We start from the raw sequence: 142822 nt of genomic DNA, 5'->3' as shown, positions 1-142822 counted from the left end.
TGCTGTACCAGCTGAGCTATCTGCATGTTGCTGACTAAATCACCCATCATTCCCAGCCATTGGCTATGCTTGCTGGAGCTGATGGGAGTTGTAGTTCAGCAACACCTGGAGGCCCCAAAGGTTCCTCTCTCCAGCTTTATGCCTGGCAGTGAATGGTGAACTGGGGGTGGCCAAAATTGCCACCCAAATAAATCCATGCACTTGTCCCCACACGACATGGCAACACCACTGGGAGACTTCCCTAGGGCTGAGTCCAGCAGCACATCCCTTTTCTTTGACTTCTGCCAAAACTGTTGATTTTGGGTGTCTCCAGAGACTGTCAGTATTTTGCAGGAGGGATTTCCGCACATGCTGGGGGATTTAGGGCTTGCACAATTAAAGTGGCTTTTGGCGCTCTCTTGCACAATTAAACTGGATTACAGCGCTCTGTTGCCCTAGCGCAACAAATCCACTTTTTAACAAAAGACAGACTTTCTTTCTGTGATTAGGAAAGTGGTGCGGGAAAGAGCGGAATGAACCAATTATTTATAAGGCAACATGCAACATAAGCAAACCGGGACAAACGCTCATTGTCCTATAAAGTCCTCTCAAATCAGAGCGAACACTCATTAAAGACCAAATATAATCTAACCTCCATGTAAGAGTTAGAGCAAACAGATCAGGAAGAATGCTAAACAAAGAGGTTGTAACTCTGGAGAGCCCCCAGAAACTCTTTTGGAGATGAGAGATTTGGGTCCAGAGACCCCCATCTGCAAAATGCATTTAAAACAGCACCGTACCACTTCAAACCATCATGGCTTCCCCCATGGAATCCTGGGAAGTGTAGTTTCTTACGTGCAATGAGGGTTATTAGGGGGCCCCTGAATCCCCTTACAGAGCTATGATTCGGAGGGCTCCCCGGGAAGTGGGGCTGATTGTTAAACTGCTCTGAGAGTTGTAGCTTTGGGCGGGGAGCAAAGGGCCTCTTGAAAACTCTCAGCACCTTTAACAAACTACCGTATTTTTCGCTCCTCCTAAAAATTAAGGGGAAATATCTCTGCGTCTTATGGAGCGGATGGTGGTCCCTGGAGCTGAATTGCCCAGGGGCCCAAAGCAGATAGTGCTTTTTATTTTACAAAGAGAAAAAGGGGTGTTGAAAGGACCCCGCTCAGCAGCTGATCAGCAAGTGATCGGGAGAGAGATAAGAGTCCCGGCTCCCTTTCAGCCCCACCCTCCTTTGTTGATGTGCTGCAGAGGGAGGTTGTTTGTTTCCCCAGCGACATGTGACTGGCTGATTAGATTATCTGTCTGGAAACTGTAGAAATGGCTCCCTTTCCTTCAGAAGCTGGAGAAATGTGAGTTGAACCCCATTAAAACGGGGCTTTTCCTCTTTGCTTTTCCCCCTTTGCAAAAGGAGCTTTGCTTTTCTCCCTTTGCAAAAAAACTGCAAAACTTTTACCTGATCCTCAAAAAAAAAAAACCCCAAAAAACCCAGGGCTTTTCCCTTTGCAAAAAAAGCTACAAAACTTTTAGCTGATCCTCAAAAAAAACCAGGGGCTTTTCCCTTTGCAAAAAAGCTGCAAAACTTTTAGCTGATCCTCAAAAAAACAGGGCTTTTAGAGGAGGAAAACCAGAAAAATATTTTTTTTTTCTTGTTTCCTCCTTTAAAAATGAGGTGGCCCTATGGAGCGAAAAATACGGTGCACCTCCCAGGATTCTCTGGGGGAAGCCACGGCTGTTCCCAACTGGTATTACACTGCTTTAAATATATAGTGCAGATGGGGCCTGAGCAGATCTCCCCCTTTAGCCCTGCGCTGGTGAGGAGCCTGAGTGAATGGCCTCCTGATTTTCACGAGGCCTGTGTCTCGAACATGCATGAGCTCAGGGGGAGCAGGACTCCTCGGGAGTCACGCTCCTGAGGCGTCACCACCCAAGAAGCCGGAGAGCCGGGTCAGGGAACGGGTTCCTGGCTGCTCTCCACAGAGCTGTCAAGGGCAAAACAGAACGGGGGTAAGCGAGAATCCAGACCCGGCCACAGACTCCTATGATGCAACCCCAGCTCAGCCCTGGGAGGGCCAGGCTCACTTGGTGGGGGCCCACCGGGAGAGATGGATGGAGGGAAGCTGTTAACTAATGCACCCGAAGGCAGTGAGGTCACTGGGAAGAAATGTGGTTTCACACACACAAACACACACACACACACAATAACGTTGCTGAGGGGGAGCAAGGCTGTATATGGAATCAGATGGAAGACTAACAGGGCAGCAGGTTCCAGGACTCCTGGGTTCCCGGGGAGGGCATCGTGGGACAGTGGTTGAGAGGAGGGAAGAAGATGGTTGGGTCTTTTGCCCCACTGCAAAAGGAACCCTTACCGCCCCACATTCTGGGCCCATCCACTGTTGACAGTTTGTACGGTGATTTCCAGCCATGGGTGCATAGCTGTCAAGTTTCGGATTTGAAAATAAGGGATCAACAGCCTCACCTATCCCGGGGACAGTCACATGGCAGTGGTGGGCGGAGTGGGCGGCACTAGTGTGAATGTGCACAGTAGGCTTACTGTATTTTGGAAACGCTGCCCGTGGGCTACGACGCCTGTAAGCACGGGAAATGGCTCCCGCTTGCTTTGAGGCTGCAAGGAGGCGAGGTCTTCCCAGTCCCTGGCCAGCAGGGGGAGGGAGAGGAGCTGCTTCCTTTGAAAAAACTGGAAATTAAAGGGATATAAAAAATAAGGGATAGCAGCGGGAAACTGCTTGAAATAAGGGAGATTCCCGGGGAAAACGGGATACTTGACAGCACTGCATGGGTGCGAGAGGCAACGTTTTATTTTTGTCTGGCCGCTTTCCCCGGGAAAACTTGCTGTTTGCTGGTGAATCGGGGCCAGCGTCAATCCGAATAAAGCGGTGGGACAAAACATCTCAGGCCCTTGACTAGAAATTAAGGGACAAAGGAGAGCGTGGATGTGGCCTCTGTTTCAGTCGCAGTGGCTAGATGTGTGGGATCTTCTGGGTTAGGTTGGAGCAGGGATGGGAAACAGATTTTAGCCTGAGGAAATGAAAGTAGGGTTCTGCATGTAGACTGGGTGATGATACATTGGGCAAAAGACTTGGGACATAATATAAAAATGGCAGCCTGGGAGAGGTTATGGAAAACTGAATAGAAATTTACGGCATGTTGTTCGCTGAAAGAAAGCTACATAAAAATGGTGCATTGGTTGTATTTGACACCTGTCAAGTTAGCAAAAATGTATAGAACAAGCTCAAATATCTGTTGGAAATGTAAAGAAAAAGAAGGTGCCTTTTATCATACGTGGTGGACATTTAAAGTCACAAAAAAGTTGGGAGATGACATATGATGAAATGGAAAAAAAATGTTTAAAATAACTTTTGCTAAGAAAACCAGAAGCTTTTTTATTAGGAATTATAGGTACCGAGATTCCAAAGGACCAGAAAATATTGTTTATGAATGCAGCAACAGCCGCACGGATGCTACTAGTCCAGAAATGGAAGGAAGAGATAACCCCAACCAGAGAAGAATGGCAAACCAAGTTGATGGACTATGCCAAAATGGCAAAATGAACAGGGAAGCTCAGAAAACAAGAAGACAAGAACTTTAAGAAAGAATGGGGAAAGTTTATAATTTATTTACAAGACTACTGCAAGCATGTCAAAACAATGGCAGGATTTTAATCACACTTGTAAAGTAACGGAAAGTATGGATAATTTAGAAGGATAAAAATTTGGATAAGTATTGATAGGTAAAGGTAAAGGGACCCCTGACCGTTAGGTCCAGTTGCGAATGACTCTGGGGTTGTGGCGCTCATCTCGCTTTACTGGCCGAGGGAGCCAGCGTACAGCTTCTGGGTCATATGGCCAGCATGACTAAGCCACTTCTGGCGAACCAGAGCAGCGCACGGAAACGCCGTTAACCTTCCCGCCGGAGCAGTACCTATTTATCTACTTGCACTTTGATGCACTTTTGAACTGCTAGGTGGGCAGGAGCTGGGACCGAGCAACGGGAGCTCACCCCGTTGCGGGGATTCAAACCGCCGACCTTCTGATGGGCAAGCCCTAGGCTCTGTAAATGTTGTCAATAGACCCATGGAAGGGATGGGGGGGGGAATCAGAAGATTCAGAGTAATCTCAGTATTTGGATTTGGAATTGTTTTTTGTTACATGTTTGTGTTTTTTTAAAAAAAATCAATAAAATAATTATACAAAAAAGAAGCAGCATGGCCTCCCCCAAAGAATCCTGGGAGCTGTAGTTTGTTACAGGTGCCAAGAGTCATTAGGAGACCCCCCCCCCATTCACCTGCCACAGCTATAAGTCCCAGGTATCCCTGGGAAGAGGGATTGATGGTTAAACCACTCTGGGAAATGTAGTTCTGTGAGGGGAATGGGATCGCCTAACAACTCTCGGCACCTTTAACCAACTACAGCTCCCAGAATTCCTAGGGGGACGCCATGACTGTTTAAAGTGGTACCACAGGGCTTTAAAAGTATGTGACTCAGGTGGGTCTGAGCCAGGAAGAGAGCTCTTCTCAACGCTGATTCAAGTTTGAGATCATCCCGGCTTGTCGGTATGGCAGCAGGCAATACTCCTGAGCTCCACTTTCACTCTCGAAAACGGATCTGCAGGAGCCAGGACTCCTGGGTTCATGCCCTCAACCTTGGGGCGCAGACACCGAGCCGTCTGGTGCTTTCTCCCTGCAGGATGCGAGTAACCCCAAAGAGGAATGACTCAAAAGAGGAGACACTCATGCCCGTGGCAAAGGGAGTAATTCTGTGCGCGCAGCATGAGTGTCCCCACAGGAGGCCTTATCGGTGTGGGTCATCCTCTCTGGCAGAATGAGGGCATGCCTGCTCTGCGAATGAATCCTCTCATTAAACGGTGGGGAACTCTGTTCCCACAGGAGGCAACTTGGAAGGCTTCAGAAGAGGGCTGGACAAATTCACAGAGGAGAAGGTTATCAACGGGGTCGGAGGAAGGAAAGCTTCAGAACACCAGTCGCTGGAAACCACAGGCGAGGATGTGCTCAAGATCACTGAACACAGACTGACGTAAGCACACAGAAGCATAGGACTGCGGAGTTGGAAGGGACCCTGCGCATCATCTAGTCCAGGCATGGCCAAACATGGCCCTCCAGATGTTTTTGGGACTACAATTCCCATCATCCCTGACCACTGGTCCTGTTAGCTAGGGATGATGGGAGTTGTAGTCCCAAAACATCTGGAGGGCCAAGTTTGGCCATGCCTGATTTCGCGTCCAATCCCCCTGCAATACAGGAATACTGTATGTGACCCATACAGGATTCGAACCCGCAACCTTGGCACGATCAGCACAACGCTCTAAGCAGCTGAGCTTTCCTTGGTTTTGAAAAGAGCCCTGCCGGATCAGGCCAGTGGCCCATCTAGCTCAGGATCCTGTTCTTACAGTGGCCGGCCAGGTGCCCCCAAAGTGGCCCGGTTGTAACAGCCCCTCTCCCCATAGAAGCTGGCATTCGGACACACACTGCTTCTATCAGAGGAGAAAGAATATAGCCATTGTGGCTAGTAGCCGTTGGCAGGCATATGGCTCCTTGAGTTTGGCTAATCCTCTTTCAAAGCTGTCCGGCGGGGGGGGGGGGGAGCGGCTGCAGATGAACCACTCCTATCAATTTATGAGTGGAAAGAGAAGCAGAAATTCAAACGACATGTGACTGGGGGTAGGCAGGCTCCCACTTCCCCTTCCTATGTGATGCTAGTGGCAATGGCTGAGCACACACCATACCTTTAAGGATCCTGGGAACTGTAGTTTGTTATAGGTACTGGGAACTATAGCACTCGGGGGGGTAAACTACAATTCCCATAATTCTTTGTGGGTCAAAGGGTTGAGAAGAATAGTACCTGTGCATTTTGCCTCATATAATAGATTCTACTAACGCTAGAAATTTTCTTCTTTTTTTTAATGGAAGTTCATGGTTCATCTGGGGGACGGGACGACAGCTGCCCCCTTTGCTTATGGGCACCCAAGATAGGCTGCATGCAGACCATACATTTAACCCCCCCCCCAAAGAATACTGGGAACTGTAGTTTACCCTTAACAGAGCTGTGAATCCCAGCACCCTTAAGAAACTACAGTTCCCAGAATTCTTGAGGGAAAGTCATGGTGTGTATGCCACCCAAGAACACATTGGATATCTTCGTACTGCCACACTTGGCCTCAGCCTGCCCCCCCCCCCCCCGCTTACAATATGGAGGTGATGGCAATGGCCTGCCTTACAAGGCTGTTGTTGTAAGGGCAACAGAAACAACATGCTATGCATAATTACTATTCTTGCCAAATAATTATGGGGTACGGGAGCAGCCCTCTCGTAAGGTTGCCAACTCTTTTTTAAAAAAATATAAAATCTTTTTTTTATTTCCAAATAGTTTATATATTTAAAAAATACATATTTAAAAATATATTTAAAAAAAAAGAGTTGGCAACCTTACGAGAGATAAAAAAAACTCTTTTTATCAGCGCCTGCTGCGATGCTTTTTTGTGGGGGATTCATCCTGAGACACGAGCAGGGGGAAAAAATGCTTCTCTCCATATTGTAGAAATTTCACTTTGTTTGGTTACCGAATATCAAAACCCCTGTTGAAGATTTGGGAGCAGGGTGCTGTTTTGCTACCTCAGCTGGTACCTCTCTTATATCAAGTTCGGGATAAAGTGTGCAATTTCGATGCCAAATAAGTTAACGTATTGGTACGTCTTTCCGCTGTGTCCAGCTAAGGCTTAATTTGGAACCCGGAGGTCAAGAAGCCCTGATTTAAAGCAAGACAAGACGGTCAGCTGTGTACACACCACACACCCTGCAAATAATCCTGGGAACTGTAGTTTATTAAGGTTCCTGGGAATTGTAGCTCAGAGAGGGGTACACTACATCTCTCAGGATTTTATGGAGCGCATGATTTAAATGAATGGTGTCTTTGGAGAACACTCGTTTAGCATGATCTGTGGGGGATATAGAATAAACCAATTAATTAGCTACATCAAGCGACAAAACTTGGACAATCTCCTCAAGAGGAGAAATTAATGCTCTCCCCCCACCCTTTGCTTCAGGACAGGTACACGGGAGTTTCATCAGAGAGAAGTACCCTTTTAAAGAAGAGAATCTGTAAGTGAAATGAAACCCACTGCCAGCAGAGAAAACGAACCAGGAAGTAAATAGCTCGGATTTCCAAAGCTGCTCCTAAAATGCTTGAGTTGTCTGTTTAGTCTAGAGTGCGGCGGAGGCAAGAATTTGGAGAAGTGACCTAAAGAAAGTTGTGGGCATTTCCACCACCTGCTGACTCTCCAAACCTCCTTTCGAAATTGTAAGTCTTGGAAAGGGACACTATGAGCCATTTCACCTGAACTTTTTGCACCTCGCTCCCCAGAGCACATGAGTGAATGGAGGGAGCCCAAAGCACTTATCCCAGAGGAGGTTGCCCCTTGCTTCTCTGTATGACCAGCGTAACTGGCTTTTGCCGGTGGTCGGTGTGTCCGAATCAGTAGCAGCTGCGGCTGCACCGCCCAGTCATCCCTGATGCCGATACAGGTGATTTAAACCCTCTCAGAAGAGGCTGCCTGTCGTGTCTCTGCGTGAGTCGTGGCTCTGGCTTGCCTCTTTGCCAGTCGCGACGAGTGAAATTGGAAAAGCGGTCTTGGGTGTGGGTTGCTGCTCTGCACAGCTATTGTAAATATCAGCTGTGTACAGGCCACATGTATTTAAAGCATACTCCATGGGAACTGTAGTTTGTTACTGGTGCTAAGGGAATTGCTAAGGGCAAACTACAGTTCCTGGAATTCTTCTGGAGTGTATGTATGTACTTTAAATGGATGGTGTGTGCATAGCCTGGACATACATATGAGGTCTCCAGGAGGGGGAAATTGTAGCCTCTAAATACACCTCCTTTCTCCCTCCCTCCCCCTTTTTAATGCTTTCTGGCTGTCTCTAACATTTGCTCAAAGTGTGTGTTTTCATACAGCCTAGTGTGGGTGGACAGGCCCCGCTGCTGGGATATTTTAAAACCCTGGCTGAGCAAAGCCAGCATGCCTGCTCAGATGTCTGGCCTTTTTCTAGCCAATCCCGCAGCCTGGCAGCAGAGGTGGGCACCTGCTTCCCCCCTGTCTGCCTTGGGTGGGGTTCCCCAATGCCTGGGTGTTTTCCCCCTCCACACACCCAGAAGCGGCAGAGACCAGACACCCAGTGCCCCACAGGCCTGGATGGATTCTACTGTGGGTCAGACAGTGACGGATTATATGACAGGGTGGAGCAGACGGGGAGGGCGAGAGAGATTCACTATCTGGGAGAGCTAAACTTTGCTCCATCCTACTGTCATGGCAAGGGACGCGGGTGGCGCTGTGGGTTAAACCACAGAGCCTAGGGCTTGCCGATCAGAAGGTCGGCGGTTCGAATCCCCGCGACGGGGTGAGCTCCCGTTGCTCGGTCCCTGCTCCTGCCAACCTAGCAGTTCGAAAGCACGTCAAAGTGCAAGTAGATAAATAGGTACCGCTCCGGCAGGAAGGTAAACGGCGTTTCCGTGCGCTGCTCTGGTTCGCCAGAAGCGGCTTTGTCATGCTGGCCACATGACCTGGAAGCTGTTCACCGGCTCCCTCGGCCAGTAAAGCGAGATGAGCGTCGCAACCCCAGAGTCGGACACAACTAGACCTAATGGTCAGGCGTCCCTTTACCTTTACCTTTACTGTCATGTCACCTTGAAAGGTCCTAGGCCCACAGAGTTGTGTTGTTTGGCATGCTGTTTGGGAGCTGAAGGTATGGTCTTATTGTTGTTGTTGTTCAGTCGTTCAGTTGTGTCCAACTCTTCGTGACCCCATGGACCAGAGCACGCCAGGCACGCCTATCCTTCACTGCCTCCCGCAGTTTGGCCAAACTCATGTTAGTCGCTTCAAGAACACTGTCCAACCATCTCGTCCTCTGTCGTCCCCTTCTCCTTGTGCCCTCCATCTTTCCCAACATCAGGGTCTTTTCCAGGGAGTCTTCTCTTCTCATGAGGTGGCCAAAGTACTGGAGCCTCAACTTCAGGATCTGTCCTTCCAGTGAGCACTCAGGGCCGATTTCCTTGAGAATGGATAAGTTTGATCTTCTTGCAGTCCATGGGACTCTCAAGAGTCTCCTCCAGCACCTGGTCTTCTTACCTGGACCAAAAAGGCAGAAATTTCCACCAGGATTCTCCCAGATAAAGTGCATTTCAGTAACCCAGTCTTGACGTTCCCAGTGCCAATATCGCAGTTGCTTCCCTACCTATCTCAGCGGCTGTTTTCCAACCATAACTGGTAAGGAGCTAAAGTCTATATACTCCCGAGCCCTGAAATAATCCTATCTCGTGCCATGCGTCTGGGTCCCTTCTGAGAGAAGTCTCTCTGATAAAAACTATTGAGCTAATCAGTGCATCGTTGACACACCTTACCCCGGCAAAAAATTACAAATATGGAACTGGAGGCGTGCCCCCCACAATAAGCTTTGGGCCACCCCTGACGACACCCCCAGAAAACCGTTTTCTACAAGACTGCATGGTGTCGCCGGCCCCCTTCGAAGTTTGCATTTGCTTCTTGGTTTTGATTTCTTGACGTTGCTTCGCTCCATTTCTCGTCTTCAGCCGCTCCAGGCAAACTTCAGAGCGAAGGACAGGATATCGAGTGCCGCAACCAATCGAGTTATCAGTTCGTTAATTCGTTCATGCCAGTTGTTAGGGATGTGATAAGAGAGGGCTGCTGCCCTCGTGGTACTTCCAAAAAGCATCTGGCTGGCAGCTGGTCGTAAATTTAAAAGGCCGGGGAGCAGCTTTCGCCAACCTGGGGCTCTTCGGATGTTTTGGGTTACAACTTCCACCTGGGGCTGATCAGGGAAAACTACAGTTCCCAGGATTCTTTGCGGGGAAGGCCAGTTGCTTTAAATGTGCTTAACATGTGCCATGTGTCTGCAGCCAGCGATGTCGGTCATACCCGAGGCCTCCAAATACCGGAAGCTGCCCCAGGGGATGTGCTCTCTTCTTTGTGTTCTGCTTGCGAGCTTTGCAGAGGCGTCTGGGGTTAAGCCAATGTGGGAGAAAGGAGGCTGGATGATGAGACGGGCCTTTGGGCCTGATCCGGCAGGGATCTTACGTCTTTCCCCAAGGTGTAGCGGCGAGGGTGAAGCTGCACAATGGCCCTGCTAAGAGTTAAAAAGAGGCGAGGAGGGGTTCTGGCTCCCAGTCGTTGCAAGCAAGAATTTCCCCTTCTCCTGAGCTGGGATGTTAACCTTCCAACCTTCCTCACTGCGCTGGCTGAGAGATGGAGAGAAAACAGTTCGGCTGCAGGAGCTGCTGAGCCCAGCAGCTGAGAATGTGAGCTGCAGGAGAGCAGGGAACAACTCTCATCTTGGCCTTGATTATTAATTTTCAGCCTACCTTACGGGACTGTTGTGAGAATTATTGAGGAAAAAGCATCCGAGGAGATCCGAAGCCTGGGAACGAGCTATATTTTAGATGCAGGGTTGTTTTAAGAAGAGCCCTCTCTGCTGCGGTTCTGCTCCAGTTGAATCCAGATATGGGAACGGGGGATGTCCCCCCCAAAAAATAATTTATCTTCTCGTTTTTAACCTCTTTCCAGGCCTGTCCTGTCCTAGAGAGGAGTTTGGTCAGCAAAAAAAAAACCCTCCCCTCCCCTCCCCTCACTCCATCTCCCAGCCTAATGCAGAGGCACGCTCCCTCCCCTGAATTCCTGCCCCCTATTGACCCCCTTGTTTGTCCGGAGAAGTTTATACTTGTACAAGGAACGGTTGCTCCAGCTGGGAGGGATGCCAGCGATGGAATTCCTGGAAAAAGCTGCAGGAGCAAGACTGGGGGTATCCCAGTGCAGCTGCTTAGAGAGACCACATCAGAGACCCCCCCCCCTTGGAGTGTGTGCGCCGGGTGGGGGCGGGGGCGACATGGGCCAGTGGGGAGTCAGCAAAGCCAGGATCCTTCGCAGGCCAAGCCACATCAAAAGCGAGGCCCTTTGGGATTCGGAAGGGGGTGCAGGTGGCTTGTAAATGCTGGCTGGGAAGAAGCTGGCCGCCCGAGGGGTTGAGGTGATGCATTCGCCCAAATAGTCATGGCAGCTTCCTGCCCAGCTCATCACTGCTCACCGAACCCACCGTGGCAAGGCCCCCCCATGTTGAAGCCCCCCCCCAGCTAAAACCACCCCCTGCATTTGGCTTCTGGGCCCTATCTCTTTTCCTTCCTTCCTTCTTTCCTTCTTTCCTTCTTTCCTTCTTTCCTTCCTTCCTTCCTTCCTTCCTTCCTTCCTTCCTTCCAGAAAATTTATACACCGCTCGGTCGTAAAAATAACCCTCAGTTTACAGAACGATAATAAAACCAGGAAAAGTTCTCACTGCAGTACTTTAAAAACATACGAAAAGCTCAAATACCCAAACGGACTGAAATCGCCTTGACTTTCCAAGCGTACGGTGTGGGCTTGCCTGAACAAGAATGTTTTTAGCAGGCGCCGAGAAGAGTACAGGGAAGGCGTCTGGTTGGTATCATGAGGCAGGGAGTTCCAAAGTTTAACCCTGCGGCACTAAAGGATTGAGTTATTGCAGATGTGAAACGGGTATTATGGGGCAGGTGTCGTAGTGCCAGTCCCGCCAATCAAAGCGGAGGAGCGGGCACATGCGGGGGTAAGGCAATTTTATAAGTAAACTGGTCCCAAGATTATACAGTAATGGTAACAGCTTGAACTTGGCAGGTCTTTTCCTTGATTCAGTTGGTGTATACAGAGGTGGACCGCTGGTCAGTTACGTCCACCCTGAGTTCTCAGAGGCTCTCCGAAGCAAGATTCGCCAACCTGGTGCCCTCCATGCTGGCAGGGGCCTGGTGGGAGTTGTACTTCAACACGCCTGGAGGGCACCGGGTTGGTTAAGGCATCGCCAAGACTTCCGGCAAAGGTCTTACCAGCAGTACCAGAGGTCTAACTCTGTGTGCAAATCTTCTCCTCTGCTAAGGAGCAACAGGCCACCTTCCAAACATATGGATGCTTCCCCTTGTTAAGTAATTCCGTCCACAAATTATAAAGAAAAATCAAAGGCCATTTCTAAAGGTTTGTAACTAACTTGAGGATCACTTAATAAGAATCTGTTTTGCACATGTTATGAGCTGTGACATGTATGTACGGGAATACAGCTTTTGCATAATGTGTTTTGGGGGTCTCTGGGACAATTTGAAGACTTAAGAAAACCTTTTTTTAAGAAAGCGATTATGGTTAGGCACCGCACAGCAACCCTTGGCCTCAAGCAACAACTCTTTAGTAACGGCACCTGCCCTCACTGGCCTCTGAGGAGGACCACGTGCCATCCCAGTGAGCCTCAGAAACTAGCAGCTCAAGGTGCAGCGAGCATCACCCTGCCATGCGCTTACCCTCATGGATGGGCACACATCCCTTCCGAGGTTCCTTGCTTGCTTTGTTTAGAATAGCTGAGATTCCTGGCATGCAGAACACACCGTTCCTCGGAGGGTGTGAGTCTGAACAGCCATCTCTTAAGGCATGAAAAGTTCAGTTTGCCTGACTTGGGGGCTGAGGAGTGTGTTTTCTTGTCAGATAGTCAACCGTGGTTGCCCATTGATAGGAAAACAGTCTGTACATGCTCCAAGGGACTCAGTTATTTCTGTACATGATCCAGCACTGAGACCTCCAGGCACCAAACTGATGGTCCGGTGCTGTAGAATCATATAATAAGCTTCCAGCAAATTTAAACAGCAAACACAGTAAAACATCAAACACTAAAGAATTGTAGAGTTGGAAGGAATGCAGGAATCTTTAGCCCAATGTGGGTCTCGAACTCACAACCCTAAGATTAAGAGTCTCATGCTCTACCAACTGAGCTACCCCAAGGCTCAAATCAGGCCTTGGAAAGGGTCTGATATAAGCCCCAAGAAGTAAGTTTGCCCAGGTTGCTTCCTTGCTAGCATGATTATGAGCAGAGTTTTTTGTGAGATTAAAAAACAGGCAAACATTAATCTGTGTCCTGTACATAGCACAGGGATGGGGAACCTTTGGTCCTCCAGATGTTGATGGACTCCAACTCCCATCAGCCCCAGGCAGCATGGCCAATGGTAGGGGATGATGGGGGGCCCGGGGCTCAACATCTGGATGGCCACAGGATACCCATCCCTGACCTAAAAGATGTCAATTCTGCAGCTTGTAAAAAGCACGCAAACTGAGTGCATCTAACTATGGTATTTCCTTATTTTCCATAATTAATTCTGTTTCAGCTAATGACACAGACGCTTCAAAGGGCTACTTCAGGCCAGCTCATCTCTATAGCCCTCAGGTCTATAAACTCGTGTGTGTGCCAAACATCTGTCATTCCGCATATGGTTTTCATATTAAAATTCTGCACATGCTCAGAGTGATCCCAGATATATGGCACATGGGCCGCCATAATGATGGGAGGAGGGTTTTGTTTTGTTTTGTTTTGTTATTAAGTAACGTAAAAATACAAAACGAGAACACGAATGCATAATAAAACAAAAACAAACCAATAACCCACCCACCCTTCCCACAAACCCATTGAAAAGTCCACGGAAATGTTAATCAGCCAAAGGCCTGGTTATAGAGAATATTTTTTGCCTGGTGCCTAAGGATAGGCAATGAAGGCACTAGGTGAGCTTCCTTGGGGAAGAGTATCCCACAAGCCACAGAAAAGGCCCGCTCTCGGGTTGCCAACCTCCAGACCTCTCGCGAAGGAGGGACACAAGGAAGGGGCTCTGGTGATAATCTCAGGGTCCGGTCCTTGAGGTATTGTGGCCCTGAGCCATTTCAGGCTTTAGAGTTCAAAACCAACACTTTGAATTGGACCCAAAAATGAACCGGCAGCCAGTGCAGTCGAGCCAGGATCGGTGTGATATGCTCAAACCCATCTTTCCCCGGTGAGCAACCTGGCCGCCGAATTCTGCACCAGATGAAGTTTCCGGACAGCCTTCAGAGGCAGCCCCACGTATAACATGTTGCAGGAACCTAACTTAGGGGTTACCAGAGTGTAGAGGACAGAAGCCAGGCTATCCCTGCCCAGATAGGGGCGCAGATTTGCCACCAGCTGAAGCTGATGGAAGTCGCTCTGCGCCCCTGAGGCCACCTGAGACTCAAGCGACGGCAAAGGATGCAGAGCTATCCCCAAGGAACCTGTTCCCTCAGAGGGACCGTAATCCCTTCAAGAGCTTTAACGTTTAATGTCTTCCTCTCTGAAGAACACGGGATTCTGCAACACTTTATGTACTTGACCCCCAGCTTGGATTGCCGTTGAAACGGGAGATAAGTTCCTGCACCTCTGAGTCAGCCGCAGAAAGGGCCCAGCCTTCTTGGAGAAAGGCAGCCTTGCTTGGGAGAGATCCTTCCGTCTGTTCCCCCAAAGAAACGGTCCTGGCACCAATGTTTACACAGCTGCCCAGGGCAGGTTGCTCCAAGTGTGGCATGGCACCCACTCACTGAGGCGTGATTCACAGCTCGGGTGGGGGCTCAGACTGGCCGAGAGAGGGGCTGGGAAGACAGCGATGGGACAGGTGACTCAGGGCCTGCCGTGTAATTTCAGGCCGCAGAGAGGTATCATTAAAACGGCCCACGGAAGATCGAAATAGCCCCAGGGCCTTCCTGATCACGTGCCAGCCACACGGCAGGGCCTAAACAAAAGCAGTAGGATCATGATAGAGAAGCCGGGGAAACACTGGCCTCAGATAACCCAGCACCTAAAATTCTGACTATATGGGGAATGCCCTAATGCTCTCACTTATTGGCCGCACTTCTCCTTTCCCTTTCTGTTCTATCCTGCTACAGGTAAGAGTTGGATTGTAAGCCCTTTGGGGCGGGGACTTCGCATTTCGGATGATGAAACTCTGAAGGTAGTGCGTGCTCTAGTATATACGTGCGTACACGCATGCAAACGCAGAAAAGGTGGATTCCGCGACTAGCGGATTATGGCAAATGAAACAATTCTGCGTAAAAAAAATATTTGCGGTTGTGGGTGTTTTGTGAATTTTGGTCTTGCTAGCTGTGGGTTGGCTGGTCAAGAGCATCCCAGATGGGATTTCAGGGCCCAAACCTGAGACCTAAGGGTGGTCCCAAATGATATCACAGTGGGCAGTTCCTGGTGATGTGACGGGACAAGCCCAGGAGACAGAAGTTAATTGGGAGAAGGGAGAGAAGGAGCACAGATCTCCCGCCAAGTGACCGTGCTAGAATCTGCAGCCAGCTCCTGCCAAACTGAAGCTTGCAAGTTGCATGTACAGCTTTATTAGCAACATTTGTTTTATTTTATTAAATACACTCTGGCCCAGCTGGGGAATCAAAACCTCCACCTGTTGCCTGGAAGGGGCCAGACCAACCTGGAGACTTCAGGTCAGCCCTGGAGGTCTGGCAAGGTGCTACCCAGGGCATCTAAGGACCTCCCCCAGCTGCTAGAAATCTTATTCCAGCAACCATTGTGGCTTTTGAGAATTTAGCAGACATTGCCCATGCACTGTTAAATTGCAGTCATAAGGAATAGAGACATGCTTTACTGTTGTTAATGACAGCAGACTCTTAGCAAGCCTTAAAGGCTCGCCAAAAAAAAAAAAAAAAACAGAGAGGAAGAGGAGAGGGAATTTTAAGATTATGCATTGTGATAAATTTAGAGCAACTATCACCCTCTCTACTTTTAATCTCTACTGCCCACTTAAGAACTACTTACTGACCCAGAACCTTTCAGTAGAGAGGATCCTTCAATCTGGCGGCTAACAGATTGAGGTTGGATCCTGACAAGACAGAAGTACTGTTTTTGGGGGGCAGGTGTAGAGGACTCCCTGGTCCTGAATGGGGTAACTGTGCCCCTGAAGGACCAGGTGCGCAGCCTGGGAGTCATTTTGGACTCACAGCTGTCCATGGAGGCACAGGTTAATTCTGTGTCCAGGGCGGCTGTCTACCAGCTCCATCTGGTACGCAGGCTGAGCCCTACCTGCCCACAGACTGTCTCGCCAGAGTGGTGCATGCTCTGGTTATCTCTCGTTTGGATTACTGCAATGCGCTACCTTTGAAGGTGACCTGGAAACTACAACTAATCCAGAATGTGGCAGCTAGACTGGTGACTGGGAGCAGCCGCAGAGACCACATAACACCGGTCTTGAAAGACCTACATTGGCTCCCAGTACGTTTCCGAGCACAATTCAAAGTGTTGGTGCTGACCTTTAAAGCCCTAAACGGCCTCAGTCCAGTATACGTGAAGGAGCGTCCCTACCCGCATTGATCTACCCGGACACTGAGGTCCAGCGCCGAGGGCCTTCTGGTGGTTCCCTCACTATGAGAAGCCAAGTTACAGGGAACCAGGCAGAGGGCCTTCTCGGTAGTGGTGCCCGCCCTGTGGAACGCCCTCCCACCAGACGCCAAAGAGAAAAACAACTACCAGACTTTTAGAGGACATCTGAAAGCAGCCCTGTTTAGGGGAGCTTTTAATGTTTAATATATTATTGTATTTTAACATTCTGTTGGAAGCCGCCCAGTGTGGCTGGGGAAACCCAGCCAGATGGGATGGGCGGGGTATAAATAACAACAACAACAACAACAACAACAACTATTATTATTATTATTATTATTATTATTATTATTATTATTATTCAAAACTCAGGAGCCAGCCGTTAAGAGCAGGATTTGTGAGCTGGAAAGTCACGAGTTCAAGTTTCACCTTGGCCATCCAAGCAGCTTTACCCAAGCTACTCTCTCTGCTCTCCCATCTGCAAAATGGGTATAATAGTGCCGACTTCCCTTTAGGGTTGTCATAAAGCAGGAATAGGGGGTCCTGTGGCCCTCAAAATGCTGTTAATTTCCAACACACATCAGCCGCAGCCAACATGGAAGATGATCAGTACCACAAGTTCTCCACTCGCCATAAAGATTACAAGATAAATGACCCGTTAAGAGGCTCAGGACAAAGCTATTATTAATAATATAAAAGCCCCGGATCCTGGCTCCAGAAAAGATGACAGAGAGAAGAATCTCTCAAATTACGTAGGTGGATTGCTCAGTCTCATTTTTCGATCCTCACGCACAGAGAGAGACCATCCGTTGGGAAAGTTTATTGGGCCTTGGAAATTGTACGGGAGCCAAACCAACCTCCCACAAGCTCCCGGGAAACAGGGCCGAGGGCGACAAGCGGAGAAACACAAACAGTTGTGTCAAACCGCAAGCGTCTTCCAGGCCAATTGCACCCTGCAATCTTCCTAGCTGTGACCTCAGCGAGCTAGAAACGTCTTCCCGCTCCCAGGATCCCCGGCATGCAAAGCCCTGTAGAAGCAGACACAGCAACCTCCATGCTTTGCTACGATTCTGCACACCTCCTTTGGCCTCCCTGCGGTGTATCGCCACCAGGACTTCTGCCACATTCTCTGATCCTAAAGTTGCAGCATGTGTTCAGGGGTGCAGAACTTGGCACCCCGAGAATCGTGTCCTATATTTCACGTTGGACACAACAAGTTTCTAGTCCTCATGGCCGCAGATAGAAACTTCAAAGTGTGCCTGGTTCTGCCAAAACTCTTGTGAGTCAAGAAAGAGGCTCAAAGCCTTAGGGGGATGCCCTCTGTTTGGGCCCGGGCTGCATCCTGTTAAACAAATGAATGAATAAACAAACGACGGCGTCTTCTCTGAAGGAAAATGCCTACGATTGCAGGTTCAGTCCGGGCCTAGCAGCAGGCCGAGGCCTGACGGTTGCCTAGCAGCAGATTAATCACCAGGGGGTTTCCCCAGGTCTCTCCGTCTAGAGAGGGAAAGTGGCGAGGGATCGAAAAGCGAGCTGGCAGCACCCTCCGCTCTGCCCCCCGAGGCGGCAGGATGGGGCTGGGCTATCGCACCCACGGTGCGCGGCTCCAGCTTGCCAGCAGAGTCGGCCCGGTGCCCTGCGTCTGTGGGATTTGCAGAAGAACAACAACTGGAAGCTGGCATGGAGGAAGCGATGCAGGAATGCATGACTGAATGCCAGAACTCCTGGGTCCCGATGCCCCTGGCATCCAGGCGGGCATTCCTGGGCAGATTCCTGGGTCCTAGGGCTTTTGGGGAAGCTCTGATATCCAAAGCAGCATTGCGAAAGACACATCTGGCTGGTATTTATCCATCATGGATAAGTGAGGAGTGATGTCTCATATATATTGAACCTTGAGACCTCCTTCCCTCCCTCCATGGGTTTCAATTCTAAATTTTATTGCCGCATCTTTCACTCTAATCTATCTGTTATATAATCATAGCCTCCAAAATCCATGTTACTTTACAAGTGTCATTGTATTCCTGCCAATGATTTCAACTGTTTACAGTGGTCTCTCAAATATGTTAGAAAACTATTCCAGTCTTTTAAGGACACTTGGTCTTCCTGATTTCTGACCTTTCCCGTCAGCCTTGCCATTTCTGCATATTCCATCAGCTTGGTCTGCCACTCTTCTCTGGTCAGGACTTCGTCTTCTTTCCATCTCTGGGCAAGAAGCATCCTTACTGCTTTTGTTGCATGCTGTACATAAGCAGTTTTTTGTTTTCTTTTGGTAGTTCCGCACCTATAATGCCTAACAAAAAAAGCCTCTCTTTTTTTAAAACAAAAGTTATCTTAAACATTTTTTTCAACTCATTATATATCATTTCCCAGAAGAGCTTTTATCACCCCACATGACCATCACATATGAGAAAACGTACCCTCTTTCCTTTTACATTTCCAGCACACATTTCAACTGCTTCTATACATTTTCGCAATTTTACTAGGTGCAATTTTACCAGTGGTGCATCATTTTCATATAATTTTCTTTCAATGAACAGCAGGCTGTAAACTTAAAATCCATAACTTTTCCCATGAAGAAAACTGTATATTACAGTATAACCAAAATCTCTTGCCCAGTGAAAGCAAGGAGTGATGTTTCTAGGTTACTGTTTGGTCTGAGTTTACTGCTAGGCCTGCGCTGACTCTGCCCCCTTTTTTAAAGAGCTGGGGCGGTGTCCTGTAGCTGTTGTTGGGGCTAAAACTCCCAACCCCCCTGAAAACTGGGGTCAGCCCTGCTGGGGGCGACGGGAACTGGGGTCCCGGATCACAGATTTGTCCACACTCCATCCCCTTTTTAGGGGGAACAGGAAACCAGGCAGCCTAAAATATGTAAATAAATAAAATTGCAGGAGCTCCGAACATCTCACGTTGGGTGCTGGGGTCACCCTGGAAGGGTGCCTTCTTAAACACATCCTTGAGTCCATCTCTAGGAAGAAGATCTTGGTAAGCGAAGTGATGTGAGCCCTCTGGTCCACTCTTCTCTTTCTAGCGGGTGGAGAACACATCTGCACTGCACATTTAAAGCTGTTTCATACCACTTTAAGCAGCCATTTCTCCCCCGCATCCCCGCAAAGAATTCTAGGAAGTGTAGTTTGTTAATGACGCCAAGAGTTGCTGGGAGACCCGACAAAGAGCTACAAGCCTGTGTGGCTCAGTCGGCGAGAGTGTGGGGCTGATAATGCCAAGGTTGTGGGTTCAAATCCCGAATGGAACAGCTGCATTATCCTGCATGGCAGGGGTTGGACCAGATGGTCGCTAGGATCCCCTTTCAACTCTACGATTCTATGAATTCCCAGAGTCCCCAGGGAAGTAGGGTTTATTGTTAAACCGCTCTACGAATTGTAGCTTTCGGAGGGGAATGGTGGAGTCTCCTTACCACCCGGCACCCTTGACAAACTACCTTTCCCAGATTCTTTGAGACTGGGGGGGGGGGACTGTGTCCACTTGAAAATGTTGGCAGCATTAAGATAAATTTAACAAGTTCTGATGGATGTATTAATGGAATACTGAATGGATTAGGTAAAGGTAAAGGGACCCCTGACCATTAGGTCCAGTCGTGGACAACTCTGGGGTTGCGGCGCTCATCTCGCTTTATTGGCCGAGGGAGCCGGGGTACAGCTTCCGGGTCATGTGGCCAGCATGACAAAGCCGCTTCTGGCGAACCAGAGCAGTGCACGGAAACGCCGTTTACCTTTCCGCTGGAGCGGTACCTATTTATCTACTTGCACTTTGACATGCTTTCGAACTGCTAGGTTGACAGGAGCTGGGACCGAACAATGGGAGCTCACCCTGTCACGGGGGTTCGAACCGCCGACCTTCTGATCGGCAGGCCCTAGGCTCTGTGGTTTAACCCACATCGCCACCCGCGTCCAGTTTATGTCAAATATACAGGGATTTACAATATGCAAATTGAACCATGGACAGGGAAGAAGGGAAGTCGCTGACATTTTAAGGTTGTCGAGATGAATATTTTAAATTGCGATACAGAAAATTTAATAGAAATTATATACAAAAACAAAATAAAATAAAGTGTCGTGGTTCTGTTGCGCAGTGCAGATGAGGCCATACGAGTCATGCTGAGAAAGGGGGGATAGGAAATTAGGTTCTTTGAAGAACCTCCCATTTCACTCAAACTCCAGGCTGATTCACACGTACACCAAAGGACGCTGATTCACACGGTACGGGACAATCAGTCAACACCCAGTCACTTTGACTTCCTGCTTGGGGCATGAGCTGCCCCCACTGACGGAGTCCCTGTGATAGGAACCTTCTGCCACTGGTGTAGCAGCTGCCTGGGCTCATTCGCACATGGGAATCATCACTCCCGACAGTGTTCTGCAAGCCAAGCATGTGGAAGATCATCCCGGGGGGCAGGGGGGGGGAGCATATTCACACCCAGGTTGCTGCCACAGACGCAAACCACTTGGAAAACTGCACATGGCGTTAAAAGAGAGACACTTCGCTTTCTAAAAAATTGCCGCCTGCCTGAATTTAACTCTCTAGTTCATAGGAAAGCGTGTTAAAATATTTCAAGTGTCCCTATTTTCCAGGGACAGTCCCGGATTTACATAAGCCGTCCCAGTTTCTGATCTGATCCTGGAACGTCCCACTTTTCCTGTTTTCTTCGGAGAAATGTTGGAGGGTATGGTAAAAAGGTAAAGGTAAAGGGACCCCTGACCATTAGGTCCAGTCGCGGACGACTCTGGGGTTGTGGCGCTCATCTCGCTTTATTGGCCGAGGGAGCCGGCGTACAGCTTCCGGGTCATGTGGCCAGCAAGACTAAGCCGCTTCTGGCGAACCAGAGCAGCGCACGGAAACGCCGTTTACCTTCCTGCCAGAGCGGTACCTATTTATCTACTTGCACTTTGTGCTTTTGAACTGCTAGGTTGGCAGGAGCAGGGACCAAGGAACGGGAGCTCACCCCGTTGCGGGGATTCGAACCGCCGACCTTCTGATCAGCAAGCACTAGACTCTGTGGTTTAGACCACAGGATGTCGGTATTTTCACCAGGGAAATGTTGGAGGGTATGGAGTTATTCGACCCCCGCCCCCCGAGCCAAGGAGATAAGTCACTATGCAACCTTTATAAGACACCTGATGGCGGCCTTGTATAGGGAAGTTTTTTTTTTAAATCTGTTTGATGTTTTATTATGTTTTATATGTGTTGGAAGCCACCCAGAGTGGCTGGGGTAACCCAGTCAGATGGGCAAGGTAAAAATAATAAAAATATTATTATTATGGGTGTCCCTATTTTCATCAGAGAAATGTTGGAGGGTATGAAATCACATACATGCTCACATACATGGACCCGTGGACTGGGGTACTAAAATGTGCGGGATGTACACAATGCTGGTCTTACTCAGAGCAGACCTACTGAAATTAGTAACAGCAAACGATTACCTTCAGCTAACAGTTTTTGTCAGAGTAGACTGGGCTGAAATTAATGGGCCTAGGTTAGGCACGACCATTAATTTCAAGAGATCATCTCTGAATTCTCTCCCCACTGCAAGCATTTGAGTTCAAGATACACAAATCAAGCACCTTGCTTTGCTAAATTTGCTGGATTTTTTAATACATGTTGCAGAATTCCGGCATTTGGCGACGCACAGCTTACACTAACCGAAAAATGCCCCACCCCATGGGCTGCTGAGTTTAACAATATCATTAAACGCCCAAGCATTTCCTTCCGCACAAAGTTTCGTGGCCCAGGGGCACGTTGGCAAAGCTCTCCCACCATTGCTGCTTTTCAACAGTACCACGCCAAATAAGCTACGGGCATTCTTGTTTTGAATATGTAAAAGACAACCAATAATAATAATAATAATAGGGCGGTGCATATATATTACACGCAAGAGAGACATATTCTGAGGAAAAAGTTAAAGCTGGTACAAACTGACATCTATTTCAAAGAAGCCTCATTTATACCAAGAAAGAACTGCCGGTAATCTCCCTTACTAATCGCACTGTGGGCGGCAGAATCATCGTGGAAGAGAGTCTTTCACAAAAATGTGAGAGAGTGCTTAGGGGGAAAAACCACACGCACACCGAGAGCTGTCTATATTCCCGAGAAGTTGCATTTAAGTCCAGCCACATGGTACCTATGGAAGAGCTTGAATTTTTGTGCCTAGGAAAGGGAGCCTAATGTAGGAATCTTTTGCCCAGCGTGGGACTCGAACCCACAACCCGGAGGTTAAGAGTCTCATGCTCTGCCAACTGAGCTATGGTAATCTATTAGGCATCAAGGTAGGGAAGGGGCTGGATTCCTCCGAGAGTGGGAGTCAGTTTGATCTTCAGATATCCAAAGTGCTGTCACGTGCAAGATGGAGCAAGCTTGTCTTCTCCTGCTTCAGAGGGTAGGACTCGAACCCATGGCTTCAAGTTACAAGAAAGGAAATTCTGACTAAACACCAGGAAGAACTTTCTGGCAGTAAAAGCTGTCTGACGGTGGAACGGCTCTCCCTCAGGAGGCTGGGGACCCTCCTTCCTTGGAGGTTTTTAAGCAGAAGTTGGATGGCCATCTGTCATTGATGGTTTAGTTGAGATTTCTACATTGCAGGGGGTTGGACTAGATGACCCATGAGGTCCCGTCCAACTCTACAATTCTGTGATTTTATATAGGTTCCTGGAATGGCCTGTTGAAAAGATTTGAAGTGTGCAGGTAAGGTAAAGGGACAAAGCCGCTTCTGGCGAACCAGAGCAGCGCACGGAAACGCCGTTTACCATCCCGCCGGAGAGGTACCTATTTATCTACTTGCACTTTTGACGTGCTTTTGAACTGCTAGGTGGGCAGGAGCAGGGACCGAGCAACGGGAGCTCACCCCGTCGCGGGGATTCGAACCGCCAACCTTCTGATCGGCACGCCCTAGGCTCTGTGGTTTAACCCACAGCGCCACCCGCGTCCTCATTAAATCTAACTGCTGAAACTCCACTAACACTGCCTTTCACACCAGCTTACCTTAACTCTCATAAACAGGAATCGGCTCATAATACATAGCACTTTGGGGGGGGGGTTGTACATGTATTATGTTAGAAACCCCCCCCCCCCCACCCTATAAAGCAGAGCAACTCTTTTGGCCCGAAGGAGTGCTAAGGCAGAGAGCATATTCCAACATCCCTTATTTATTTTACAAAGAAAATTCATCTGCTTAATATGTTGTAAAATGGTCCCAGGGAGAAGGGGGTTGTGATGTCACAGCCGCCAGGCAATCAGAGCTGTGCAAAGCTGCCTACTGTGCAAAACATACAGACGTGATTTCCCCTAAATGGTTCCTGAATAGCGATAAATATGTCTTGTCAACAACGTAGCAAGAGTGTTTGCAGAAAGCAGCCTCCGCTGTTTTTTATGTACATCTGTTATGCCCCCTGAGTGAGTTGAAATTTGAATGTGGGGCTTACTGAGTCTCAATCCTTCCACTATCAGAGTAGAGTAGATTGCAAAATCAGATTATAAAGGCCCTTGGGGGGGGCAATACCACTTTAGGGTGCAAAAGGGGCACTGCCCATGTGAAAACGCACAAGTTTAAACAAAGCCTCCTGCATGTGGAAAGCTAGTACGCCAAGCGGATGAGCTTCAGCCTGCAACACTAGCTTTCCACATGCAGGGGGGCTGAAGCTGCACAGGATTTCCCCCCACCCCTTTAATGAAAGTGATTGGATAGTAGAAGGGAGCCACCTAGTGGCAACTGTGTAAACGGCAGCCCACCTGCGCACAATACAGTATAAAACCCCAGTTTGGGGGATCCTTCCTCCTGCTGGGTCCAGCTGCTTCCCAGCCAACCTATTAATTTGGAGCGGGCAGGATCAAGAGAGGCAGGAGTCCGGGGAAGGAAAGAAGAGCCCCATGGCTCCTGCCAACGAGGAAAACGCAGCCAGGATTTCGATGGAAATCCCCATGCTGTAGGTGGAGCTGAGTCAGACGTTTGTGAGTCGTTTGGAAAATGGAAAAAGCAGAGCTGAGCCAAGTGAGAAAGGGTGGAAAGACGAAACAGAGTGGGAGCTCCTGACTGCTATGACGGATGTCATTCAGTCAGTCACTGACATCTGGACACGCTTGCCTCTCACCACCCAAAATCCCTTGCAGATGCCCTTTTCCTGCCACTGGAAAACTCTACAGGGCCTGGTATCAACAGCAGCAGCAGCAGGATTTTACAGAGATATTATGGGGTGGGTGGGAAGGGGGGACAGTTTACGCCGAGCCTAGAGACCTACAGTCGTGTCCGAGTGCCAAGTGCAGCAACACTCTGCCTCCTCGGCACTATTTCTCAATATTTGGCATGGGACCTCTTTAGTTGCAGCGGCAAAAGGTAAAGGTAAAGGGACCCCTGACCATCAGGTCCAGTCGTGTCCGACTCTGGGGTTGCGGCGCTCATCTCGCTCTATAGGCCGAGGGAGCCGGCGTTTGTCTGCAGACAGCATCCGGGTCATGTGGCCAGCATGACAAAGCCGCTTCTGGCAAACCAGAGCAGCGCACGGAAACGCCGTTTACCTTCCCGCCGGAGCGGTCCCTAATTATCTACTTGCACTTTGACGTGCTTTCGAACTGCTAGGTGGGCAGGAGCAGGGACCGAGCAACGGGAGCTCACCCCGTGGCAGGGATTCGAACCGCTGACCTTCTGATCAGCAAGCCCTAGACTCTGTGGTTTAACCCACAGCGCCACCTGGGTCCACCTGCAGCGGCAAACCCATCCATAAATGTGGCATGACATCGCAGCCGCCCAGCCAAAGTCAGTGGGCTCCACACTAGGGCTGGGCGATATCCGGTTTTCAACATCGCGATATATCACCAGCTGAACATTGCGATGTACTGATATATCACAGTGTCTGAAATAAGGGCGTAGAGGCAGGCACCGGATGGCTTTGCCGTTTTCCCCACATAGTGATTTTTTTTTTTTTTTGCATCGCGCGCACGCACACACATCCTGATTTGTGATCTATTGCCCGGTCAAAAATTACGAAACTGATAGCATGATATGGACTTCAAACCGGTTTTGGATAGTAATAGAACACAGTGAATTCTAGGCCTTTTGAGAAATGTGCCCCCCGCACCCTAACAATAATTAACATCAGCCAGGGCGGCGATCTTTTCAAATGCAAGAGTCCTTGCACTGGGCAATGGTGGAGTCTTGCACTCTTGCTGAAAACCCCGCAGGTTAGAAGGAAGAATAAACAAACACCCAACTGTCAGGACATGCTGTCCAGGCTTCCTCAGCTAGGGCATGTGACTTTGGTGATTTAGGAGCCTGGAGCAATTGCAAATGACGTAGAAGAGTTCCTGCAAGCTGCAGGAGGAAAAACCTGCAATCTCTTCCCAGAATCATAGAATCATAGAGTTGGAAGAGACCACAAGGGCCATCCAGTCCAACCCCCTGCCAAGCAGGAAACACCATCAAAGCATTCCTGACAGATGGCTGTCAAGCCTCTGCTTAAAGACCTCCAAAGAAGGAGACTCCACCACACTCCTTGGCTGCAAATTCCACTGTCCAACAGCTCTCACTGTCAGGAAGTTCTTCCTAATGTTTAGGTGGAATCTTCTTTCTTGTAGTTTGAATCCATTGCTCCGTGTCCGCTTCTCTGGTGCAGCAGAAAACAACCTTTCACCCTCCTCTATATGACATCCTTTTATATATTTGAACATGGCTATCATATCACTCCTTAACCTTCTCTTCTCCAGGCTAAACATACCCAGCTCCCTAAGCCGTTCCTCATAAGGCATCGTTTCCAGGCCTTTGACCATTTTGGTTGCCCTCTTCTGCACACGTTCCAGCTTGTCAGTATCCTTCTTGAACTGTGGTGCCCAGAACTGGACACAGTATTCCAGGTGAGGTCTGAAAGTGAGCTTCCTTTAGGCAAGCAGCTCCGGGTTCAAGCCAATGTTACCAGTTACCTTTATCTTTGCAAAGAGCACCTCAGATTAGCTCCCAGAATCCTCACAAACGCGCAGAGTTTCCTTGTCTTGCGGGCCTGTGCCTGGCCACCCTCTGAATACACGGTGCTGTCGGAAGATACAGGAAAGCACTTCTTTACACAGCACGCAACTTATGGAACTCACTGCCGCAGGAGGAAGTGATGGCCTTGGGCCTAGACGGGTTAGACAAATTTGTGGAGGGAAAGGTATGGATAGCTACTTGTGCAGCTGGAGGCAGAAATGCGTCTGAATACCAGCTACAGGAAACCGCAAGATAATAATAATAATTTATTATTTATACCCCGCCCATCTGGCTGGGTTTCCCCAGTCACTCTGGGCGGCTTCCAAGAAAATATTAAAAATACAATAAAACACCAGACATTAAAAACTTCCCTAAACAGGGCTGCCTTCAGATGTCTTCTAAAAGTCAGATAGTTGTTTATTTCATTGACATCTGATGGGAGGGCGTTCCACAGGGTGGGCGCCACTACCGAGAAGGCCCTCTGCCTGGTTCCCTGTAACCTCAATTCTCGCAGGGAGGGAACTGCCAGGAGGCCCTTGGAGCTGGACCTCAGTGTCCGGGCTGAACGATGGGGATGGAGATGCTCTTGTAAGCAGCTCTGATTGCACGCTTTCTGTAGGCATCTACTTGGCCACTCTGAGAACAGGATGCTGGACTAGTTGGGCCCCTGGCCTCATCCAGTAGCCTCATATAATGATCTTATGGACTCCTATCTCCCTTTGGGACTTCCCACAGGCTTCTGGTTGCGTCCTGCAAGAACAGGATAAGAACAAACACAGGGAATTGTCCCACAGGCCAAATTTGGCCTCCCAGCCTTCCACATTTGACCCACAAGGCCGTTTCCCCCAAACCACCTCCCCCTGCCCCACACCTGACACATCATATGTGATGTCAGGTGTGGGGCATGTAGGGATGTGGCCAAAAGCCTGCGGAAAGCAGGATCGAACTCCTTGCGCATCAGCTGATGGGAGTTCGTTCCTGCTTGGCTCAGGTGCATGAACAAGGTCCCCAAATGTGAGCTCCCTGGGACACGTGAAGCCTGGAGAAAGCAGAACTGAAGTCCCCGGCGCTTAAGTTGGACTGTGGTGGGTAGGAGATAAAGATCCTGCCCACAGGGTCAGACAGGTTCCCCCACCCCTGTCCTAAAGTTATTATATCGGGTCATAAAAGTTGGGATTTCCTGGCAGTGAGGAGGACGGCGGGAGGCTCTCATTATCAACCTTCCTGTGCTCTGAGATTGCCACTAAAAGCTCTGCTGCAGATGCAGCCCGGCTTGAGGCGAGGCAAGTAGCAACTGGGGAGATGGAATTCTCTCCACGCCAACCCTGGGAGGTAGGCCTGGAGCCACCACAATTTTATTTCCCGCATAATGTGAGGATCTCCTTAGGGTTTCCCAGGCTTTTCGAGTTATATCCTTTAAAATGCTTTAAACTCCAGCTCTTCGCCGTTCCCTATTGCCGTGCATACGTCATTTTAGTTCACCGTTGTGATTTGGCTATTCTGTTTTTGCAAACTGCTCTGGAAACACAGCACTGATTTTTTGATTTTTTTTTTTTTACGATAGCTAAAGGAGAAACGCTGACTATTACGGAACTGAGATGCGGCCTGGGGTGTTGTAGGGCTGATCTCCCAAACCATCTCTCGGCACTTACGCCACTCCTCTCCAGTAGCAGGGGGGGGGGGGAGAGAGAACCCAGGAATCCTGGTCCTGGATTACTTAGTAGTTGCTGCCCCCTGCTGGCCGCAGCTGGTCAAGGTTGAGTTCCTGGCGTCAGCTCCCAGTTCAACAGACATCACTAGCACCCCTCATCCTCACAGTAAGAAACTCCACCCAGGGTTTCTATATTCCAGCTTTCGGTCTGCCCTCTTCCAACCAGGTCTCAAGTCCACTGCTGCAGCTGAAAACAGCACCTTAGAGACGAACATCTCCAGGCCTTCTGATCAAACCGGGACCGCCAACTTTTCAAACAGCCTGGCTCCTGAGCTTTTGATGGAAGGAGCCTGCCAGGCAGTAAAAAAGGAGCCGTCAAAGATTTCCCTGCCAGGGAGATGGAGGACTCTTCAGCTGCTGCAGCATAAAAAAGAATGACACCGATGCAGTGGCTGGGTTGGGCGGAAAACACAACAAAGAGTCAAGCGCCGCTTGTCTATCAATGAGGGGAATGTTGCAAGGAGGAGACTATGAGAATGCTGGGTTCCACGGCTAGAAGTAAAACCGGTTACAAAGATCATGGTTGGCAGCCATCTGTCTCAGGAAGAAGAGTTTGGATTTGATATCCCGCTTTATCACTACCCGAAGGAGTCTCAAAGCGGCTAACAATCTCCTTCCCCCCCCCCACAAAAAACACTCTGTGAGGTGAGTGGGGCTGAGAGACTTCAGAGAAGTGTGACTAGCCCAAGGTCACCCAGCAGCTGCATGTGGAGGAGCGGGGACGCGAAGCCGGTTCACCAGATTACGAGTCCACCGCTCTTAACCACTACACCACACTGGCTGAGGAGACAATGGAGAAGTGTGCCTTTGGAGGAGTATATCTTGGGTGTTAGGAGAGGGGTGGTACCTCTGGTGGGGGACACGTCATGCTCCTTCTGTGGTTGTTTGTCCCCCTTTGGTCCCCACCCTGCACTCAGCTCTCACCTGTCAGCTGTCAGCATGCGACAGCAGCCACACCCCAGGAATGGCTTTGACTGGCCAGCTAAACCAGGTGAGGGTACCTGATGGGTCTCAAATCCTCGGTGAGTTAGGGACTCATAGGCTCCGGCAGAATGAGCGGACAAGACCAATATGTGGGAATGTTTAGGAGTGTGGATGATGATATACTACTTCATATATCCTATCCCAGCTTGTGTTAGCAAGCTCCAAACTTAGCAGAGTTTCATTCCCTTTTAAAACACACACAGCAGACGCGCTTGCAGAGGCTTGGTTAAAGCCTCTATAAGAAATATATATTCCTAGTATATATTTCCCCTTTATCCCTCTTAAAAGGCTACACATGACACAATGTATCTTAAATGAATAAAAGGAGTTTGCTTACATTACTTCCTGAGTTACACAGCGTTTCTCAGAATGGCAGGCTTGCTTAGAAAAAGATATTTACATGTGGTTGCTACTTACATAGGGAAAAGTAGCTTCCTTTGTTCTCTTGGCTGGGAGCCAAGGAGAACATCTTTGTTGCATCTTGAACAGACGGAGGCAAAATGGGGACTGTTCCCTGGGATCTTGTTCCCAGGTAAGACCACACCTACTTCTGGTCAGAGAGGAAGTTAATTCAATCCAGGGAGTAGGAAGTTATGCCTGGAGGACTGAGTTACCTTCATGTCCACTCTAGCAATGCTGGGTTTGACTGCTCTCTGTTTACATCCCACACAATAGTGTGGCCCATGGTCAAGAAGGTGGCTTGTGCGTGTGCTGCAGAGAGAAGTGAGGGGCAGAAGGGACTCATCCACCTGGGAAGGGAGCCCATCTAGGAGAAGGAAAACCCTGATTCCAAAGATCACTTGCTCCCTATTCCCATCTCCCCTTTCCTAAGTGGTAACCCTTTAGGGCAGAGATGGGAAACTGGTGCTGAGCTCCAAAACTCCCATCAGCTGCAGCTGACAAAGGGATAGCGACGATGGGAGTTGTAGTCCCGCAACAGGCTGGAGGGCCACAGGTTCCTCACCCTTGGATGAGGGGCATCTTGTCTTAAATATGCTGTAAGCCGCCCAGAGTGGCTGGGGAAACCAGATGATGATGATGATGATGATAAACTTTTGATATGGTGCAGTAATGTAAATAAACGTGGCCTTGATCCACTGGGAATGGTGAGCAAGTCGGTTAAGGAAACACAAAACAAAATCAAGATGGGGCAAAGGTCCTTCTCACTTTGAAGAGACCACCCAACAAATTACTTAAAAGGTTGTTTATTTTCAGCTGTTGAACGCTGCGAAAAACAACGAACGATCGGACATAGTCAGATACTGCAAAAAGCCAACTTGCCAGCCAGCAATGTCCCTCGCACAGGAGGGTCTGGGCTTCAGGCTAGCCCCATCTCCAACACGGAAGACTCATTTCTTACAGGCCACGGGAAAGAGACAGAGAAACATCTCTACAACAGGGATGTCCAGAAGTGAAGGCGAAACCACGGAAGGGAAGCCAAGATCTGCCCTGGTGCTTCAAATCCAGACAGACGATAACCAGTCCCAGAGAGCGACATTCCCTTCTTCCCCCTCTTTAGCAACTGGAAAGTGGGGAGCCCAGGAGTCGTGGGGTGCAGAAGATGCTGCAAGCATCACAGACCATCCATTGCCATAGACCTCAAAGACAACTCACCCTACGCTCCAGTCCCATTCTGATCCCTATCAGGCGGAGCCACCCTGGCAGGAGAGAGGTTGCACAAGATAGGAAGGAAATAGCCAACACATGGCTCCTTGCTGCTGCATCCTGGCACCCTCTGCCTTGGGGGGGTGAAGATCTCAGTCCCATCTACTCCGCTTCCATAGCGTCTGCGTCTTCTGGCTCCTCCCCGTCGAAGTAGCGCTCCTCCTCATCCCGCGACACGATGTCCAGGTTGTCGAAGTCGGGGTTCTCGTCAACCTCGCTGGAGGGAGGGAAGACAGGTGTTTACACTGACAGACCCAGAAGCGGGCTTCAGGTCTGCGGAGTTGGCACTGAGGAACCAGCTTGCTCTGTGTGAGGGAGAAGGGTCTGCAAACTCTGGCTGACCCACAGAGCCAACCACGATCTGCGGTTGCTGCCGAGCATGCCCCCTGCCCCCACAAGCCCCCTGGCATGTCCATAGAACACAAGGCAGCGGGGAAGCAATGCAAGATCTTCACTGCTCCTCAGAGTCTCCAAAGCCCAGTGCAGTGGGAGCCTCCAAAGCAGGGGTGGCCAATCAGTGCTCTCCACCCATTGTTGGACTACGACTCCTATCATCCCTCACCACTGGGGTCTGATGGGATTTGGAGTCTCACAACTGCCCCTGCTCCAAAGCCTAGCAAGAAGAGAATGCCCCTCTCCCTTGCCCCACACTCTGCATGTTCTAGATCGCCCTTCCGTGTTCTGGAGCCCATCAGATGTTTTGGAAAACGACTGCCACCGCACCTGACCACTGGCCACCTTAGCTGTGCCTAATGGGGGCTTGAGTCCAGCAACATCTGGAGGGCACAGGAGTGGGGCGGGCGGGGACGTTGTTCAGGGTAACGGAAGAGGGAGCTGGGTCTGTCTGTCTCACCCAGCGTGGAAGTGTGGGGAACTCTCCACCTCTGAGTTCTGTGCAATGTGAGATGTGAGATGCTGGCTGGGCCAGGAATGGGCTCGTTTCTTTATTTGTCCATTTATAAACTGCTTTGCAGGCAGAAATCACCGAACCAGTGTACAGCAACATACAAAAGATCACCCATTCAAATAAACTAAGGGCATGAGAACCATTTCTACAGCTGTAGTCACTGTTCCATCGAGCGACGGAAGCTGTCCCCCAAACACCTGGAAGGGACCAGATTAGTTGTGGGAGGCTGCCGGAGATAGAAGCTTGGATCCATGTGTTTTTCAGTGGCGACGGCTCGTCCCCAAAGTGATACAGAGAAACGTCCACAGCAAAGAGTGAAAGGACCTACCCGCTGATGTCCTGCCCTGATTCCTCACCTGTAGTTGAAGTCTCTATCCTTGCCGTCGAGGAAGCGCTGGTACATGCGGCTGGTGAACTCTTCCCGCAGGTAGGCCTTCTCCTCCTGTTCGGGGACCCACTCCTCCATGTCCAGGTCAGAGGCATTGTCTAGAGAGGGAAGAACGGGCTCAGCGAGCCATCGGGAGCTGGAGATAAGTTACCCTTTCTCCCCACACCCTTAAAAAAAAAACAACAACACAATCCCAGCGCTCCAGGCCTCTCCCGCTCTAGGGCCCCTGAGATGCCTCCTAAGGCCACAATCACTATCTATGCTCCTCAATGGCCTTCCTCAGATGCATTTCTAGGATGGCTAGTGTCCCTGGACAGTGCTGATGCCTCTTCCTTGCGCGAAGGGAGGATGGAGAGATGTTCACAAGGGGCAGGGCGAGTGCATACAGAAACCTCTGACTTTCCTGGGAGAAAGGTGAGTGTCGCGCATGATGCCCCATGCACTTTTAGCCTCGGGCACCCGCCCCTGGCATGCTGCCCCCATACGAGTATAAGAATAGCTTTGCTGGATCAGGCCAGTGGCCCATCTAGTCCAGATCTCTCCCCTCCTGTGATTTCCAGCAACTAGTGTTCAGAAGCGTTGCTGCCTCTGACTGTGAGGCCAGGGCATAGCCATCAGGGCCAATTGCCATCGACAGCCTCCATCCTCCATGAATTTGTCCAGCCGAAATGCCAAGGGAGCAGAAAAGACAATTTATGTATGTGACTACGGCTGCCAGGATGCTACTAGCCCCAGAGGTGGAAAGAAGATAAAGTCCCTGCCAGAGAAGAATGGCAGATCAAGTTGATGGACTACGCTGAAATGGCAAAAATGACCGGAAGAATCAGAAATCAGGAGGACCAAAACTTTAATAAGGAACGGGGGAAATCTACAATTTATCTTAAAAACCATTGTAAACAGTTAAAATCGTTAATGGGATTGCAATAACACTTGTAGTGACCTTTAAAGCCCTAAACGGCCTCAGGCCAGTATACCTGAAGGAGCGTCTCCACCCCCATCATTCTGCCCGGACACTGAGGTCCAGCTCCGAGGGCCTTCTGGTGGTTCCCTCCCTCCGAGAAGTGAAGTTACAGGGAACCAGGCAGAGGGCCTACTCGGTAGTGGCGCCCGCCCTGTGGAACGCCCCCTCCCGTCAGATGTCAAGGAAATAAACTACTACCGGACTTTTAGAAGACATCTGAAGGCAGCCCTGTTTAGGGAAGCTTTTAATGTTTAATATATTATTGCATTTTAATATTCTCTTGGAAGCCGCCCAGAGTGGCTGGGGAAACCCAGCCAGATGGGTGGGGTATAAATTTATTATTATTATTATTATTATTATTATTATTATTATTATTAGATAACTATAGACATAATGGAGATACAAAAGTTGGATCATTATAAAAGATGCAGAAGGAAAGGACTAACAAAAAGACCCACAAATGGGAGGAGGGAAGTCCAGGAGACCCTCAGGAATCTTGTTTCTATGTGAATGTAAATTTTAATTTGGAAAATCTAATAAATAAATTTGTAAAAAAGGAAAAAATAAGAATGTGTCCAGTCATCTTTTAAAGCCATCGCTACCTCCTGGAGCAGCGAGTTTCATAGTCTTAACTGTTCCCCAAGGCTGGAAAGGTCTCCCCGCCCTCCGCTAGATCCTACTCCAATTCTTGACCAACCTTCATCATTGCTGTCTTCCTCTTCCTCCTCTTCGCAGGCCTCCTCCTGCTCCTGCTGGACCTGCAGCCGCCGCTGGATGACCTGCTCCTGGTAGGAGTCCAGGAGGACGCCCGAGAGAGAGCAGGAGGCCTCCAGCTTGCCGCTGCCCAGGGCCTGCATCTCCTCGTCACTCAGGTACTGCCCGATGTACTGCTCGTAAAGAAGTGGGTCCCGGCAGCGCATCTGCTCGTCGCTGAAGTACTCCCCGCCTGCAGGCAGCAAGAGAGAAAAGCAGACGTGGGGCTTGTTTCGAGAAGCTTTCCACGTTTGGTGTTGTGGAATTTCCTGTGTTTTTTGTTGGAAGCCGCCCAGAGTCGCTGGGGCAACCCAGTCAGATTGGCAGGGTATAGGAGAATAATTATAATAATAATTAAACCTTTATTGTCACTATACCACCTGTGTGCAGTGAAATTAAAGAAGCCCCCCCCCCCCCATACACTGAGTCTTGTTCACACTCTGTATGCTTGTCGGAAGTCAATTGCACCACTGTTTTTTTTTCCATTCAGCAGCCCAACAGGCCACAGATAAAAACTGTTCTTTAACCTGTTGGTGCGGCTGACTATAGGAGAAGGAGGAGGAGAGAAGAAGAAGAAGAAGAAGAAGAAGAAGAAGAAGAGAAGAAGAAGAAGTGCAACAACTGCAGTCCAGAGCTCAGGGGATCAGCTTCCTGTGGGGAGAATGACAACTGGGCAGAGAGAAGAAGAAGAAGAAGAAGAAGAAGAAGAAGAAGAAGAAGAAAGAAGAAGAAGAAGAAGAAAGAAGAAGAAGAAGAAGAAAGAAGAAGAAGAGAAGAAGTGCAACAACTGCAGTCCAGAGCTCAGGGGATCAGCTTCCTGTGGGGAGAATGACAACTGCGGCAGAGAGCACCAGTGCCTCCCCACACTCCAGCCCATCATGTACAGTAAGGGCATGGGAGAGGTCAAGGATCAATTGCTTAACAGGTTTGTGTGACGTACACCCCATCCCACCTGCAAAATAATGGCCGCCAAAGCATCCATCTCCCACCTTCCACTTTTTTACTCCTGCAAAACCTTAGAGCGGGGGTGGAGAGGCTGTGGCCCTCCACGTGCTGTTGGAATCCAACTACCATCGGCCCCAGCCAGCATGGCTAGTGGTCAGGGATGAGGGGACTTGTAGTCCAACAACGTCTGCCATGGATGCTTTAGCTGAGATTTTCCTTATTGCAGGGGGTTAGACTAGAGGACCCTTGGGGTCCCTTCCAACTCTACAGTTCTATGAATATCCGGAGGGCCAATTCCTTTTTAATTGTGCTTGTGGGAGAGGGGGTTAAGGGTTCCGTTGGTTCTTGTTTCTACTGTGTTGTTGTTGTTTTTTTTAATTCTGTGTGAGATCTTCAGATGAAGGGAGCTATACTAATTTAATAAATAAGAAGAGTTTGGATTTGATATCCCGCTTTATCACTACCCGAAGGAGTCTCAAAGCGGCCAACATTCTCCTTTCCCTTCCTCCCCCACAACAAACACTCTGTGAGATGAGTGGGGCTGAGAGACTTCAGAGAAGTGTGACTAGCCCAAGGTCACCCAGCAGGTGCATGTGGAGGAGCGGGGATGTGAACCCGGTTCACCAGATTACGAGTCCACCGCTCTTAACCACTACACCACTAATGATCATAATTCCCCATCTTCCCTGATGCTGGCTAAGGATGATGGAAGTTGGGTTTCCCACTCCTGCCTAAGAAGGTCTTCCATGGCTCAGAGCAAAGTGTTCCAAGCTCCATGAAAGGCCTCTCCTGGATTTTGGGGTGCTGGGTGTGGGACAGGAGTCAAAAATTAAAGAATGCAAGAACTCTGGCCAGGTGGGAGATCAGTTTTAAAGTCTTCAAACAGGTTTATTATTATAGTATTGAAGCAAATTCCAGTTGAAATAAATTCCAGGACAAGGCCCTGTTTCGCTAATTCTTCCTCAGCTAGATTTTCTTGTCCTGGAATTTATTTCAACTGGAATTTGCTTCAATACTATAATAATAAAACTGTTTGAAGACTTTAAAACTGATCTCCCACCTGGCCAGAGTTGTTGCATTCTTTAATTTTTGACTTCTGGGTGTGGGACAGGAGCAAAGGCTGAACTCTGGGCCTCTGAGGCTCTCTCTTCTCCCTCTCACAGCTCCCGCCTCAACTTCCCTTGTTTCTCCGCTGGGCTAACACAGATGCTGCCCACCCTCTTCCTCTGCTCTTTGGCAGCCAGGCAACCAAAGCGGGGAGAGAAAGAAGAGGATGAAAGGGCTCCAAAGATCAGTGGCCAAACCATGGATCCTGGCTCCATCTTGCCCACCACCAATGTCATGCTACTCAAGAGACTCTCTAAGCATGAGCCTCTTAATCTCAGAGTTGTGGGTTTGAGCAAAAAGATTCCTGCACTGCAGTGGGCTGGAGTAGAGGAGCTCTGTGTTCCCCTCCAACTCTACAATTCTATGATTCTAATCCCTTCCCAGAACGGAACCAGGATCTGAAGGCCCGGCACCTTGGATGAGCTGCTGCAGGGCTGCGTAGCGCTTGTTCCGCACCCGGGTGTGGCGCGTCTTGCCCAGGCCGGCCCTGCGCACTTCTGCGCAGTAGAAGTCTGCCTCGTAGCTGCCGGAGAGGTGGCGGAAGCAAGGCAGGTCTTCCTCCCGCAGGACCGTCCGGAATCGCTCCAGGAACACCAGCGGCTTGCTGTGGTACAAATCCCGCAAGATAGCCAGCTTCTGCGCGGGCGTGAAATCCGGCTCGTCCTTCTGCTGGCTCCGCACAGGCAAGCGGCTGTTGGCCACGGCGTGGAACATGGCTAGGACAGCAGGGTCGTCCTCCTCTGTGAGTCCAGCAGGCGGCGAACTGGAGCCAACAGACTCCGGCTTTCCGCCGCCCCAGTAGGGCTGCTTGGTGTCAGAGGCCTCCCCGCCATTGGGGGGCATGTCTTCAGTAGCCATAGCCTCTGATTCTCCGCTGCCCTGCTGCGATGGCTTGCTCAAGTTATTTGCAGACGGGGGCTCAGTCTTCAACTCACTCCAGCAGGAGGAAATAAATGCACTGATGGCCTCGTGCGTCCCAGCAGGAAGGCTGGAGCCAGGGTTCCATGAGTGCTCTTCCCGACGACTTCCTGCTGCTTTAGATGCCCCATTCCGGTTCAAGGGGGAGCTCTGTGGGTTTGGGACCCCTGACATCTCTTCTCCCCAGAGAGGCCGGCACAGCGGAGAGCTCTTAGTTGCCCTACAGCCACTGCCACTTGAGGCATCCGGCTTCTGTTCCCCCCTGTGGACCATTTGTAAAGTCTCACTGGGAGCCCCGCTGTCCTTTGGAAGGCAGTCTGTGGCCACTAGCTTTCCCACCATCTCTTCTGCAGAGTCCAGAGGCTTTGCAGCCTCAATGTTGTCCGGAAGACCGCTTTCTAGCATCCCTCCGTCTGGATTGCCTTCCTCTACATCTGCTCGGGAGCCGATGGCTGGAAAGACAGAGAAATTCCAATTAGTGCCAGTGAAACTGCTACCACACATCATTCAGACCGTACAAGTTTCCCTATTTTCCAGGGACAGTCCCCGATTTACCAAAGCTGTCCTGGTTTCTGATTTGACCCCAAAATGTCCCGCTTTTCCTTAGAATGTCCCTAATTTCAGCGGGTGTGGAGTTTGCGACCCCCGAGCCAAGGAGATAGGAGACAGCCCTATCTGGGGAAGTTTTTTAATGTTTACTGTTTTGGTTTTTTAATATATATATATGTTGGAAGCTGCCCAGAGTGGCTGGGGCAACCAAGTCAGATGGGGGGAGGTACAAATAATAAAATTACTACCATCATCATTATCGTTATGATGGAATAGGATGTCCCTGTTTGCATCCGAGAAATGTTGGAGGGCATGCGTGATCATTGAAGGGGGTGAACGGTGTCTTACAGCCCAAGCATTTCACTTCATTGCTATGGCTAGTGGACGATGGAAATAAAGACCCGTCTCTCTCTCATAAGGACTGCACAATAAAAAGGATGGCAGCCCAAGGGCATAACGTCGTTTCATGTGGAGAGTAAGCTTCCTGCACCTCTGCTCATTCTCCTTTGCCCAGATGAAGTTCTCCTCCAAATCACCGCCTTCCCACACTTTCTCCTCCCTCTCTCCAGAGACTAGGACTCTCCCCACCCACTCAGGGAAGACAGAAAAGTGGGGAGAAAGAAGAACTGAGGAGGGATCAGGGAGCCAGAGGAGGGAGGCAAGAGGCGTGGGGGCCCATTTGAGTGCAACACCGCCTTCGCCCCGTCCTAAGCCCGCCGGAACGGGGGCGCTCACCTGGGGAAGGCGGCTCTCGGGGCTCGGCCCCTCCTGCCTCCATGCCGCGACACCCGTCTCCGCTCGCGGGGGAAGGCGAACTGATGCCTAAACACCAGCTAACGGGAACTTCCGGTTCCGGTGGTGCGTTGGTGAACGGGATCCTCCACCGCGGCGCCGAGAGGCTTTAGTTCCGGGGAGAATTCCACCCCACAGGGCGAGGGTTGGAAGGGCAGAGACTTTGCGCGCAGGACGCTGCATTGCGAGAAGGCGCCTTTCTTTTAAGGGGAGAAGAACCCACGCAAATGGGGCTTGTGTTGTGTTATGTTGTTGTGTTGTGTTAGTTTTACCCTGCCCATCTGACTGGGTTGTCCCAGCCACTTTGGGCAGCTCCCAACAAATGATAATTTTAAAAAAGCGATAAAACACCAGACATTAAAAACTTCCCTAAACAGGGCTGCCTTCAGATGTTTTCTAAAGTCAGGTGGTTGTTTATTTCCTTGACATCTGATGGGAGGGTGTTCCACAGGGCGGGTGCCACCACTGAGAAGGCCCTCTGCCTGGTTCCCTGCAACCTCAATTTTCGCAGTGAGGGAACCACCAGATGCTTTTGAGTTGCAAGATAAAGGAACTAACACATTTAATAAATTAAATAAGGGAAGGGAAGTAGCCCAGGACTGGGGGAGATGCAACTAAAAAAAAAAAAAGAAATAGAGGAAATATTGGGCTTCAATACCCAATGCCCCCCATCAGCAAGACAATTTTTATGGCAGGAAGCTGTGAGCGATCTTAGCTTAGAAGTAAAGCATGTGATTGCATGCAGCAAGTCCCAGGTTTGCCTGATGGCTGGGAAAGAGTCCTGCCCGAGATCCTTAACGTTGTACACTGCCCTGGGGTCTTTCGATAAAGGGTGGTATATAAACTGAATAACGAATAATAATCATGGAGAGCTGCTGCCAGTCAGTGTAGACAATGCTTAGCTAGGTAAGACCCAACGGTCTGGCACACATTCACTGCATCGGGAAAGTTGCTGTCTGAAAGAGGGCAAAAACTAGGATGAGAGAACCGGGCAGAGATGGCAAAATAACTCACTACTTTCTATGGCAGCCTTGCATGCCTTTCTAAAGATCTCCACCAACTCACCATTTTGAGCCTAGGAGCCCAGGGTGTGTGGCACTGACTCTGCTTCCTGTTCGTTACAAGTCAAGTGCAGAAGGAAGTGTTATTGACAACGGGGGTGCATACGTGTGACTGACATTGCCACTGCAGGAGAGTACCACCTGCATTTCCTGTGTGCCTACTTAACATGCCTGCCCATCCCTCTCCATTGCCACTTAGTCCGACTGCCAAAGTCTGCAATGCAGCCTGGGCTGAGGAAGAAAGAACACTATGGCCTCTGAACCTCAGTGGACCTTCCCACACCCTGGGCCACGGCTCCATGGCTTTGTTTCGGCACTGTGCAAGTGCTGAACAGGAAATATCCTCCCCTCCCTCCTGTTCCTAAAAGGCATTTTCTCTCTGCCTTGAACAAACTCAGCTGAGCAAGCAGGATGGAGCCTTGCAGCTTTTCCTGGTAAGCACAAGAGGAACTGGTCTTCTAGAGATTTGCTGTCTTTTCTATCTGCCTAGTCATTATGCTTGGAAGCCGGGATGTTCATTCCCATAAAAGGATGAACAACTCCCATAAGCCTTAACCGCTGACCAGGCTGGAGTTGGCGAGAACTGGATTTCAAAACATCTGGATGGCACCAAGCTCTGCGAGGCTGGTCTAGAGGAAAATATGTCATGCACACACTCAGCTGTTCTAGAGTGACCTTGGTGACTTTTTACTTTAGATCCTCCGAGATCCGAGCTCGCTCCCCTGGGCCCTAGGGAAGCCAGCCAAATCCAAGATTCACCCTGCTTTCACATTTACATCTTATCTTCTAATAAAGAGTTAACGTCACTTAGACCGTGTGATTTATTGCTGACCTGCTCCTGGCAGGGACAATATTAAAGCAGGAAAACTGTAGTATTTGGGGGATCACTAAGAGCAATTTAGGACTGGGGCCCTAATATTGTCCTCTGACCAAAATATCCAAGGTGATATTGAGATGGAGAATGACATCAATGAGGGACCCCAAAGGAGGAAGTGCTGTATCAATGGGTGGCTTCAGTTTAAAAAAAATTTAAATTTAAAGAGAGGAATCCCGTCTGCAGGTTATGGCTTTTAAATGTTTCAGTGAGAAGGTGTAGGTAACACAAGACACCAAACAAAAGATTTAAAGTTCAATATTCACTCTTTTTTTCTTCCAAATACAAAAAGCTGTTACAATTCAACTCAACACAAAGCATGTGCAAAGTTACAGAAACTCAGACATCGTATAAAAAGTTACACATTTAAGATGATTCTCTCCCCTCTTTTTGTTTTCTTCTCTCCTGTATTGAGCAAAAAGGAATTGTTGCCTTGATGAAAATATTAACAGCTGCTGACCCACGGTAAAAAGTTACATAAAAGTCTTTAAAAAAAGAAAAGGTTCATAATTACCATAAGACAGCCATCTCTTCTCCCTCCAGTTTTAATAGTTATTTGCAGAAAAAGACAAGATAAAAACACCTCAAAGACGGGTGACACTGAACTGCAGGAAGAGTTTCCAAAATGCTTGGAATTGATGATCACTAGCAGACTTGTGCGAGGTGGGGGTGAAGAGAGAGGGGGCGGTGGTGAATCCTAAGAGGGGGCCCCTTGCACAACTCCACCCACCCACCCAACTACTGTAGAAAGGCTAGTGCTAAGGTGGATCTGGGCCTACAAAAATACAAGGATGTAAGGCTGAACATTCTAGCTTTTTCTTTGTCCAGAATCTTTTTTTTAAAAAGGAGAAAAAAGAATTGTCTTCAACAAGGAGAGAAAGGGATAAATGCAACTTCCTCGTGAGGGATGGTACAAAGGAAAGGAAGCATGCCTCTAGCTGTACAGGTAAAAACGAAGCCACCCTCCAAAACTACAGCAGTCTTCCCCAACTGGGGGAAACCCTCCAGGGGTTTTGGACTACAAGTCCCATCAGCCCCGGCTGATGGGCCGGGGCTGATGGGGGTTGTAGTCTCAAACCCCTGGAGCCCCCCTCCGCCCCCAACAAGTTGAGGAAGGCTAAACTACAGAGAGGAAACATGGGAAGAGGCTCCTTCCCTCCTGGGCCTCCCGAGACAGAAACGCCCACTGCCAAGTTTAAAAACTTGCCAAAAGCGGCGCAGCCAAGCTGCTCCCCCTTCCCACCCCCTCCGAGGATGGCGCACTGCCATCACTGAGTGCTGGAGCCTCCCTGCGAGGTGCCCGTGTAGCTCCCGTAGTCGTAGCTGCCGTAGTACGGGGGCCACTGGCTCTGGTTCTGGTTCTGATAGTACTGGTTCCACTGCTGGGCGTACTGCAGGGAGAAGGGAAGAGGCTTGTCAATACGGATATCGAGACACAGGAGAACTGAGAGCTTCCTCCCAATACAATGCGCCAACCGGTATTTCTTACGCATGACTTAAAATAGAGGCAGAGAAACTTCGGGGTGAATGCGGCCTTCCAAGCCTCTATAGCCAGCCCTTGGCACTCTCTCCCCAGACTGCCCCCCACCCCCTGGTGTGAATCCTCCAAGGGTGCTGCGCTCTGCTGGAAGAGGTCCTGGAACTGCAAAAATGCACTGATGGGTGCGCAGAAACCTCTGGCTTCTGCATGGCTGGAATACAGCCTTCTGTACAAGGTTAGCAGCCCCATGTACTGCTCTGTGCCCACTTGTGTTCCTGTCTCTGCCCACCACTGGGATATGCGGGAAAAGGCCTCCTGGCCCCGATTTAAAATAAGGGGGTGGTGGTTGGGAGAATTCCTGTTGATGCATCTCAAATTACACAAGGTTGGTCTTTCTTCCACCTTTCCCTTGCAAGCTCTCTTTTTAGGAGGGCTGCTAAATGAACCCTTCTCTGCTTAAAGCAGAACCAAAACGGTATGCTTGCTCCTATGTGTACTCCATTGCTATGGGGTGAGGAGCGGGAGGGAATCCAAGGTTCTGAGCTGTGCAACCTGTCCAAAGTCAGGCAGATGAAGCCCAATTTAATCTGGTTCTGAGAGTTCTGGGGAGGTGTAGGGAGGTATACCAGATACAGCAGCCCACTAGGTTAAAAAAAAAAAAGGTAAAGGACCCCAGGATGGTTAAGTCCAGTCAAAGGCGACTATGGGGTTGCGGCACTCATCTTGTTTTCAAGCCAAGGGACCTATTTATCTACTTGCACTGGTGTGCTTTTGAACTGCTAGGCTAGCAGGAGCTGGGGCAGAGCAACGGGAGCTCACTCCGTCGGGGGGATTCGAACCGCCGACCTTGACTGGCAAGCCCAAGAGGCTCAGTGGTTTAGACCACAGCACAACTTGTGTCCCACTAACCCACCAGGGAGCTTATTCAGACCTGCATCACCAGAACTATACAAAAGCAGAATTGAGCAGCTTCATCTAAATTATACAGGCCGCAGAATTTCTCTTGGTTTAAGCGTGGAGGACTTTCACCACTGCACTAAACACCCCTTGCCCCTCTGTGTTTCATTTTCGACCTTTGGGTCCCGCTCTTCTTTCCCACCTCCCAGCCAGGGATATGGAGCTTTTGTGAAGCTTCAATAAATGAAAAACTTCCTAGCTGAGCAACAGCTTGGAGCCTCAGGTCTTCCCAGTCCAATACACCTGATGCTACAACGCCCTGAGCCGTTTCCCAGAAACATGAAAGCAACAAATTCATCCCTTCTCCACAATGGGGGTAGGAGCTATAAAATCTAAAACTCCAGTGCCTAACCTGCCTCATTGTTATTATGATCTAACAGCATTTTCACCCTGCTTTTTTATCCAAAAAGGCTCCCAGAGGAGCTTATGGAAGTGAGGCTGCGAGGCTGAGACACGTAACAGTGCAGTCCTATAGATAGCATCACGGAGGTATGCCCTGCTGAGCTGAATGGAACTTACTCCCAGATTTTCCTTCTCACTCACCTGTTGGTATTGGTTGTAGTTGGGCTGATTGTAGGCTGGTGGGGTGGGGGCTGGGGCTGGGGCTGGGGCCGGAGCTGGTGCGGGTGCGGGTGCGGGTGCGGGTGGGGGCTGGCTGTAGCTTTGGTTGTAACCACTGTAGCTCCCATAGTTGTAGCTCGGGGCATATCCCCCTTGGCTGTAGCTGGATGGGGGGTTGTAGGGCTGGCTGTAGCTCTGCTGCGGAGAGTACAAAGGAATAGTTTTATGCATTGTGCTCTACCCATGCAAACACACCAAAAAATCAGAGAGAGAAGCAAGCGAAGACCCAGTGAACACGGAACACCCTGGGATAAATGACATCCTCCTGTCCCAGAGTTTGCATTAAGGGGGAAAAGGTTGTTTTTGTTCCAAGGGCTTCGATATTCTTTTTTTGCACCTGCAAAATCCACCACCATGGCAGGGACCTCGCTTTTAAAAGTCCCACACAATACTCTTGACGTGAGGCCAGGGCACACCCTGTCTGTCCCTTTCCTCCACAGGTCACCACGACACACCGGCAAACTTCTCCCTTGACAATATCCAAACCCACTCGAGGAGGGACTTCCTCCTCGCCACGGAAAGCGATTCTAAAACTCTCTGTTGCTTTTCCAGTTTCACTACCAGGCCTTCCACCAAAATGCAGTTCTTGGGAAATGCAACCAATAAGTCCCTGCCAAAGGACCCAGAGTTCGCACACCCAGAACTATGATTCTCAGGGAGGGAACGCAAGCCTATTTAAGGCTACTGTCTTAGGCAGGGGTAGGCAAACTAAGGCCTGGGGGCTGGATCTGGCCCAATCACCTTCTAAATCTGGCCCATGGACGGTCCAGGAATCAGTGTGTTTTTACACGAGCAGAATGTGTCCTTTTATTTAAAATGCATCTCTGGGTTATTTGTGGGGCATAGGAATTCATTCATTTTTTGTTTTCAAAATATAGTCCGGACCCCCACAAAGCCTGAGGGACAGTGGACCGGCCCCCTGCTGAAAACGTTTGCTGACCCCTGGTCTTAGGTGTACTTACAGGGGAGCAAGCCCCATTGAAAACAATGGCACTTACTTCCAAGTAAACATGCAGGGGACTGTGCAGCTAAACTAGACTGGTAGATGGGTCCCACCCGCCCTGGTCTCAGCCACTGCTCCTATGCCTTCTCTTGTGCAGCCCACTCTGCCGCAGACCAAAGGAAATGCCTGTTGCCTGCTGTGCAGCTCCTTCCTGGACAGCAGAAGCTTTCATGGACTAAGGAGCCTTGAAGCTTGGCCATCCCTTGCATGTTGGTCATGCTGGCTGGGGGGGGGGGGGGAGCCCCAGCCAGCATGACCAACAGTTGCAGGCGATGGGAGTTTACGCCCTGTGGAGGGCACCACCTTGGCTGCCCCTGCCCCAGAGACATGGGCGGGAGGAAATGACTTGTTTGCAACAGCACAAGCAGAAGAAAAAAGAAGAGGAGTAGACAGTTTGGACTGAAGAACTTTTCCCTCCTCCTCTGGCTTCCCCAAGGAAGGTTTCTGCGTTTCCCAAAACAGAAGGCACCCCTCCCCCGCCTTACCTGTGGTCCTGGGTTGTAAGTACTGGGAGGTGCAGCTGGGGCAGGGGCAGGTGCCGGGGCGGGGGGCATGTTGCTGCTGCTCTTGTATGTATTCTGGTTTCGTGCCGGGCTGTAGCTACTCTGCTGCTGGCTGTTCCGGTTATAGTTGCCCCGGCTGTTGTTGTTGCTGTCTCGGTTTCCGCCCCCCCAGCGGTTCTGGTTATAGCCACCACCACCGCCACCGCCCCTGTTGAAGCCTGGATGAAGAAGCCAAAGGTGGAAAGTCAAGCTAAAGCCAGTATTTTACAGCCCTGCCTTGTGGTGACTAGAGATGTGAAGGCCCAGGGAAAAACTGGAAAAATGGGGGGGGGGGACTGTCCCCCCCCCCGCTTTTTTCCTGAAGCCTTTTTTGTATTTTTCCAAAAAATTGGAAAAATTGGAAAAATAAAAAAACAGATTATGGAATGTTTTATTTTAACATGATGAATAAAATATTTTAAGATAAGGGGTTCAAATATTTTATAAATCATTTCTAAAAAATATGTATGGTATCAGATTATACTAATTTCTGTGAGGACAAGCAAGTCCTAGGTTACAAACTGAACTCTCCAATGCAAGAACAAGATACATTTCTTCCTTTAGGAGGTACTTTTGTCACCAGAACAGAAAAAGGTTTCAGTTTTGTTTTTGCATGTGTGTGGTATGCATTGGTTCTGTTCCTCTTCACTAGGCCTCAAAGCACTGGAAGAAAATATAGAGCAGCAAAAAGGGCCTGAAAGTATATACTTAATTACAGCTCAGAAAATGATTCTGATTAAATTTCATGCCCATTCATTGAAACATAGTCCCACTTCCTTCTTCAGTTCTTTTTCTGAGAATGTTTTTTTTAAAATACTGTGGAGAGGAAATATGAATAATTGTTACTTCTGGATTTTAAAAAAATGTTTTGTGGAGTTTTTTTTTTGTTCCACATACTAGTAAACAGTTCAGGAGATTGTTGCTCCATATGTTACAAATACAAATAAATATTATTTTAAAAGTAAATTCTGTTTGTAATAATTGTTTGGATACACTATACTTTTAATATGCTAGTTGTGATAATTTTATGCCCATTAAAATTGTCCATAGTTATATTTTAGGTTTCTAAAGTAACAGAATGACTTTCAATCTGGAAAAGAAAAAAGAAGTGCTAATGTAGCATTTTTTTCAATTTTTCCTAAAATTTCCATTTCCCCCCCAAAAAACTTATAAAAAAAAACCGGGTCCCCCCCCCCCAAGCTTCAAAATTTCCGGAAATTTTACATCTCTAGTGGTGTCCAACTGGATTGGGAATATTCTCGAGCAGGCGCCAGAGCATCCTGCAACGACGTTGACTATCTTCATTTTTATTTATGCATCAACCTTCATCAAAAGATGCCTTTTTAATATTCAAAACAAAATAAAAAAACAAAAATGAAAAAATCCTTCCAGTAGCATCTTAGAGACCAACTAAGTTTGTCCTTGGTATGAGCTTTCGTGTTTATATTGTGATTTTACGTTGTGAACCGCCTTGAGATCTATGGGTATAGAGTGGTGTACAAATTTAGTTATTTAATGAATCAATCAATCAATCATGGCTCAGAGGTATGTCTGCACAGGGTCCAGGTTTATGATGAAGGCGAGACCCAAAACAGCATTCCCGACTCTCAGAATCCATTTCAGTGTATCTAAAACACACAATACAAATATTCCCACATGCAATGGATCCACTGGTGTCGGCTTACCTCCTCCTCCTCCTCCTCCTCCGCCGCCACCACCACTTCTGAACCCTCCTCCACCGCCGCCTCCTCCTCCTCGATGCTGGAAGCCACCCCGGTTGCCCATAGGTGGACCTCGGTTCTCGAAGCGCTGAAAGCCACCTCCTCCTCCTCCTCCTCCGCCACCACCACCTCCGCTGCCGCCACTGCCTCCACGGCCGCGAAAGCCGCCTCCGCGGTTGTCAAAGCGTTTTTCGGGTGGCGGGCCAGCCTTCTTGCCTTCCTCGTTGTACTGCCTCACCAGCTTCTCCGCTTCATCCCGCTGCAGCTCGATGTAGACCACCGCGTCCAGGAAGTCGCCGGCTTCCGGCAGTGTGAAGTTGGCTGGCGCAGAGGGAGAAGACAGACACGCGCACGTCAGTCCCCGGTGGAGAAAAGCCGAGTGGAAGAGGAGGGGGGGCAAAAGGAAGGGAGCGGGAGCTGCGTCCCGGGGCTCCAGGAGAGAAGAACAGGAGGAAAAAAGGAACAAGTGGGAAACGCTGAGGAGGCACAAGCAGTAAGCCAAAAGCATCGATGCATAGAATCATAGAGCCGGGAGAGACCCCAAGGGACATCTAGTCCAAACCCTGGCAATGCAAGAATCCCAACTGAATGGCAAGAGAGAGATTAGCTCCTCCCTTCCTGCCAGGCTACAGTCAGGGGGTGCCCCACTGGTCTCGTGCAGAGGATCGCATTGGTGCAGGACCTCATATCTGTCTGGTTGCATGAGAGAACGAGAAGTTACGCCCCCCCCCTCCATCCCACGCGCTACTTTACAAACATCCCCTCACATTAATCTAACCTGCTGGGAGTTGGGGAGAGCAGCTGCCAGTGCTGTGTGTCTCAGAGGAAGTCCAAGCCTTAGAGATTGGAGAGACAGGCTCAAACCTCCCGCTGGACTCAACAGCCCCTTTCTGCCTATCCTGCAACACACAATTGCTGCAAGGACCAGCTTTCCCGTTCCGGGGCAACCACTGAGCAGGAGCTTTTCCCATCTCTGTCACACAATATTCTCACTGGATACTGCTCCGTTGAGATCCTGACTGCCCTTATGTCAAGGCCTGTTGCACTCTGGCAAAGACTACCCAGCTACGGTGTTAGCAGGAAAAGGATTTCCACCGGAAAAGTGCCAAATCTTACTTTTCCTACTACATTTCTAATCACAGTTCCTTGGGGAGCTGAGTCCCACTGAACATTTGGGGACCTGCCTCCAAGAAAATGTGCAAAACCCCTGACCCTTGAGTTCCAGCAATTCAAAGGCAGCAGTTGTGGCGCAGGCTGTCTCGCTTGGGGCTCTAGTGTGTGCTGGTTTTGACCAATTTTGAAGGGGGTGAGCCCTGCCAAGATATAAACACTGCCTCGAGGCGTGATGTGCCTTCTGCATCTATCCTCTCCCACAGCAGCCATGTGTGTGGGCATCTGCAGCATCTCTGGGTGGGCAGAGAAGATGAAGTGATAACTATGGGGTAGAGCAGGTGGAAGGGAGCAAAGAGGGAAAGCTGGAAAGATCTAAGGGATCACTTTAAAGAAACCTTCAAACGACGCACACGGTCATGGCTGGGTATCTCCCCTTATCACCTGGGTCCTGCGGAGGAAAGCGATGGGTGTTCCCCCCTCTAGGATCCTACCTTTCATTTCTAGCACTGCGTGATCCGGCACATCCTTTCCCTCCTCATCCGTACGTTTTACTGTTCGGTCTTTTAAATCCTCGTCCGTGGGACAAATTACAATAGCCTTGCGCTGGAAACCTTCAAAAGGGCGCATTTTTCGTCTCTGGGCAGATCCATAAACGTTTGTCTAGCAATGGCAACAAAGAAGAGGCAATTAAAAAAAAATCTAGCCGTTAATAGTCAAGTCTGTTGCGATGTTGGTCAGTGTTTTTAAACGACCCCCCCCCCCGCCCACCCGTGGATACAGAAGGATGTTCGTGGATGACCGGCTGTGTGCGACACCCGCTTGGGGGTCATCCCCTGACTAATAACCTGCCTTTAAGGCTTTCCTCCCCAGTTTTAAAGGATAAAAACAGCAACACACACCAGTAATTTGCGGCCGTTTGCAAATCAAACGAGACCTCCTGGAGTGCCAGGCTAACAGAACAGAGCCTGTTTTGTTTGGAAAAAAGGGGGCAATTTACAAGCTAAAAACGCAGATTTGGACAGCTTAAACAAAAAAGGAGTGTTCAGACCCATCCATTTAGATGTGTTATTTAAACCTCTGAGGTACAGTCACCCAAGTGCTAGAGTTAATAAAGCCTAGCAGGCTGCTTTTTTTTAAAAAAAACCCCACATTTCAATTCTGACCTCCAGGCCCTTTTTGGGGTGGGGTGGGGTGGTCACGCATTAACTGTCCTGCTGAATCAAATCAAAAAGGCCCATCTATTTCTAGAGGGATAGGAGAGCTGAACAAAATTTCACATCTGGCAACCAATGTGCCCCTTTGGTTTCAGGTAGTACCTGGGTAGATGAGTCTAAAAAGCCCAGGACACAAATTCAAGCAATGTATTTAGCGTTAACTCTGGAAGTGTGTACTCAATTCCGACCCAACTAAGACCCCCTAAAACAAAACATACACCAGGAAGCTCGGTTTAGTCGGGTATCACTTCCAGAGATAATGCTAAATACATTATTTCTGGTTACAGGTGGGTAGCCGTGTTGGTCTGCCATAGTCAAAACAAAATAAAAAATTCTTTCCAGTAGCACCTTAGAGACCAACTAAGTTGAAGAACCCAGAAGCAGTGTGCATGCACACGAAAGCTCATACCAAGAACAAACTTAGTTGGAAACTTACTGGAAAGAATTTTTTACATTATTTCTGGTAAATGAGCCACCATAGTTGCCAGATGGCTGTGAAAAAATTGTGTCCTGGGCTTTTTAGATTTGCTTACCTATGTATTATCTTAAACCAAAGAGATGCGCTGGTTGCCAGATGTGAGATATGTTGACATTATTTTCAGCTCCCCTACCCCACTATCCAGCACTGTTTCCAATGATGGCCAACCCCCCCCCCCAATGTCTCCAAAAAGTTCACTAGTGGTGGGTGAAGGCGGCAGCCCTCTCCTGTTTGTACCAGAATCTGACACTTGGGGGGGGGATTGAATGCCAACACAAAGGTTAAGTTTAGCTATCGCGACTAATGGCTGCCAACAGACCTAGCCTCCATGAATATCTCCCATCTCTTTTTGAAGCCCCTTGTGAAATGAAATCAAATCCCTTTATCACAAAAGCATAAAAGGCCACTTGACTGAAGCAGGGCCCTACACAATGATATTTTTTAAACTGAGGATGAAGAGAGCTTGACCTCCCCACAGCCTTCTTCTGCCTCAGTGATTTTCATATGAAAGGATTAAACCAGCCTTCCCCAACCTGGTGCCCTATAGATGCTTTGGATTATAACTACCATCAACCTCAGCACAGGCTAATTTTAATTCCCTTTCTATATATATTTCAGTTACATGGTAGCTATATGGAGTATTACATATACGTGGCTTTGAAGAAGAAGAAGAGTTTGGATTTGATATCCCGCTTTATCACTACCTGAAGGAGTCTCAAAGCGGCTAACAATCTCCTTTTCCCTTCTTCCCCCACAACAAACACTCTGTGAGGTGAGTGGGGCTGAGGGACTTGAGAGAAGTGTGACTAGCCCAAGGTCACCCAGCAGCTGCATGTGGAGGAGCGGAGACGCAAACCCGGTTCCCCAGATTATGAGTCTACCGCTCTTAACCACACCACCACACTGGCTCTCTTTGGGCATCTTTGAACTGCTATCTGTTCAGGGAAGCTTTTAATGTTTATGTCATATTGTGTTTTCATTTGCTGGAAGCCGTCCAGAGTGGCTGGGGGAACCCAGTCAGATGGGCAGCATATAAATAATGTATTATCAAAATCTTCCCCATCCCCTTTTTAAACCCAAGCACCATGACAAAGTGCTAGAAGCTGCCACGTACTGATAAAGTGTAAACTCTAGTACTGCGCCACTAGTGAAAGTGTTTTTTTTTAAAAAGAATTTCTTGCTGTGCTACTTAGAACACGTTGCTGCTCAGAATTCGAAACAAAGACTAGGGTGGGGACGCAGAAGCACTTTAACCCAAAGTTTGCCTTCTTCCTTTTAAGCCTGATGTGACCCAACTGTTTGCATGTTGTGCAAAAGCAAGGTAGCCATTTGTTTCTCAGAACCAGGCTCTTTGGGGTCTTCCTGAATGTCACCCACCTGGTTCTCATGCACTTACCTTAGCTTATATTCAGAAGCCCCAAACCCCACAGCTGAACTCCCGTCTTACCTGCGACCATTTTAAAGCACGGTCTGCCGTCTTGCTTAATGCGGTTAACAGCTGCTGCTTACTATATAGGTTCGTTTTCATGTGACAGGTTTGGAGGGGAAGAGAGGCAGGGGTACGTGCCTTTAAAATTCCTTGTTAAAGCTTGTTAACGGCTCCAGCAGTGAAAAGAAGACGACCCATTTGCTGCCCTGCTTGGAGTAGTGGGGCGCCTTCAAAAGATGTAGACAGAGATACTGCTCAAGGGAAAAATCGCTCCGTACCTGATCCAGGATGTAATTTCGCTTCTTCCGTGCCGCAATTTGGATCAGGCGGTTCAGGCACTGTGTTGCTTGCTGGATGAGCACGTCCCAGCGGCCAGCGTAGTTGCGTTGGCGTCGGAGTCCCATTACCTGAGGGAAAGCAGGTTGGTTAATATCTCCGGGGCCAGTGTGGTGTAGTGGTTAAGAGCGGTAGACTTGTAATCTGGTGAACTGGGTTCGCGTCCCCGCTCCTCCACATGCAGCTGCTGGGTGACCTTGGGCTACTCACACTTCTCTGAAGGCTCTCAGCCTCACTCACCTCACAGAGTGTTTGTTGTGGGCGAGGAAGGGAAAGGAGATTGTTAGCTGCTTTGAGACTCTTTAGGGTAGTGATAAAGCAGGATATCAAATCCAAACTCCTCTTCTTCTTCTTCTGGGGCGGCATCAAATGATTGGGCTCAGCAATCTGGCTGTTTTGGACTACAACTCCCATAAGCCCTAGCCACTAAAGGACTGGCATGACGTATGCATCACACTCAAATGTTTTGTCCACAGAAGCTTAGAGTGATGAAAGCATAAAGGAGCCATTCATTCAATGGGCCTGGGAGGCTTCCGTTCAAAATCTCACATTGGAAATGGACGGAGTAGCTGTAGATAGCAATACTTGGCATGTATATAGCACATCAGAAATAATGAAAGTGCCCTGCCACTAACTGCAACTGGAATGTAGATGGGACATTTTTGTGATCGCATATTGCTAGCGTTCCACTGCTTTTTTTTCTTTTTTCTAAAGATATATACATATATATTAGCTACTATAAATCAGAAAGATCTGATCCGCCTAGCACGCCCAAGGTCTGACAGCAATACTGTTACTGCAGGGAAAGGAATTAATGTGATGGGTGTCATGAAATTCTACTCAATAATGATCCAGAGCAGAACTCCAACATATAGTTAGCAGAGTAAAAACGTAAAACATGTTACAGGATCCACCCCCCCTTAGACCAGAGGTAATTAATATTTCATCCAGCAGAGCTTTACTGCTATTGAAGGCAAATGAGCACAATGGTCACAAATCCAGTACATTCAGGATTGGCACTGTCTATAAGAAATCCAGTTGCAGCAGATTTAAATTAAAGTTACAATAACGTATAATAAGCCTAAACCTTAACACTAAGCATACAGAACACCACACCAGAAGAAAAAGAGACAGAAAGAGAAAGAGAAAGTGAAGCCCAGGCTTCTTCTGGCCCTACTTCTATAGTCAGCGTGACCTTCACAGAAAGAGATAAGAGAAGCAGTTTAAAACAGCTGTACTCAGCTTCTCTGAAGGTATAACTCAAACATCATGAACCTTCTTGCTTGTTTCTTTCACACAGAGCAGCTTTCAGAATCCTCTTGAATTAATTAAAATAGGAAAGATTCCTACACATCAGATCAATACTTTCTGCACTTAGAAATGCAAACTGATAAAGGGAACATGGAGATTAATTCTTGCACCAGGAGCCAGCAAATTAAGAAAGGAACGTAAGGCAAATCACACCGAATGCTGCCAGCGATGCTCCACCTTACCCTCATTTTGTCCATGATGGCGTTTGTTCCCAGAATATTGTACTTCTTGCACGGATTGGCTGCAGCATGCTTAATGGCCCACGTGGTCTTCCCAGCTGCAGGTAACCCGACCATCATTAAAATCTGAAACACATGCACACGTCAGCTTAGCACATTGCATATAAAAGTGCACAAGTCAGCTCCTAAGAGTGAGCCAACCCTCCCATTTTAAAAATAAAGAATTGTGTTGTGGAGCTGATGTCAAAACACTGTAGTTTTGTGGTCATGGCTTCACTCAGCACAATGTTCACAGGCTCCCAACCTTCCCTAACCCAGCTGGAGTTCATTCCAAAAGAAGAAAACGGGGGCTACAGAAGGATCTAGTATTCCAGGAAGATAGGCACCAAACAAAAAAAAGCACCCAAATGAGAAAAACACTATCAGGATGACAGCTGTGTAGCAAGAAAAAATCTCTATTCTCAGTGCCTTTTGAGAGGTCCCTCCAGTCTCTCTTTCTGTAGGATATGACTTTACAATCAGTATCACCCACTCAAGGATGATGGCTGTTTCCAACACAATAAGGTTTTTAAGATGTCAAACAGATAAACAACTACACAACTTTCCCAAGACATCCGAAGGCAGCCCTGTATCGGGAAGTTTTCGATGTTTGGCTGTGTTTTCATTATGTTGGAAGCTGCCCAGAGTGGCTGGGGCAACCCAGTCAGAGGGGCGGGTTATAAGTAATAAAACCTAAAGTAGCTAGGATTCTGCTCATCTCATCTCTGAATGTCCTTAAAAATAACAATAATAAAAGCTGAGAAATCTGAGACGGAAGAGACCAATCTCCCCCAAACGCTAGGCCAGGGGTTGTCATCCTGGTCTCTACTGCCCACTAGTAGGTGTTTCAGGATTCTAGGTGGGTGGTAGGGGGTTCTACGGCACAAGCTGAATCCTCCTTCCATTGAGCACTGGTGGGCAGTAAGGAAATTTTACCATCAAGGAAGATGCATTAGTGGGCGGTAGGTATAAAAAGGCTGACTACCCCTGATCTAGTCCAACCCCTTGCAAAGCAGGAATCTCAACTAAAAGCCTCTAAGTTAGTGGCCAACAGGACACCTTGTGCAATGACAGACTACCCCTGCGCTAGGCTGAACACCTGGCTCATTCAACACTGTTTGCAAGGAAAGGCTCTGTTCATGGGATCCGTCAACTTGCGTGAGCAGGGAAATGAGTTCAAAAGAACAGGCCACAATTTCCGTGCATGGGAGCCTGGCTTTCAGGTGCCACCTACCTCACATTCTGTTTTGTTCTTTGGTCCAATTGTCCCCCGAACCCGCTCTGACAAGGGAAGATGCTGGATGAAGGTGAACCCAGGCGGGACTTGGAAGAAAGAATCCTCCCTCTGGCCGAAGTTGAACTCGATGGCGCAGTTCTTCACCAGGACATGAGGAAAGAGTGCCTGGCCGCCCAATGCCTCCTTCCGCAGTCGGTAGGCCACCCCTAGCCATTTCCCGTTCTTCATGTAAGACATTTCGATATCGTCGCCACACTCAAAGTCCTAAGAACAAGGAAGGAATGCGTGACCTCCAAAGCAATAAACTGTAGCTGTTTCCCATTGCAACGCAGGTGGCTAGCTTGTGGCCCTCTGGGTGCTGCTGAACTACAACTCCCAACATCCCTTGCCAGTGGCCGTGCTGACTGGGGCTGATGGGAACGGTGCCAGTGCGCTGTGCCAGTCATCTGGGGTACCTTTTCCAGTCAGCAGAGTCATCCCAAAACTCTTCCAGTATCTTCTCTCTCAGTTCAGCTCATCTGTTGGTGAATTCCCATGTGGGAATAAAAAACCTCACCAATTCTAGTTCGACTTAAATAATTAACACTACAACTACTGGTCTAAGGATAATAAATAATGCTAAATAATAATAATAATAATAATAATAATAATAATAATAATAATAATAATTTATTTATTTATACCCCCCCAATCTGGCTGGGTTTCCCCATTCACTCTGGGCAGCTTCCAACAAAATATTAAAATACAATAGTCCGTCAAACATTAAAAGTTTCCCTAAATATGGATGCCTTTAGATGTCTTCTAAAAGTCTGGTAGTTGTTTTTCTCTTTGACATCTGCTTGGAGGGCATTCCACAGGGCAGGTGCCACTACTGAGAAGGCCCTCTGCCTGGTTCCCTGTAACTTGGCTTCTCACAGGGAGGTAACTTGGCTTCTCACAGGGAGGGACCTCAGTGTCCAGGCTGGACAATGGAGTAGAGACACTCCTTCAGGTATACTGGACCAAGTCTGTTTAGGGCTTTAAACCTCAGCACCAACACTCTGAATTCTGCTCGGAAAAGTAAAACTGTGTTCAGTGAAATATTCCTCCTCTATGCTCTTCAGTCATCTGGGCAGAGTAACAACCCCACCCTCCAATCTCTCCTTCAGAACATGTCTAGAAAAGAAGTCTGTTGCTAAGGAAACCCTGCTGCTGGGAGAAAACTTGTTGCTAGGGGCAAAACTATGCACAAACCACTTCAAGTCTATTTTAAGACAACACTAAAAACCTGTACCTCAGCAGCACTTGGAGGACCCTAAGTTAGCCACCCTTGACCTAAATATTTGGTGCTCTCCCTTTCCCCAGTGTTAGAATTGTGAACCCATGCAAACAATGGCCGCTTCAGCATTGCCCCCCATGACATGCACTCTGATCACATGCGCATTTAAGCAATTTGATTTTGTCTGGGATACTACGCATCTGTGCAAGAGGTGGAAACTTATCTTCCAAGGGACCACGAGCCACTCACCACGAGGCAAGTGATGATGTCATTCTCCGCAAAAGTTTCCCCGTAATTTTCAAACTTGCTGTTGGTGGATTTCTTCCCTGTGCCACCATAGCCATAGGAGTGAAGCTCTTCGCCTGGCAAGACAAAGAATCCAGCAGAAACGTAAATGCACTGTTGTCTGCAAAGAGACATGGAGATTCTTTATCACGGCAGCCTGCCGGCCAGACATAGTCCTGTTCACATAGTCCTTTTTGAGCTTCACACACCATTTCTTTGACTACATCAAGAGGGGCTGGAGAAGAGTAGTGCTCTTCTAAGATGGCACTTGCCTGTGGCTACTGTAGTAACTTTTAATTTAAGGATTTAAATAAAACAGATTTTTGTTTTGTTTTTTGCTGCCTGATTTAAAGAAGGTGCCCGTGGATAACAATTAATGTAGCCAACTGACTATAGTTAGGAAATGATGTTTAAGAGCTGGGTGCATGTCCTGAGCTCTGGCTCCATGTTCAGCAGCTGCAAGGTCTCTCTTACCTAACTGGGTGCTGCAAGAATCCAGCGACCACCCAACACGCACCACGTGAGGATCGGGCTCAGTGGGAGGAAGATGCTTGACAGAGATCTCTTCATTAATCTGAGGACAAAAGGACAGGGAACCAAGTCATGAGACATCTTGAAGTCACAACTTTCCACCTGAGAACAAGGATGGATTTCTAGAGACAAAGAGTTTGCTCTACACACTGTAATGTGTGTTTATGGAGAGCACCTTGAAGAACGGGCGAAGGCCAAAGCAAGGCTATTTTAATGAGAGGTTTGCGAATGAGGACAAGCTATGAACACAGAGTGAATTCTAGCTGGAACTGTTCAGGACACGGAGGAAACTTTTAGCTGTCAGAATTGCAAATACAGTGGAACCTCCGTTTTCGAACGTAATCCGTTCCGGAAGACTGTTCGACTTCCGAAACGTTCGAAAACCGAGGCGCAATGAGCAGTCGGTAAAATCCATTGAGAAAATTGAAAAACACGCAGCGGAAGCCGTTCGACTTCCGAGGCATGTTCAAAAATGGAAGCAATTACTTTCAAGTTTTCAGCATTCAACTTCCGAAACGTTCAGCTTCCAAGACACTCAAAAAACATAGTTCCACTGTACGTAAAAATGAACATTTTTGCAAAAATTGGGGTGGCAAGGGGGTGGGGAATAGACATGCAGCAGAATATTATTATTATTATTATTATTATTATTATTATTATTATTATTATTTATACCCTGCCCATCTGGCTGGGTTTCCCCAGCCACTCTGGGCGGCTTCCAACAGATTGTTAAAATACAATAATCTATTAAACATTAAAAGCTTCCCTAAACAGGGCTGCTTTCAGATGTCTCCTAAAAGTCTGGTAGTTGGTTTTCTCTTTGACATCTGGTAGGAGGGTGTTCCACAGGGCGGGTGCCACTACTGAGAAGGCCCTCTGCCTGGTTCCCTGTAACTTGGCTTCTCGCAAGGGAACCGCCAGAAGGCTCTCGGCACTGGACCTCAGTGTCCGGGCAGAACGATGGGGATAGAGACGCTCCTTCAGGTATACTGGACTGAGGCCGTTTAGGGTTTTAAAGCTCAGCACCAACACTTTGAATTGTGCTCGGAAACGTACTGGGAGCCAATGTAGGTCTTTCAAGACCGGTGTTATGTGGTCTTGGCGGCCGCTCCCAGTCACCAGTCTAGCTGCCGCAATACTCACAAGCCTGCCTGTCTTCATCCATGCAGCAAACACACACCCCAAGCAACTCTAGAACCAAGAACCAGGCTCCCTTACCTTCATTTCGTAACAGACCCTCCCTCGCCTTGCCCCGTAGGTGGCTCGGGCACCTGACCACAGGAACGCGAACCCTTCTATGGTCAGAGGGTAGCCGCTGTATCGGTCACGGGCAACTTTGAAATGCAGGTCGCAATTATCTGGAGGGCAAAGCCATAGGAGAGGTCAGAAGCACACACACACACCAGTGGCTGCTACCACCCTCCAACACCCCTTTTTTCCAGTGCAGGCTGAGAAGTTCAGACAAGAGGGAGGCTTTGAGCGAAGGCACGCTGCTACCACCCAGGAAACTCACACGTATCAATGGCCACCAGCGACTCATCAAAGTCCTCTTCATCGTCTTCAGCAGGCGGCTGAGGAGATCGGCCCCTGGAAAAGAGTGACAGCAAATGCAGGCCCCATAAACCCACTTCATGGGCTCAAGACACATTCTGCAAGGAAAGCTCACAAGGAGCATGCGTTGACAAATGCACTGAAGCTGGTTCCCACCCTGGGTCACTAAAAGCACTGCTAAAAACAAATTCTGGATCATCACATTGCTTTAACAATTACCACTGACCCACGATCAGTGTGTTTACATATAATCAGGATTTACATCCAACTCAGATACTTTATAGATTAATTTTAATTAAGCATTACAGTGGAACCCCGGGTTACGCACGCAATCTGTTCTGGGTTGCCATGCGTAACGCGAGCGTGCGTATCCCGAACGCATGAAAACCCCCCGAAAAAAGTGTGATTTGAGCACTTCTGTGCATGCACGAAGTGCGCAGAAGCGTTCTGCGCATCCGGGGGTTACGTGCGCTCCAGAAACACTTCCGGGTTGTGGCCGTTCTTAACTTGAACGTCCGCAACCCGGGGTGTGCATAACCCAGGGTTCCACTGTATTTCCACTTTAGCATTTAAGACTGAGGTATCAGTCACGAAGCAGCCACTCTTAAAATCCTATTTTTTTTCAAAATGCTTTAAATTTTGCCAGATATACAGCATCCATTGCGAGTTACTCAAATCCACAAAGTTTAAAGAATGCATTTCCCAGACTGAGAGATGCAATACGTATCTGCTTCAATCTCAATTGCACCCTGTTCAATTAATTTCCACCCTGTTGCTGCTGCCCGTAAAGACTTGCCTGAACGCACCTCTTATCATCTCGGTGTTCGTAATATCCCCGCCCCCGGGAATCCTCAGCTGGCCTCTTGCGGCCTTGCTGCTGCTGCTGCTGCCAGGACTGGGATGAGTCGGAAGAGCCGTAATTGGAAGGGGGTGCATTGTAGCCAGAGACGGAAGTGTTGTAGTTAGATGCAGGTCTGGAGGAAGGTGCACTGTATCCAGAAGCTGGCATGTTGTAGCCAGGGGATGGCTCCTCTTGCTTCACTTCTGTCTTCATTTCTACACTCAAACACAACGTAACACATTTAATGGGGAAAGGAAGCCTTTATTCTGAGGTCACACGTTATGGGCATGGAGGGAAGTGCTATTATATGGGACTTGCGAGTCAGAACCAAAGCCACAAAACAACCCACCCGCTTCCCATGTTATGCGCTGAAGTTCCGTTACACTCCAACATCACAGCAGAACACAGAACATGAACAAGTTAACTGAGCGGTGGATATGCAAACAAGAGGGCAGTTCAGTCCTGTGAATTCTCTGGGGACAAAAATCCACAGAATGGAGTCTGGGGCGTAGCTGAAAGGGGTGGGGAGACCTGCCCCTCACGAAAAGAGTGCATTGTGTGGCAGAAGGGGCAGGCGCAGCCCCACCAGAAGCAGTGGACTTCAAATGCAGCCATTTATTATACCTCATATAAACAAATTGCTACCTTTTACTTACCCGCGGGGCAGGCGGAGGGAGAAGACGGATTTTAAAAATCAGGCATTGACAGTTGGTGTCTCGGGCTACACTGACAGGGACTCTAATCACGAGAGACCAATGTGTGGCTGAATATATGGAGATGTTCTGTGATCCCTATAGTGTCTCAGGGCATTCATGGCCACCATAAGGCTGTGCAATTCACCAGCCAATATGAAATACCGCTCTGGGTGCCTTCCTCCACCACCAAAAGTAAATACTCAAGTATATAAAAAAAGGAACATCCCAGCTGCTATTGAAAACTTTTGCACCAGGCCAATGGGGTGCTACCTATACAGTTACGATGATCAGAATGTGACAAAGGTCTGGGGTTGTTGTTTTTTAGAACACCTGACCGTACCTGAATGTAAGCCAGAATGATCTTGATCTATAGGTCCCCTCTCGTACCCAGATTCGTTCTCCTGTTTAACGCTGAAGTGCTCGTATGGCTGGTGGTATCCTTGCATGTTGTCCTGATGAGTGTTGTCGTGGGTGCCATCTTGAAATGGGAAAGGCAAGAACATAGATCAGGATCGCTATTCCATTCCACGCCCAGCTTTGAAAAGACAACGGGGAGTTTGGAAACGTGTGCCAGCGTTTCTTGACTGCTAGATGAAGGCTGGAGTGGCGGTCTAGGCTCAGCAAGGCCAACCAACACTTACAAAATGGGTGAGGTTTCAGTGGATAGCAGGGTTTCCCATACGGATTGATATTGACTCCCCCCCCCCCCGGGATTGGTGGGACTAAGCATGGTGCAAATAAAGACCATGGGGTTGAAAGGGCCACGGGGTGGAAAAGTTTACAATCATGCAGTAGGTTTAATCAGGAGCTATGAGTCTCAGAAATACAGAGCATGAGCACATACATGCTCTTGGTTTAAGAACAGCTTAGTTTATGAACAAAATGGATTAAGAACGCTGCAAACTCGGAAGTAGGTGTTTTGGTTTGTGAACTGTGCCTTGAAAGCACAACACATTTCGCTTCCTGTTGAGTTTGTTCCATTTGTAAACCGAGTCCCCTGCTGCTATGGGAAAGCACGCCTTGGTTTAAGAACGGACTTCCGGAATGGATTAAGTTCATAAACCAAGGTACCACTGTACATATTTCACATCCCTCGTCAACAAGGAACCTCTGCATTTAATAAGACATATTAGTTTCACTTGTTTTGCTTCCTTGATTTTTTTTATTTTATATTTCACGATTGTTAAAGGAGGCTGAGGATTGATAAATGTTGATCATATTTACACATCTTCCTTGACTTTCATTTATATTCCTGTGAATTTGGGTTGGGGTCGATGACAACTTCATATGCTCATCAAGGAGTCAATGAATTCAGAAGTTTGAGAAATGCCAATTATAGATCATCAGCAGAATGTAGTGGCTGAAAATATCTGGACTGTACCATTTCAGGATACAGACAGCAAGTGAGTTTCATGTCTGAAAGCCCCTCCCAGGAAAGAAAACCACTTTACGTAATTCATTTGCTGCATGGCTAATTGTAAATGTCAGGGAACAAGCAGGTGTTGAGTCTCCCCTTCTCCCACGCATACAGCTCTTCTATAGGAGGCAAATTTTACTTCTTTCTTAAAAGGAGCTTTCAAGTCCCTAGCCTGGAAAAGCATTACTGCATGATTTTGCCACAAGCAAAGAGAAAGGAAGAAAAGTAGTGGGTGCCGTACACACCCTCCACTCCACACCATACAAAACAATTGCGCTTCATGCAGGAGAAGCTCCCATATTTCAGTCCGAAGTGCACAAACGCAGGGGCACCGAGTTGCATATCCCTACTGCATATTCAGCCACTTTTACACAGGATTGATAATTCCACATCACAGCACTTCCTCTGCCTGTCACAGCCCCCGGAACTCATATTTCACAATATGAACTGTACTCATTGGTCACATGCATACATACTCGTTAAACTCCAAGCGGAAGTCAGACCAGAGATTTTACAAGACGACAAGCCATGGTACAAATCATGCCTGAGTTGGGATGTTTGCAAACTTGACAGCAAGGCAAACTGCTTGCCGTCCTATTATCCTAGGCAAGAGCGTTATTTGTGAAGATGGAGGGGGTGGGGGAGGCCACTGCTGAATCCCCAGACACTCTCTTTTCAAAGCAGCATACTACCTGGTAACTCAACTCAACCAGAATTGCCCTACTAGCAGAATCATCAACAGTACATTGCATTTCTGTAGTACATTTTACAGTGGTACCTTGGTTCTCAAACAACTTGGAACCCAAACACTGCAAACCCAGAAGTAAGTATTCCGGTTTGTGAACTTTTTTTGGAAGCTGAACGTGCTCCGTTTTGAGTGTTGCGCTTCTGATTTGAGTGCCACACTTCCGTTTTCGAGTGCCACACTTCCGTTTTGAGTGTTACACTGAGGTCTGTTTGTTTTTGCTATTTATTTTGCGTTTTTGCAGCTTTTTTGTTTTGTTTTTCTGACTGCGTGGAACCCAGTTCAGCTACTGATTGATTGATTGATTGATTCTGTGACTGTAGTACAGTACATTGTTTATTGCTTTCATTTTATGGCTCAATAGTCTCCTTAGATAGTAAAATTCATGTTTTATTGCTGTTTTAGGGGTTGTTTTTAAAAGTCCGGAACTGATTAATCCATTTTGCATTACTTTCCATGGGAAAACACACCTTGGTTTTGGAATGGACTTCCGGAATGGATTAAGTTTGAGAACCAAGGTACCACTGTAATAACACAAAGCACACCTGATACATCAGGGCCCAAGGTCTACCTACTCTAGCATCAAAGTGGCCACCCAAATGCACTCAGGTCCTGCTTGTAGGCTCCCATAGGCAACAACGCTCTCCCTGCTTGCAATTGGCATTCAGGGGTATGCTGCCACTGACAGCGGAAGGAGTACACAGCCATCATCCCTACAAATTTCCTCCAGCCACGTGACACTTGTTTGTTCCCAGATTTAGACACAGCAGACATTAGACAACTACAACTTAGGTGAAACCTAGAACTGGCACAGGAGCCAGGTGTCAACAAACCAGCATCCTGGCTTTTCCACAATTCATTACAGGTAATACCACCTCTCTCCAGAGACAAGACTCATCTGCGATTCCCATGGGGAAATAACAACACAGGTTCACAGTACACAGTACAGAGCTGCACCAGGCAGCTCTCCCAGGAGTACTAAGCACGGGTGCAGCTCAGCTGTTACAGCATCTGCCCTGAATGCAGATGGTCCCAAGTTCAATCGCCAGCACCATCTTCAGACAGGAAGTTTGAGAGACATTGGTCTGGAACTATGGAGAGCCACTGCCAACAGCAGAGACAATACTAAGCTATGTGGACCATGGGCCTGGCTCAGGATGAAGCACCTCGCTATGTCCAAGTGGACAGCTCAGTTGGTAAGATTGTGGTGCTGATAATGCCAAGGTTGCAGATTCAATCCCCGTATGGGAAAACTGCATATTCCTGCATTGCAGGGGGTTGGGACTAGAATCAGGCATGTCCATCTCCCAAGAGACTGTTGATCTACTCCCAGTATAAAATAACTGGCAGTAATCTACACATTGTGCAGAGATCTAACATTCTACCCATTGTCATTGGAGGGAGCGTGCATGGGGTGGGTGAATTGCCCAGTTGTTGAGCATTTTTTTAGGAGGGAAGTGCCCAGAGTTGTTGGGCTTTTTGGGGGGAGGATTGCACAGGTTTTTTTAGCTTTCCCCCCATAACATTTTTTACACGATCAGCCGGGAACCTACGGGTAGATCACGATCTACTGGTTGGACACCCCTGGACTAGATGATCCTCAGGGTCACTTCCACCTCTACAATTCTATGATTCTATGTTCCCCAGCCTGGAGCTGCTGCAGGAGACCCTGAAGCTGCTTCAGGAAGACCCTGAAGGCCCTTCAAACATGGAGCAGCTGCACCAGGGAGGCTCACACCTGCCAGAAACTCTCTCAGATGAACTATGCCAAAAAGGCACCGAGCTGCAGCTGCGCCCGGGAAGGAGAATAGAGAGAACCACAAAGCAGAGTGGCACCGTCCGTGTCAAGAAAAGCCCCGTTGCAGAGCTCCACCAAGTCCCCAGTCCGTAGGCTGAACTCCGGGATCGAAGCAGGACCCCAATGTGCCCCAGCGCTTAGCTGCACCGGGAGGCCCACGTGCATGTCCTAGGCAGCGGATGCACCGAGCTGCACCAGGAAGACCACATGCCTCTCCCGTGGAAGGAGAGAAACGGGTGCACCGGATCCCCAGCGCGGATCTGCAAAAGGAGGCCTGCTGTGCTGTTCCCAGCGCGGAGCTGCACCACATGCCTCTCCCGGGGAAGGTGAGAAACAGATGCACCGGGTCCCCAGCGCGGAGCTGCACGGGGAGGCCCCCATGCCTCTCTCCGGGAGCGGAGGCGCCGATCCCCCAGATTGGCGCTCCCCGGCGGCGAGTCTCCCACTCCTTCCCCGCCGCTTACAATGTCCGTCCGGCAGCTCCTCTTGCTCGACGGCGCCCGCTCCCGGCGCTCCTCCGCGGGCCTCCTCCGCTTCCAGCGCCGCCTGCAGCCGCTCGGCCAGCTCCGCCTTCAGCCCGCGGGTGTCGAGGCCCCTCCGGCCCAGCTCCTCCTTCAGCTCGTTGACGCGCAGCTTCCGCACATCCATATCCCCCCTGCTCAAGCCCCGCCGCGGGGTCGCGGTTGCCCGGCCATCGGCGCTCCGTTCCGGGCTCGGCTCAAAATGGCCGCCGCCGCCCTCCTCTCCTCTCAGCGCCCCGCCAGCCATGCGCCGGCCTCTCCGGTTGGCCGGCCGCCGAAGGGAGGGATGAGAGGCGCCCGCTGATTGGGCCGCCCTTTCCCTACCTCTGCCTCCTCCTCCCTTTTCCCTCCGTCTCCCGCTCGTTCCGCCGTTTGTGGAAGAGGCCCGCCCATTGGACCCGGGAGCGAGCCCGTCTACAAAGAGCTTCTTTATTGGCTAACGGTGGCTCGTCCCCTCACATCCCCTGCTGGAGGTAAAACTAGTCGGAGGAGGGGAAAGGACTGATTGACGAATGAGGGAGGTTGGACCAACTTCTCGAAGACCAATCAAGAGTAGCCTGCCCTTCTGAGTTCTCATTGGTTGGAGAACGGATTTGTTTGTTTGTGGAGGGATTTTTCTTGCTTTTCCTATTGGCTGAGCCCTCGAGGGGTTTATGTTTGCCGACGAATGGCCGTCATCAAGATATTCCTTGAGAGTTGCATTTGTGTCTAGAGTTGCCATTGGCTGAGTTCTTGGCGGGAGGCATTTCTCTGGGTGTGTCTTTCTTATTGCCTGAGGCTTGGGAAGCGTCTTTTTGCAGATTCTGTTACAATATTTTACGTCTGAATTTAATTCGCGCTCCCACCGTGACCCGCTTTCCTCATTAGGCAGGGGATGGCGTGTTACGTAACATTTCAGTGAAAACAAATAAAGTTATATAAGCACCACAAACCACAACAACATCGGATGACGTAATCGTAATGTCATCCTATGATATCACCATAATAACGTGATATGGAATAATGAACACCAGATTGTAGAAGCACAAATGCTTCCCCTCCCAAAAAGCTCCAGGAAAATCACTATATATTTTCTGCTTCTGCGCCTTCAATTTTATGTCCCATAAAAATTCCATCCAATATTTCCCCCTCTCCCATTTAGTTCAGATTTACAGTAGCCTACTGTTTCTGCGTTGGTTCTTTTCTTATCCATTTTAAATGGGTAACATAACATGGGTTATGTTACCCATTTAAAATGGGATGCAATTTCAAAAATGATAGAATGATCTCAATACGAATCCAAGGCAGACCTTTTAACATCACAGTAATCCAAGTTTATGCACCAACTACGAGTGCTGAAGAAACTGAAATTGATCAATTCTATGAAGACTTACAACACCTTATAGAAATGACACCAAAGAAGGATGTTCTTCTCATTATAGGGGATTGGAATGCTAAAGTAGGGAGAGATAAAAGGAACAACTGGCAAGTTTGGCCTTGGAGTTCAAAATGAAGCAGGGCAAAGGCTAACAGAGTTCTGTCAAGAGAACAAGCTGGTCATCACAAACACTCTTTTCCAACAACACAAGAGACGACTGTACACATGGACATCACCAGATGGGCAACATCGGAATCAGATTGATTATATTCTCTGCAGCCAAAGATGGAGAAGCTCTATACACTCAGCAAAAACAAGACCTGGAGCTGACTGTGGCTCAGATCATCAGCTTCTTATAGCAAAATTCCAGCTTAAACTGAAGAAAGTAGGAAAAACCACTGGGCCAGTAAGGTACAATCTAAATCAAATTCCTTATGAATACACAGTTGAAGTGAAGAACAGGTTTAAGGATTTAGATTTGGTGGATAGAGTGCCTGAAGAACTGTGGATGGAGGCTCGTAACATTATACAGGAGACAGCAACGAAAACCATCCCAATGAAAAAGAAATGCAAGAAAGCAAAGTGGCTGTCCAATGAGGCCTTACAAATAGCGGGGGAGAGAAGGCAAGCAAAATGCGAGGGAGATCGTGAAAGATACAGGAAATTGAATGCAGATTTCCAAAGAATAGCAAGGAGAGACAAGAGGGCATTTCTAAACGAGCAATGCAAAGAAATAGAGGAAAATAACAGAATGGGAAAAACCAGAGATTTGTTCAAGAAAATTGGAGATATGAAAGGAACCTTTCGTACAAAGATTACCGCAATTAAGGACAAAAGTGGAAAGGACCTAACAGAAGCAGAAGACTTCAAGAAGAGGTGGCAAGAATACACAGAGGAATTATACCAGAAAGATATGGAGGTCTCATACACCCCAGGTAGTGTGGTTGCTGACCTTGAGCCAGACATCCTGGAGAGTGAAGTCAAATGGGCCTTAGAAAGCCTTGCTAACAACAAGGCCAGTGGAAGTGATGATATTCCAGCTGAACTATTTAAAATTTTAAAAGATGATGCTGTTAAGGTGCTACACTCAATATGCCAGCAAGTTTGGAAAACTCAGCAGTGGCCAGAGGATTGGAGAAGATCAGTCTACATCCCAATCCCAAAGAAGGGCAGTGCCAAGAATGCTCCAACTACCGCACAATTGCACTCATTTCACACGCTAGCGAGGTTATGCTTAAAATTCTACAAGGCAGGCTTAAGCAGTATGTGGACCAAGAACTCCCAGAAGTGCAAGCTGGATTTCGAAGGGGCAGAGGAACCAGAGACCAAATTGCAAACATGCGCTGGATTATGGAGAAAGCTAGAGAGTTCCAGAAAAACTTCTACTTCTGCTTCATTGACTACGCAAAAGCATTTGACTGTGTTGACCACAGCAAACTATGGCACGTTCTTAAAGAAATGGGAGTGCCGGATCACCTCATTTGTCTCCTGAGAAATCTCTATGTGGGACAAGAAGCTACAGTTAGAACTGGATATGGAACAACTGATTGGTTCAAAATTGGGAAAGGAGTACGACAAGGCTGTATATTGTCTCCCTGCTTATTTAACTTATATGCAGAATTCATCATGCGAAAGGCTGGACTGAATGAATCCCAAACCAGAATTAAGATTGCCGGAAAAAATATCAACAACCTCAGATATGCTGATGATACTACCTTGATGGCAGAAAGTGAGGAGGAATTAAAGAACCTTTTAATGAGGGTGAAAGAGGAGAGCGCAAAATATGGTCTGAAGCTCAACATCAAAAAAACTAAGATCATGGCCACTGGTCCCATCACCTCCTGGCAAATAGAAGGGGAAGAAATGGAGGCAGTGAGAGATTTCACTTTCTTGGGTTCCATGATCACTGCAGATGGTGACAGCAGTCACGAAATTAGAAGACGCCTGCTTCTTGGGAGGAAAGCAATGACAAACCTAGACAGCATCTTAAAAAGCAAAGACATCACCTTGCCGACAAAGGTCCGTATAGTTAAAGCTATGGTTTTCCCAGTAGTAATGTACAGAAGCGAGAGCTGGACCATCAAGAAGGCTGATCGCCAAAGAATTGATGCTTTTGAATTATGGTGCTGGAGGAGACTCTTGAGAGTCCCATGGACTGCAAGAAGATCAAACCTATCCATTCTCAAAGAAATCAGCCCTGAGTGCTCACTAGAAGGACAGATCCTGAAGCTGAGGCTCCAATACTTTGGCCACCTCATGAGAAGAGAAGACTCCCTAGAAAAGACCCTGATGTTGGGAAAGATGGAGGGCACAAGGAGAAGGGGACGACAGAGGATGAGATGGTTGGACAGTGTTCTCGAAGCTACTAACATGAGTTTGGCCAAACTGCGAGAGGCAGTGAAGGATAGGCATGCCTGGCGTGCTCTGGTCCATGGGGTCACGAAGAGTCGGACACGACTGAACGACTGAACAACAACAACATGGGTATTTTGATTAGAATGGCACATCGTACAGACGTTGAGCAAAACTGGCATGCGTGAGCAGGACCCATTTTCCAATAAAATAGCCACACAGAAGCTGCTCCATGGCAAAAAGTTTTGCCTGTTTTTCCAGCACTTTTGCTTGGAAGCAATACGGAATATCTCTTTATTGCTCTCAAACTCCAGTGGATGAGAGAGATGGGGAAAACTACATTTACGGCGGGCTTCTCTCCTGCGTATTTGGACGATTATGAGATACGGAAGACCCAACTCCTTCTTCAAACACTGGTACACATAGATCTGCAGTATGTAAGAACTGCAGTTAGCAGATCTCGTTCCTCATTAATCCTTAATAACTTCAGGTTATGTTACAGGTAGGTAGCCGTGTTGGTCTGCCATAGTCAAAACAAAATAAAATAAAAAAATCCTTCCAGTAGCACCTTAGAGACCAACTAAGTTTGTTCTTGGTATGAGCTTCCGTGTTCATGCACACTTCTTCAGATACACTGAAACGGAAGTCACCAGACTTAGTTGGTCTCTAAGGTGCTATTGGAAGGAATTTTTTTATTTTGTTTTGACTATGGCAGACCAACACGGCTACCTACCTATAGCTTGGGATCAGTTTACTTGAGGGATCGCCTTTCCAGTGCCACATAACACCCCCTCTACATCTGGAAGAAAGTGAGCTTTTCGTCAGGCAGCATCTACAGTTTGAAACCCCCTGCCTATACGCCTTCACTGTACTGTACAATTTTTGGTGACTCCTAACAGCACAAACTGTTGACCAGCAGAGGGCAGCTGTGTCATGCACAGATCAAAAATGAGATCAGCTGAGGTTCCAAATCAATTCCAGGCAGCATCAAGGCTATGTACAAATTTGCAGCTTTAGATGTTTGTTTCCCCTGCTGTGTTTCAAGTTGCATATTTACGGTGCTGCTGCTTGCACCAGAGATGGGATGGGATGGGCAAGGATATATTTCACCCAGCCTGTGTTACCTGTTTGGTTTCCCCACCCCTGAAACCCACCCTTCCTAAACCAATTCAATGAAGCTGTAATCCGTGTATGCAAAACAGATGATATGTGTACACCTCAAGCCCTTAAAGTAGCCATGATTTGGGGCAGATCTACACCATATGTTTAAAGCACATTGCTTAATACACACCCAACCGAAATCCTGGCTACTATAATTTCTTATAGGTGCTGGGAACTGTAGTTCTGTGAGGGGGGGAAACTACAGGATTATTGGGAGGGGTGTCGTGTGATTTGAATGCATGCTGTGGATCTGCCTAAAGCTTTGAACCAAATCAAGCCATCGAGTCTCCTGATTCTGATCCCTTGGCACTGTAGAATATGAAGGGTTGTGGGTTTGAATGCTGTGCTGCAGCGGGTTGGACTAGACGACCTCGTGGTCCCCTCCAACTCTACAATTCTATGATAATCCTAAGACCCAGGCTCACACATTGCATGGGAGTGTCTGCATTTTCACACTATTTTTTTCACTCGCCCGCCACCCGCCTCCCTTTCCTTTAATTTTGGACGCCCTCTTTCCCAGCCCATCTCTCGCTCCCCTTTTCAAGACTTCTGGGAGACAGAGAGGCATTTGTCTGCTTCCTATTGGGGAGGGGGTTTACACGCTGTCCACCAAGCTCTGGGGACAATTGCAAAACAGCTTAATCTTTTTACCCCAGATGCTTGTGGTGAGGATTCCCCTCTCAATGGCCTGCCTTGTTCTCCATTACTCACTCAAGTCGAAACGGTTGCAACAGGCAAACCCTGAATGTGCCCATTGATGGGGTTCGTTCCCCCTCTGCCTAATGAGGTGGGGGCAAAGCGCGAAGCTTTGTACCCCACCCCACCCCGCTGACGGCACTCCAGCATCGGCTTTCGGGAGGACTTTCTGAGCGCGACAATGCTGAACAGTTTACACAGCAACCTGTTCGGCCCCCAAATGGAGCCACACCTGCAGCATGCGTTTAAAGATGCATTAACGTACCACTTTGACAGCCATGCATTCTGTCAGAGGCTCCTGGGAACTGTAGTTTGTTAAGGGTGCTGAGAGTTGTTAAAAAGGTAAAGGACCCCTGACAGTTAAATCCAGTCGCAAACGACTCTGGGGTCGCGGCGCTCATCTCGCTTTACTGGCCAAGGGAGCCGGCGTTTGTCTGCAGACAGTTTTCCCGGGTCATGTGGCCAGCAATCCGGCACAACGGAACACCGAAACCAGAGCAGTGCACGGAAACGCCGTTTACCTTCCCACCGGAGCGGTACCTATTTATCTACTTGCACTTTTGGGCGTGCTTTTGAACTGCTAGGTTGTCAGGAGCTGGGACGGAGCAACAGGAGCTCACCCCGTCGTGGGGATTCGAACCGCCGACCTTCTGATCAGCAAGCCCAAGAGGCTCAGTGGTTTAGACCACAGCGCCACCCGCATCCTGAGAGTTGTTAGGAGACTCCTATTCCCCTCACAGAGCTCAGAGGGGCTTAACAATCAACCCCTCTTCACAGGGAACTCTGGGAATTGTAGCTCTGTCAGGGGAATATGGGGCCTCCTAGCAACTCTCAGCCGGGAGTTCGAAATTCGCCAGGTGCTAGGCGCATTTTGCACCCGGCAATCAGTCTCTTGCAACCAAGTGATGATGTCCCGGCGCCAGGATGGTGCCTGACGTCTCCACCATCTGGAAGTGCATGCCTGGGGATCCTTGGATCTTGACTGTTTTCAGCAGCACATCTTGTAGAATTCTATCTGTTACATTTTATCTGCACAATCGGAATGAGTTTCAGGAACCAAAAAGTCATATTGAAAAATACGACTTTTGAACCGCCTGGCCCCAAAATGGCAACTAGGCATTCCGTTTTGGTGACTGCAACCCTGGTTTAAGGAGCCATTTGGCACCTAGTCTATATATCTGAGTTCCTAACGCTGCTCTCAGCACCCTTAAAAAAACTACACTTCCCATGTTTCTCTGGGGGAAATCGTGACTATTTAAAGCGGTATCATAGTGCTTTAAATGTACTTTAAAAGTTTTGGCCAGGCCCAAGCAGAGAAATTTCTGCTGCCTCGAGCAAAGGACATGATCCAGAACACCTTCATTCCAGGTACAGAAGCTGACCTGACTGGGTTGGCTGCTGAGTCTTATTTCAGCATCTCCACATCTGGCGGGCAAGCACATCTGGAGGTCATTGTATTGAAAGTACCTGGGCAGTACATTCACTCCTTACAGCGCCTTAGCTGGAACCCAGGAAAGGAGCATTGCATCTCCCCCCAAAGATAAACTTTGCTGTGTTTCCTGAGAAAATAAGGATTGCTTAGCTTCTTCTCGGAAGGAAAGAGCTGTACTGATACCATGTAACAGCTGCAAAAAAAAAAAATTGCAGCTACTAATTCTTTTAACTAGAGACGTCAGGCATTGAGCTGGGCACCAAATCTCCGTCACCATTTGAGTTTTTTGACCCCCTCCTTCCCTGTATCTCCCCCAACCCACTCCTTGGAAACAAAGTCTACTTCCAAATTTATCCTTTTTTTTTACAGGAATGTTTTATTCATAAGCAAAATATATCACAGAGCATTCTCTCAATCTCTCTCTTTCGCTCTCTCTTTTACTAAAACAGACCTTGCCCTGAGAGGAAATGTGTTTGTAGAAAAGACAGGGTGTGGGGGAAAAATAACATTTCATATATAGCATTTTCTTTTTAAAAATTATATACATTAATATATATATATATATAAACATTTCATTAATAAGAATCTCTAGGGCAGGGGAAATAGCTGACTGTTCTGCATACACTTCAACACAGGAGGCGGGGAGTGAGAGAAAGCTTTGATCTGAACATAAGTCACACTTGGTGGCCAAGAAAAATTGTGGGGGTCGAGGGAACGAAAACCCTACAGCGCCTTTTGCAGAAAAGCCTTTCTTTTCCTGCAGAAAGCCCATCCTTTTCTGTCCCAATCCAAAGAGGAGACAGATGGCTATCGACGCATTTCAGCAAGCAGAACGGAAAACATGGTTTCACCACGCCTGAAAGGTGGCCACCGGATTGAGTCAGAAGATGATGAGTGGTTTCTTCAAAAAGAGGAGAAATGTTTCTATAGGGTGGCCGTGTGTCCCCCAAATGGAAAGGCAGGGAAGCCTGTTAGGAGTCTGCCATGCAGCTTTAAATGAGCAGGAGACAGGAGAGAGCAAAGCCTCCAACAGTTCTCCGGTGAAAATAGGGACGTCCTAAGGAAAAGCAGGACATTCCGGGATCAAATCAGAAACTGGGACGGCTTCTCTAAATCAGGGACGTCCCTGGGGAAATAGGGATACTTGGAGGGTCTGAGAAGAGTGTGGGACCCTTTCTCTGCCAGTTGCTTCGCCCTACCTCATCCCAAACCTCTCCCCCCCAGCCTCATTCCCTCCCCCCACCCTTGGCTTGTACCAGAAGCGAAATCAGCAACCACGGATGACATGACTGGGTGAGAGGGTCCGTCTCAAGGGCACTGGCATGAAAGGGAAGGGCTCGGCTCCCCTCTCCCACCTGCTTCACACTGACGTAACCCCAGGGGCAGCCAAAATGGCGGCCTCCAGAACTTGCTGGACTCCAACCCCCATCAGCCCCAGTCTACATGGCCAGTGCTGAGGGGCGATGGGAGTTGTAGTCCACAACATCTGGAGAGTTGTTCATGCCCTAAGCTAGCCCCCTTCATGGAAGGCTGGAGTAAGATACGGGTCCCACTGCTATGAGGCCTACAGACAAGATGGCGTCATTCCAGTGTAGACTCCACTTCCTGGTTAGTCCTCTTTATGCCTTGAGGCTACAGATAGAGGCAGGGATTAAGAGCTGCTTGCAAGCTTATTCAGTTTAGCGTAGGTTTGGCAACTTCAAAAAAAGAGAAAAAGAAATCCAACGTAAGAATTGAAGAATAAAAAAAACTGCTCCCCCCAAGGAGATGTTTTTGTGATAACACAAGCCTACCAAGCCAGTGCATTCCACACAAAATTGCACCTAAATCCTGGGGAGAATATTGTGAAGTGTGAATACACGGTGAACATGCGAACTAGGGCAGCTTCACTGTTTGACGTCTGCATGTTTGGTTTGCTCCAAGCACTAAGGGGCTTGTGGGTAAGCTGGCCTTTCTGCAAAGCGCTACTGCTGTTGCAAACTGCAGGGAACGACGCATGGACTGTGCAGAACAAAATCAGTAACGAAATGTGCATTTATTGTGCAAATAAAATAAAATAAAAATCACTGTGCGGAAAGGCCTTCAGTTTAAGGCAGGAGCCAGACAATAGGTTTCAAGAGAGCTGAAAGTGGTCCAAAGGACAGTTCTTTCATGGCACTGGTTCTTCTGACCGAACAGGTATACGGCAGGTTTTGAAACACGAAAGCCTGCAAAACCTGTTTAAGCATAAGTGCAAGTCGGGTGAGCGTGCATGGCATGAACATTTGTCTTTTTCTTTTCGTCACCCATCTTCAGCTCTCAGGAAAAGCTGGAAAATGTTTCCAGCCCAAGTGACCGTGAACATGCAATAAGAAATTGCCAAAACATGCATTCAGCTTACCACCTCCCTAGTCTGGCTTTCATTGCTGGGAGGTTGCCAGAAAAAAAAATGAACCATTATGGTGTGATTGCTGGTGTGAGCAGTTCCACCACATCCGAGTTAGAAAGAGAAAGCTACCATTATGTCCAAAACAGAATTTGTGAATTCCCTCCAAATTACATGTGACTGGTGGGAGCTTCAGGGACTGTGTTCCCAGATGAAAATATCATTAATCAAGGTATTCTGCAGCTGGCAGGTCTGATTTATGGAGTGTCATTGAACTGATGGAGAGCTGCGACTTGCCCTCTGAAATATGGAGTTGTTTTCTCCTTCAGTGGAGCTATGATGTTTTGGGGGGAATGTGATTACTGGCAATTGTGGGCATGTGCACTGGTGCAAAGAGTGAGTTTGTCACTAGCAGAGAGGAGCATACGAGTAGCTAATTCTGTTTGGACAACCTCCACTTATTTCCCTGGGTCCCCCCCCCCCCAGGATTATTTTACAAGCCCCAATGAAATGATAGAAGGTTGGAGAAAGGGAATCCTACTCTGATTGCACCCACTAATATTGTCTATTTCAGTGTTTTTCAACCTTTTTTGGGCAAAGGCACACTTGTTTCATGAAAAAAAATCACGAGGCACACCACCATTAGAAAATGTTAAAAAATTTAACTCTGTGCCTATATTGACTATATATAAAGTAATTTTTCAATTTTTCCCACGGCACACCAGGCAACATCTAGTGTGCCGCGGAACAGTGGTTGAAAAACACTGGTCTATTTCACATCCAGAGGTCACTGGGACTGGTGATCATAGCTGATGCTGCTTTTGATGTCTGAATAACTCGGGGAATTTTTGTCCAGATGTTTGCACCAAGTGGCAGATGGGTTGGTTGTGACCAGACACGGTTTGTAACATCTGAACAACGTGCAGGCATCCAGCAGGCAAGGCTTTCCCCAGCAGAGAGATGGGGGAATGGGGGAAAGGTATACCTGTCTGCATCGGTGAAAGGCAGAGAGTCTTTGACAGGGTGGGGTGAAGATGGCAACCTTCACATTTCTAGCAAAGTTAGCTAAACTCACTACTACCAGGGAAGCTCTGGCCTAGTTGGGTGTGAAGACTTGAAGGCCAACTTGTTCACTTCTCCCATCTCAAACGCGCTATAAAAATATACCTTCAGACCCCTCTGAGGTGCCCACCTGGGTATGGCTTCTGTGCCCTGTGGGATCTTTGCCCCTTGGGGGAAAGGATTCCCAGAGGATTGTGCTGTGCAACTCAGCTATGGCTGATCAGACGTCCCCTGATAACCTGTTGAAGAGAATTTGGTGCTGTGTGGACAGGGTAGGTTGGTGTGTTGGGCTGAAACCTGCATCAGAATTAATCTCCGGGGTCGGATTTAAAAACTAGGGCTGGCTCCTGAGAAGCAATAGCGACTTTTCTTTTCTTTTTTTAAGTGTGCATCTGTGCACAAACTGAGTACATTTCCCTTGTTGCAGCTCCTTCAGACGGGAGCCCTCCAGAACCTCTGTTTAATTCATCTCCACAGGCCTAAATGCAAACTGGGAGACATGGCAGTGAAACAGCTGGTAGTAAAATGGGGGGGGGACTAAGTATGTACTGCTTTCAGATGGCTGCAATTAGGACCGACACCTCCCCCCCCCCTTTTGGTTAATGTGCCCTGCTCCCCTTTAACAGCACACAAACTGAGCAGCCGGACTTTTCTCTCGTTCATAGCAAATCTGTGCTCTGCCTGCTCAGCAGCTGTGCGCCAGGCCCAACACTTAAAGAGGCAGGAGCTGGGCCACACACACACACACACACACACACAATAAGCTTAGTACCATTGGCGAGGGCTCATCCCCCCCTTGCCCAGCCGAATCAGAGCAAATGTCCACCAGGTTTTCTCCGGACTGACATTCGCTCCGATTTGGCACCAAAGAGCAGGTTTTCCGGGGGAAAGCAAGTTAAAACCGCTCAGATTCGTGTCTTCTGGGCATGGGGCAAGCAGGCGTGTGGACGAGACCTCAGTGTTAGCGAGCTAAATTTGGGCCACGGAGTTGCGGGCGGGGGACGGGAGGTCAAATTGCTAAGGTCCCTTTAACGTCTGGAGGAGAAAAGGGCGCAGCTGCCAGTCCTGTCAGGTTCCCCACTGTGTGTCCCCCCCCACACCTCCCCTGGCCCCCATAACCTGAGATGGACTCCCCCCTTCTGCCAACATCATAGTCTAGAGTATGTATCTGGCCTCAGGTCAGTGGTTGTGGAGCATGACTGTCAATGCATGTACCAGAGGCAACGGCAGCCGTGAGACATACTCAGAGATCGGTCAGTCCAAACTTCCCCTTGGGTGGCTTGATCGGGGAAGGAAGACCCTTGTGGCAAAAGCAGGGCAGTGGCTCATTTTGGGAGAGGAGGAGGGTGCGCCTCAGCTGGTGGAGTCCTCAATAAATCCTGTCTCCTCAGAGATGGGGCGTCTTCCAAAGCTTGCAGGGACTGCACCAGTTGGGCCGCTTGCGACCTCCCCCCCACCCCCACCCCACCACAACGAATAAGTTGCCTCGTCCCATTCAGGCCCCTTCCTCGGTGGCGGCGCAGCTGGGGGCGTCCGTCAGTAGCCGGCTGCTCTCGTGAGGGGTGGGGCACATGACGTAGCGGCCCATGGCCTGGGGCTGGTGGACTTCGGCCGCCGTCACCGTGGGCTTGAGCGACTGGTTCTCCTTGGCCGGAGCTTCCTCGGGGCCCAGACCGCCGACGGCACCCAGCTCCGCCTCTCCAGGGGCCACGCCGTCGTCCATGTTGACGTAGAGGATCTCTTCCGGGTCCTTGGCCGGAGGGAGGGACTTGAGGATCTTCTCCAGCTCTTGGTGCAGGATCTCAAAGCTGGGGCGGTCGCGGGGGTTGAGGGCCCAGCAGCTCATCATCAGCTCGTACCTGCGCGGGTCCAAAAGAGATGGAGAGTTTATTTCACAGGAACCTGGGATGCCGCATCCTTGGAAATTACCGCATTTTTCTGTGTATAACATGCCTCCCCTTTATAAGACTACTGCTATTTTGAGGGACTCAAATTTAAGAAAATGGCCCAGAGTTGTTAAACTTTTTTTTTTTTTTTTTTTGAGGAGGATTACCCAGAAATGTAAGCTTTTTGGGGGGAGGATTGCCAAAAATCACTCACACGAACGAAATGCGCTGAAAATTGTGCGTGTCACCAATGCCACCAGCCGTCTGTCCACTCGTGGCAAGCAGTCGGCAATCGTACGCCCAATTGCCACGGCGGTAGCCAATCCAAAGCAGTCCTTGCCACAGCCACCAATCACCCACCCACCCAGCTCGCGGCTGCAACCAATCACACGTCCCCCCTCTGCGCTATCCATGTATGAGATTAATATCAGAGCTGCTCAGGGACCTTGAAGTTTTGTAACGGAGGCCTTAATTTGAGCCGGGGGGTGAGAAGCGGTCAACCCTGGAACTCGTTTTCAGTTGCTAGGGTTGTAGGGTGAAAAAATTGAATTTGCTTGCCCGCTGAGTGAGCACAGTCATATTCCTAAGACTGAGAGAGCCAGTGGTGGGATGTCATGAAATTATTTTTTGCCTTGATATAGCACCCTCTACAGTCCGGGCTTACTGATCATAAGGGAGAGGGTTCCCACCATGCAGAAAACCTAACTGGCCATGCTGCCCAGCATCATGGGACGATGGAGGAAGGAGACGCCACCCACGATTTGAAGAAGCAGTGATGATGCTTACAGGCCATCCAGGCAGTCGATTGGCTGCTTGAGTCGGTTGCCCTGACGCAGGTAGTCATAGATCTCACTGTTTTCCACACCTGGGTACGGCGTCTGGCCTCGTGTCGCGATCTCCCACATAGTAACACCGAACGACCACTGCAGGAAAGGAGTCAGAAAGAGGGAATTAGATGCCATGTTGCTGGCCAAGCACAGAATTCAACTTCTCCCATTGGCAGGGTGGGCCTGTCCTGTTTCACCGCCTGAGGCAAAATGGCCGCCCTCCCGCCTTGCTTGCTAGGGTCATACAGCGGCGGCTTCTGGCAAGATTTTGTGAGATCTCGCCAGAGACCGCTGCTTCATCTCACTTCTCTGGCAGTAGGGGTGAGCATTAGGGGTGACTCAGTCTGCCTCACAGGCAGGCCAGCTCTGTCCATTGGTAAACAGGAACAGAAGCCAATTTAGTAGGACACAGAAGCTGGAGGAGGGTGGGATCCAAGGCGTCCCCAACTGGCTGCTCACCACGTCGCTCTTGATGGTGTAAACGCGGTCGGCCAGACTCTCAATGGCGATCCACTTGACAGGCATTTTGGAGATACGGCCTTGCCGGTAATAATCACCATTGTAGATTTTCTTAGAGAGGCCAAAGTCAGCCACACAAGCCGTCATGCTCTCGTTCAGCCTGTTGGGGTACAGAAACCACGTGTGAATGTGTGGGTTGCTCATGGGAGACATGGATGTGAGACTGTCAAAAGCCACTAATCAGCCAGAACCCTCTTCCATCATCTCTCGCATCACACAAACTCACATGCAATTGCGGGCGGCAAGATCACGGTGTATGAAGTTCTTGCTACTGAGATACTCCATCCCGCTAGCAATGTCCGTCATGAATTTGACCAGCGTCTGTGTGGGCAGGTACTGGAAGATGAGGAAAGCACAATGATCGGACACAAGTAGTGGGTGCGCTGCAGGCACCTCAAAGTTTAACTCTCTTGCTCCTGCAAGAGGAGAGACCCACTGGACTCCTGTGTGAAGGACCCAGGATCCAGCGGGCTCCCTCTGCATCTTCCCTTTGTCCCCCTCTAGTGGTCATTCTCTGTGTTACAGTTTGTTTGTTTGTTTGTTTGTTTGTTTGTTTGTTCATTAAACCACCATATTGCTCCATAGCAAAGGTCTTGGAGAGGCTCGTAATGAAACAGAAAACCAAAACAAGCCTAGCAATAAAATGTATAAGAAGCACTTTATATGCATACTGCAAAATAAAACACAGGCAAGGGTTAAAATTCCCCAGTTAAAAACCCTAGTTCAAATAAAAGGAAACTAGCCCTCCTGATTTCAGGCCGAGAGGCCTGACATTTGATTCCCATACTCTCCAACAACTCAATAGCAAAATCTGGGACACAATCTTCCAGGATGCTATCTTCCCCTTTTTCCTTGTGAGAGAACGGCAGCCATCTTGGATGCCATGATCTTGTGCAATTTCGCACCGCAATCACCTCCAGTGCTTTTTTCGGGAACAGCACCCCAAAACGCATGTCTTGGGGTGCTGCGTGACATTGTGGCCCTGAAATAGCACTTTTCGGGGGCGGTTGAGTTGCAAAATTGTGCAATATCATGGTATCCAAAATGCCCGCCATTCTCTCACGAGAAAAAAACGGGATGTCCCGCATTTTCCCCGGGACACCTGCGTGGTATGGATTCTACGCAACGGATATCTCACGGGGCGATGCTACATACCACTGGGCTCTCGCCAAGCCGGGAGTACAACAGGAAACTGTGCAAGTCTCCGTGTTTCATGAAAGGCAGAATGACAACCGGGGAGGGGTAACCTTCACTCTCTGTGTTCTGCAGGCAAACTCCTGAGGGAAGAGAAAGAGTGTGAGTTTCTCAGTGGGCAGCAGAGAAGACATTGGGATCAATGGCTAACGAAGACCACAGGAGGAGAGAGTGCTCTTGCGCTCGTGTCTTGCTTCTGGATTTCTCACAGGTGCTGGGTTGGCCGTTGTGAGAAGAGGATGCTGGACCAGGTGGGCTGTTGAGATCAAGTTTGGTGTAGGGGTTAAGAGCAATAGACTTGTAATCTGGTGAGCCGAGTTTGCATCTCCGCTCCTCCACATGCAGCTGCTGGGTGACCTTGGGCTAGTCACACTTCTCTGAAGTCTCTCAGCCCCACTCACCTCACAGAGTGTTTGTTGTGGGGGAGGAAGGGAAAGGAGAATGTTAGCCGCTTTGAGACTCCTTCGGGTAGTGATAAAGCGGGATATCAAATCCAAACTCTTCTTCTCCTTCTCCTTCTTCTCCTGATGTTCTTACATTCTTAACTCTTTCTACCTCAGCTTGTGGCAAGTTGTGCAGGCCAGGCCATGCCACATGTGTACAACTTGAGAGAATCACAGACTTGGAAGGGACACCAAAGGTCATTGAATTCCATCCCCCTGCAATGCAGGAATCTCAGCTAAAGCATCCGTTACAGATGGCCATCCAACCTCTGCTTAAAAACCTCCAAGGAAGGACAGTCCACCACCTCCCGAGAGAGACCATTCCACTGCTGAACGGCTCTTACTCTTCCTGCATTCTTACTGTTTCCTGCATTTCAGGGGCTTGGACCCGATTTACCCATGGGGTCCCTTCCAACTCTACGATTCTATAATTCTAAAGAGTGAGAGTGGTGAAAAAAGGAAGACACGGAGGGGGGGGAGGCTCCCCTCTGAAACCTGCACACCAGCTGGAAGCCCCCTCCCCTCACCATGTCCCACACCTGCCCCCCAACCCCCAAAGGTCTTTGCCTGTGAGAACATCCTCTTTGGGGGTCCTCTTACCCGACAGGACGCTCTCTTGGTGCGCCTTGTGCCTGAAAAGTTATTTTTACTGTGTTCCTCCTTAATGTGAACCAGAGAGGGAGAAGGGGCTGTAGGGCGAGGCGCAAACTAGCATCAGCTGAGCTTCCACCCACCCACTCTGCGGACTGTCAGAGCTCCCAGCATCCTTGCCAACATCTGTTTTCCCAAGAAGTCTTTTTTTTCTCTCCGCCCCCTCACTTGGAGTCCTGTTCCCTGGGGATGATGCGTCCATTCTGCGTGCCTGCCTCCCCCCCCCCCCTGCAACCACCATCCAAAGGCCGTTTCCTCTCTTCTGGTTTTTCCCAGGCTACAGCATGCGGAATCTGCCCTAAATGGAACGGCCGAGTGTGCTACTTCTCGGGATGGCAATAATAATAATAATAATAATAATAATAATAATAATAATAATAATAATAATATCCTGCCCATCTCACTGGTTTGCCCCAGCCACTCTGGGCAGCTTCCAACAAAGTATTAAAGGAAAACACAGCGAAACACCAGACATTACAAACTTCCCTAAACTGGCCTGCCTTCAGATGTCTTCTAAAAGTCAGATAGTTGTTTATTTCCTTGACATCCGACGGGAGGGCGTTCCACAGGGAGGGCGCCACTACCGAGAAGGCCCTCTGCTTGGTTCCCTACAACCTCACTTCTCACAAGGGAGGAAACCGGCAAAAGACCCTCGGAGCTGGCCCTCAGCGTATAAGCCCTGTCTAGCAATGGCTACCAGCCGCAATGGCTATGCTTTGCTTCCACAGTCTGAGGCTGCAATGCTTCCAAATATATGCTGCTGGACGTCACAGGAGGGGGAAAGGGCTCTTGTGTTTGAGTCCCACTTGTGGGTTTCCCAGAGGCCTCTGGGTGGCCGCTGTTGAGTGCAGGATGCTGGATTAGATGGGTCACTGGCCTGATCCAGAAGGACAATTCTCATGTTCTTACGTGGATCTGGTTCTTCAGACAGGCATCATATGTCAGGCAGAAGAATCTATGGCTTAATGTCCCAGAATGCTCTGGGGCAGTACCACACACAACCTGGAGGAACGTAGGGGTAAGGATAGTGGAGAGGGCGGGTGGGGGTAACTCATAAGCTCTTCCCCCCCCTGAAAGCATTAACTCTTCACGTGCCGTGGCTAAGAAGTGGCGCATGCGCACACATAGCTCACCAATCAGTTTCATGACGTTAGGGTGGTCGAAGTCCTTCATGCAGACGGCTTCGCTGAGGAAATCCTCCATCTCGCTACGGGTGCAGATGGCAACTGCGGGGAGGAAAAGTAAGGTCGGCGGCATGAGATGGGCTTTGAGAACATGCCAGGGGGTCAGGCAGTGAAAACTGTTTTCCACGCCCGGGCGTTGATCCGGAATGTTGGAAGCAATAACGAAGAATGAGAGCACCTCTGAGCGTATGAAAGGTGCTCAGCCATGTCTGGCGGTGGTCCTCGGGTCAAGGGGACATAGGAAATTGCCTTATACTGAGCATTTTCAAAGGCAAAAGAGAGGATGGACAGGTTTCTATCATGGGTGAGCAGGCCCAATTTACGTTGTTGTTTTTCCAATGCAGAAGGAAAGGAGAGAAGGCCTCTGGGCACATGCAGAGTGACGTTTCTTCATTGCTGGTATAATCCCAACCTGCCCCAGTGTGACCAGGATGCAACCACCCCCTCCGCCTCCACTGCTACTTACTTTTCATGGTCTTAACGGCAACCTTAAGGACCGCCCCGTCTTGGCTGAGTTGCCCCTCCATGACAGAGCCAAATTCCCCTGCAGAGACAAAGAAGAAGAGGAGGAAAAGGCCTATGAGCAAGTCTGAGAGAGCGGTCGGCAAACGCCAAATCATGCCAGGTAGAAAATGGGAGTAGGACAGGCCAAATGGCATTCATGTGAGAAAACACCTGTGATTTTAACCCAGGTTTGAAACAGCCTGGTCACCTGTGACGAGCAGAAAACTGCTTCTAGGTAACCAGGCAGAGAAAGGGGGGCGGGGTATGCCATTCAATTTTACTCAAAGTAGACCTATTGAAATGAATGGACCTAACTGAGTCATATTGTTTCATTTCAGCGGAACTTCTCCGAGCAAAACTTAGTTAAATACCAACCCACCCACACAAAAACATATTCTTTTAGGCTGCCTGTGATTAATCTAGTCATGCCAGCTAAGTATCCCATTTTTGTTGGGCTGGATTTTCCCCCCCCCCTGGAGGCTCCTTTTTAACCGCCGCGCAACTTTGCACTGTCCTGATTTCGTGTAGGAAATATAAACACAGAGAGACGATGCTGAGCAAGCGTTAGGTACCGAGTAGCTCTCGGGTCCAAGACAAGAAAATCCAGGGGGGTGGGTGGGAACGTTCCGAACGCCAAAACCATTTGTGCGCCGTTGGGAAGTCGGCCGCCAATACCCATAAGAGCAAAACCGCAAATATTTATAGATAAGTGAAAACACAGCGTTGGTAACCATGCCTCCCCTTTCAAACCGGGCAGCGTTTACACAGTTCGGTTTATAATTAGCGCTGCGCATCACTAACGTGTGGGATGCAATGCTGTCAGATGTGCTAGTGGTGGCAAATGGCCCCAGATGCTTTAAATTAGAAAGTGAGATAAGGTTCGCGGAGGAGAGAGGTCCAGCAGCAAAAAAATGAACCCTGCATGTTCAGGCGCAGTGTACCAGACTTCCAGTAGGAAGAGCAGGGAGAGCTCTTGATCCAGCAAGTTCTTTTGGATATAGGTGTAATGAATCAGATCTGAGACCCACGGGATTTTGAGAGTTAACGGGCTCCCCAGTTTGAGTGGCAGACACCCTTGGGAGGCGGGACATTCCGCTATTTAAAAGGAGGGAGCAGCCGTTAGAAGGGGGTTGAGTGTGTGTGAGAGGGTTGGAGAGTGGTGACTGAAGAAGGAGGGTGTGGGACGAGGTTAGGTTTAGGTTAGGTTAGGATTGTTGAAGATGTGTTTATGTTACTGAGAAGTAGAATCTACACTGTTAAGAAACTAAGCTTATGAACCTATACCGAAACCGTTATGCTCTGTACTAAATAAAGATCTCTTGTTTTTGAGCCAAGAAAATATCGTCGTTCTTTTGGTCCAGCGAGGTATATAAACTCGTGAGGAGGGAAACTCAGGGAAAGGGCAAAACTAACCTGAAAGGCGATAGTTTGTGTCTTGGAGTTCCCGCAGGAGGGGCTAGCGGGCGGAAAACCTGATATTGCCACAGAGTTGCTAAGAGGGCTTAGCCAACTGATATAGTGAGGGGATCTAATAAAGAGAGGCCCCGAACTATAGGCAAACGAGAGGTTAACCCCCGAAGCCCAGAGCAGTGGATATAACCGGCCACGGCCGCTGGACAGGAAAACTCCCGTTACTAAGAAATTCCCAGTTTATTAATCAAAGGGAAAGGCAATAACAGACGGACCTCAGAGGGACAGGTGGGGTGCATGGTAATTTGACCCAGAACACCTGATTAAAAATATTACTTAGTAACAAGGGGAGAGTCTGAAGTGGAGGTTCGTCGCAATAGGGTGCAAGCCAGAGGCTGGGCAATTGGGGGGGGGTGAAGTCTACCCTTCATCCCTCCCCCTCCCCAACAAAAAGCTGCAAAATGGCAAGAGGTCCTTGATCTAAAATAACCAGCTCCATAGAGGGGTCATGTGGGCTTTGCCCTGGCAGGAGCAGAGGCCTCTGTCTGGATAGGAAACGCAGGCAGGTGGGAAATTCATTTCCCCTGTTCCTCCTGGGGCAGAAGAACATGAGCTATGTAAGGGCTTCAGCAAGCCACGTGAACTCTTGGAAGAGCCGACGGCTGACATTTCGGGACCAGATCAGACTTTCCGTGTCTGACTCACTCAGGCTGCTGCCTTATGAAATATCTGGGGTGTTCTAGGAATAGGCGTAAGACATGAGATTCGTGGGTTTTTAATACTTTTTTAAGGGTTCGGAGCCTGCAAACATTCGCTCATTGATCCCTTCTCTCTCCCAAGTTCTCCAAATTTAGCAACAGAATTAGGAGGGAATGCAAGGAATGGGAAGGAAGCGGGGAGAACAGCCTTTGAACTAGGGTGCTAGTAATCCATTTCCAACACCGGGCTTCAGCCTAGGCAAAAGGGAAGCAAGAGCAAACAGCAGAACGCTTCTGAGCATGCGCAGAGTGCCTTTCCTGCTTCCATTGAGGAAAGACCACACCAGCCCACTCCCCAGGGTTTGAGATTAGGGCTTTGTGGGCAGATCAAGTCAAGCTGTGAGCCTCAGGAAGTCTTCGTGTAAGAATGGATCTCTGCAAATTTATGGGCTAGAAAAAAGTTATACTACCAGCTGCCAAGGGAAACACAGAATGCTAGAACTGGATGTACTGTTTTACTTAATTCCCCCCCCAAAACTGGCTGCCAACCTCTTTCTCTCCCCTGTCCCCCCCTCCCTGCCTTTTCTGTTATTAGTTCCGAATAATATTTGCTTCTTGTCATCTCTGTGCTTTGGATCCTGTCTTCTTGTTGCCCATAGTCCCCTGGTTGATTTTATTTTATGTACAAATAACATTCGACTTTGCTTTGGGAACTCCTGCTCTCTTTTGAAGGGGTGTCCTCTCCGTGTCTGGTTTCAAGGCAGAGAACCATGAACAGAGAGGGCAGAAACCTTGAAGTTGCCCATCGGCAGTTAGCACCTGGGCTGGGCAACAGGCAGAGATGCTCATTGGTCTCCTTCTTTGCTTGGGCGAGGCACACTGCATTTCCATTAGACAGTAATCATTTCTAAGCTTAATCTATACATGTAAATCTACATATGCAAATCGCCATCCTGTTATGTCCTCTCTTTTCTTTGCATAAGTGACAACCAAAGGAAATACAGGTTCCTGTGATGGTGAAAAATCGTTACAACCTCCCACCCTCAGATAGGATAACCTAGACGTCTAAAGTAAGGGTTAGCAACTGGCAGCCATCAGGCTGCATCCGACCCTCAGGGAAGGTTGACCCTCCACATGCCAATCTAGAAGCAAAAAAAAAAGAAGGAAGGAAGGGAAAAAGAAAGGAATTTTCTGGAGGTAGAGAAAGTAAGAATTTGCCAGTAAACTATTTTTAAGACTTAGCTAGAGGGCTAATTCAGACTTGCCCCTGCTCTGCCTCTTTCCCCTGCAGAAACCTGATCAGAGGAAACACCATTCGCCCCCCCCCCCCCGATTGTCGTTTGCTTCAATTTATTGCTAAAGAGTGAGTTTTCCCGGGGAAAGCAGCAGGGCAAAGGCAAAACTGCTCGGACCCGTGCCTAGAACGTGCTGGACAAGTGGGAAACATGTGTTTTGTAAATCTGGATGGAGCCCCGAGTCTCTCCAAGAAAAGTAGTTGCTGAGCTGGGATCTCAGGGGCTTCCTGGCACACTTGATGGCTTCAAAAGAGGTTTAGGCAGACTCATAAGAGGACAAGGCTATCGACGGCACCTAACCGCTATGGCTGCGATATGCTGCCCGTGTTGGGAGGCAGAATGCCTCTGGATGCCCGCTGCTGAGAATCGCATGTAGGGAGAATGCGATTGGCTTCCTGTTGGGCCACTGTGAGATGGGGTGGTGGGACCAGATGGGCCTTTGTCCTGTCCCAACAGGGCTCTTATGTTCGGACTCTCTGGGCAGATGCTGAGGGAAAGGGCCGCAGCCCAAGTGGTAGAGCACCTGCTTTTCAAGCAGAAGGTCCCAGGTTCAATCCTGCTTGAAACACCAATGAGCCGCTGCTGGTCTGCGCAGATAATGCTAAGTGTGATGGACCAGCGGCCTGGCTCTGTGTTAAGCCTGCTTCCTCTGTTTCCTATGAGGCTGTGCAAGTCAAGTCCCCACCCTCCCCGTTTCCAGAAAAAAGGGCAGCCACAAAAAAAAGAGAGGCACAGGGTGGAAATGTTCAAGGGGGAACATATGTGCCATAGCCAGGGGCCTTTCCATCTCTGCTTTCCATATGCTCCCAAACTAATCCCAGCTGCGCTTAGAGGAAACTTTTTTGCGGAGCTGAGGCGGAAACTTTGCCAGTCCTCCGACCCAAATGAGCAAAACAGCCCTTCGTCCTTCGGCGTTTCTGCAGCAAGAAAACTGGGCCGAAGCGCTTCTGGGCTGTTCATCCTGCACTTGATGTTATATGTTAGTGATTATCTTTGCTACGTTAGAAACAAGGCCTTGATGTTTAATCGGGAAAGGAAACAAGGGAGTTTGTCCTTGTCCCTCACGCAGCAGTTGATTTCCTTTGTCCTTCGACCAAGAAGAATTCCCCCATTGTCCTAGATGAGTGAGAATCTTCCGGGGTTATCCAGTGATAAAAACAACAACTCCTAACTATAGTCCTGGTAACTGTTTTCATATCATGTGATTTGGAATTGTGAAACAGGTTCTGGAGCTCAGATGGATTTCTGCTTCGCTTCCCCTACATCGCCCTGCCTTCCAATTCCTGTTTGTGACCCGAAGCTTTTATTTCCTGCTCTAAAGAAATGAGTTTAGGAAGCAACGAATTCAAAGCGTCCTTGTATTCTGTGAGAAATTCCAGTGGTTGGCACAGAATCATTGAACATTCCCAGTAAATGCATAGAATTTCAAATTATTACTAGATATGTAGTAATATGGGCTTTTCTTTTGCTTGGTAATGGCTTTTTCAAAATTTGTGTTATTTTTTTTGAAAGGTTGTGCCTTATGGGTTAACATAATCTTATATATATACAGAACATGTCTCCTGAGCTGGATTCTCAGACTTCTGAAGGAACATACATCCGAAATAGGAAGTCCATTTCTGAGGCGGTTTCACTTCTTTCCCTCTCTTAGGCTTGTGGGATGTGTCATCTCTCAATTCTTATTTTGTTCAGGCCTTACCTTTTCCATGAAGTCTGGACCTTGCCCAGCATTTCTCAAACTTCCCCAACTTTCCCCATCTTGTCTGAAGTTCCACCTTTCCAACCCACACACCAGCAATTTGTTCCTCAGGTGAACATGTGTGCAACTGCATATAGTGTCACGATCTGTGGAGATGCACCCCCCCCCCAAAAGAGCTGGTGGTCCAAGCGAGGACAGCTCAGTTGTTCCTGGTTCCCCAGGCAGGCAGACAAGACAGCATGGCAGGGGTAAGGCAAGGCAAAATCCAGCACTTCAAAAGGTTTCAGGACCACAGAGAGCACTCTTAAGCCACAAAGTCCTGGGGCAACCTTCTGGGTTTTGTTACATAGTTAAGTAGTCCCTGACCCCATGAATGCAGACACTTGACCAGCTAGTACCTTTGGCTGGCTCCTTCAAGGTAATGGGATTTCCACTTGAAAGGATCTCCCCTGAAAGCTCTCTTGACCCCCTGAGTAGCCTGTGATCGGCTACCAGAGTCTGGCACAGGGTTTCCCAAACTTGGGTCTATAGCTGTTTTGGGACTACAGTTCCCATCATCACCACTGGCCCTGCTAGCTAGGGGTGATTGGAGTCCAACAACAGCTGGAGACCCAAGTTTCAGAAACCCTAGTAGAGCAGCAGAAGTGTCTCCTTAGGGCTGAAGGGAGAGGAGGCAGGCTCTGATGCCTGAAGATCCACATGGGACAGCCTAGGACATGGATCCATCTCCTCTAAGCTCCAGTTGCCAGAGCCCTGTGCCACCACTTAAGGACTTATCCACATTTACTTTATGCCCCGCTCTTTCCAGGCAGAGGTCCATGCTTTAACATTCTGCGTCTGAGCATTGTTTGTTTTTTGGCCCAGAGATTTCCCTGAGAAAACCTGCTCTTTAAAGCTCAATTGGAGCAAACATCAATTTGGGTTTCCTGCAGATTGACGTTTGCTCCTATTGCGCTTTATAGAGCAGGTTTTTGCAGGGAAGTATCTGGAGCAAAAAGGAAGGTGCTCGGAAACTGAGTTTTAAAGCACAGACCATGCCTGAAAAGAGTAGAGGAAAGTTAAGTGTAAAGGTAAAGTACCCTTGAACAGTTAAGTAAAGTCAAAGGTGACTATGGGGTGTGGCGTTCATCTCGCTTTTCAGGCCGAGGGAGCCGGCGTTTGTCCACAGACAGCTTTCCAGGGTCATGTGGCCAGTAGGACTAAACCACTTCTGGCACAAAGGGACACTGTGACGAGTGCCAGGGCGCATGGAAACGCCGTTTACCTTCCTGCTGCAGCGGTACCTATTTATCTACTTGCACTGGTGTGTTTTCGAACTGCTAGGTTGGCAGAAGCTGGGACAGAGCAACAGGAGCTCACCCCATTGTGTGGATTTGAACCGCCAATCTTCCAATCAGCAAGTCCAAGAAGCTCAGTGGTTTATAAGCCCCTAAGTCCTAGTCTAGGACCATGACACACATCCTTTCCCTCTAAACTGGAGTGCTAACACCAACAGGATGGGAACAGGACACTTTTGACCCTCTCCTCCCCAGAAAGCGTCCTGCTATTTTGTATTCAGCTGGTTGATATAAAATTGTTTTTCATTTTAGAAGCTCTCTTGCACAGAATAGTGAAATGTTTGAGGGTCAAAAGTACAAGGCAATGTTTTAGTTTTGCACAGAAGGGTCAAAAGTTCAGCCTAGGAATCTGGCAATCAAAGGGAAATAGAAAATTAATCCGAATTCTCTTTTCCTTCTGATTGGCTTAAAGGTTGGAAAGGGAAATGAAAATACTGTACACAAGCTAGAAAACAGCATAGTTTATTGGAAAAGTAGAAGAGTTAGTTGTGGAGTTTGGAGCTGGAGCATGGAAAGAAAGAAAGAGATGAAACACTTTAGGAATGCAGGAAATGTTAGGAGAGCACAGTGGGCATTGCAGCTGAAAGGAAAAGACTCCAAAGGGACCTAGAAGCTGAAGTGAAGGGTGCAAATTGATAATTACTGGCCTGGTTAGGGAGACAGATTAGAATAAGCATAGCTGTTTGTATTTATCTCTGTTTTCTATTTGCTTTTATCGGTAACTACACAAACTGTAAAATTAGCTTGTTTTCTACAATTAATTTCCCAATAATTATTTAATATGCTGCATTACTAAAACTTGTAAGTGAAAGCATACTTCGTTTCAGGAAAAAAAAATGGTCTGCAGCTTTGTTATTCGCGCCATGTGTCAGTCTCGTACCTGTCTACCAATTAATGTCCAAAAGGTTCAAGAGCTGTTCAATGGAGGCAGCCAGAAAAAAAAATAAGCCCTGTTGCCTCTCCCTAGCCCTTTCTCTAAATCAGAAAGCCCCCAATGCTGTGGTCTCCAGACACATCTGTATGCATTTGTGAAGGAGAAAGTGGCCATCTCAGGCCTGCCTTGGCCTGGAAACTAAGCAGCTGAGAAAAGAAAGGCTTAAGGCAGGGGTCGGCAACCTGTGGCCCACAGGGGTCGTTTAAACGGCCCACAAGCCTCCCCTGAACTGAGCCACCCACTTGGCGAGTCCTCGTGCGCTGCACTGAAGTGGTGCAGCGCGGAGCAGGGACTCGCTTCTGCAGCACCAGAAATTGCGTCTGTGCACACATGATCCGGCCCACGATCTGCGTGGGAGTGAACCAGCCCAGGCAAGGTAAACCTTGCCGACCCCTGGCCTAAGGGCAAGTAGTGTTCAAAATGGCGGCCCACATAGTCATCACTCAGATGATTGTTGGCTCTGGTTGGCTGCCTATGGCCCTCGGCTTGTTGTTAACCATTCCAATAGGATTCCACTTCAGCTGATGTCTCTCCCCACCCATGCCTCACTCTGGAGAAGCCTCCATCTTGGGAAAAAGTGCAAGTTGCCCAGGTTAATGTACCTTCACCGAGGGTTTTCCCCAGGGCCACCTTGTGGCGATCTATCATGACGTCTCGCAGCTTCTCTTTCAGCTCCTCGCTAATGCCCAGGCTGTTCACTGTCAGAAGAAAGGGAAAGAGAGAGAGAGAGAGAGAGGGTCACGGCACATTATGCGCACGGCCATCACGGGGCCCACACCTCCAGGTCTCTGTCACAGACCGAGATGCGTTGTTTAAACAGGGGGAGGAAAGGGAAGGCAGCCTGATTTCTAAATGTAGTTGGAGAAGGGCTGGGTTGGTTAGTTGTTTGGCCCCTCGAAGAACAACAGCCAGGGTCCTTCAAGCTTTCAAAGAAACCTCAACCAATAGGCCGGCCAAGAAGCACCAGCCGTTTTCATCTCCTGCTGTTGCTGAGAGCATTTCGCCAGGTCCTGAGTAGCTTCCAGCCTAACTTTCTGATTGTCTGGGAGCCCTTTTTAAGCTCTTTCAGCCAGCAAAATAAGAGTTTTCCAAACCAGAAAGGCCATCCCTTCTTGCTCTCTCCTACCCTTGCCAGGTGTCTAGTTTTCTTTTCCAGTGGAGATGTTCCATTCTGTGGTTACTGAGTACACAAAGCATCTTCACTGGGCTGTTTTGGGCCCGTTAATTGTAAACCTTGGCATTCTCCTGGGTATGCAGATACCTTCCTCTTCTTTCTCAGCGGCCCTGTTTTCAATTCAAATCCATCGGCACTCCCTACCTGAGCTGGCTTTTAGAGCAGCCCTTCAGTGAGGCGAAGTGAAGCCATTTGCCTCAGGCAGCAGATCTGACCGCCTCACCGTCCTCTCCACCGCCAGCCTGCTGGATTTTCGCCCATGATGCTTTGGCAGCGCAGGGGTGACGGTAGGGGCAGGGGGGGCGGGATTTGTAATGGTCACAGCAGTGGCATGGGTGTCCTCAGGATGCAGCAAAACTACTTGGGCAGGCCCTGGAAGTGATAGTGGGACCAGGGAGGCAGGAATATTGGGCTCAACCCAGAAATAATAATGACCAGTAATCTCCAAATATTGTCGAAAGCAGGTTTGAATATCAAACCGTTGCAGGGCCAAAGCGCCCTGTGTCAAGGAGCCTGCAAGGAGCAGCGGCCATGACTGAGGCAAAAGACAGGAAGAAGGCAGGCGGAACCACCAAATCGGGTGATTAAGGAGACAATAGCTGATGTCTGCTGAAAAAAGAGCACCGGGCGGTGTCTGTATATTGGGAATAACCTACAACTGTGGTGGAGGTGGGAACATTCCTTGTTGGATCCTGGACCACAAGGCTCAGGCGGAATGCATGCTGGGTAGTTAGGAAAGGCGGACTCACTCCTTCCATGACACTCACAAGTGGCTTCGGTGGTTCGGCGGCTGTAGGATTTGCGGACTCGGTAGTGGACTACCAGCTCTCCCTGCTCCATGCTGGGTTCAAACGCTTCCCTGCAGAATGGGCAGGAGGAGAGAAACAGACAGTGAAAGAGGAGAAGCTACCAGAACCTGTGTCACAGAATCACAGAAAGGTAAGAGTTGGACGGGTCCCTCAGTGGTCATCTAGTCCAACCCACACCAATGCAGGAATCTCAACGGAAGCATCCATGGCAGGTGTCCGTTCTTCACTTACCCATAGCGGGTTTCCTTCCTCCTCATCCGTGCCAAGAAGATGATTATGAAGGCGGCAGCGGCAAAGGTCGTGGCTATGGCAATTACCACGTACCACCAGTGCCAAGAGAAGGCAGGGGCGGAGGTTTCTACTATGGAGAAGGGGAAAGGAGTATGGGTCAGTGGGAGGAGCCATTCCGGCTGCCCATCCAGTGCATCACCTTTCCCTGCCTCGGCTGTGCACACGATATACATTTAAAGCACATAAGTTTTCTCCAAAGAATCCTGGGAATTTACTTAGGTTGCTTGCAGTAAACTACAGTTCCCAGGATTCTTTGGAGTGGAAGGCAACGTGCTTAAGTGTACAGTGAGCATGCAGCCCCTGTTGCTGTTTAAACTGGAAGAACAGAGGAGAGAATCCATCGAATGAATCTGGGACCAAGTACAATGCTAAGAGGAAGATGAGGGGATATCCTAGTTTCCTGGCAGCCAGACGAGTTCTCCTTAGAAACCAACACTTCCTACACCGCTTCAGGCTGTGACATTTGAAAACAACTGCCCCACATCCCGACATCTTAATCCAGTTCACAGTCTTGGACTGGAGAGAAGTGTGCGATTCTGTCAGTCAAACTTGGTCTGGAGAATTTTCTGGCGAAAGTTCAATATAAAATAACAAATTGTAATCAAGTTCAATAAAAATCCCTGCTGGAACCGGACTAAAAGGATCCTCAGTGTGTTTAGGAATCCCCTACACTAGCTGACTGGCCCTTTCCAGTCCTTTTGTTCAGATGTTTCCTGCAGACAAAGCAGGTGTGTGTGTCACAAAAACTGAAAATATCCTAATCAAAATCAAAATGGGAATGCGGCTGGAAGGCAAATATGCAGTCTTCCCCACGTCCCCATCTTCCTCCCTGCCAATAGTCACAAAACACACAAACCCTTGCGGTTCCTTCTCCTCCTAGAGGAGCCATTTTGAAAAAGGAGAGCAATGTCCCCCTCTAGCCTGGTCACGATGTATTGCCTACACTGGGGAACTTTTAGAAAACAAGTTTTAATTTATTCTTATTATCACGAGAGAGAAGCTGAAACAAAACAAAACGAGATATAATCAAATTAGCCAACACCAAAAGAAAGAAAGAAGGGAAGCAGATTTCTAGAACAAAGTGCTCTCTGGAATGTTCTAGAAGGAAACGGCACCACCTCTCATTCCCCGATGTTGCCCATCCCAAAATCCCAAATCATTTCTGTAGGTTGGGGGTAGAGTGTTATGCACTGTTCTTACCAGGCTGCGGCTGCGGCAGTTCATCTGTAAAAGAGAAAAACCAATATATAAATTATTTGAATATGGTCTCCCTCCAAGACAAATGTCAGTGTCAAGTTTCCGCCAACAGGGCCTCAGGCCGTTTTTCTGGGGACATCAAAGAGAATCAAAACTCCTAAAGCAGAAAGCACGGGTCCTGTTTTATAACCAGCTTCAGTTTTTGTGACTCCGCAAGGCGCCAGAAGCCATCATAACAAGAAGTGGGATACAAATTAGAAGCAGGAGATCCTGCTAGATCAGAACCAGGACTGAGATCAGGAATTGCCCAACACAGAACCATTCTTAGAAAGCAGGAAGTCGAAGGCTGGGCCAGAATAACAAAACAAAACAAAAAGAGAGATCAAATGATTGTTTTGGAAGAACCACCAAAGAGTTGGGAAACAGTTGGTAACAGTTAAGGACTATTTTATATATATATATATATATATATATATATATATATATATATATATATATAAGCTTATTCTTTTGGTAGCCAAATGATTCCCTCATATCTCATATGATACACTTAAAAATATGTGCAGGAATAATTGGCTATGAAAACGGAACTTTATTTATTTCAATTACTCCTTAACTGGTTTCATCATTCTGGGTCTGAACACTTTGGACCGTATCCTACATTAGTCAGAGTAGACCCCTTGGGCAGCATCCAATGAAACAAATTATGCTGTTATGGTAACTCCCCCCCTCCTTTCCCTGCGCACCCCCCCCCCAAAAAAAAAATCTGCTGTGGGGTTTTCTCCAACCCTCCAGAGAAGATTGGTGGGGGCACAGGATGGTGGGGGGAGAGGAAAAGGCAGGAAAGCTCAATGCTCAGCCAAAACTTCTTGCACTAGCTTAACTGTTTCATTGGATGCTGCCCATTGAAATTTATGGACATGACTAACTTAGGTCTGTTAATATAAGTGGGTCTACTTTGAGCCGAAGTCAACTGGACTCTTTCCCCCAAAATGTGACTTCCGATTGCTGTGTTTCGGTTCTTATCCATATGATGTTCCAATGCATTGACATTTCTGAGCACTGTCAGGATATTCCAGACCCCCTCACAAACACAGCAGAGTCTACCTCTGCCTTGCGCCCAGTGCTAACCATGAAAACACAAAGTGCTTCCGTTTCAAGAGAAGGGTGTGCAAGTTCCGTTATGTACAGTGGAACTTCACAAAAAACACAACTTAAGTCACTTCCCATGTAAGGTTTTGAAGCACTTGGTATCATTTGCCTGTGTATGTGCACAGAAAATAATAGGTAAAAGTAAAGGACCCCTGGACGGTTAAGTCCATTCAAAGGCGACTATGGCGTTGTGGCGCTCATCTCACTTTCAGGCCAAGGGAGCCGGCGTTTGTCCACAGACAGCTTTCCTGGTCATGTGGCCAGCATGTCTAAACTGCTTCTGGTGCAACAGAACACCGTGACGGAAACCAGAGCGCACGGAAACGCCGTTTACCTTCCCGCCAAAGTGGTACCTATTTATCTACTTGCACTGGCATGCTTTCGAATTGCTAGGTTGGCAGGAGCTGGGACAGAGCAACGGAAGCTCACCCCATTGTGTGGATTCGAACAGCCAACCTTCTGATCAGCAAGCCCAAGAGAAAATAATAGATCTAGCTGAAAGGCCACATACGGAAATCTGTAGTGCATCCCCATTTTTTTATTATTGTACAATTATAAGAATCGCATAATATTAGAAGGATGTGTGGCTGTGACTATAATGAACACAGACCCTCCAAGTTTCCCTATTTTCCAGGGACAGTCCCGGATTTACAGAAACTGTCCCGGTTTCCTGATGTCCCACTTTTCCTTAGGATGCCCCTATTTTCATCAGAGAAATGTTGGGAGGGTATGGAGTTATCTGACCCCCTGAGCCAAGGAGATAAGTAACTATTGAACCATTCAAAGACATCTTATAGGGAAGGTTTTTTTTTTTAATGGTTAATGTTTTATTATGTTTTTATATATGTTGGAAGCCCCCCAGAGCAGCTGGGGCAACCCAGTCAGATGGGCGGGGTACCAATAATAAAATTACTATCATCATGGAATAGGATGCCGCTATTTTCATCAGAGAAATGTTGGAGGGTATGTAAGGGGCCCTGTGCTTCTGTTATTTGCCACAACACTAAAGCTTGTGAGGAACAACCCCCCCCCCCAAAGAACACGACACATTATCTCGTATTCCTTACCGACATCCCCAGAGGAAACCATGATGGCCTTGCTCCAGGGACCGTCTCCTGCTTGTGTGTAGGCCGCGACACGGACAGTCAGATTGTGTACTGTTTTGTTCAGGTTCAAGACAGTCTCGTTGGTCAGCCCCACGTCCACAACCACCTGGTGGGGGGAGAAAACGCCAGGCGGAGGATTAGGAAGATGGCGGTCGATGGCTCAGGCTAAGTACAGGGGGTCAATGGGGAGGGTGCCCTCTCCAGTCCTGAGAAAGGAAGTCCTCACCTCGGGCGAGTTGCCGCTTTGACAGACCAGCTTGTATCCGCGTATGATCCCGTTGATGACGCCACGCGGCTCTCGCCACTGCACGATGGTGCAGGTGCCATTCTGCGTGGCCATGATGTTCTCTGGCGCAGCGGTGGGCACTGCCACGGAAAAGTGCACGTTACCATGGAAACACTGCGGCCACGACCCTTTCTCATTATCTCTGAACCCACAAAGTGGCATCAGGCAAGCGACTATAGCCCAGTCTCAGCCACTGGATTGGTAACAACCATGCTCTAAGCTTCTAAACCACTGGTTCTCAAACTCCCCCCCCCCCGGGGCACACTTTCAGAATAACCGCTTGCTCGAGCCACACCGAATTTTTTTTACTGATAAGAAATGCATTGGGAAACAAAAAAGAAACCGCTCCTAGCAGAGCTTGATTTATAACATACAACGCAACTACTTTATGATATGACTGTGGGACGTTCGGAAAGTATAATAAAAAACAATGCAGCTACATAAGAACGCGAATCACTCCCAAAATACAATGACAAATGAACCTCTTATGCATGTACTTTAAGTATGTATAGCAATTCAATGAGAGAGGTGATCTTGCTTTTGCCAGGTAATCTCATTTATATTAGGTTTAATTGGAGACAAACTCTCACGAACACAAAAAAGCCATCCTCTTTTCTTATCTTTCATACTTGTCAGAGTTGAAAATCCCTGTTCACAACAATAGGTCGTGGAGAAATCATTTCGCTACTATCCTATCCTAATGTTTAAATGTTTCTTTCATTGTCCTTGAATCTTCCAGCTACAACTGCTTTCCTCTCCTGCCATGCCACACTCTTTGAGAAACACTGTTACTCTCTAAACCAGTGTTTCCCAACCTTGGGTCTCCAGCTGTTTTTGGACCAAAGTTCCCATCACCCCTGACCACTGGCCTTGCTAGCTAGGGATGATGGGAGTTGTAGTCCAAAAACAGCTGGAAAACTCTTGACTCTAAACCAGCCTTTCTCAACCTTGGGTTGTTGGACTACAACTCCCATCATCCCTGACCAACTGGTCCTGCCAGCTAGGGATGATGGCAGTCGTAGTTCAAAACATTTGAAGATGGCAGAACTACAAGAAAGAAGATTCCACCTAAACATTAGGAATAACTTCCTGACAGTGAGAGCTGTTCGGCAGTGGGATTTGCTACCAAGGAGTGTGGTGGAGTCTCCTTCTTTGGAGGTCTTTAAGCAGAGGCTTGACAGTCACCTGTCAGGAATGCTTTGATGGTGTTTCCTGCTTGGCAGGGGGTTGGACTGGATGGCCCTTGTGGTTTCTTCCAACTCTGTGATTCTATGATTCTATGGAGACCCAAGGTTGGGAAACTCTGCTCAAAACCGTGCGTTAGGCCCTCTCCATCTTCCTGTCTTCCAAACTGGGCCCTCTCTAAGTTCAGAGACAGCCTGTGGCCTTTCGGATGTTGCTTGGACCCCAACTCCCATAAGGTCCAGTTAGTATGTCCAACGGCCAGGAGACTGATGGGAGTTGTAGTCTAGCAACATCTGGTTCCTCATTCTTGCTCCAAGCGGAACCCCTCTGTGAGTGCCTTTCTCCTCCAGGAGATCAAGGCAGAACCCAGAAGGATCGACCACCTACTCCCCCCCCCCTCCAACCGACTCCCATTTCAAGCTCACCTCCTTCCAGGGTTTCCATAGCAACCCAGTGGGTCCACGGGGAGTTGCCCTCTCGGGAGCGACAGGACACCCGCACATGGTAGGTGGTGAAGGGGTTCAAGCCATCCAGGGTGTGGCTGAACGGGGGGACGTGGAGGTTCTGGTTATAGAGTTCCCGGTCCGACACAGTGCTGAGGTCCTCGTCCGAGCGCACAGCCTGGGGAAAAGGGGCAGGGGTAAGGATTTGAGGACGGAAAGGCAGCGTGTGCCAGGGATGGGTCAACGGAGAAGGAGTTAGGAACATATTACGCTCTACAATAATCTAGCTGAGATTCCTGCCTTGAATTAGATGCCCCTCTGGGCAAAGAAGCCAACTCCTTTTTTTTTTTAGGGGGCTAGCCCCCCCCCCAAGTTGATGGGCACTGCCATTCAAACAGTGTGTGCGCACTGCACAATGTGACTGATTTTGCGGGGCAGGGCTTACCTCCCCCCTCCCCAATATTTTATTCAAGTTGTCACCCCTGCCTCTGGGACACCTTCCAACTATACAATTCTACGATTCTATATGAAGCCTCCTTGGACCGTGTAACAACATTGAAGAATTAAAAAAAGAAAAAGAAGAAAACTCCCCCTCCCCTCTGCAGTGGCACAGTCCAGGATTTTTGCGGACTGCATAACGTGTGGATCAGCTCAAAGGCTTGATCTCTGCGGCAGAATTCCCGACTGTACCACTTTGCGGTGCAGGTGGCATGTCACACTTTTTTAAAGCTCCCTCTCTGTTGAAGCTCTCCTCCATTGGGGAAATTTCAAAGATCCAGACATTTTGCCGATTTCCCAAAATTCCCCCACAGACGCTAATTCAGTCATTGGAATCCCGGACGTGTCTGGCAAGAGCCGAACGTATGGCAACCCTGCATTAGGACCCGTGAGAGACCAGGGTTCAAATCCCCACTTGGCCATGACGCTCGCTGGGTGTCCTTTGGCCAATCACTGCCTCTCAACCTCACCTACCTCACAGATCATTCTGCCACCTCAGGCCCTAGAAGGGGACGGACGGATGGCCCCACATCTGAACACCCCCCCTTGCTATCAGTTTTGTTTCCTGGCCTTTGCAATCCCTTGCCCAGGCTCTTTCAGTTCCCTATTCCTGAGAGCTTGTCACACGTCACGAGGGCATCCGGTTGGACATTTGAGAGAAGCAGAAGCTGGCCAGGAAATGGCTCCTAAAAATAAAACCGTTCCCTCGAAGGGCAGGGGTGAAAGTGGCCGAGTGAGGCATCCTTCCTCAAAATAGTTGGGGCAAGGGAACTTGGGCTGGCTTCAAGGCTTCCCTTCTTACCTGGATGGTGCAGAACTCAAGAGCGTAGGCCCCACTTGGTCCTGGTTCCCACGTCACTTCCAGGTGGTGGTCGCTACGGTGCAGGAGGGATAAGGCACTTGGCCGCCCAGGTACCACTAAAGGGAAGATGTAAGAGAGCAGGTGTATGATATACCACAAGAGCTTACTGCGGAGGAAAGTCAAAAAGAGGGTGTTTTACAGCGTGGCCCTATGCATGTTTACTCAGACGTAAGTCCCACTGTGGTCAGTGGGACCTACGTACTTGTGATTAGGATACAGGCTCCTTCTCACGGGCTTGTTCATCATTACTGTGATCCAGAAGTTGTCAAGAATACACGGCTTCCTTCTATAAAATACTTTACTGATAACCCTGAACAACAGCAACTACCAAAACCACAGATTGGACTTTGGAATACTTAACGGGGTTGATCTGCTCCTAGACGGACGTGGGAGATGAGTTGGGGTTTTGTTTTTGCATCTTCTCTCTCTCTCTCTCTCTCTCTCTCTCTTTCTCGTAATTGTTATATATTGCAAATCAATAAAACTTTATTTAAAAAGGAATACTCGGGCAATTACACAAAGCACACTTATTGCAATGGCTACCTTTCTAAACACATGCCAAAGAATCCCTGCCGATGGAAAGCTAGCATTTCAAGGATAAAGGCTTCGTCTTATGCTCAACACGCTCGTTTTCTACCTGCAGGGAATTTTGGTGTGTGTGTGGGGGGGGGTGTCAGTAAAGATCCAGATCCGCAATCTGAAAGTAGCACGTGCTCCTCCTGTAAACTCAGGGCAACTTGCCAGGTTAAAAAAGGATCTTTGTGTTGTATCTATGCATTTGAAGACCGGGTTTTTAAAAATGCAATTTGCAAAAGCTGCAGAAGAGGGATGCTACTTAACAGGATCAGAGAAGGTGTAGTGTGTGTGTGTGTGTGTGTGTGTGTGTGTGTACACCTTCCCTTTCCTCCTCTCCTGTGGTCCTGATGAACATTCTTCCTCTGAAGCGAGTATATTCACTAGGAGGAATTCTCCCAGACGCCCTTGCTGCCTCGGAGCAATTGGTAAGATTTTCTCCCTAAGCAAAAAAAAAAAAAAACCCTACAGTAGCTTGTAAATGGGACTTTCCTCCAGAATTGCAGCAGGGAGAGGAATTCCCCCTCTGTGCCTGCACAGAGCCCATTAATTATCACACACACCAGCTGACAGTGTTTGCATTGTTAAAAACTTCCGTGTTAAATCCAAATAGGCATTTAGCTTTACCCTCGGTGTACCTTGGCAAGGCCCCGGTTTGTCCTAGGAATGCACCCCACAACCCATCCTCTCACCTGTCACCTTTGCAGTCCGAGATGTGCCCACCCCCTTATCGTTGTGGGCCTCGCATGAGAACGATGCGCTGTGATTCAGACCTGGAAGACGAAAGAAGGCACAAAAGCAGATATATTTAGTCATGATCAACAGCAAGCCTGCTATAAAACACAATGATTATTAGCATTTCTGTTCCGGTTTTAGGTCTAAGGCAATTTTACGTTCCTAAGCTTATGAATCTTCGCAGTGTTGTTGTGAAGCCATTCACTCTCCTCTGCATGTTCATTATTTATAACCTAGGTCGCCAGGTGAATTTAAGACTGAGCGGAGACTTAAATCTCTCTCTCCCAGGCCCAAGTCTCACCCTCTACTCCACAAGGCAGTAGCCTACTCAGGACCTCTCAGTTTTTGCCTTGCAAATCCAGCATCCCTGTAAAGTAGCTAATCTTCCCATTTTACAGATCTGGAAAGGAGACTGAGACGTCAACCAGATAAATTATAGGGGAACAGGAAGAATAAGCCGCTGGTCAAACTATGGGGGGGAGTGAGAGGTGGAGTGAGGGTACCATTTGTGTGTTGAGGTCCCTTAATAAAATCCACCAAGACAGGTCCTCTTTTCCTGTCATTTGAATCCCAAAATAAACTCGTATCTTCCACACCTAGCATGACATTCTCAGTACTTCTCAAGAGCACACTGTGGACTTCTCGAGAGTAATGTACAACAGCACCTCAAACTCACCCCCTCCCCACTCTCTCCAGTTTCAAATTACAGGCAAAGAAAAATCAGGGAAACGAGACTGGGGGCTATTCTGGGCTGTTATAGATTTCCAGCATGCCAGGTCAACCCCCCCCCCAAAAAAAACCTGCAACGCTTTTATTATTAATAATATTTTATCAAAAGAATGAAATACACCTTTGCCCAAAGCCCCCACGCACAAGGCAAACATTATTATTCAGAATAATTATTTAATCCAGTGTGAATAAAACGTTGCCTTGCTTGCATTAAAATTAGCACCTCTGCTAATTAAACTGACTTTCATATGGAGCTTGGGTTTATGTGGTTTTTACAAGTGTGTTTCATCTGTGTGGTGCTCTGAGCATCTCCTTTACGTAAGGGAAAAAGCAGAGGGTGCTTTTTAAAAAAAGAGTAATATTAAACAATATTAAATAACCACATACAGGAGGTCCCAAGTTCAGCCAGGTAGGGCTGGGAGAGAGTCCCTCATCTAAAATCCCGAGGAACTGCTTCTAGTCCTGATATTCTTCAACCTTGGGACCAACCCCATCAGCTTTGCCAATGGCTGGGACGATGGGAGATGTTTCTCAGCATCTGGTGACCCAGGGTTGAGGAGCCAGCGAGCTAGACAAGGCTGAGCTAGATGGACCTGTGGTCTGGCTTCCTGGGAACTGAACTGCCTCGGGTTCCATGACGGAAGAAAAGGCAAGGGATAAATGTTAGAAAACAAACGAGCCAGACTTTTGTCCTCCTCCAAACGAGCCAGACTTTTGTCCTCCTCCATTCAACCAGGTCCCTTCCTGCCACCCTCCCCTCTGCCCCAGAGAAACAACATCTGGGGACCAGTCCTCTGTCCCAGCTGGTATGTCCTGTTCCTCCCGCCCACCCATCTGTGGTTTGGGTTTCCTCATGTCTGGTTCCAAGCTCCAAGCCTTGGCTTCGTTTCTGTGCTTCGGATGGTCTCTCAAGACAGGGTTCGTTTATCCTGATTAGGGAAAAGGGTGGCTGGAGCAGGCGCTACTGGAAGAAACGGGCTGGCTTCTGTTGCCATCAGGACGGCCACAGGGAGCCCTCTGGATAAAGGTCTGCTTGATCCAGTTGTGGTTTAAAGATAAAAAAGGATATGAACTGAGAGGCAGCAGGGATAAGAACTAAGAGGAGCTGCCATTCAACAGCACAGGGGCAGCAGATTAATCTGGCACACACAGGTCACCCGATTACAGTGGGTTGGGCTGGGGAAAACCTTCCATCAGAGAAAGGTTTTCTCCTCCTGCAATGGAATGGTTTCTTCTTCCCCATCCATCTGCACGTGTTGTAGAGGGAAGTGAAGGGCAGGTGAACTGCTTGGAAAGGTGCCCCATCTAAGAGGAGGAAGACTCTGGTCCTAAACACCTGCTACCTTGCAAGATATCTTTGGGAGAAGAAAAAGGCTAAGGAGTAAAACCTACACAAATCTGGATCGGAGTCCCTAAGGCGGTTGGATGGTGTCTTGTATGCCTCCTTTTGGCAGCTCTGTTTTCCTCTGGACCACATCAGTGAGGCCGAGAAAGGGGGTCTTGTCATTTGGGCAGCCCAGGACCTCCATGCACACTCCCCAGGATTGCGCCCCTGGGAGGTCATTTTGGTGCTGCTAACACAGTGGTTTGGCTTCACACCCACACTCACCAGAGGTGCACTGCCCCGTCTCTCAAGACAGACGGATGCCAACGACAAATATGTGAATGAGGCCAGTATCTATGCACATGCTAACTGTGTTGAATTGACCTTCGCAGCTTGTTAGCTTCGTTACTATCAAAATTTCTGTAAGCTCCTTTACAACTAAGCTCCTCTTGTTAGCTTATCGCTGGTTTTGTTTCTTTTTAGACATTTTAAATCTCTTGTTTTCAACTGCTTTTCCTCAATAATTCTACTTGAGATTTGTAACAGTAAAAGGTATATTATTATTTTTTAAAAAAAATAAATGTAAAGAAGCAAGCAAAACCAAACAGTGCACAGGTCTAAAGTAATATTTTGTCCCAAAGTGATACTGCTGCAGTTTTTGGTTGTGTTTAAAGGGCTAAAAGGAACACCATTTCAGATAAAACCACAGCAGACTTTGCTACGAAACTCTGTCATTTTGTCCTTACCCACAACAACTTCAAATTTGGTGAGGACCTGTTCCTTCAGATCAACGGCACAGCAATGGGCACCCGCATGGCCTCACAGTATGCCAACATCTTCATGGCAGATTTAGAACAACGTTTCCTAAACTCCTACCCACTCAAACCTCTCTTGTACCTGCGTTACATTGATGATATTTTTATTATCTGGACACATGGTCAACAGACCCTGGACACCTTCCACAAGACATTCAATGACTTTCACCCCACCATCAACCTAACTATGAACCAATCTATGCAAGAAATACACTTTTTGGACACTACTATAAAAATACAGGATGGACACATAGACACCACCTTATACCGTAAACCAACTGACCGACAAACATATCTACATGCTTCTAGCTACCATCCCAAACATACCAAACAATCCATTGTATATAGCCAGGCCCTACGTTACAGCCGCATCTGTTCCAACTCTACAGACAGAGACTCTCACCTAAGAGATCTACAGCAAACCTTTTTAGAACTAAAATATCCACCTGATGAAGTTAAACAACAGATCGACAGAGCCAGACTGACACCCAGAGAGAACTTGCTGCAAGACAGACCCAAAAAAGAAAATAACAGAACACCACTAGTCATCACATACAGCTCCCAAGTTAAAACAGTACAACGCATCATCAGAGATCTACAACCTCTCCTAGACAATGACAGTTCTCTTTCTCAAGCTCTGGGAGGAAGACCCTTCATCGCATACAAACAGCCACCCAATCTCAAACAGCTCCTCACCCACAATAATACAAAAACAGGACTCAACATGGACACTGGTACCAGAGCCTGCAATAAACCCAGATGCCAACTTTGCTGCCACATAAACCCGGATAACACCATTACTGGTCCCAACAACATCAAACACACCATCTCAGGACTATTTAATTGCTCATCTTCCAACATTGTGTATGCAATCAAATGCCAACAGTGCCCTTCAGCTCTCTATATTGGACAAACAGGCCAAACCCTACGCCAAAGGATAAATGGACATAAATCTGATATCAGGAATCACAAGACAGAGAAACCAGTAGGAGAACACTTCAATCTCCCAGGACATTCTATAAAAGATCTCAAAGTAGCTGTCTTAATACAAAGAAATTTCAGAAATAGACTGGAAAGAGAAGTGGCTGAATTGCAACTAATCACCAAACTTAAAACCATGGAGAAACCTGGTTTGAACAAAGACATTGGATTCTTATCTCATTATACATAACAAAGCCATCTTTAGCCATCTCACCCCTTGCATTTCCCTGCAAGACTAACTGCAGCCGTTTAGAGTCGTCAACAGGTTTTCCACACTTATCAGCCTATCACCCATTCCCACCACCCTTCTGAGTCATACCCCTCCCCACTCCCCCACTATATTTAAGGATCTGGTGACTTCTGTTTCAGTGTATCTGAAGAAGTGTGCATGCACACGAAAGCTCATACCAGGAACAAACTCAGTTGGTCTCTAAGGTGCTACTAGAAAGAATTTTCGATTTTGTTTTAAAGGGCTATAGTCATTCATACATTCATTAAGATTTTTTTTAAATATAAAAAATCACATTTATCTCCCACCTTCTCCTCCAAGGATCTCATGGTGGCACAAATAGGTTCTCTTCCTCCCCATTTTATCCTCACAACAACCCTGAGAGGTAGGCCAGGATGAGAGGCAGTGACAGGCCCAAGGTCACCCAGCGAGCTTCATGGATGATTGAGGATTTGAATCCTGGTCTCTTGGGTCCTAGTCCAACACTGTCATTTTCAGAGGAGTTGGGGAAGTGCTCAGTCTTTTAAAGCAATGATCTCTCACCACCCTTTTTGGGGCTGGGATCCCATTTGGGATTCTAAGTAACTTTGGTAAGAAACCACAAAGCAACAATTTCACAGAGGAAAAACTGGCCATGCTCACTCTGTAAAGAAAGCAAGCAAAAAAGCCTACACACACAAACACACACACACAGCAGGAATGCCAGCTTGGCCTCACAACTGTGGGTGCTCGGGGCTGTGGGTGCCATGCAGTGTGCCCAGCCCCTTCATAGATAATTTTGTGGGTGCTTAGGGCATCCAGGGCCCCAAGGAGTTGGAACCTATCTCTCCCCCCCCCAAATAAATAAACAAAACAGAGGCATAAAAAGCAGGCAACCCACAACTAAATAAGAAAAAATCCAAAACAAATTCCAAGCTATTTTTTTAAAAAATGGAAGGAGTGGGAGACCTTGGTAGGTGCTAAGGGCAATGCCTGAGGGTGACAAAGTTTCCATGGGAACCACATTGGGGACCCCGGTTCTAAAGATTTTTTTAATGTGTGTGTATGTTTCTTTTAAAGCACATAAAGGTACAAGCATGATGCAAGGAGGAGGAGTTTGTCACTAGCGATGACACAGTCACTAGCCAATAAGTGCCTCTGCCTCTTTGTCAACAGCATTCCATGCCGCAAGCTCCGTCAAAGCAGTGAGGTTGTGTGCGTCCCGTTGCATTTCTGTGAAGTATTATGGCGAGCGAACATGACGCGTGCACACAGACCCCACCGAGGATTAAATCCGCTGGCTGAATGAAATCTTTCGGATCACCGATGGCAAACGAGAGTCACTGCACTTTGAACGCACCATTGTTTCTGAGATTTGGAGAAGGGCCCAGATTTAACCCTCTCTCCCACGCCACAACAGGTGCTTGTTTTCCGACCGCACCATTCCTGCAAGGGCTGAGTCAGCCGGAGGGCACCCGGAAGCTGTCACCTGGACCAACTGATGGCATTTAGAGGGGGAGGGAAGATGTAAAAATCCAATGCAGGCAGACCACCTGGTTGGCGGCTCTGACATCCCTGTGGAGAGGCAAAGGCTAAGGGCCAAGTACCGCAGACAAGAGGCAAAGAGAGTGCGGGTGAACAACGGCCAGCCCCCTCATGGTGGTTGCTGCTGCTCTCCGACCACATCGTTCCTGCAAGGGCTGAGTCAGCTAGCGGACAACTGCATAAACAGATGGCATCGGCAGGAAAGGAGCAGCCAGGGAGATCTGCACAGAATCACCCACTTTGTTCCACATTAATGCAAAGGCTCACAGGCGAGAAACTCTGTGGAGTTCACAGAGACAACCAGGAATCAGAGAACAAGCTTGCCCCTTTGCCGCTGTTGGAGGGGATCCCAAACGCCTTGGAACTCGGACATTTTGGCTCCCAAACGCCGCATACCTGGAAGTGATTGTTCCGGTTCGTGAGCGTTCTTCCTGCGGTCAATCAGAAGGTGCAATTTGGTTTTCGAACATTTCGGAAGTCGAACGGACTTCCGGAACAGATTCCGTTTGACTTCCAAGGTACGGCTGTACCTAGGTTCCCTTACCGGAGGCCAGTAATAACCAGGTAACAAATCAAATGCATTTATTATTCATACGCACAAGGTAGCAACCCCGATGCGGAAGTCACTATGAAGGATTCAAATGTAGACTCATAGAGTCGTAGTGTTGTAAGGGACCCCAAGGGTCCTCTAGTCCAACCCCCTGCAATGCAGGAATCTCAGCTAAAGCATCCATGACCAATAGGCATCCAGCCTCTGCTTAAAATCCTCCAAGGAAGGAGAGACCACAAACTTCCACCATTGAACAGTTCTTCCCGACAGAAAGCTATTTCTGATGGTTACTTGGAATCTCATTTCTTGTAACTTGAAGCTGTTGTTTCGGGGACTACCCTCCGGAGAAAGAGAAAATAAGTTTGCTCCATCATCCATGTGAAAACCCTTTAGCTAGTGCAGGGGTCAGCAACCTTCGGCTCTCCAGATGTTTCGGACTACAATTCCCATCATCCCTGACCACTGGTCCTGTTAGCTAGGGATCATGGGAGTTGTAGGCCAAAACATCTGGAGAGCCGAAGGTTGCCTATGCCTGAGCTAGTGGAAGACGGCTATCCTATCTCCTCTCAGTATCCTCTACTCCAGGCTAAACACACCCAACTCCCTCGACCGTTCCTCATAAGGCTTGGTTTCCAGACCCTTGATCATCTCGGTTGCCCTCATCTGCACATAGTCTAGTTTATCAACATCCTTCTTAAATTAGCGATTCACGGCTTTTGACAATTAGCGTGCAATCGGTCTCTTTTGTCGCTATCCCATTTTACATCATAAATCTGTCATTCTCTCTGAAGCTTCTGCAGCATAACTTGCCGCATTCTCCCATCTCCTAGGAGGAGCGCAGAGAGAAGAAACTCCATGTTGCATCTGCAGCAACACAACCGGGCGCCTTCATCCGCCCCGGCTGCAACCAAACACGTCTCTCCTGCATCGGTCTCTACAGCCGCAGCAGGTGCTACAGCCTTCCAACTGTTCGACTTCACCCCCAAAGGTCCTCTCTTCCATGGTCTCCTGCCTAAGTGCTTAATCTGCAATTGTCTCTGAAACTCCTACAGCAAGATTTGCTGAATCCTCCATCTCCGGGTGCCTCCAAATGCTCTCTTATCTGCAACATAGCTCGCTCACTCCCTTTCTAGCACGTCACATTTGGCCTTGCTTTATTTCTACCCAGCAGTTTCTCTTCAAGACGATTTAACTAAACGATTTAACTATTTCGGTCTCTTCGCTGCCATAAGAAGGGTCTGGTGAGGACAGCCTACCCTCCAGTTTGGTGCCCTCTGCAGTTATTTCTTTATTTCTTGCATTTATATCCCACTTTTTCCTCCTCCAAGGAGCTCAACCATGGTTTACGTGGTTCTCTCCCTGCCCTCCTTCTTTAATCGCTACAACAATCCTGCGAGTTGGGCTGAGAGGCGGTGACTGGCCCAAGGACTCTCTTCTCTTCTTCTTCTTCTTCTTCTTCTTCTTCTTCTTCTTCTTCTTCTTCTTCTTCTTCTATGCTTCATGGCCAAGTAAGATTGTCTCCCATGAACATGGTTTTAACAGTGAGTCCATGTGACTGTGGAGGCCAATTCTGGATCCACACATCCTTCCAGTTGGGACATAGGTTTTTTTGGGGGCATTGATCACAGTGAGGGTTTGCCAAGTGTGCCTTCCTCTTAGCACATTTCTCCCTTTCATCCTGAGTTTGAGTGTCTTCAAAATCTATCTTGGTTTAAGCTTTCATGTGCATGCACATGAAAGCTTAAACCAAGAACAAACTTAGTTGGTCTCTAAGGTGCTACTGGACAATTTTTAATTTTATTTTTTTTAATATTTCAAAATCTATGATGCCTTTGGTGAAGGCTGTTCTCCAATTGGAGCGCTCGCATGCCAGTGTTTCCCTGATGTCGGTGTTTATACTACTTTTTTTTTTTTGCCTTGAGAGAGTCTTTAAACCTCTTTTGTTGACCACCAGCATTACACTTACCATTTTAAAGTTTGGAATAGAGTACAGTGGTACCTTGGGTTACAGACGCTTCAGGTTACAGACTCTGCTAACCCAGAAATAGTACCTTGGGTTAAGAACTTTACCTCAGGATGAGAACAGAAATCGTGTGCCAGCGGCACGCCAGCAGCAGCCCCATTAGCTAAAGTGGTACCTCAGGTTAAGAACAGTTTCAGGTTAAGAATGGCCCTCCAGAACAAATTAAGTTCTTAACCCGAGGTACCACTGTAGTTGCTTTGGAAGACGATAATCAGACATCCCATGACTGACTAAGAATTTTGAACCCTGGCACTTGGGCCCAGGAAACCTTGCGATGTTTTAAGCCACTAATGCATCCATAGCCCAAGAACTTTTCAAGAAAAGCATGTAGGTAGGTGATGGGCCTCTTTATTGTCTGTTCCCAGCTCCTGTTACACAGAGGGATGCCATCCCTGTGCATGGGACAACAGATCTAGCTGTTGTGGCAATTACTTCCTCTGCGTTTTTGGATTTTCTGGTTTCCAGCCAGGCCTGCCCACATCCCACCTGCCTCTGAGGTCCTCCTTGCATGCCAGACAAGGAATGAAACGGCATGCATACTGTAATTACAAACGTGGGTGGGGAGAGACGCTTCTTCTTCTTCTTCTCTCTCGCTCATAGTCCTTTGCAGGTGGACCCATAGGATTGATGTGGCAACGTTGAAACAAAAGGACCGCACTCTTTTGGAGAAGTGCATTGTGCGGTTTTGTCCTTGCACATGCCGTGTGCCTCCCTCTTTTCTTGTGACCTCCACTTTTATACGTTTTGGGCATCCTTTTATTGCAGCCGCTTCCTTCTGGAGAGAGACCACAGACACCGTTCTGGGAAGACTATTGACAAATCGCACACTGAGCAAGGAAGCGAGCAGGAAAGACAGGCTTAGGCTACTCCCCAAACAACATTAGCGCAACTGCCCAATATGTTTGGATGTGTACTGTTACATAATCTGGGTGTCTCCTCCTCCTCTCTCTGACAAGCGGTGGCAACAGCCCAGGGACTCCAGGCATTCACCCATGGCCTGTGTTCCTTTGGAGAATTGAGACACGGAGGAGACTGTCGTAGCTTTGAGAAATACGGTTTGTTCACACCTTCAGTCTGCATGGAGGGAGTCCAAATCTTACAGGATGGTCCTTTCAAGAGGGGCTTGTCCCTCACAGCAGTGCAGCCATGCAGTCCAAGGCATCTCTCCCAGCCAGCCTGCCCAAGATGGACCCCAGTCTTCCTTCTTCTTTTCAGAACACCTTGCTCAAAATCTCTCTTTTCCTGTCACTTCCCATCACACTCCCCATCACCTTGGCAACATCCATCTTCCCAGGCCCAAGGATTCCTCTCTGATGGCCCATCAGCACCTTTTGTCGTGTAAACATATTTGCTCTTCACTAGGCCAGCCAGAAGGCTGATCGACGAAGAATTGATGCTTTTGAATTATGGTGCTGGAGGAGACTCTTGAGAGTCCCATGGACTGAAAGAAGATCAAACCTATCCATTCTCAAGGAAATCGGCCCTGAGTGCTCACTAGAAGGATAGATCCTGAAGTTGAGGCTCCAGTACTTTGGCCACCTCATGAGAAGAGAAGACTCCCTGGAAAAGACCCTGATGTTGGGAAAGATGGAGGGCACAAGGAGAAGGGGACGACAGAAGATGAGATGGTTGGACAGTGTTCTCGAAGCTGCTAACATGAGTTTGGCCAAACTGCGGGAGGCAGTGAAGGATAGGTGTGCCTGGCGTGCTCTGGTCCATGGGGTCACGAAGAGTCGGACATGACTGAATGAATGAACAACAACAACAACAACAACAACAACAGGCCAGCCAGGCTGGTTTACATAAAAGATGCTCTGGTTTCCACCACATGACCAGGAAAGCTGTCTGTGGACAAATGTCGGCTCCCTCAGCCTGATAGCGAGATGAGAGCCACAACCCAATAATCGCCTTTGACTGGACTTACCGGTAACCATCCAGGAGTCCTTTACCTTACATTTACCTTTACTTTACCTACATAAAAGATGTGTTTTGGTTGCACTGTATCTCTTTTTCCTACAGATAATCACTAGATTTGTCACGGGATTCCCACAGTATGGTAGATGGAATCCACATTCCCCTTATTAGCCTCCTTCAGCAAGTAACAGAGCAAATCTGCAGCTTTTATTGGACTGTTTCTCCTTTCCCTCTGTCCAAACAGCAAAAGCCACACCACAAAACCAAAACTCTCGTGAGAAGCTGGTGCACAACTAATTCTTTAACATTGAGATTAAGCAGGCCGCTTCTATTTCTGACCAACATTTCTTGAATAAAAGTGATAATGCGCGGCCTTCCTACATTTCAGAAACCCTCCCTTCCTCTCTGCAATCAGAGGGAAGACGATCCCCAGCCTATCAAGAATGCAGTTTATCACCAATTGCAACAATGGGGAACAGCATGTAGCAGGAAAAAGTTCACTAGCATTTCCCCAAATGCTTGGGGAAGAATGCATAGAGGTAGCCAACGTGGAAGCTTCCATATTCTGGTGGACTCCAACTCCCATCATTTCCAGCCAGCATGACCAATGGTTAGGGATGATTGCAGCAGTAGTGGTTGCATCTGGAAGGCCCTTGGGATCCCTTCCAGCTCTAAAATTTGATGATTCTCACACCATTTCACTTCCCAGAGAGGTCTGCACTGAGACTCTTTTCCTCCCTCTCATCTGCCCCACATTACAAACGGCAATGACGTCCGTCTGTCCGCCCGTCCTGGCAGAGTATGACCCAAATTCCAGTGGCCCACCAAGTGCCGGGCAGTGCAAGAACCCTCAAGCGAGCCATTCTGCACAATCAAAGAGCACATTTCCGACGCTCTGCGTTCAGGTGGGCCTGCCACGTGGTCAGAAATAACCCTGCCCCTTGTGCCTTTAACATCACTTTCATTCCACACCGAAGAGATAAAAGCAGCATCTGCTTAAATGCTCCTCTAACCTGGGCTGTCAGCAAATGCATCTTTCGTTTCACGGACAGGCGCTCACCTCTGACATGCACAAACCACCCCTGCCTCACCCAGCTTCCTCCATTCCCCCGGTCATACTTCCTTTGCCTGCACATTTCTCATCCTTTTGCATTGCTCCCCCTCTCTTGCACGCACCAACTTATGGCAAACCTCCTCTCCAGGAACATCCCTCATTGCCACATGAAAGGTCACCCAACCACCCAGATTTGGGAAGGATGCACGGTCTGGCGGACGCATGTCCCTTTGGTGAGGACAGGACTTCCAGGATCTTTTTCCCAGCTCAGGAGGAAAGGGAGCATGGTTAAAGCAGTGTTCGGGCTGGAAGCTTGTCAACTTTCTTTGCTGGATTCATTCCAGGGTTTTTTTAGTAGCATCCTAGAGAAAAGAGAACTAAGCAGGGCAATTTTTTCCTATTGCTTCGTATTAGGTAAAAGGTAAGGTAAAGGACCCCTGGACGGTTAAGTCCAGTCAAAGGTGACTATGGGGTTGCGGCACTCATCTCACTTTCAGGCCGAGGGAGCCAGCATTTGTCCACAGGCAGCTTTTCCGCGTCATGCGGCCAGCATGACTAAACTGCTTCTGGCGCAACGGGGCACTGTGACAGAAACCAGAGCACACGGAAACGCCGTTTACCTTCCCGCCAAAGTGGTACCTATTTATCTACTTGCACTGGCATGCTTTCGAACTGCTAGGTTGGCAGGAGCTGGGACGGAGCAACGGGAGTTCTCTCCGTTGCGCAGATTTGAACCGCCGACCTTCCGATCAGCAAGCGCAAGAGGCTCAGTGGATCAGACCACAGTGCATACCGCGTCCCGTTGCTTCCTATTATGTCCATGCAACAACTACACACACACACACAGTCGGAGCAAACGTCAATTCAGGCTTTTAACAGACTGCTGTTTGCTGCAACGTAGCCTTAAACAGAGGTGGGTGGGGCTTTTTTTTCTCTCAACCAAGGAAGAGTGGCAAAATAAACTGATGGAGTATGCAGAAATGGCGAAACTTACTGGAAGAATAAGAGATGAAGAAAAGAGAGTGTTTATCAAAGAATGGGGAAAGTTTGTGAACTATTGTAAACAACTTAGGTAAATCGTTAGCAGGATTAACATAAAAACGTGCAGTAAGAAAAAATAACGGAAATATAAAAGGGGAATCGGTAAATAGGATTGAATTGAATATGTAGGGGGAAAGGAGATAACATAAGTAAGCACAGAAGGGGGGAGGGGGGTCAATATATTTGATGTTTTTTGTTGGATGTGCAATTATTTGTTAAAATATTTGGAAAAATGGAAAAATAAAATTTATTACATAGCGGGTTTTGTGAGGAAAGTTCTGGAAGTAGTAAAAAAAAATGTGTTGAAGAGGGAATTGGAGCAGGTAGAGATTGTCACGTATCACAGCATAGGAATGGCAAGAAGAACTGCAATATTTCCTCATCGAAATAATTAAGCTCAAAAGGAAAGACAGGTGCAAGTGCGCAGGCTCGCCAAATAAATAAAGCAGTGTCTCTCTGCGCTTTCATTTTCCCATTTGTCCTGCTAAAAATTTTAATTGCAGACGGAAGTGGTCGTGTTTCTGACACAACCCAACCGGTAAGCGAAAGGCAATCACACCATTGCCAAAAAAAAAAAAAACGGTCACTAGGCCCACTGGATATTTTTCGTCCATGAGAAATCTCCTCAGGAAGGGCCATTTGCCAGGCTCTTGAATACCAGAGGTCTAAATCAGAGGTATAAAAGCCTTCATCCCTTTCCAGTTATCTGTCAGTCACTGCCTGGGCCCCACATCTGCCCGTTCAGAGCCCCTCGCCCAAATGCTCCCCTGGCCGGCTTCCTGCAGCGGCATTCGGATCCCGGCTCGTGACTCAGATGCATGTCACCTCCTGCCCAGAATTCCCCTTCCCTGACTCACTGCGTGCCACGGCTAGGCCAAATGAGCAACAAGAGAAATAAGAGGCATGGCAGGTATGTGGGGTGAGGCAAAACACGCGCAGGGTATATGGACACTATTCAAGACACTGGAATGGCTGGTTTTTACCTCAGCTCTGAGGAGAGAGGAGAAAGGGAAGAGCACAGAGGAGAAAGGGAAGAGCACAACTGTTTTTAAGAGAACTGAAACTGCTTGGAGAGACACAATGCATCTATCTTCCCACAGGGAGTGGAAACGGGGTTTTTTTCTTTTCAAAACCCAGCAGAACAATTTTGACCCCAGGTAACCACAACAGGGGAAAAGAAATGTGCGCATAACTGCTGCTAATCTGACACCTTCCCCCAGATGTTTTGCATGGCCACTAATACCCTCCAGATGTTTCACGGGAAATGCTTTGCCTGCTGCTGGCTTAGGCCTTACGACCTCCTTAAAATGACCGCTCGGCCGCTCCTTTTCTAAATATGGATTGAAGCTGGTGGTGTGTCAGTAAGGGGGGGGAGAGGCGTCAAAATGCAGCATTTCAAGCTCTGGACGGCAGGACTCGAACCCACAGCTTCAAGTTACAAGGAAGGAGATTCCGACTAAACATCACGAAGAACTTTCTGGCAGTAAGATCTCTTCGACCGTGAAACCGTCTTCCTCAGGAGGTGGTGGTCTTTCCTTCACTGGAGGTTTCTAAGCATAGTTTGGATGGCCATCTGTCATGGATGCTTTAGCTGAGATTCCTGCATTGCCGGGGGTTGGACTAGAGGACCCTTGGGGGGTCCCTTCCAACTGTACAAGTCTATGATTCTATGACACGACAGCCACAGGATAGATAGGGATCGCGGAGCAACACCATGTAAAAAACCATGGTGAAAAAAGAAACAAGAAACACGAGCTGCAGATCAGGGTTTTGTTTTGTTATTTGAACCCCAAAGGGAGCACAGAAACCCCCCCCCCTTTTGTTACAGGACGTGCTTGGCTGACATCCTTTCAAGAGTCAGGCCCAAGCTAACGTGAAAAAGAGGGAAAGGCCTGCAGCCAGAAGCAGGAGGATGGTGGGTGAGCAGTGAGTTACAGCTCGGGTGCTACTGAAGTCAGGCATCAAACCACCTTCTGCATTCAAAGCATGTGCTCTGCCATGGATCTACAGCCCTTCTCTCTGAAATGACCATCAGAGGCCCCCGCAGGAGGGTCCATCGCACCAGCCTCTGGTTCCCAAATCCTTCCTGTCTTGCTTGGTTGTCTTTCCCCAAGCCAGTGTGGTGTAGTGGTTAAGAGCGGTAGACTCGTAATCTGGTGAACCGGGTTCGCGTCCCCGCTCCTCCACATGCAGCTGCTGGGTGACCTTGGGAATAGTCACACTTCTTTGAAGTCTCTCAGCCCCACTCACCTCACAGAGTGTTTGTTGTGGGGGAGGAAGGGAAAGGAGAATGTTAGCTGCTTTGAGACTCCTTCGGGTAGTGATAAAGCGGGATATCAAATCCAAACTCTTCTAGTAACATGGCAAAGATATGTGGGAGCTGGGTCTTGTATTTCGCACCACTCCTTTGCCTGCAACCCACCCTGTGTCTGAAGAAGCAGCATGGCCCAGGCAACACTCCCAGGCAATAACAGATTCTGGCGGAAATCTCCGTCCTACGCATGGAAGTCCCACCGGGCTCAAGGGGGGTTGCCTCCAGCATCCCGTGTGCTTAGGGCTACGGCCGCAAGGAGACTCTTGCTGCCAAGATTTTGGTTTCTATTCGAGGAGCAGCAAGAGATGCCCTTTGGCCAAAGAAGCCCTCCACAGCCACTTCCTCTTACCCAGGCGTCTGGTTTGAGGCTCGCAACCCCACGCAACTGCCAAATCAGCAAAAAAGAAAAAGAAATGAAATGAAAAATAGCTGTGGCTGGCCTCAGCTAATCAGCCGGTGGCCTTCGGCAGAAAAGCCCAGTGGCAAGGATTCTGGGAAGCCCCCCAAAATGTGCTGGGGCAAACAGAGTGGGTCATCTGCCAACAGGGCGGGTCAGGAGCTCAAAGTGACCAAGAGAGGATAGGATAGAGTCTCAGCAGAGGCTCCCGTCAGCATTTTTCAAGAGGGATTCAAATGCATGCTGGGAAATTTAGGCCCGCCAGGGTTAAAACACTCTGTCCCCTCAGCACAACAAATCCACTTCCTGAGGCTAGGAAAATGCAGCGAGAAGTGTGGGGTGGACAAATGAGAAACAGGAAACTGTATAAACGCCCAGCAAGCAAATCAGAGCAAACGGGGGACAAGTGTTTATTGCCATATTTTTTTTAAGGAATGAGTGCTCGATAAAGACAGGACGTGGTGCAATCTCCACAGAAGATTTGTGCAAGCAAATCAGAACGAATGCTTGATAAATAGGTAGCCTGGGCGAGTCCGGTGTTCACAATATTATGCTAAATAGACCTGCAAATATGTCACTGGGCGATTGAACCTGGAACCTGCAAGGCAGATGCTCAAAGGGCTGAGCATCTGCCTTGCAGGTCCTTTTCCTGCTTCACCCTCCATGGCTTTGAGTGGCTTGCAGTAGTGCCCATCTTCTGTGGTGCCTAAGAACAAGGGGATCTTCCAAACATCCCCTCTCCTGAAATACTCACCCAATCTCCACTGCAAGAAGTGAAGCTACAGGGAACCAGCCAGAGGGCCTTCTCGGTAGTGGCACCCACCCTGTGGAATGCCCTCCCATCAGATGTCAAGGAGATAAATAACTACACGACTTATAGAAGACATCTGAAGGCAGCCCTGTATAGGGATGTTTTTAATGTTTGATGTTTACTATGCTTTCATACTCGTTGAAAGCCGCCCAGAGTGGCTGGGGCAAACCCAGTCAGATGGGCAGGGTGCAAATAATAAAATTATCAATACTATTATTAAAAGAAGGACAAGCGCTCCTGCATCTTTGCAGAGGAGCAGCAAGTGCTATAGCAGGGGTCCCCAAACTAAGGCCCGGGGGCCGGATGCGGCCCAATCGCCTTCTAAATCTGGCCCGCGGACAGTCTGGGATTCAGCGTGTTTTTACATGAGTAGAATATGTCCTTTTATTTAAAATGCATCTCTGGGTTATTTGTGGGGCATAGGAATTCATTTCCCCCCCCCAAAAAATATAGTCCGGCCCCACACAAGGTCTGAGGGACAGTGGACCGGCCCCCTGCTGAAAAAGTTTGCTGACCCCTAGGCTATAGCGACACCTGCTGAGATGCATCTGGCTAGCCTACTTCTTGGCCTACCTTACAGGGGTGCTGTAAGAGTTACCGAGAAAACGAAGGTGAAGCGCTCTGGACCCTCGAAACAGGTCGGCGTTGTTTTCGTGAGCGGCAAGAGACGGAGACATGCTCGCACATGCACGCACGCACACTGCCCAATTGGCATTTGGCAACGCTTGCAGGGCCCGTTCCCACGCTCGGAGCAAACCCCCTCCCCAGCCGAGCCATCGGGAACCAGCCACTCGCATAGAAAAGGGAACAAAAGAAGCTGCAGGCTGGGGACAAGCGGGGCTTTGAGAGAGTGGGGGGCACCCGAGACAATGAACAAGGACGTGAAACGCGGAGGGAAGGGGGGGGGAAAGGGGCACGCTCACGAAGGCAAGTCTGAATGGAGGGCGAGAAGAGGGGTCCCCTCTTGCATTCACTGCCCTTCCCTCATGCCCTCTGCTCTTCAATAATGCCAGAGAGGGACTGGCTTGCGGAGAGAACCAGGGCTCTCTCTTTGCAGCCAGCGGAACGGAGAGAAAAATAAAGGACGGGGTTTTTTTTTGGGGGCTCAGCCACCCAGATGCAGAAAAAGGAGAAGCAAACAAAAGCTCGATCGGAGCCTCATCAGCTAGGCCCCAAAACTGTTTTCAACACCTTGGTCCGGAGCCAGGGAAAGGCGAGGAAGGAGCTACAGATCGTGTGCAGAGTATGCTTCTTCACATACAGAGCAACCCAGATGTCGGGAATTAGGGCTCTCAGCACCGAGAAGATTAAACTCCGCTTGGAAAGGAAAAGCCACCCAAAAAAGCCGTGGATCGAGAAGGAAGAAAGCCATAGATGGATTTCGAAACCTCTGGTTCCAAGAAGGATAATGAGAGGGGAACAATCCCAAACACCCAGTGTGTTATTTTCCCCGGACAGCTGACCTGCCGGACAGCACATGGCTTCCCCTGAAGAGTCCTGGGAACTGTAGTTTACCCCGTGGAACTACCGCACCCAGCATCCTCAGCAAACTACAGTTCCCAGGATTTATTTTGCTTTGGGCGTATGGTACGGATGTGATCACGTGACTTCTTTTTGTAAAGGTAGTTTTCTGAGCAGAGGAATCAAACGTAATCCGCTGTGCGACTCACCTCTCAACGCCAGTATGGAAGGCGTCCGGGCCTGCGGGTCGTTCAAGGAGTTGAGGGGGGCGCTGTCTTGCAGCCAGATCACCCGCACTGGTTCTGGGGGGCCCTGAGCCCTGCAGCTGAGGTTGAAAGGGACGTTGACTGTGACCTCCAGATCCTGGGGCTCTTCAGTGAAAAAGGGGAGACCTGGACACGAAAAGGGGGGGGCAAGAAGGAACAGACTCAGCAAGCGGACACAGAAGGCTCCCTCGTGATGCGTAAATGCGATGTTCTTCAAAGCTGAATCGAAGCAAACATCAATTCGGGTTTCCCCCAGCTTGCTGTTTGTGCCGATTCAGCTTTGAAGAGTGGGTTTTCGTCCCTGATGGCACTGTATTTTTTTTTTTTTACGTACAAGTTATTACCATTATCTCAAGTGGTTTTTTTAATATATACTTATGTTTCAAAGTGTTTCAGAAAGGAAATCAAACAAAATTAAATACTGTCTATAAAGCAATACAGGTACAGATCCATAAAACATCAAAATATATTAAACAGGATGCTGCTCACTCAATATCCTGCTAACACACCTGTGTTGTTGTATTATTATTATTATTATTATTATTATTATTATTATGTTTATATACTGCACTTTATCCAAAGATATTAAGGCGATTCACAAGGTAAAAACCCAAGGTAAAAAAACACCAAGTAAATAGTTGAAACCAAAACAACAAAACAATACCCACCCCACCCCCACAAACACATGTAAAAGGCTGTAGAATATTAATCAGCCAAAGGCCTGGTTGAAAAAGAATGCTTTTGCCGGGCACCTACAGGTATATAATGAAGGTGCCAGGCAAGCCTCCCTGGGGAGAGCATTCTACAGATAGGGAGCCACCCCGGAAAAGGCTGTTCTTGTGTTGCTGCCCTCTGGACCTCTCGTGGAGGAGGCATACAAAGAAGGGCCTCAGATGATGGGTGCACTGTCCGGGTTGGTGTATATTGAGGTATTGTGGTCCTGAGCGATTTAAGGCTTTATAGGCCACCAGCACTTTGAATTGGGCCCAGAAACTAATTGGCAGCTTGGAACATATTCAGTCTACAATCAGGCACAGCCACAGGCCCTCTCAGAAGAAGAAGAAGAAGAAGAGTTTGGATTTGATATCCCGCTTTTCACTACCCGAAGGAGTCTCAAAGCGGCTAACATTCTCCTTTCCCTTCCTCCCCCACAACAAACACTCTGTGAGGTGAGTGGGGCTGAGAGACTTCCGAGAAGTGTGACTAGCCCAAGGTCACCCAGCAGCTGCATGTGGAGGAGTGGAGACACGAACCCGGTTCCCCAGATTACGAGTCTACCGCTCTTAACCACTACACCACACTGGCTCTCAGCAATCGCAGATCCCAACAATCCACAAACTACAACACTGGCAGGCTTCCACTGTGACGCTCAAACCCAGTCTTATCTAGAGCTCCGCCAACCACAGTAGAAACCCCACACCACTCACCCAAACACTTATACGCATTTGCACAAGGTCATCATCTATGGCTAAGGAACCAAGGTCTCACCCAAGACACAACATCTTCCGTTTATATTTACAGTACTTGTTGCGTTTGCGTTCTTCAAAACTTTCACGTTGGGAAAGTTTTTAAAGAAAGAGAAGATGGCTGCAAAGCCAGCTTGGGCTCCAGCAGCTCTTTGCTCTGTCCCCACCTTCTTTCCTCAACCTTGTGATGAACACATGTGGAAGATCCTCTCGGTGTGATCTGGTGTGTGCACATCACGCTCAGACAAAATGGCGTTTACCTTCCAGCTTCAGGTAGGCTTCATCAGAGAGGACTTCAGATCCGTTCACCGAGGCCGCACACTGGTAGTTCCCCATGTCCGAGAGCTGAACAGAAGGGATGCTGTCAGAGAAGAGGAGAACAGCAACACAGGGAGTTAATTTGGCTTCTTGGTGCCTTCAATTCACTCCTGATCTGAGGAGAGAGAGCAGGATTGTGGGATTCCCTCCTTAAACAAGAGTATCCATAGCAGCGACCAGAGGAGGAATGACCTCTGGGAGGAGCTCATAGAGAGGAAATCCCATGGTGCATCAATCAGATGCCTTCATCTGCCCCAACTGCAACAAAACATGTCTCACTCATATCGGTCTCTACAGCCACAGCAGGTCCCACAGTTTGACTTTACCCACAAAGGCTCGCTCCAGACGGATGCCACCAAACCCCTACTCCTGATCTGGACCACTTGCTCAGGTGAATACTACCAGGCTAGGCTCCAGGCATGTTCATGAGAACATGAGAAGAGCCCTGCTGGGTAGGAGCACAGGAAGTTGCCTTATACCGAGTCAGACCATTGGTCCATCCAGCTTGGCCTTGTCTGCACAGACTGGGAGTGGCTCTCCAGGGTTTCAGCCCGACCTGGAGACATCAGGGATCAAACCTGGGACCATCTGCATGCAAAACAAATGTTCTGCCACTGAGCCATGGGTCTTCCCCTCAGGATCAGTCTGAAAGTTCATCTAGACCACTCACCCCTGACCCACACCTTCTCTTCCAGGGTGCCTCACTCCAGGGGGCAATGCACAGGATGCGTGTCCAAAATCCCCCATTTTCATTAAACTTCAGGGTACAAAACGCACCATGAGTAATACCATTAAAATCCACGGATATAAACTTGGGTCCCATATGCACCGAAAACCTCTAACAACGCTTGAGATATTTGTTAAGAGAATTTGGGCATACAGAATCAACATTTTCAACTCGACTTTAATGCCACTGGAGACTCTTCAAAAATCTCTCCGTTTTCCAGGGTTTACAAAAGCCGCCCCGGTTTCTGATTTGATTTCAGAATGCCCTGCTTTCCCTAAAAGGTAAAGGGACCCCTGAACATTAGGTCCAGTCATGAACGACTCTGGGGTTGCGGCACTCATCTCACATTACTGGCCGAGGGAGCTGGCATACAGCTTCCGGGTCATGTGGCCAGCATGACCAGAGCAGCACACGGAAACGCCTTAGGATGTCCCTATTTCCATTGGAGAAATGTTGGGGGGTATGCTGTGGCAAATTGTACAGGGGCCCAATATTTCTGATTTTAAATATTGGGGCCCCTACCCATCGGGTTAGGCTTTATCGCTGGTTAGGAATTGTTTGTGTTTTGGGTTGTTTGTGTCACTGCGGAAAGACCGACAACCACTCTGTTTGTTTATGGATCATGATTCTTCTCCCCTTCCATCCTCAGACTCCTGAATCCTGAAGACGAGCTGCCAGTTTCCTCCTGGACATCACGAGCAGCAGCAGCCAAAACAAGGCATTTTACTCTTGTGCTAGTTTTATGTTTGTGTGTGTTTATTCTACAGAGTTCTTTAAACCCTTCTGTTTGTTCCAGCTGAGCATTGTGTCTTTTGCTGTTTATCAAGCTCGAGATGAATGTATAAGCTTTTTAGGAAAGGAAAGAAACAAAGTTTAAAGAGCCCACGCAGCTAACGAAACAAAGGCAGAGTAAAAAATATATAAAAAGCGTGGGAACTGTTGGAGATTGGAAGCGCTTCCAGACTGTTGCTATTTTGCGGGTGGAATTCCATCGCGTATGGGCAAATTCAGTTTGCACAATAACAGCAAATTTGGCGCTGTTGCACAACAGGCCTGCTTCCCCCAGCAAAAAAATAATAATAGGGACTTTATTTTCAGTAATGGATTATCATTACCATTTTGTAAGATGGAGCTTGGGGTTGCGGAGTGGACCACCAGAAAGGGAACTGTTATTGCTATGATTATTTATTACATTGACATCTTCCAAGGATCTCGAGGTGGTGCAGGTGGTTCTCCGCCTCCCCATTTCGCCCTCACGACAAACCTGTGAGGTAGGTTAGGCTAAGAGATGGTGACTGACTCCAAGGTCAGTCTCATGCTCTACTGACGGAGCTATCCTTCCTGCGCTTAGAAAACATGGGTGCAAGGCGTTTCCCCCTGGTCCCGCTCCTTTCCCAGGGAAAACCCACTCTTTAGTGCTAAATTGGAGCAAATGTCAATCCAGCGCAAACCGGAATTGTGGGCTAAAGAGCCCTCTTCCCTGGGCTATTGGGGAGGGCAGGGGGCGGAGCAGAGAAGCAGCAGGAGGGTGGATAAGCCCTTAGCCTGCCTCTTGGATAACCCAGCACTGCAGACATCCAGTTTGGGCCACGGTCCTGGAATCTGCCCCTGCTCCTTTCATCCCCCATTCAGTTCCTACTTTGCCTGGCCTGCCAGCCGAGAAAGGGCAATGAAAGAAGCAGAGGAGAAAAGCGTCCAGCGGGGGCAGGAGAGGAAAGCTGCCAGCCCCACTCCTCCCCACTGCTTTGGGGTTGAGCAACTGGAAATATTTCCCAATGTATCTCTCTCTCTCTCTCACACACACACACACGGCACACACACCCTCGGAGAAAGCCAGCCAGCTCCCCATCTCTCCACAAGGAAGATGCCTCGGCTGTTCACGTGGGGGAAAGCAGGGATCGTGGTTTAAGTCAAACAGGCAACACCCAATATCACTTCAACTTTTCCTCCCCTCCCCTGTGGCACAGTTTCCTCCTGTTGCGCAACTCACTGTTTGGATGAGGAGCGCGGTTCTGGTTGCCTTGCATCAAAAAGGATATTTCGGAGTCGGAATATGGTCAGAAAAGGGCAAGGGGATGGAGCAACTTCTCCATGGGGAAAGGTTGCAGCGTTTGGGACATTTTAAGAGAAAAGGCGAGGGAGAGGCGACAGGATGGAAGTTCATGCAATTATGCCTGGCATCCATGACAGGTGGCCATCCAACCTCCGCTTAAAAACCTCCAATGGAGGAGAGTCCGCCACCTCCCGAGGGAGTCCGTCCCACTGCCAAACCGCTCTTACTGTCAGAAAGTTTTTCCTGATGTTTAAAGGTAAAGGGACCCCTGACCATTAGGTCCAGTTGTGAACAACTCTGGGGTTGCGGTGCTCATCTCGCTTTATTGGCCAAGGGAGCTGGTGTACAGCTTCCAGGTCATGTGGCCAGCATGACTAAGCCGCTTCTGGCGAACCACAGCAGCGCACGGAAACACCGTTTACCTTCCCGCTGGAGTGGTACCTATTTATCTACTTGCACTTTGATGTGCTTTCGAACTGCTAGGTTGGCAGGAGCAGGGACTGAGCAATGTGAGCTCTCCCCGTCGTGGGGATTCGAACCGCCAACCTTCTGATCGGCAAGCCCTTGTGACTTGAATCCATTGGTTCGCGTTCTATCCTCCAGAGCAGGAGCAAACAAGCTAGTTCCATCTTCCACGAGACAGCCCTTTAGACATTTGAAGATGGCTCTCATATCTCCTCTCGGTCTCTTTTTCTCCAGGCTAAACACACCCAACTCCCTTGACTGTTCCTCACAAGGCTTGGTTTCCAGAGCCTTGACCATCTTGGTCACCCTCCTCTGCCCACCTTCCAGCTTGCCAATACCCTTCTTAAATTGTGGTGCCCAGAAATGGACACAGGACTCCAGGCGTGGTCTGACCAAGGCAGAAGAGAGCGGCACTATGACTTCTATAGATTGCTAGACTTCTGTCGATGCAGCCCAGAATTGTGGGATGTAAAAGGACAGGGGCAGTCAAACCCAACTTCCTTATATGGAACTCTACAGTTGGGAGTGAACTCTACAGTTGGGGGCTTCCAACTGTAGTATATGCCGAGTCTCCATGTCGCTGGTCAGTTGTTGTGTTGATCTCTAAGACAGTTTAAAAGCAGCATTATTAAAATGCACCGTTGGCACTAGGCCAAAAGTAAAAAGAGGGACTTTCTCTCAAAAGGAGAAAGTCACCATATGTATATTATTTAGTAACTCTTAAGCCTGCCTCTAGGATCCTTGTGTGACTAGATGATTACTTGTAAAGTAAACGTTATACACTTTACCAAACACTGTGAAGTGTCTTATTGAAAGAGGGATAAAAAGGGGAAGACACCAGGACAATATTTTTAATGACTCTAGCGAGTCTATGCAAACTATCTGCTTCGCATATGAAGTAAAAAGGGAATGTTAGCTCTGCTGATATTATCGAGCTTGTAAACGCAAGTTGGGATAGGATATCTAAAACAATATATCCTCTCCCACATCCCTCAACATTCCCACAAGAATAGCACTGGCTTCTTTTTTGCTGGTGCTGCTGCTGCTGCATCATGTTGTTCACTCGTGCTAAGCTTGTGGTCCACTAAGACCCCTAGATCTTCCCTACTCTCGAGCCTGCCAGCCCACCTACTGTGGCCTTTGGGATGCAAGGTGCTCACCTCAATTCACTGGTGGTCATCCACTCTTCATCGTCCAAGGGAAACTGCAGCTGGTTACTGTCGGCCAAGACCAGGGCGGCTCCGTCCCGCAGCCAACTGATCTCAGGCGGCTCGCCAAGGGAAAGGGCGGAGCACGAAAGCTTGATGTCCTTGCCCAAGGAAGATGTCAGGTTCGAAGGGCTCTCTTGGAAGTAGACGGCTGGAGGAGAGAAAGAGATGGCATTGGAGCACCAGGCGACGGCATCGTGCAGAAGGCAAATGAGACATAGGGATGGGTCTAGGATAGAAATAACGGGGGGGGGGGGGGGTTTCCTAGCCAATGGGAGTTTAACTTTGTTGTGCAGTTTCTGAGATGTATATATTTTAGGACCCTGCCTATGCCATTGTTTCAGTCTGAATTTCATAGCTATTTATCTACCATCTGCCGGCCTTTCGCATCGATAGCCAACCTTTCCCCTAAGGCAGGCATGGCCAAACTTGGCCTTCCAGCTGTTTTGGGACTACAATCCCCATCATCCCTGACCACTGGTCCTGTTACCTGAGGATGATGGGAGTTGTAGTCCCAAAACAGCTGGACGGCCGAGTTTGGGGATGCCTGCCCTAAGGAGATCAAAGTGGCATTCATGGAGCCCCAAAGCTTTCCCGCACCCCATTTCATCCTCACAACAACCCTGAGAGGTAGGTTAGGCTGAGAGGCTATGGCTGGCCCAAGGCCACCCAGTAAGTTCCATTGCCGAGTGGGGATTTGAACCCTGGTCTCCCTGGTCCGAGTCCAACACCATGTGGTGAAGGGCAAGTAAGAAATTAAAGTAAGAATAATATTGGCTACAGAGTGGTGTTGATATAACCCCAAGGTTGCAGGTTCGAACCCTGAATGGAACAGCAGCATTACAGGTGGTGGGCTAGATGATCCGTAGGGTCCCTTCCAACTCTACAATTCTATGATTCCATGGTGATGATGATAATTGTCCCCTTTTCCAATTCCCAGGTATTAGCCTATATCCAGAACCTATATTCACTGAAACCTTGCCCGTTTAACCTTGCCGTTGTCTGCCCACCCCCAAATCCTGGGGGGCCTGCAATTTTACAGGAGTCTGGGTTGCAGAAATCAACAAGAAAGGTTGTTAAGCCTAGAGACAAAGATTGATTGATTAATTAATTAATTAATTAACACACACACACACACACACAGCTCACTTAATATTTTTAAACTCTCTTATCAATTTGCATAGCTGTCAACTATTCCCTTTTCTTGCGAGGAATCCTATTCGGAATAAGGGCATTTCCCTTTAAAAAAGGGGAAAGTTGACAGCTATGAATTTGTCACCTGCTATCATCTGTGGCAGATAATCCGACTGCTTCAAGGAGCAGGAGCAGGAGCTAGTTTTAAAAGTTGGCAACCCTTTAGCATAACTTTCTGTCCCCCCCCTTTTTTTGCAAATCTTGTCTTCTGTAATGTGCCAATTTGGTGCAGCAGGAGGGAACGGTGACGTTCAGATCTGGCTGGCCAGGCAGGCTGCGGACGATGACTCTCCTCGCCTCTCCGTCACCAGCTGCCAAGGGATAGCAGCTGCACCAGCCCCACCCGCTTAATGACGGTTCTTATAATTCCCCGGCCCATGGAGGGAAAAACCACCCAAGCCCTAGTGTGGGCCAGGGTAGAGCAACAAGCTTGGAGGCCTGGAGGGTGGGGTGGCGGGGTTCTTCTGGTCTTAGTAGCAGTCTGCTAAAAACAACAACAACAACAAAAACCTTATTAGCTTTACAGTAAAGCTTCACCTGTTGGGCTTCTGCCATTCTGGCCTAGCGGGTGGCGCTGTGTGTTAAACCACAGAGCCTAGGGTTTGCTGATCAGAAGGTTGGCGGTTTGAATCCCCGCAACGGGGTGAGCTCCCGTTGCTCGGTCCCAGCTCCTGCCCACCTAGCAGTTTGAAAGCACATCAAAGTGCAAGTAGATAAATAGGTACCACTCCGGCGGGAAGATAAATGGCGTATCTGTGCGCTGCTCTGGTTTGCTAGAAGCAGCTTAGTCATGACCCGGAAGCTGTACGCTGGCTCCCTTGGCCAGTAACACAAGATGAGCGCCGCAACCCCAGAGTCGGACACGACTGGACCTAATGGTCAGGGGTCCCTTTACCTAAAGCTTCACCTGTTGGGCTTCTGCCATTCTGGCCTAGCAGCAGAAATTCAACAGGTGAAGCTTCTCTTCCCACATCTCCAGTCAATTCAACAGAACAGATTTCAGCTCCCTGATTACTTTCAAATCTCCTGGATATACTAGGGCAGCTGCGTGGGGGGGAAAGGAAAAGGGGGGAAATAATAGAGCTCCTACACCTTTAATATTTGTGTAGGGGATTTCAGCAGGTGTGTTATAACTTGCTTGACAAGCTACACCTGTTGAAACCCCCTCAATAAATATTAAAGTTGTAGAAAACATACCCTTCTCTATGCCTAGGACCACCCCAGTTATATATTTGTTGTGGTTATATTATCCTTAGGCCTTTATTACCCCCCCCCAAAACCCATAAAGTAAATCAGATATGTTTCTTGTTGGCAGAAATACAAGTTGTTGTTTTTAATTAAAACATTTCTACCCCACCCAGGGCAGCGTGCAGCATTTCAAACAGCGATTTCAGAAACACGACGACAATAAAGCGCATTGGCTAAGGGTCAGCCGTTGAAACCAAGCACACAGAAAAACATCAAAAGTTTGCCGGAATAAAACGGATTCACTCTGCCCACGGTTTGATTAAACTGGCGCGGGGAGAGCCAAACCACCCACATGCAGCCGAACTGAACCAATACTATGCACCGAGAGGAATGCTGCAAATAAACAGATTTATGGGGCAGCAATCTTGTCGATGCCAGGAGAAACTCTTTCATTTTTCCTCTATCGAGAAGCAACAACCAACACTGTGGGAGCCTTGAATGGCGGGGGGACGGGACAGGACGGGGGACTCCCTCATCCAATTCCAATTTCACCGCCTCCTTTTCCCTTTAGGAAGTGAAAGGAGGGGAAATCACTCTGCCCACCGTTTCAAGGACAGTTTAAGGGGTTGCAATTTCCAGGTCAAGAGCCCTTTGGAGTTTCTGGGCAGCAAAGACGCCATCTTTGATCTCTTGTTTCCACAGTGGTACCTCGGGATAAGAACTTAATTCGTTCTGGAGGTACGTTCTTAACCTGAAACTGTTCTTGACCTGAGGTACCACTTTAGCTAATGGGGCCTCCCGCTGCCGCCACTGTGTGCCATTTCTGCTCTCATCCTGAGGTAAAGTTCTTAAACTGAAGTACTATTTCTGGGTTAGCGGAGTCTGTAACCTGAAGCATCTGTAACCCGAGGTACCACTGTATTCCATTTCTCCCACCATTCCTCTGAGGATGCCGACACACACACACACACACACACACATACACACACACACAATATATATATATATATATATATATATATATATATATATATATACACACACACACACACACATACATATATATATATATATATATATACACACACACAAAACACACACAATATATACACACACACACACACACACACACACACACACACACACATATATATATATATATATATATATATATATATATATATATATATATATATAATGTCCCAAACCAGGATGCACATCTTCCTATGCAGGCTCCTCATGTGAGATCACAGAGACCCCCCACAAACATTATTTCACTGTGCCCCCAAATGAAATCGTGAGGTTGTTGTGCTCTTGCAGGACAAAATGGGGTGTCCCATTTTTTTCCTGGGACACTTGCGGGGTATGAATACATGGGGCCACCCCACCCCAATTCTTGCAGTGTCAGGTTAGGCAAAGAGGGATTTGCTTGGGTGAGGCCTAAACCGATTGTTGCAATGGCAAAAACAGGTGTCCCCCCCCCCCAGCCTGTTTTGCTGGTGGATGCAAAACTGGGATGGGGAAATGGTCAGTGGGGAAGAGAGGAAGGGGGTCTGCTTCACCCTTTCTCCAGCCATGTAAACACCCGCCCCCAAGCAGCATCACACACCCCAATTCCAGGGATGAAGACAAGAGTATCAGACGTAAACTCTGGTAAATGTGAGACAGCATGATGGAGCAGGGATCCCCAAAATGTCGTCCACGGACCACCATAAGCTTCATAGATAAAATCAGTGCTTTTTTCTATATAAAAAAAGTTTAGGGGTACTCTCATTTTCCTACTCATATTGAAATACTGCCCCCTCAATGATGCCAAACTTAGATTCACAAAATATTTAGGGGTATATGTACCCCTGCATACCCCCCAGAAAAAAGCACTGGGTAAAATGTTCCTCTATAAAGCAATTTGGTAAATCTTCCATGCTAACCAAGCGATAACATATTATAATTTCAGGAGGGTCGATCTCCCTCAGCGGCGAAGCAAGGGCAAAGAATCTCTGTGGCGCTTTGAGGGCAAAGAGCGAGAGCAGCACATGGGACATAAAATACACACCACTAGGATGATGCATATGTGTGCGGAACAGAGGAGGTGGAGCGGCCGGCGCATAAACCCAGTCTGAGAATATCCTGCCCCGCGGCCGCCGTTAACCCTTGAGGAATGAGGGACACATTCCAGGGCCTGAGAAACAAAAGTTGCGTACTTGGAAGAAACCCAGGCCTCACTCTTGAGCCTCGTGCTGTTTTCTCTAGGAAGGCTGGGGAAGGGAGAGGGGGGGCAGGAATCTTCTTCTTTGCCAAGAGACCCAAATTGGCTGCGGGTCTAACAGAGAAGAATGCAGTGAAATTCTGGCTACACCCATGACCCTCATCCTGGTTGTGTTTTCTTTCTTTTCTTCAAGATTGATTGTAAGCATCTTGGGGCAGGGACCTGTCTTTTCGGATTATTCTCAAAATCACCAACTGTGTCAATGGCACTATATTGGGGTTGGTATCTGATAGCCCTTACTGGAGGCATTTGAACAAAGCATATCATCATCAGTGCTTTTTTTTTTTTTTTTTAAATGTTTAGGGTTACTCTCATTTTCCTACTCATACTGAAATACTGCCCCTCAACGAGGCCCAATTTAGATTTACAAAATGTTTAGGCCAGGGAATACGTACCCCTGCTCCCCCCCCCGAAAAAGCACTGATTATTATTATTACTTTCATTCATGAATTGTCTTTCCGATGAGCCTCACGCGCATACAATAGGAGCGACTGAAAACGGTTTCAAAAGTGTACGAGAAAGTAAATACAGTATAGGTTTTTTTTAATGATACAAAATAAACAGCTTAGGCAGAGACCTTTTCATTTAGCTGGAAAAGCTTGTCCAAACAAGAACGGCTGCAATTGTTTCCGGAACGTGGAAATCGTGGGTGCCTGTTGTATTTCAACAGGGAAGCACAAAACAGAGGTGTTCACACTAAAAGGCCCTGCTCCGACTTGCCGAAGCAGGGAAGAGAGCCCTAGTGGAGCCGCACAAGGGTGGACTGCATGGCCCTTTCAACTCCATGACCTCACTGAGCGAATGATGTAAACAAGCCCGCCTCTCCCAGCCCCAGGGAGAAAAAGTTGGCACATGACGCCTGGGTTGGAGACCATCCGCCTCCCTTTTGAGCCAAGTACTGCAGCGAGAACTGAAACCTCTGTTACGGAGAGGCGGGCTCGCTCTATCACTGCTCCCTCTGGCACCAGCGGCAGCCTCTGTCCCGCCCCCCCCCCCCGCTCCAAAATCCGGTTCCAAGACCCAAAGATTGCCCCAGTGGTACCCACTGGAGGTTTTGGACTACAACTCCCATCAGGCAGTGCTAACAGTCGTAGCTAGGCTTGTCAGGTCAAGAACATGCCAGATCTTGAGATTTCAAGCCCCAAACCTGAGACCTAGGGGTGAGGTCCTGGTGGCGTCATAGAGTAACCCCTGGAGATGGAAGTTAATTGGGAGAGTGTGGCAGAGGAAGGCAGATCCTTCCAGTTGGCTCAAATCTTCCCCGCCTCCCACTGGCCTCTATCATGGATAGGGTTGCCTAAGTCCCTTTGCAGGCCTGGCTCCTGCGCCTTCAACAACAGCACAGTCTACAAGCTGCTAGTTTTGTCCAGGTTAGTTGGCAACCCTAAACCCAGCCTCAGTGAGGCAACATAGCAGGTGTACTTAAAAATGAGGCTCACATATATTTCAATGAACAGGTAGCCAAATAGTTAAAGGACAGCGTCTTTATCCAGAAAAAGGTGGCAGCCTAAAGAGGGAGATAAAAGCTCTTTCCCAGGGCCTAATCCTTCTCAGTCCTTGAACATAATAAGGCCACAGTAAACAGCAGAGTGTCTCTGGGCATATGCAAAAGAACCACTGCTTTGTTCTCAGCAGCCCGTATTAGCCTCCGTGGATGCATCTGGGATTAGTAGGCTCAAATATGTGGCTTTCTTTCCCTCATGTATGAGGGCAGCACCGTGTAACTCCTCCCAAACCAGGCCACAGGTTGGCACTGTTAAATTGCAGGCATGCAACTGGCCCTGCCACATCACTCCAAAAGGCCACCTAGCCCTGCATTTGTGCCAGAATGTTGCTCCTGGCAACTTCGTAGGCAGCAGAACATGGAAGTCTCGGCCTCCCCTTGCTGCTGGCGGCTCCCTGCTCCTGCTGTTCAGAGATAGCCTGCTTGCGTTCATGGAGGTTCCACTGAGATCTCACGGCTAATTGCTGCTGGTATTCCTCCTTGAACATCTAATCATGGTGGGTTTTTTAAGCCATCTAAGCTAGTACAAATGCAGCTATTGCATGCTACGTATGATATAGCAAGTGTCTTAAAAATATATATATTCACACAGATCAAGCTCTGCTTGCTCCCGAGTCCCATCCATACTGTTGTTTAACATGCAGAGTAAGCTGCCTGTGACCTCCATTAGTTCTCTGCCCCCTCCCCCAATCACTGCCTTCCCAAACTTCCCTGTCCCACAATCTGGATTTTCTCCTACCCTCTCCTTTTCCAAGTATCCTTAGCGTGAGAAAACCTGGACTGGAAAGGGTGGGAAGGCAGTGATTCAGAGGAGAATGCCATATGGGCACCAGAGAATTAATAGAAGTACAGGAAAGCTTACTCCACACATTTGACAACAGTGCAGAAGAGCCCTGGGACGGTTGTCTGTCTTCCCTTGCCTTGCACATTAAGCTCCCAGTCTACAAGATTTCATTCCACCAAAGGAATGTGCGTAAGAGGAGTGGCTGGGGTAAACTCAGGTATCCTCCCCACGTAGGAGGAAAGAGGCAGGCCTTTGCATTCACTTCCCCACTTGACTGGGTTGCAGCAAATCCGACACACAATTGTTTCCTATTTCCAGGGTATTTTGGCGCCTCCTTAAAATCTATTTCTGAAACGCTATGGCTTAGGGAGAGGCTGTTGCTCCTCCATGATGCCGACACATTCGTCCCCAAAGAAGCTAGTTTTTAAGCTTAACATTAGCAAGCTGGCTGACAGATGTGAACACGGATCCAGATTTGATTGCAGTCGCACGCTTGTCATGATCAGCCTTCCTCAACCTGGTTGCCCCCATTCGATTGTTGGTAGACTGCAACTCCCACAGCCAATGGTCAGGGTTTTGGTTTTTTTTAATCCAGAACACCGAGAAGGAAAGAAGTTCGGGAAGGCTTGCCCCCAGTATTTCCGGGAACTTTTAAAGTTTCAAATCTGTTCCCTCCACAAACCTGGGTAATGAACACTGGGGCCATACTCACCCCATACATTTAGATAAGGGCCATTCCATGAAAAATGAGCCTGATAAGAATGCTAGATGAGCGCTGGACTTTGGTGAGGAAGATTCCAAATGTGCAGTCTAACCATTTTTTTAAAGCTAAAGACAAAAGAAGTTTAGTTTATGGACCTTTTTTTCAAAAGTCCACACACGTAGTCTTCACAGAAGTGTTCAAGTTTAAAGTTTTCTGATGATTGTCCCACCCGTGACAGCATTTTTTCCTTAATTTTGTATCGTTAAATTTCTTAAACTTAATTTCTGATTGCATAGTTGTAACCAATAAACATTGATTTAAACAGATATGCTGAGTTTATCATTGATTCACCTCCCAACTCACAGAGTTTTTCCATAAATCAATCTTATCTCAAGCTCCATGTGCTTTTTTTGTCCCACCCGTGACAATACTTTAACATTTAATAAAATTGTCAAAAATATCCATAAAAATAATAAAAAATTTGTAAAATGTTCAGTATCTTATTAAGAACATAGTTTAAATTTTGGTTGTTAATTTTTATGTATATTTACATTGTTACACATGTGTGAATACAGTACCAAAAAACATGGTCCAAGTGTCCCACCCGTGACAATGGAATGGCCCATAAGGATGCCACTTCCAACAGAACTACATTTCCCAGAGTGGTTTAACAACCAATCCTTCTCTTCCCAGGGAATCACAGAATCGTAGAGTAGAGTTGGAAGGGACCATGAGAGTCATCCAGTCCCAAGCCCTGTAGTGAAGGAATCTTTTGCCCAACGTGGGACTCGATCCCACGACCCTGAGATTAAGAGTCTCAAGACCCATCCCAGACAACTTTGTAACTTGTAGCTCTGGGAGGGGAATAGCGGTTTCCTGGTCAACTCTCAGCACCCTTCGCAAGCTACAGCTCCCAGAATTCTTTGGGGGAAACCAAGACTATCATCAAATGATCCAGAATCTGGAGCTATGAGCTGCAGCACCCTTTGAACGATGGACTACCACAAAGGGATATTTTCACCCTACCCTTTGTGCTTACACACAGGGTGACCTGCGGCCGGGGCATTTTTCCAGCCAGAGCTCACAGGGACTCAGTTCCGGCACCTCTCAGGTGGGCACCGTTGCCATTATAAGAGAACAAGGGAGGTGTGTTCATTGTGAGTTCCAGCAACCTCTTTTCCGAGAACAATAGCTCTGCCTGCTATATTGTTTGAAAGAACTTACATATGATGGGAGATTAACCTGCCGAGATTTATATACCACCCACAGAGTGGTGCTTTCTGAGACAGCAGTAGAGGAAAACAGGTGAAATGTTGGCCGTTAATTGTACAGGTGGCTCCTTGGTCCAACGTCGGGCAGGGTACATTGCGGTTAATCACAACCCCTGTCACTTCTGGGTGAGGCCAGCCAACAGTTCCATCTCGCTTGTGGCCAAACACAATGAAAGCGACTTGGCTCCTCATTCTGCCTGGAACCTGAGATGTTCTGCCGAACGCACCCATTTCCCAGCAAATATTTCAGATGATCCAGTTGTGCACCCTCCTCCCAGAGGCACGAACTCAAAGGCACCGATTAGTTCCGCTTTGACCAACCTAACGTACAAAACTAGGGTTGCAAAAGAACAGTAAAATTCCTCCCGCTCTTTTGGCGAAGTCTCATGGGTGGAGCGAAGAACATAAGCTATGCTAGCAATTATTTATATAGCCCAAGAAGGTGTAGTTTCCCCAGATTTTATTCAGCAGGGAGTACAAAGACATGGGTGGCGACAGGGGAAGACTGCAGGCAGCCCACCCCGTATAGCAAATCATTGTATTGTTTTGCCCAACAAGAGATACTAGGTGGTTTGTTTTATACAGCTGTTTTGCAGAGAAATGGGGTGCGACGACAGCAGTCTCGAGCCCTCCAGTCCGACACTTCCATTTCACCATTCGGAATCTAATGCCCCTTTAACGGAGAAAACAAGACCACGCCCATTTGGTTCTGAGTAATAAGGCGAGTCATGAGCATTCTTTCTGGTGCGAATCCCAATCTCCGACATAAATTGGAAAATCTGCATCATCCAACCAAGGAAATCCCCTTTAAGCACATTTGACAACCCTCTCTTAAAAAGGAAAGTGGGTTCCAGGTGCAACCAATTGATAGAAACCACAAAAGCTATGTTCTCCCTCCACTGTCGGAGGCAGAATGCAGGGAATCAAAAATTGGGAGAGTGATGTTGTGTTCAGTGCCCAGCTTTTTGGGGTTCTCATTTGGCCACTGCGAGAACAGGATGCTGGACTAGATTGGGACCCCTTGGGCTGATCCAACTGTCTGTCTGTGTTAAGAGACCTTGAGCAAATTCTCTCAGTATATTATCACAGATATTTATATATCACCACTGATTATTTAAATGCAGCCCATCTGACTGGGTTGCCGCAGCCACTTTGGGCAACTTCCATCCAAATACTAACATAAAAAACCCCTCAGGCATTAAAAAAAAAACCTCTCTGTACAGGGCTGCCTTCATATGTCTTCTAATAGCCATAAAGTTGTTTATCTCCTTGACATCAGATGGAAGGGTATTACACATTGTGGGAGCCACTACCGAGAAGGCCCTCCGCTTGGTTCCCTGTAACTTAATTTCTTGCAGTGAGGGAACCACCAGAAGGCCCTCAGTGCTGGACCTCAGTGTCCAGGCTGAACAATGGGGGTGGAGACGCTCCTTCAGGTATACTGGGCCTTTGAGGCCGTTTAGGGCTTTAAAGGTCAGCACCAACACTTTGAATTATGCTCAGAAACGTACTGGGAGCCAATGTAGCTCTTTTAGGACCAGTATTATATGGTCCCAGCAGCCGTTCCCAGTCACCAGCCTAGCTGCCACATTCTGGATTAGCTGCAGTTTCCGAGTCACTTTCAATACAGTCTCTCCGAATACCTAAGCAGTTCCACTTCCCATGATTTTCCTTCAAATCCTTCATCAGAATGTTACCTTTTCCCATGAAGTCTTTAGATTAAGCATTCCATTCTCATTCCCAACGGAAATTCATTCTAGGTATAGGGACCTGTGTTTGCTCAGTTCATTTCCTATTGCCCTTTCCTTTTTAAAATTTTATTGCAATTTAAAATTCCAGGTATACATCAACTTTCTTATCGCCCCCCCCCCACTCTCACCAAACCTGGTCAAAATGTAACTTGAGGATGCCTTGGGGCAGAGACCTGTTAATTTTGCTTACGGACTCTGCAAACACTACCAACATGAATATAACAAGAAGTCTTTGCAGCGCCTTAACGACTGGCAAATTTAGGATAGCATAAGTTCTGATAAACCACAGTCCACTTTGCGAGATGCACGGAGCGTTATTCTGAGTTGCAACCAATGAAATGTATTGTAGTCCGCGAAAGTTTATGCCATAATAAATTTGTTGCCCTTTAAGGTGGGTGACACGGGGCTCTCAGTTGTTTTTGCCGCAAGACAGAGTAAGACAACTACTGCTCTGGAATATGAAAATCAGTGGAATAACAGTAAGTGATTTGTGGGGTCGGGGCTGGAGCTTAGTGCAGACCCCAAAACCACGGATCCATCCACACAATCAGAGAGGCTTCTCAGGGGACCCCCCTGACTGCATCAAAGTTATACACCAGCTCTAGTTACAATAGCTGTTTTTGCTTGTGTTACTCTTCCCAGAGTCCAAAAAGAATCAGGTTTCCTCTCTAAACTCAGAGGCGACTCCAGGGAGGCCGAGATTGAGAAGCAGTGACTGATGTGGCCCAGCTGGGGACACCTGGAGAAGGGAGACATTCCTGGAGGCTGAGGCCCTTCAGAAGTTGGCGCAGGATGGAGGACTGAATCACCAGCCCACACAGTCACCAGACTCGGGGATGAAAGGGAGACCGCCTGTTTTGAAGAAATCCCATTGTGCATCTGTTTCTTTCTGTTTTGAGGGGCAGCCGGGTGTTGCGAAGAGAGTGGGCTCAAATCCTGTTCTCAGTTGGCCACAAACACCCACTGGGTGGCCCTGAGCCCAATTTACCTCACAGGGCTGTTGTGAGGAAAATTGGGGGGGGGGCCTTCTCCGCAGCTTCTCATTTACACAAACCGGCTTAATAGTAAATATTTATCATCTCGCCTTTCCTCCCATGATTTCAGGTGGTCGCACTGTATGGATATAGCGTTTGATGCTCACAAACACCCTAGGAATCATAAAATCGTAGAGTTGGAAGGGACACCACGGGTCATCTAGTCCAACCCCCCTGGCAATGCAGGAATCTCAACTGAAGCATCCGTGACAGATGGCCATCCAACCTCTGCTTAAGGACCTCTGAGGAAGGAGAGTCCAGGTCAAGTTGAGAGGTAGCCACTTGGCCCAAGAAACATTTTGTGAGCATCATGTCTATAGAGGGATCTGGCCTTATTTCACCTTGACAACAACCCTGCGGTGTAAGTCGAGGCTGAGTTATGGCCACTTGGCTCTCAGGCAGCATTGCTGCCCAGTGGGCATTTGGACTAGTCTCTCCCGGATCCACACCCAACAATTTACCCATCACATCACTCTTGGTACCCTAGATCTGTCGCTCGCCGCGACCAGATGCCCATGTTGTGTAGCTAGTTTCGCCCTGAAACACACCAACATTCGCTTACCTTCCTGTGCGTTGCCGATACTCATCCACAAAGCCAGCAGGCAGGAGAGGAAAGATCGGCCAAGTTGACCCATTTTCCAAAACTGAAGTCCCCCCAACAAATCCCAGCTCCCCAAAACACTCTAGGGGCTCATTGGCAGAGGCAGAGGAGCCCAGGAAGAGGCAGGGGCAGTTTATCTCTCAAATATCTCCCAAGTTCACTGAGAAGTTTAAAAAGAGACGAAGGAGAAGGTTGTCGCTGGAGCCGAATCCCAAAAACAAGTGACGAAATCTTCGGTGAAGTCAGTACCCAGGAGAACGACTGGATCCAAACTTTTTTTTAAATTATTTTTTAAAAACTCCTTGTGGAAATTCAGAATAATTTCCCAGCTCGAAACATTTGTCCGTATCACAAAAATAAAAGAGTGCCAATAAAATGTTCTCTCCTTCAAATTTCCAGCTTAAGTTTGGCTTCACTTGCCACTTCGGAGCGTTGATTTCCTACTCTCTTGCGCCTCAGCAGCCTTTCAAAACTTGCACCTGATTTCCCCCCCTTTCCATGATTTGCCAAGCCCTTGCTCTTTCTGCTCTGGCTTCTGAAGCAAAGTTGATGATGTCTACATCTATATAGCAATGGGTATCATAACAAAACTTGCCCGGTCAACTTCTCCAAAGCGCTTCCCGATTTCCAAAAAAGCTGACTTCTCCAAAAAAATATGACAGAGAAAAGCTAAGGCAGTGGAAGTGGGGGGGGGAGTCCCTTCCCCCTTTTTTTTGCTCTGTCCCTGACTCACCCACTCCTACACACTGCTGAAAAATTGTTTGGGAGAAGAAGAGAGGCTTGAGAGATTAGCAAGTTGAAAGGGAAGGAGGGGGCAAGAGGGAAATAGGGAAGGGTGTGTGAACATTCCATCCAGCCCAAGCAGGGTTAATGGGAGGAGAGGAACAGAAGGGAGAGGGAGGGGGGGAAAAGACTTTTCTTAAAGTTACAAGCACCCACATTCAAAAAGAAAAAAAAAAGAGGAAGCGAGAAAATATGGGTGCATTCCGCACAGAGATTGGCAAGGTGGAACTGGACACTGCTGACCCTAGAAAAAGCCACCCCAATGCTTGGCTGCAGAGCAAGTTTTCCAAACTTGTGAGAACTCATCCCAGAGGCATAGCTGTCTTTCCTAATGGTTAAGGGGAGGGGAGAGTCCTGGGGCACCTTAAAGGCTGATGTGCTGTACTTTTGGACAGCTAAGATACGCATGGGTCTCAATGAAAGCTATGTGTGTGTGTGTGTGTGTGTGTGTGTGTATTAAATCTAAATTACATTTCAAAATATTCATTTCTACAACCTTAAATCAATGACTTCCCTTCTTCTCTTTCCGTGGTTCGTTTTGCATACCGTACACCCCAGCATATTTTACATGAAACAAACCATTCAGTAATCCATTGCTACATCCATCAAAACTTATTTACACTGTTGAATTTCTCTTAATGCTACCAGCGTTTTTAAATAAACACAACTCCCCCCCCATATATTCAGTAAACATTTTCCATTCTTCTTGTTCTCTTATTCTATGTGTTAAATCTGCAAGCCGCACGTATTCCATCGGTTTAAGTTGCCATTCTTCTTTGGTTGGGACCTCACTCGTTTTCCATTTTTGGGCTAACAAAACAAGGGCCGCAGAAGTGGCACACATAAATAGTCTTTTTTTGACACCTGGGAATTTCCCTCTGGAATAATTCCTAACAAAAAGGACTCTGACTGCTTTTTTTTTTTTTTTTTGGAAAGGTACTTTTAAACATTTTTCCCCAATTCATTATATATCATTTCCCAATATTATTTTACCCTTTTTCCAAGTTCAAGTCCTGGGGCACCTTAAAGGCTGATGTGCTGTGCTTTTGGACAGCTAAGGGATGCACTGGTCTCAATGAAAACTAAAGACTTCACTCCAACACCTGTGGCACAGAGTGGACAGAATCACAGACTTGTGGAGTTGGAAGGGAACCCCAAGGATCATCTAGCCCAACCTCCCGCAACGCAGCTGTCCCATTCGGGGATTGCGAAGAATGACGGTGTTGCTTTCTCACATAAACCACAAATGCAACAAGTCAGGCAGATGTTTACAGTTCAGATCGATTCACACCTGATAAATAGAGAAGTTTGGAGCATGTGGACAGGATGCGGTCAGCCCCGCAGGTCCCCCCAAAACTTTCTCTAGCTGCTGCGCAAGCAACAGTCACCTCCCTCCCCCCAGGTGTGTTTGGCTAATAAGCTAAAGATGCGACGATAAGCCACTTTCAAGCATTGTTTGTTTCTTTGGGGGATGTGGGGGGCGGTCACAGTGCGAGATTGCAGAGTTAACCATTACCCTCAACACTGGGGAGCTGGGCTGGCGGGAGATCTGATAAGCGGCCTCGTTCAGACCTCCAGGGTAAGGGAAAAGAGTCACGACTATTATGCAAAATGTAAAGATTGCCCGTTCCAAAAGCCATATTAGGGCAATACTTCTGTAGCTCTCCAAAACTCTCTGTCAGGCTTGAATTGGGGAAAGGAGGTTGGGGGGGGGGAGGAATTCTCTGGCCATATCCCCACGTCCCCCCTTGCAAAATTTATACACTCTCCCTCGCAAAGAGAGCCGTGCCTTTGACCGGCAGCCTGATGGGCAGAAATCAAGCAGGTTAATATTTTTTCCTGGTGTGGTGATGAAACTGGAGAAACTTCACCTGCCTCATATCTGCCTGGCAGGCTGTTCTGAAAGGCACAAGATGCAGGGCTAGTAAAATACCCTTGGGCTTCTCAGAGCAGCAGCCGACACACCTAGAAATGCAGTCACTATTTTCCATGCAAGGAGAAGCGTCACCGGATTAATTTCTGCTGTTGTCTTGGTTTTGGGGGAAAGCGGCAACCTTATCCACATTCCCAGGGAAAGGCTCCACAATCTGCAGAAAGATGTAGCTAGTTAATTTTTACTTGTTGCTCTGTGCATGTCAGGCTGACTGCTGTGTCTTCTCAGGCTGTTTCCAAAGACGTCATGCGCCCTATTGTTTAATTTCTGTGCGAAGGTTGAGTCCTCACAAGTAAGAATTCCACAAAAGTTATTAGACTTTTCCAGCCGTCCCCCCAAAAACAATGCCAGCCCAGCCCCAAGACATTTCAATGCCTGAGGTGAAAGACCAGATCAGAACACACACAACACACACACACAACCTCAATATGGTGCAGTGGTTAGAGGGCTGGACTCGAAATTGGGAGACCAGGGTTCAAAACAACAACAAAAAACACAACCCACACACCTGGCAATGGCTCAGTTGCATCTGGGCCTGCCCACCTCTTGCATGCGGCCCCCAAGGGATTGCTCACAAGGGAATGTGGCCCTGAGCGTGAAAAGTGTTCCCTAGCCCCACGCCAGACAATTTTTGCTACTGATGCAGTGCCAGATTTACATATAAGCTAAACAAGCTATAGCTTAGGGCCCTACTCTCTTGGGGCCCCCCCAAAAAAAATCAAAGGAAAAAAACGCTGGATGTACATTTCCAAAATATTAGATAAAAAAAACAAATAAAATAAAACCTACATACAACAACAGTGTTTTGTGTTGTGTAGGCTCCTATGATGTAAGGCAGGGGTCAGCAACCTTTTTCAGCCGTGGGCCAGTCCACCGTCCCTCAGACCATGTTGTGGGCCGGACTGTATTTTTTTTTGGGGGGGGGGGAATGAATGAATTCCTATGCCCCACAAATAACCCAGAGATGTGTTTTAAATAAAAAGGACACATTCTACTCATGTAAAAACACACTGATTCCCAGACTGTCCACGGGCTGGATTGAGAAGGCGATTGGCTGCATCCGGCCCACAGGCCTTTGGTTGCCTACCCCTGGTGTAAGTAATGGGCCCTGCCTGCTAGCCTGGTCCCTAGAATATCACTGGTTTGCTCATTTCTATATATAGGGTGCCTACATTCTGCATAGTGGGACGCGGGTGGCGTGGTGGGTTAAACCACAGAGCCTAGGGCTTGCTGATCAGAAGGTTGGCGGTTTGAATCCCCATGACGGGGTGAGCTCCCATTGTTCAGTCCCTGCTCCCGCCAACCTAACAGTTTGAAAGCACGTCAAAGTGCAAGTAGATAAATAGGTACCACTTCGGTGGGAAGGTAAACGGCGTTTCTGTGCGCTGCTCTGGTTCGCCAGAAGCGGCTTAGTCATGCTGGCCACATGACCTGGAAGCTGTACGCCAGCTCCCTCGGCCAATAAAGCGAGATGAGCACTGCGACTGGACCTAATGGTCAGGGGCCCCTTTACCTTTACCTTTACATTCTGCATGGACTGGTTGCATGGCAACATGTGCAAATGGCTTTAGATACCTATTAGGTCCATAAATTACCATATAGCATACATTCAACACGAGAAACAGCGACAATTTGTTGTTGACAAAGGACAGCTGGACATAAAAAGGGCCCTATTACCTTCAGTAGCTTAGGGCCTCATCAAACCTAAATCTGGCCCTCTACTGGTGCCATCCACTCGTCTGAGGTGAGGGTCTGATGCAGCAGTTAATATCAACATTAATTTCTAGAGTAGCAGCCGTGTTAGTGACTTGCAATAATTTTGTAGCACCGTAGATACTTGGTGGCATCCGTCTGTCTCGGGAGACAATGGAGGAGTGCGCTTTCAGGGCTGAAGTCAAACCATTGGAGAGTTACAGCACCCGCTATGGCTATAGAGACTGATGCAGGAGAGACATGTTTTGTTGCAGCTGGGGCAGAGGAAGGCATCCGGTTTCTCTGCGCTCCTCACCAGACAATTTCAGAAAGGCCAGGGATTCAAAGGGATTCAAAGGTCTTACCTGTCAATCACAATCACAAAATGAACAAGGGCTTTGGCGAGCCGTGGCATGCCTGCCTCAGTTGCCTTATCTGCACAATGGGAACAGCAGCAACGTGAAGGTTCTAAGCTGTTTAAAAGATAAAATAAACGAAACACAACAATAATCATTTACAACCATGCTGAAATTGAAATCACTAATCCCATCCAATATTCCAATATGCTCATTTGGGACCTAGCTTCTAAATTGCACAGCAAAGGCATTTCATAAGTCTAATATCAGCTGAAAAGGAGCCAGAGATAAAATTGAGTCGCAGCTTATTCTCATAACTTGTTTTGAAAGTCAAAGTTCAAGCCCTGAAACAGATGAAGATCCTACATAATCTCTCTCTCTCTCTCTCTCTCTCTCTCTCTCTCTCTCTCTCTCTCTCTCTCTCCTCCTCCTCCTCCTCCTCCTCCCCTCTCTGTGTAATGGACTTTCTCCTCAATGCAGACAAACAACAACCAGCCCAGAGACATTTTACAGCAGAATCCTCTGCCAGGTATTGAGTCCCGCAAGCTTTCTTTACAGAAAGTATTGCTACTTGGCAGCTGACCTCTGGCAAAGCTCATCTTGCCAAAGTTATTTCAGGGGCAGAGAACGATGCAACACTTCGCTTAAATAAATGCTGGTACTTGAGATTACATTGACCAGGACAGCACAAAACTAGATTAATAAATAAAATTCCGCTGGTCAGCCATGATCAGGCTGCACTAGGGCCACTGTCAATGGCTTTTTCTTATCAGAATTAGTGGGGTGGTATTGGGATAGGAAATTTAACTCTCCCAGCAATAACAATTGCCGCTGTTGCATGTGACTTCCTTCACCTTGCCTTTCCCGCAATCCTTTCCTTATTCCCATTTAGATAACAGCCATTCAAAGGTCGTGGCCCACCCCAAACTTATCATTCCAGGCATACCGTAAAGATGGCTGTGATCTGATCAATAACGTCGGCATACCCTCCAACGTTTCCCTGAAGAAAATAGGGACACCCCATTCCATAATGATAATTTTACTCTTTATACCCGACACATCTTACTGGGTTGCCACTCTGGGCAGCTTCCAACATATACAATAACAAAATAAAACATTCAACATTAGAAAAAAAATCTTTCCGTGTACAGGATTGCCTTCAGATGGCTCGGGGGGGGGGGGGTTGGATAACTCCATACCCTCCAACATTTCTCCAATGAAAATAGGGATGCCCTAAGGAAAAGCGGGACATTCTGGGATCAAATCAGAAACCGGGACATCTTCTCTAAATCAGGGACGTCCCTGGAAAAATAGGGACAATTGGAGGGTCTGCGTCAACTCTCTGGTACCTCCTGCTGCTATAACTGTTCAATTTTAGGTGTAGCTGCTGGATTTCCAATTCATTGGATTTTTTTCATACAGTAAATTTTATTTGTGTGGCGGGTGTTGGGTTTTTTTTTTTTTTGGGTGGTGGCGGCGGCAAAAGTTGCAGGAGAGGCCTAATTCTGTTTACTGGGCATTATTAAGTCAGAAAAAGACAAGCGTCTTCCCTCCCTCCCCTCATCAAAAAACAAAACAAAACAAAAAACAGCCTGATGTTCTACATTCCTGAGTCATCCTTTGGGACCTTTTTGGTTACACCTCCTATCACCACCCAGCCTTGCAGAGGGGGCTGTGGATAGTAAATTGCTAGGAATTGTGAGCGCACCATCTCTTCAAGGGGATCCTTCTAACTGCACGTTTGTTAAATGCTTGCAAAACTATTTATTGAAATTATAGCCTACTGTTTTTCTCCAAAGAGCCTCAGGTAGCGTACATGATTCTTCTGCCTTCTCATTTAATCCCCACACAGCGACTCTGCAAAGTAAGTTAGGCAGGCAGTGAGGGGCTCCGAGGAAGAAAAAAATTAGATATAAATACCAAAAGAACAGCACCAATAAGGACGAGTGGAAATGGTAAATAAGTCCTTTCTCGTCCTTCCTGGTGGCAACCCTATGATCCCAACCCCGCTAGAAACACATGGAGTACGCCTGTTTTCAGAGAAACACAGAAACAGAGTTGGAAGGGACCCCAAGGGTCATCTAGTCCAACCCCCCACAATGCAATGTTTTAGGGAGTCTCACCTCTGGCCTCCTTTCCCCAGCCAGGTGTCGGGTACCACTGAGAGGTTGCATCTCCTGCCTCCCAGGAAGAGCATAATGGCGATGGGGAGACCAACCTGGCCCCATCCATCGGCCAGTGTATATGCAGCTGCTGCAGTGCTTTTCTTCCCTCCGCATTCCATTTTCCTTTTGTATCACAACTGTTTTTGTATTGTGAGCCTGCATATATATACACAGTACTTAGAAAAAATTAGGTATAAGTATCTAACAGCTCCTGCGGCCTTCTTTCCTTTTAAACTTGGGGGGGGGGGATGTTTAAGTGTCTCTCTGGCTGGCCCCACAATGGAAAAACAACCTTTGCCCGCCTTAGGGAAACAGCAAACGCCTTGTTTGGAGGGAGTAAGAAGGGAGTTGATAGCGTGACCCTGGGAGAAGACTTCTTCCCTGCCAGGGACAGAGCGTTTTCCTTGAGGCAGCAAAGATAACCAGATACCCTCCCCTGCAGATGGAGAAATCAAGGACAGGAGCAAGAGGCATTTAAAAAAAACACAAAAAACATTTGCGGGTTTCGACACTTAAGTGGACTTTAGGGAAATGGTCTCCTAGCCCTGGAAGAAAAAACGATTTGGGAATTGGGTATAACAATCCCAGAAGGAATTGTGCTACTGTCACAACTGTTGCCTGACTAAATAAATCTCAGTCCGCAGTGTGGTTTTTTGTTGATCAACGGATTAAATGTATATGTGGGAAAAACACTAGCCCTGAAGAATAAAAGAGATAACTTGCTTTGATTGCAGATCAAAGAGTGGGGTCTCGCAGTTGGCAGGCATTATCTTCTAATCCTTTCACTCTCACAGAAAGAGACACAGGTTTTAAGTAAAACCACAGCGCATCCGACTTCACAGAGACCAGTCCTCTGTTTGAAGGCCTGTGTGGTCCAAGTGTGGTTTAAAAATAAAATATGGCCACTCAGTAAGCTTCATGGGTGAGGAGGGATTTGATGGGCAGGGTATAAATAAATAAATTAATAATAATAATAATAATAATAATAATAATAATAATAATAATAATAAAACCTTGCCCTCCCAGGTCCTAGTCTGAGAACGACTGGCTGTCGGAGTGGCTAGGCTGGATGGACATCCATCAGATATGGCTGTGCAGGGATGCTAGCTCACGAGGTTGGGAACAGCCAGCATGCTTAGCAGGAAGGTTTTTTTCCTTTTTCCTTTTGGAGAGGGGACACCACCTCAGCATCTGCCGCCAGAAGCAGCCGCCTCACATTGCTTAACAGTAGGGCCGGTCCTGCAAGGATGGAATAGAGCAGAGTGCCCCTGTGGTATGGCGGCTCCTCCTCAGTCCTCTCTCTCAGGGACACAAGCTGATAACGCAAGGATATTGCAAAGGGCCCCAGTGGGTTCTGTAAAAAAAAAAAAAAAAAAAAAAAAAACTTGTGCTCCATTCTTTCTTAGGGTTCCTTCTTCTCAATTGTAGATTTTGATTTGCATGGTTCCTAGAGCACCTCCTGGCGGCAGTGTATCAGTACTGCAGTTGC

The 142822-nt window shown here is 48.2% G+C and overlaps 3 protein-coding genes across 5 annotated transcripts; all 3 read right to left on the bottom strand.

Annotated features, from left to right (window-relative positions):
• Positions 1-30123: 30123 nt before the first annotated feature.
• On the bottom strand, positions 30124-37949 carry CCDC97 (coiled-coil domain containing 97). Its single transcript, XM_033158397.1, has 5 exons — positions 37828-37949; positions 36039-36995; positions 33518-33766; positions 31828-31957; positions 30124-30781 (listed from the first exon to the last, which is right to left on the bottom strand). The coding sequence occupies exons 1-5, from the start codon at positions 37868-37870 to the stop codon at positions 30667-30669; spliced, it is 1494 nt and encodes a 497-aa protein (XP_033014288.1). The 5' UTR covers positions 37871-37949; the 3' UTR covers positions 30124-30666.
• A 2117-nt stretch (positions 37950-40066) lies between these two features.
• HNRNPUL1 (heterogeneous nuclear ribonucleoprotein U like 1) lies at positions 40067-63340 on the bottom strand. Its single transcript, XM_033158396.1, has 17 exons — positions 63065-63340; positions 58981-59118; positions 57911-58160; positions 57067-57140; positions 56772-56911; positions 55497-55596; positions 54987-55099; positions 53477-53743; positions 52207-52329; positions 50656-50784; positions 47748-47916; positions 46291-46464; positions 46104-46254; positions 44720-44733; positions 44366-44601; positions 42800-43015; positions 40067-41210 (listed from the first exon to the last, which is right to left on the bottom strand). The coding sequence occupies exons 1-17, from the start codon at positions 63246-63248 to the stop codon at positions 41088-41090; spliced, it is 2601 nt and encodes an 866-aa protein (XP_033014287.1). The 5' UTR covers positions 63249-63340; the 3' UTR covers positions 40067-41087.
• An 11660-nt stretch (positions 63341-75000) lies between these two features.
• Positions 75001-135051, bottom strand: AXL (AXL receptor tyrosine kinase). Of its 3 annotated transcripts, none has more exons than XM_033158392.1 (20): positions 134366-135051; positions 122061-122259; positions 117598-117698; positions 115815-115997; positions 98396-98476; positions 97071-97186; positions 95753-95948; positions 94083-94222; positions 93818-93962; positions 91602-91625; positions 90342-90471; positions 90051-90160; positions 88730-88825; positions 80717-80794; positions 80200-80292; positions 77934-78055; positions 77005-77114; positions 76719-76878; positions 76219-76355; positions 75001-75405 (listed from the first exon to the last, which is right to left on the bottom strand). In XM_033158392.1, the coding sequence occupies exons 1-20, from the start codon at positions 134436-134438 to the stop codon at positions 75042-75044; spliced, it is 2658 nt and encodes an 885-aa protein (XP_033014283.1). In that variant the 5' UTR covers positions 134439-135051; the 3' UTR covers positions 75001-75041. The 3 variants fall into 3 exon arrangements, with proteins under 3 accessions (XP_033014283.1, XP_033014284.1, XP_033014286.1); XM_033158393.1 differs by having other exon boundaries at positions 90342-90468; XM_033158395.1 differs by having other exon boundaries at positions 75042-75405; positions 90069-90160; positions 134366-135050.
• Positions 135052-142822: the final 7771 nt, after the last annotated feature.

Source organism: Lacerta agilis, chromosome 8, assembly GCF_009819535.1.
Source record: "Lacerta agilis isolate rLacAgi1 chromosome 8, rLacAgi1.pri, whole genome shotgun sequence".
Lineage (NCBI taxonomy): Eukaryota > Metazoa > Chordata > Lepidosauria > Squamata > Lacertidae > Lacerta > Lacerta agilis.
This window is presented reverse-complemented; position numbering and strand designations above follow the sequence as displayed.

Coding starts and splice junctions, on each gene's coding strand:
- AXL (XM_033158392.1), bottom strand. CDS start 134,438: ATGGGTCAACTTGGCCGATCTTTCCTCTCCTGCCTGCTGGCTTTGTGG. Junction 88,826..90,050: donor TTGTGAGTGTCATGGAAGGA/GTGAGTCCGCCT, acceptor TTCTTCTGACAG/TGAACAGCCTGGGCATTAGC. Junction 78,056..80,199: donor TAACGTCATGAAACTGATTG/GTGAGCTATGTG, acceptor CTCTTCCCTCAG/GAGTTTGCCTGCAGAACACA.
- HNRNPUL1 (XM_033158396.1), bottom strand. CDS start 63,248: ATGGATGTGCGGAAGCTGCGCGTCAACGAGCTGAAGGAGGAGCTGGGC. Junction 57,141..57,910: donor GAACACCGAGATGATAAGAG/GTGCGTTCAGGC, acceptor ACTCTTTTCCAG/GGGCCGATCTCCTCAGCCGC. Junction 46,465..47,747: donor CGCAGTGCTAGAAATGAAAG/GTAGGATCCTAG, acceptor CCTCTGCGCCAG/CCAACTTCACACTGCCGGAA.
- CCDC97 (XM_033158397.1), bottom strand. CDS start 37,870: ATGGAGGCAGGAGGGGCCGAGCCCCGAGAGCCGCCTTCCCCAG. Junction 36,996..37,827: donor CCGAGAGCCGCCTTCCCCAG/GTGAGCGCCCCC, acceptor CTGTCTTTCCAG/CCATCGGCTCCCGAGCAGAT. Junction 30,782..31,827: donor GATAGAGACTTCAACTACAG/GTGAGGAATCAG, acceptor CCCTCCCTCCAG/CGAGGTTGACGAGAACCCCG.